The sequence below is a fragment of the Aethalodelphis obliquidens genome, unplaced genomic scaffold (assembly GCF_003676395.1).
Source record: "Aethalodelphis obliquidens isolate GAN/ISIS:26980383/991018 unplaced genomic scaffold, ASM367639v1 scaffold10, whole genome shotgun sequence".
In the NCBI taxonomy this organism is placed as follows: domain Eukaryota; kingdom Metazoa; phylum Chordata; class Mammalia; order Artiodactyla; family Delphinidae; genus Aethalodelphis; species Aethalodelphis obliquidens.
This window is the reverse complement of record NW_020837954.1, coordinates 12,578,878-12,723,056: the sequence shown is the minus strand read 5'-3', so window position 1 is coordinate 12,723,056 and position 144,179 is coordinate 12,578,878. Positions and strand designations below refer to the sequence as shown.

Sequence of the window (144,179 nt, the reverse complement as noted above, 5' to 3'; positions counted from 1 at the left end):
GCACTGTGAGTTTTTGAGGCACAGGACCCGAGTGTAGAACTGTACAGGAAGGTTGCAGCAGCCTTTCAGAATGCAATCCAGTGCTACTGTGTCATCTATGACAAGAAAAAAAGAGCTACAACCCAGACATCCCTGGATCGTTTCTTCAAGAGGGTAGATAGAATTGAATCCAGCAAGGAACCAGAACCTGTGCCATCACCATCAGGCGTGAGTGAGATTGCAGCTTGCCCTCCATCTCCTATTGCTGACTATCCTTCAGCTCTACCATCTCCCACCTCCTCTCCCTCCTCCGGTCAGTAACTCTTCTTGCCTGTTCACTCGATGCCAGCCCCTGTATGCCAGCTGCTGTACTGTACTACTGTACTTTTCAAGGTACTGTACTGTAAGGTTAAAAATGTTTATTTTTTGTGTTTGTTTTTTATGTATTATTTATGTGAAAAGTATTATAAACCTATTATAGTACAGTACTGTGTAGCCGATTGTTAGTTGGGTACCTAGGCTAATTTTGTTGGACTTAAGAACAAATTGGACTTACGAATGTGCTCTCAGAACGGAACTCGTTCTTATGTAGGGGACTTACTGTATACATATATCCATTCTTTTTTAGATTCTTTTCCCATACGGGTTATTACAGAATATTGAGTAGAGTTCCTTGTGCTATACAGTAGGTTCTTATTAGTTATCTATTTTATACATAGTAGTGTGTATATGTTAATACCAGTCTCCTAATTTATCCCTCACACCCCCTCGCCTTTGGTAACCATGAGTTTGTTTTCTACATCTGTGACTTGATTTCTATTTTGTAAATAACTTCGTTTGTACTATTTTTTTTCAGATTCCTCATATAAGTGATATCATATGATATTTGTCTTTCTGACTTACTTCACTTAGTATGGTAATCTTTAGGTCCATCCATGTTGCTGCAGATGACATTATTTTGTTCTTTTTTATGGCTGAGTAATAGTCCATTGTATATATGTACCACATCTTCTTTATCCATTCCTCTGTTGATGGACATTTAGGTTGCTTCCGTGTTTTGGCTATTGTAAATAGTGCTGCAATGAACATTGAGTGCATGCATCTTTTCGAATTATGGTTTTCTCTGGATATATGCCCAGGAGTGGGATTGCTGTGTCACATGGTAGTTCTATTTTTAGTTTTTTAAGGAACGTCCATACTGTTCTCTATAATGGTTGTACCAATTTACATTCCCATCAACAGAGTAGGAGGGTTCCTTTTTCTCCACACCCTCTCCAGCATTTATTATTTGTAGATTTTTTGATGAGGGCCATTCTGACTGGTGTGAGGGGATACCTCATTGTAGTTTTGATTTGCATTTCTCTAATGATTAGTGATGTTGAGCATCTTTTCACGTGCCTATTGGCTATCTGTATGTCTTCTTTGGAGAAATGTCTATTTAGATCTTTCATCAATTTTTTAATTGGGTTGGTTTTTTTTTTTTTGATATTGAGCTGCATGAGCTATTTGTATATTTTGGAGATTAATCCCTGTTGGTCACTTTGTTTGCAAATGTTTTCTCCCATTCTGTGGGTTGTCTTTTTATCTTGTTTATGGTTTCCTTTGCTGTGCCAAAGCTTTTAAGTTTAATTAGGTCCCATTTTTTGGTTTTTATTTTCATTACTCTAAGAGGTAGATCAAAAAAGATATTGCTGAGATTGGTTCAAGATGGTGGAGTAGAAGGACGTGCTCTCACTCCCTCTTGTGAGAACACCAGAATCACAACTAACTGCTGAACATTCATCGACAGGAAGACACTGGAACTCACCAAAAAAGATACCCCATATCCAAAGACAAAGGAGAAGCCACAATGAGATGGTAGGATGGGTGCAATCACAATAAAATCAAATCCTGTAACTGCTGAATGGGTGACTCACAAACTGTAGAACACTTATACCACAGAAGTCCACCCACTGGAGTGGAGTTTCTGAGCCCCATGTTAGGCTTCCCAAGCTGGGGGCCTGGCAAAGAGAGGAGGAATTCCTAGAGAATCAGACTTTGGAGGCTAGTGGGATTTGATTGCAGGATTTTGACAGGACTCGGGAAAACAGAGACTCCACTCCTGGTGGGCACACACAAAGTAGTGAGCACACTGGGACCTAGGGAAGGAGCAGTGACCCCATAGGAGACTGAACCTGACCTACCTGCTAGTGTCAGAGGGTCTCCTGCAGAGGCGGGGGTGGCTCTGTCTCACCGTGAAGACAGGGACACTGGCAGCAGAAGTTTTGGTAAGTACTCCTTGGCCTGAGCCCTCCCAGAGTCCACCATTAGCCCCACAAAAGAGCCCAGGTAGGCTCCAGTGTTGGGTCACCTCAGGCCAAACAACCAACAGAGAGGGAACCCAGCCCCACGCATCAGCAGACAAGTGGATTAAAGTTTTACTGAGCCCTGCCCACCAGAGCAACATCCAGCTCTACCCACCACCAGTCCCTCCCATCAGGAAACTTGCACAAGCCTCTTATATAGCCTCATCCACCAGAGGGCAGACAGCAGAAGCAAGAACTACAATCCTGCAGCCTGTGGAACAAAAACCACATTCACAGATAGACAAGATGAAAAGGCAGAGGGCTATGTACCAGATGAAGGAACAAGATAAAACCCCCAAAAAACAACTAAATGAAGTGGATATAGGCAACCTTCCAGAAAAAGAATTCAGAATAATGATAGTGAAGATGATCCAGGACCTTGGAAAAGAATGGAGGCAAAGGTCAAGAAGATGCAAGAAATGTTTAACAAAGATCTAGAAGAATTAAAGAACAAACAAACAGAGATGAACAATACAATAACTGAAATGAAAACTGCACTAGAAGGAATCAGTAGCAGAATAACTGAGGCAGAAGAACGGATAAGTGACCTGGAAGACAGAATGGTGAAATTCACAGCTGCGGAACAGAATAAAGAATGAAAAGAAATGAAGACAGCCTAAGAGACCTCTGGGACAACATTAAACGCAACAACATTCACATTATAGGGGTCCTAGAAGGAGAAGAGAGAGAGAAAGGACCTGAGAAAATATTGAAGAGATTATAGTTGAAAACTTCCCTAACATGGGAAAGGAAATAGCCACCCAAATCCAGGAAGCAAAGAGAGTCCCATACAGGATAAACCCAGGGAGAAACATGCTGAGACACATAGTAATCAAATTGGCAAAAATTAAAGACAAAGAAAAATTATTGAAAGCAGTAAGGGAAAAATGACAAACAACATACAAGGGAACTCCCATAAGGTTAACAGCTGATTTTTCAGCAGAAACTCTACAAGCCAGAAGGGAGTGGCATGATATACTTAAAGTGATGAAAGGGAAGAACCTACAACCAAGATTACTCTATCCAGCAAGGATGTCATTCAGATTCGATGGAGAAATCAATAGCTCTACAGCCAAGCAAAACCTAAGAGAATTCAGCACCACCAAACCATCTCTACAACAAATGCTAAAGGAACTTCTCTAAGTGGGAAACACAAGAGAAGAAAAAGACCTACAAAACCAAACCCAAAACAATTAATTGTAATAGGAACATACATATCGATAATTCCCTTAAACGTGAATGGATTGAATGCTCCAACTAAAAGACATAGGCTTGCTGAATGGATACAAAAACAAGACCCATATATATGCTGTCTACAAGAGACCCACGTAAGACCTAGGGGGATTGAAAAAGATATTCCATGCAAATGGAAATCAAAAGAAAGCTGGAGTAGCAATACTCATATCAGATAAAATAGACTTTAAAATAAAGAATGTTACAAGAGACAAGGAAGGACACTACATAATGATCAAGGGATAAATCCAAAAAGAAGATATAACAATTATAAATATATATGCACCCAACATAGGAGCACGTCAATACATAAGGCAACTGCTAACAGCTATAAAAGAGGAAATTGACAGTAACACAATAATAGTGGGGGACTTTAACACCTCACTTACACCAAAGGACAGATCATCCAAACAGAAAATTAATAAGGAAGCACAAGCTTTAAATGACACAATAGACCAGATAGACTTAATTGATATTTGTAGGACATTCCATCCAAAAAGAGCAGATTACACTTTCTTCTCACGTGCGCATGGAGCATTCTCCAGGATAGATCACATCTTGGGTCACAAATCAAGCCTCAGTAAATTTAAGAAAATTGAAATCATATCAAGCAACTTTTCTGACCACAATGCTATGAGATTAGAAATGAATTACAAGGAAAAAGTGTAAAAAACAGAAACACATGGAGGGTAAACAATACGTTACTAAATAACCAAGAGATCACTGAAGAAATGAAAGAGGAAAGCAAAAAATACCTAGAGACAAATGACAAGGAAACACGAAGATCCAGAACCTATGGGATGCAGCCAAAGCAATTCTAAGAGGGAAGTTTATAGCTATACAAGCCTACCTCAAGAAACAAGAAAAATCTCAAATAAACAATCTAACCTTACACCTAAAGGAACTAGAGAAAGAAGAACAAACAAAACCCAAAGTTAACAGAAGGAGAGAAATCATAAAGATCAGAGCATAAATAAATGAAGTAGAAACAAAGAAAACAATAGCAAAGATCAGTAAAACTAAAAGCTGGTTCTTTGAGAAGAAAAACAAATTGATAAACCATTAGCCAGACTCACCAAGGAAAAGAGGGAGAGGAGTCAAATCAATAAAATTAGAAATGAAAAAGGAGAAGTTACAACAGACAGTGCAGAAATACAAAGCATCCTAAGAGACTACTACAAGCAACTCTATGCCAATAAAATGGACAACCTGGAAGAAATGGACAAATTTGTAGAGAGGTATAACCTTCCAAGACTGAACCAGGAAGAAATAGAAAATGTGAACAGACCAATCACAAGTAATGAAATTGAAACTGTGATTAAAAACCTTCCAACAAACAAAAGTCCAGGACCAGATGGCTTCACAGGTGAATTCTATCAAACATTTAGAGAAGAGCTAACACCCATCCTTCTCAAATGCTTCCAAAAAATTGCAGAGAGAAAAAAAAAAAATTGCAGAGGAGGGAACACTCCCAAACTCATTCTATGAGGCCACCATCACCCTGATACCAAAACCAGACAAAGATACTACAAAAAACGAATATTATAGACCAATATCACTGATTAATATAGATGCAAAAATCCTCACCAAAATGCTAGCAAACAGAATCCAACAACACATTAAGAGGATCATACAGCATGATCAAGTGGGATTTATCCCAGGGATGCAAGGATTCTTCAGTATACGTGAATCAATCAATGTGATACACCACATTAACAAACTGAAGAAGGAAAACCATATGATCATCTCAATAGATGCAGGAAAAGTTTTTGACAAAATTCAACACCCATTTATGATAAAAACTCTACAGAAAGTGGGCATAAAGGGAAACTACCTCAACATAATGAAGGCCATATACAACAAACCCGCAGCAAATATCATTGTCAATTGTGAAAACCTGAAAGCATTTCCTCTAAGATCAGGAACAAGACAAGGTTGTCCACTCTCACCACTATTACTCTACATAGTACTGGAAGTTTAGCCACAGCAATCAGAGAAGAAAAACAAATAAAAGGAATACAAATTGGAAAAGAAGAAGTAAAACCATCACTGTTTGCAGATGACATGATACTATATGTAGAGAATCCTAAAGATGCCACCAGAAAACTATTAGAGCTAATCAATGAATTTGGTAGAGTTGCAGGATACACAATTAATGCACAGAAATCTCTTGCATTCCTATACACTAATGATGAAAAATCTGAAAGAGAAATTAAGGAAACACTCCCACTTACCATAGCAACAAAAAGAATAAAATACCTAGGAATAAACCTACCTAGGGAGAAAAAAGATCTGTATGTAGAAAACTATAAGACACTGATGAAAGAAATTAAAGGTGATACAAAGAGACAGAGAGATATACCATGTTCTTGGATTGGAAGAATCAATATTGTGAAAATGACTATACTACCCAAAGCAATCTACAGATTCAGTGCAATCCCTATCAAATTACCAATGACATTTTTTACAGACCTAGAAAAAAAATCTTAAAATTTGTATGGAGAAAAAAAAGACCCTGAATAGCCAAAGCAGTTTTGAGGGAAGAAAACGGAGCTGGAGGAATCAGACTCCCTGACTTCAGACTATACTTCAAAACTACAGTAATCAAGACAATATGGTACTGGCACAAAAACAAAAATATAGATCAATGGAACAAGATAGAAAGCGCAGAGATAAACCCACGCACCTATGGTCAACTAATCTATGACAAAGGAGGCAAGGATATACAATGGAGAAAAGACAGTCTCTTCAATAAGTGGTGCTGGGAAAACTGGACAGCTACATGTAGAAGAAAAAAATTAGAACATTCCCTAACACCATACAGGAAAACAAACTCAAAATGGATTAGAGACCTAAATGTAAGACTGGACACTATAAAGCTCTTAGAGGAAAACATAGGAAGAACACTCTGACATAAATCACAGCAAGGTCTTTTTTTTTTTTTTGCGGTACCTGGACCTCTCACTGTTGTGGCCTCTCCCGTTGTGGAGCACAGGCTCCGGATGCGCAGGCTCTGCGGCCATGGCTCGCGGGCCCAGTTGCTCCGTGGCATGTGGGATCTTTCCGGACCAGGGCACGAACCTGTGTCCCCTGCATTGGCAGGCAGACTCTCAACCACTGCACCACCAGGGAAGCCCAGCAAGGTCTTTTTTGATCCACCTCCTAGAGTAATGGAAATAAAAACAAAAATAAACAAATGGGACCTAACGAAACTTAAAAGCTTTTGCACAGCAAAGGAAACCATAAACAAGCTGAAAAGACAACCTTTAGAATGGGAGAAAATATTTGCAAACAAATCAACAGACAAAGAATTAAGGTCCAAAATATATAAACAGCTCAATATTAAAAAAAAGAAACAACCCAATCCAAAAATGGGAAGACCTAAATAGGCTTTTCTCCAAAGAAGACATACAGATGGCCAAGAAGCACATGAAAAGCTGTTCAGCATCACTAATTATTAGAGAAATGCAAATCAAAATACAATAAGGTATCACCTCACACCAGTCAGAATGGGCATCATCAGAAAATCTACAAACAACAAATGCTGGAGAGGGTGTGGAGAAAAGGGAACCCTCTTGCATTGTTGGTGGGAATGTAAATTGATAGAGCCACTATGGAGAACAGCATGGAGATTCCTTAAGAAACTAAAAATAGAATTGCCATATGACCCAGCCAACCCACCGCTGGGCAGATACCCAGAGAAAACCATAATTCAAAAAGACACATGCACTCCAATGTTCATTGCAGCACTATTTACAATAGCCAGGTCATAGAAGCAACCTAAATGCCCATCGACAGACGAATGGATAAAGGAGATGTGGATAAAGAAGATATATGCAGTGGAATATTACTCAGCTATAAAAAGGAACGAAATTGGGTCATTTGTAGAGACTTGGATGGATCTAGAGACTGTCATACAGAGAGAAGTAAGTCAGAAAGAGAAAAACAAATATCGTATATTAACGCATATATGTGGAACCTAGAAAAATGGTACAGATGAACCAGTTTGCAGGGCACAAATTGATACACAGATGTAGAGAACAAACGTATGGACACCAAGGGGGGAAAGTGGTGGGGTGGTGGGGGTGGTCGTGTGATGAATTGGGAGATTGAGATTGACATGTATACACTGATGTGTATAAAATTGATGACTAATAAGAACCTGCCACATAAAAAAATAAATAAAAGAAAAAGAAAGCAACATGACTGCTTAAAAAAAAAAGATATTGTTGTGATTTATGTCAGAGTGTTTTCCCTATGTTTTTCTCTAAGAGTTTTATAGTATCTGGCCTTACACTTAGGTCTTTAATCCATTTTGAGTTTATTTTTGTGTATGGTGTTAGGGAGTGTTCTAAGTTCATTCTTTTACATGTAGCTGTCCAGTTTTCCCAGCACCACTTATTGAAGATACTTTTATTCTCCACTGTATATTCTCACCTCCTTTGTCATAGATTAGGTGACCATAGGTGTGTGGGTTTATCTCTGGGCTTTCAATCCTGTTCCATTGATCTACATTTTGTTTCTGTACCAGTACCCTATCGTTTTGATTACTGTAGCTTTGTAGTATAATCTGAAGTCAGGGAGCTTGATTCCTCCAGCTCTGGTTTTCTTTCTCAAGATTACTTTGGCTATTCAGGGTCTTTTGTGTTTGCATACAAATTGTAACTTTTTGTTCTAATGTTGTGAAAAATGCCACTGGTAATTTAATGGGTATTGCATTGAATCTGTAGACTGCTTTGGGTAGTATAGGGCTTATATTTTTAATAGAAGAGGGAATAAAGTTATTTGCTCACCCTGCACACATAACAGCTTTTATTTATTTATTTATTTAGCGGAAATTCATATGACTGCATAACCTAGTCATAGAAGGTTACAAGCTTATTAAGTACTGACACATGATATAAACAGTAAATGGAAATGTTAGCAAGATAATAAAGACCTGAGTTTCAAATGACTTCAACCAAGGATACTTTAATCATGCCCACATATATTTTATTTACTTTGTTTTCTTGAAAGTTCACTTTCTATTTGCTATTTCCTTGGGAGGGCTGTCTTTGATCTCAATTTCTAATTTTGTTTTTTCCAGGCAGTGGACTCTGAGACTAAGGAGGGGAACTGGAGTTTTGAAACTTACCAGTTATTTGGGGACTTGCTCTGTATGTGGCTGCCATGGTTACATCTAATACCATGATAAATGCACGCAGGTTCTCTCCCCACTAGTCCCAGAGCCCTTTCTCTGGCCAGGCACCCAGTGTACTTACAAAAGAATATTCTTGCAACTTGGCCCTTTTTCTTCATCTTGGGCTGCTGCCATTGCTGCCTGTACCTCTTGGGGTTCCTTTTCCCTCAGACAGGGCTGTGGTTGCACAGTGGATTTTCTCCAACCTTCCCAAGTGTGTTCCTTAAAAGTTTGTTCCCACTAGCATTCAAGTTGGAGTACATGTCCTTTCATATTTGGGGGTTTATATCTGGTAGGCATTTGAGAAGGACAGAGATAATTCCTTTCCCAATGCAATGCTCAGTATACTTCTTCCCCCAGATGAGTGGCACTCTGCCAGCCACCTTCTAGGTCAATAATGAATTTATTCATATCCCAATGGCAATTGATCAAATTTAACATGCATTTTAATTAAAACCCCTAATAAACTAGAAAGAGAAGAAAATGTTGATCAAATGATGCAGCGTATTTATCAGACTTAACGATAGAAAACATGAGAGGCCTTCCTTTTAAAGTCAGGAAGGTGGCGCTCTTCCTGAGAGTCCAGGCAACACACAAGAAAAAAAATTTAAAAAGCTGCATAAAGTTTGCAAAGGGAAGGATGATATTTTTATTTAGTCTGAAAGAATCATCTAAAAGTAATTAAACTAATAAATTCAGTAAGAGGAGCAAACAATAAAAGCATAAAAATCAATCATTTTCTGGTAAAACATCAAAAATGTCAAAATGTCCAAAAATACGTGGGGGGCTATTGTACATGAGAGAAAAACTCACACACAATAGCCCCCATACACGTGCAAAAATGGGCTTCAGAATCTGTACTGAAGAAACAACTACAGAACTTTACTAAAGTACATAAAATAAAAATTGAATAATTGGAGAGAAATACCAGGTTCCTAGAAGGAAAAACTTCATATTGTGAATATATCAACACTCTCTGAAATAGTCTGTAAATGTAACATAATTTTAATAAACGTCCAAATCATTGTTTTTGGAGATTAGGGGATTTATTAGTTAAGGTTAAGTTTTATCTGTAAGAATAAATGGGTGATAACAGTCAGGAAATTCTGAGGAAGAAAAATACATTGAAAAGAAAAATAACTTCAAAATTTCAGAATAGCAGGGTATTGGTATCCAAATAGATACATGGATCTTCAGAACTGAATGAGAAGTCCAAAAACAGACCCATGTGTATATTGGAAATTACAGTATGATGAGAGGCATTTCATACTATCAAGGAAACAATATTTAATCAAAAATATTACACAATGAATTGTAATTTTTGATAAAAAATGAAATTAGTGTCCTACCTCACATCACACCCAAAATAAATTCCAAAAGGATTAAAAATTTAAGTATTAAAGTATTGAAACCTTACATTATTTGAAATATATATTTTCCTCTTACATTTATTGATTGATTGACTTAGCTTGGGGCATGTAGTGGATGCCAGGATGCAGGCACTGTTCCTCCGGCTTCCGGGGCTGTTGACTCTAATGGCTCACAGCTGCATTCCTTGTGTGAAATGCCCTCAGCTCAGTGGCTCTCATCTGGGGGCAGTTATACCCCCAGGAGCCACTGGCAATATCTGGAGGCATTTTGATTAGCTGGTGGTGAGGAGGGGAGTGCTACTGGCATTTAGTAAGTGGAGGCCAGAGATCTTGCTAACCATCCTATAATGCACAGGACAGCTCTTTGCCCCAACAAGAAATTATCTGGTCCAAAATGACAATAGTGCCACTATGGAGAAATCCTGACCTAGCCAAGGGAAGCTGTCTTGCCTAATGTTATACCCCCTGCCCAGTGCCAGTCCACATCCAGTGCAGTGTTACAAAACCCTGGCCCCTTTGCCTCACTTTGGGATAACTGTGGACTGAAGTCTCTGTGGCACCTGCATTGCAGTTCAATTTTTCTTCTGCCCAATCCTGCTTCCCTCACTTTCTTACAGGTATTGTTTCAATAAATTCCCCAATAAACATCCTGCAAGCAAATCTCTATCTCAGGGTTTATTTCTCAGGAACCTAAGACAGTTGGTACCAGGAATGGTCCAGGAAACTGACTGTCCAATAGGATTTTGAGGCTGGTTTATGCAGTGTCCAGCTGGTAATTAGGACCCCATGACTGGTGCTAAGTGAAGGACTGATAAGCCTGGCATGCTATATCAGTGCAATTGTTCGAACTTTTACCGGAAGTGAACTGGAGAAGGTGCCAGTAGAAGGGAATGTACTGACAGGTACAAACTCTCAGGTGTTTGCGAGGAACAGGAAAAGTACTCCTTTAAGGACTGTGGAATCTGTTTACTATTGCTGGCTGTTACCAATATTTTTGAGAAAGACAATGAAAGGTAGAGGGATAATTAATCACCAGTTAAGGGCGAAATGTGAAAGTCGGAGGGCCTCCTTGGCTGTTCCTACAGCTGCAGGGCAGACAGTGCTGAGGGTTAAAAAAAGATATTGCTGAGATTTATGTCAGAGTGTTTTCCCTATGTCTTTCTCTAAGAGTTTTATAGTATCTGGCCTTACACTTAGGTCTTTAATCCATTTTGAGTTTATTTTTGTGTATGGTGTTAGGGAGTGTTCTAATTTCATTCTTTTACATGTAGCTGTCCAGTTTTCCCAGCACCACTTATTGAAGATACTGTTTTTCTCCACTGTATATTCTTGCCTCCTTTGTCATAGATTAGGTGATCATAGGTGTGTGGGTTTATCTCTGGGCTTTCAATCCTGTTCCTTTTACACTTAATTTTAAGTGTAAAAGATGAAGGCTGACTTCTCAACCCCAGCAAGTCTCCTACACCAAGATCAGGGCCCTGATTGAGAAGGAGAGGGATCCTGGGACTTGAGATGGGGACACCTGGGTCACTGCACTCAAGAACTTTCAAAACACAGACAAATTTGAACCCTTTAGACCTGCATAAGAGAGCCACTCCTCCCTGCTAAAGGCTAGTGTCCCTTCCCACCCCCAAAGATGACTCAGAGGTCTCTGCTCAGTAGATCACACAGGTCCTGCTCAGGATCTATGCTCACCTTCCCTCCTGGCCATCAGACCAATCACTAGGATCAAGTCATGAACATAACCCAGCTGGGGAAGTAAGTGCTGAGCCTATAAGGGAGGAAAGGAATTAGATGCAGAAGGATCTTTGGGACCTAGCCAAAATGTATTGACAGAAGCCAGTATGGTATTATGAGACTGGAGCCTAAAGATTCTGGATAAAATGGGGGTGGAATGTAATGTTGGATAAAGAAGAGTTTCTCAGTAGAAGAACACTTGCCTGGGACAGATTATTTTCTTCCTGGCAAGGACCCCAGGAGACAGTGCTAGCGGGCTCTAGGAAGCTTGGAAAAAGCAAGAGCCCACATTTAAATGAGAAGTCCAGGACAGGTGGAAACAAAACACACAGAGAAATGGGCATTCCAGAACAGATATGCTCTGTAAGACTGGAAATAAGCACTGATGGATAGGGTCTGGAGGACACTCTATTTACCAAAATGATAAGGAATGTGCTGGTGGGGAGGCCATTAGCATTACTGAGAAGCTCAGGGATGACCGTCCTCTGTAGGCCACAGCTCACAGTAGAAAATTTCTTACAAAACCGGTCATAGTAGAATGCGGCTGATAGTATCCTGCAAACTTAGAGGCAAGATGTTGGCACTTAACTGTCAGAAGCAAGATGAACACAGTTCTTGTAATGAGCAGGCAGATTGGAGTGGCAGCCAGCACGGTCTGACATTCAGAGAGTGATAGAGATGGTTCATAGAACGTGGTGGTCCCAGGGGCTGGCTGACTGGACAGCTGACAAAGATACTTCTTAATTTATACACTCAAAAGAAATCAAGGATAAATAATCAAGATGGTAAGAGCAGCCACCCCAATAAAAAAAACAAAAGACAGTGGTTCTCTGCCTATTTTCTGGACCTGAGCCGGTTCTCAGATCCTGAATCCATTCACTGAATTCGAGGTGATGACCCTGTATCGTCATGGCTAGTGTATAGAGTAATGATCCCCCTAGGCCTTCCCCAGTGGGACCTGTGGCCATTTATGAAGGTAAATGTAGTGTGGATAATGCAGAACACCCAGACATTTTGATGACAGTTGGACACGGAGTTTCAATTGATACCAGTACCTGGCGACCTGAAGTGTTTGAATAACCCTCTTATTAGTGGGGAATGTGTAAAAACCAGACGAAGAATGGGGTCCTGAGCAGAAACTGAGATCTAACCAGTGGTCATTTTGCTAGTCACTGAGTGTTTATTTGTAATGAACATCTCTGGGAGTTGGAAGAACCTTCTTTTTGGTTCATTCTTCTGTGGAATAAGATATATCATAGTTGGAAAGGCCAAGTGGAAGCATCTGAACCTGCTTCCTCCCTTACCAAGCTATTAATCAACAGCATTATCACATCCTGGGGTGAATGGCAGAGATTAATGTCACCCTTAGAGATGTAAAGGATGCAGGGGCAGTGGCCCTCATCATTTCTCCATTTAATTCCCAAGTCTGGCTCAATACAAAAAGTAGGTGAATTCTAGAGTATGACTATGACAAACTCAATCAAATAGTAGTATCAACTGCAGCTGCTACGTCTGGTGTAGTATCCTTGCTAGGGGAAATTAGCACAGCCTTGTACATGGTATGAAGCCAGTGATCTGGCGAGTGGGATCAAAGTGGTGCGCATTTGCGTGGGACAGATAATGGCATACATTTACCTTCTTGGCCAAGACTTATGCTAACTCTCCCACCCTCTGTCATAATATAATCCGAAGGTACGTAGAAAATGAGGATATTCCACAGAACATCATGTGGATTCACTGTATTGATGGCATCATATTAACCAGGCAATTTGAGAAAAAATTAGCAAATTGTTGGAGGATTAGTTAAGACAAACGCAAATTTGACAGGCATATCCCTCCAAAACTTATTTCGATCTGTAATCAAGCCCATAATTAAGTTTCCTTACAGACATGGTCTTGTGCTGTTATACTACTTGTGGGTTATACTAAAGGCGTCAAGCAAGTGTGAATGTAGTTACGGTGAAATCCGAAGGGGAAAAGTGCAGTCAATGAAAATACCTGCCTTCCTATTGGCTCAGACCAGACCTGCCTCTAGGCTAGAGTCTGGACAGGCATCTCATACTGGCCCTGCCAAACGCCAGTGGCTGGCCCTACCGCTGCCCTCACCGAATCTGCAAATAAGCAACAGGTGATCTCCACAGTGTTCCAATAGGCTATCAGGTCACACACAGTACTTTGCTTGGAAAAACTCACTTATGTATCTCATCACTGATCAAATTCAAGTACTTCATATTTACAGTTTAAAAGCTTGAAATGGGTTAAGTTATCATAGCCCAGCTTCATGACACTGATGCATGTGCTTGTAGCGAGTGGCTATGAGCTTGGTGCGCTTTGATTTAAGTGCAGGAAGCTCTTATTTTTGAATTTCTACTTATGGCAATACATGAAACAATCAGTTTTAATATCTTTAGGGTTAAGTGCACTCATGTCATTTAGAATTAAATGATTTTTATTAAGCACTTTTACAAACTATCTACATGCTATACAACTCCACTGATTAAGGATCATGGTGACTGGTAAAACAGCAGCCCCCATGAATTAGGGAAGCATTAGTGAAAAGCATTCTCTGAGTACATCAAAGAATGCATTCAGTACTAAGTAACTCAAATGTCACAAGAGAGTCCGAATGAAAATTTCTCTCCACAAAGCAAATACAAAGCAAAGATAACCCTGTGGGCTATATTGGATTCTAATAGTGACATATCCCTGGTGTGTGGTCTTTCTGCTTCTCCTGGCCTATATCATCCCCCACTCCACTCTCACCTCAGTCCCGCCCTCCTCATCTTCTAAGGTTAGCAGGTTATTTCTCTTTGAGGCTGCTGGGAAATGGGGCTGGGAATGGGGCAGTAGTCAGCCTACCCAGGCCCTGTTCCCCTGTAAAAGCTTTGCAGTAGAGCTGCTCACCAGCAGAGGGCAGCATAAATCTGTTGCCTTGCACATGCTCAGAGAGGCTTTGGGTTTCCCCCACCTCTAAAGACAGACTGGGGCTTCTGGGTGTGGCTCTCCCCACCTACCCAGGCAGGTATCACTGTGACAACACATGATTCTGTGTGCTGTGAAAACTGATCATATCTCCAGTTCGTACTACTTGATCAAAACGAGTGACATTCTCTCTTGTTTCAGCTCGGCATGGTTATAGACATCAGGCGGAGACCCCTGAGCTCACTCTAGGATTCTCTGGGGAGTCACAGTTTCATTTTTGGCTCAGAGGTGGGTTTTTTTGTTTATTTGTTTACTTTTTATCTTTGGTGTGTGTGTGTTTGACTTTCCCTCAAAGGAAAAAAGAAGCAAAAAAAAAAGGCAAACCAAAATTAAATTCTTGAAAGAGATATTATTCAACTTGTGGCTGTGTGAACTGGCAAACCTTTCTCTTTACCTCCATCAGAAAGATATCTAGAGTCAAAAGAATCTTATTGGCTTTTATTGGAACTAGCATCCATACTTCCAAGTAGTTCAAGTGGTTGCTTTCGTACAGCTGTCAGGCCTCAGTTGTAAGAATATGTTTCTCAGCATAATGATAGCCGGGGTTGACTGTAGTGGTGGTCCTTGAAGATCAAAGCCAAAACCTGGCTGATAGGAGAAATATTATTTCCTTTATGGAGAATTAGCCTAAGAAAGTGAGTGATTGTTATTACAAGCTACACCTGACTTCATCGATGACACATCTCGCACCAGTGGGCAGACTACACTGTCATTCCGTTTTCTTCAGGGAACAAAAATACTCCTCTAAATGCTACAGACTGAGTGGTGAACTTCAGCTCACACCTGGGTCATGCCTGAGGCCTTGCTTGATGAGTTTCAAGTGCCGTAAGGAGCCAGAGGAAGAAGCTTCTTCCTGAAAGGTAAGGGAGGATTGGCCCCAGAGGGAGCAGTGGGGATCACGCAGCTGAAAGACTTGAAGAGAGGTTGGAGATGGGGTTGTGGTGGGGTAACCAGAGCGGGGAGAGAGAGAACTCAGGCGGGGAGCGCACCTCTGGCAGGGGCAGCCGGTGGGAAGGGTGGGAGGCACTACCCTTTGGCACTCTTAATTCTGGAAGGCAGTGTCCCTTGGTGGTGACAAGGGAAGCTCTAAATTAAGCTTTTATTTCTTCCTGCGGCACCATTTGGAGAACTGCCTGATTTCAGTTAAGAACTTAATTTTTCTGTATTGTGGTCTGGAGGGCTTGGTTTTGTGGAGGCTGGTAGGCTTGGGGCAGCAGGAGGACTATTTACTTGAGAGTTCAGGGCTAAGGGCAGAGAGGAACACTGTCTCCAGTCTGTGGATTGTTTTCGATTACCAAAAGCATAGAGACCAATGACCCAAGACGGTCACAAACATGAGCGGTGCCAAGACTAATCTTTCTAAATTCTCTGCTTCTCCCTGCTTATAACTTCTTTTGGGTCGCTCAAAGTTAAAAGAAGATTTTGTTTCCGACTTTCCTTCCAACTCAACTCTTTCTTCCCCGAGGATTTGTCTTTCTCGGATAGGTACCCCTCCTCTGTACTTTCACACCCTGGGCCATAGCATCTATCAAGAGTGGAAATTTCCCTTCTAGACTGTGAGCTTCACGAGGGCAGAGATATTGTCAGTTTTTTCCTGGTTCTAACCCTAAAGCATATCACAGCGCCTGCACAAAATAGGTAACTAGATGTTGGATGAATGCATGAGTAGATTTACTTGTCTTATCACATTTAATCCTTACAGTTTCTATGGTTACCTTCCATTTAACAGATGTGAAAACCGAGGCTTAAGCAGTTACATAAATTTCTCAAGATTATACAGCTATTATATAATTCAGGAGGAGGCAGTATTTGAATGGGGCCTTGAAGGGTAAGTAGAATTTCAACACGTGCACAAGGGAACTTCAAAGAGGAGGTAAGCACATGAATTTAAGTATGGAAATAGCAAAGCATGGGGCATATTTGGGGGTTGGTTATTGTCGACTTTGGTATTGTAAAAAGGTGCGTGCCATGGTGTAGTGGAAGGCCTGAAATGGAGGCTGGAGTAACAGTGAAGTAACAATAATAAGAGTAGATAACATTTATTGAGCATTCAGCACGTGCCAACACAGTTCTAAACACTTAAATGTGAAAAATACATCTATAAATAGCTAGTACATGCCCATGGTAACAAAGTTTAAAGAAACAGAAGGGTATACAGTGAAGAGTAGGACTCCTTCCCCTGACTATATTTTCCTCTACCTCGTTTCCCTCTCCTGAAGCAACCATTGCTACTGGTTTTTTGTATATCCTTCTAGAGAGTCCTATTCTATGTATATGGAAGTATATATATATATATGTTATATATACTTATTTTACACCAATGGTCATGTACTAATATACTGTTCTACTCCTGGATTTTTTTTTCCATTTTCAATGTGTTAGAGACCAGCTCATATTCTGGAGCTGCCTCATTCTTTTAAACTGCTTCTTAGTATTCCATTATATGGATGTGCTATAATCTATTTAACCAGTTCCTTCCCAGTAGACATTTAGGGTGTTGTAAATCTTTTGCCATTACAGTCACCTATATTTAATATCCTTACATGTTTGCTTTCAACTCATGTGTGAATGTATCTGTAAGCTAATTTCTAGAAGTAGAATTGATGGATTAAATGGAATGTGCATTTTAACTTTTCACAGATTTTGTAAAATTGCTCTCCAAAGAAGTTATTCTACTTTATATTTTTACCCACAATGTATTATCAAACTTTCTGACCTTTGCCAATTTGATAGGTCAAAAATGGATTTTCACTGTTGTTTTAATTTATAATTCTCCTATTATGAGCAAAATGAGCATTACTTGATATATTTTAAATATAATCAAAATTTATTTCATAAAATATAAATAAAATTTATAATATTTAAATTAGTTAAAATTTAAAGTTTAAATATAGTTTAAAATAAATAATATAAAATATTTTATAAAGATAAAATAATATATTTTATATATTATTATTATATATAGTTTTCCTTTTTTCTATAATTGTGCTTATTTTCTGTTCTGGTTCTATTTCTATGTTGGTTTTTCTTGACTTTTTAAATCAATTTGTTTGACCTCTTTATATATTAGGGGAATTAGCCCATTAGTATTATATGTCTTACAAACATTTTTCCCTTAATTCATCATCATTTTTCTGATATGCTATTTTTATGTTTTTATTTTTTTAATGTTTTATCTCAGAAAATTTCAAACATATACAAAAATAGAATAGATTAACAAATTTTTATGGGTCAAATACCCAGCATTATCAATATATAGACAAACAATTCATTTACTATCACCCCTCCCTGCATTACTTCTATCCCTGTGCCCTGCTGGATTATTATTTTTAAATTTATTTATTTATTTATTTTTGGCTGTGTTGGGTCTTCGTTTCTGTGCGAGGGCTTTCTCTAGTTGCGGCGAGCGGGGGCCACTCTTCATCGCGGTGCGGGGGCCTCTCACTGTCGCGGCCTCTCTTGTTGCGGAGCACAGGCTCCAGACGCGCAGGCTCAGTAATTGTGGCTCATGGGCCCAGTTGCTCCACGGCATGTGGGATCTTCCCAGACCAGGGCTCGAACCCGTGTTCCCTGCATTGGCAGGTGGATTCTCAACCCCTGCGCCACCAGGGAAGCCCCTTGATGGATTATTTTTAAATAAATATGTCATTTTATGTTATTTTTGGTTTTGATAATTTAGTCCTGCAGTGACTTTAATGTTTGCATAGGCAAATTTATTAGTCTTTCATTTTATGGTTTCTGTTGTGTAGATCACCAGAAACTCCCTGAGAATATATATAATCACAGCAAACTTTTGAGGTGAGTAATATTTTAAAGATGAGCAAAATTGAGCCACAGAGAAGTTCGCGTACTTTATCTAAGGGGATACAGCTTGTAAAGGGTAGGACTTGAGACCAAACCCTGGCAACCTAATCCAGGGCCCCCTCTCCTGACCGTTACACCATACCCCTGCCCAGCGGAACTACACTGTGTAACGGCCATGCTGATCAAGGCTGAGGCCTCACGTTGGCACTCAGGTTCATTCATGGCTGCTAAACAGTGCAGTCGTGCACAACTCCTCTGCTCCACAGTGACTGCACGTGAGCCTTCCAACGCCGTGCACTTTGGAGGGGGAGAGGGAGGGGGTTCTGTCACACATGGCCTGAGAATCTCATGAAAGTTCCTGGACCCTGGTCATAGGAAGCATGCATATTCACACACATGGACACACACACACACGCACACGTACACGGGATCCAGGGACTTGCTTATCTTCATTCTGTCATCTCTGTATTAGTCAAGGAAACAGGCTCTCAGTTATCATGAATCTGGATTGGATATTTATCAGGGATTTTTACCATTCGGTTCCCTAGAGAACAGTACAGTTGGATTATATTTGTATTTGTAGGCAGGTGAGGATGACCCATTTAATCAATACATCTGAAGGCTAAGAGGTAAGTTATATTATTCAGGCTCAGTAACAAAGCTTATGTTAATTTAACCTGACGTGGAGCGTGTTAGGTTAATATGATTTGGATTACATGTACCATTTTTAGAAATTGATGTTTTTGTTGCTGGTTTCTCCCGACATTTTTGAACTATAATATGGAATGCAATACTTCTTCAACAAAGAAGGTAATTCTCACTAGTGAAGGTAATTAATGGTTATTTGATCATATTACAGCCTAGACATGATGTTTTTGCTACACAATAGGTTTCCTAATTGGTGATCCAAGGATGACCATGTTCATTTTCTGCCGATAGAGATTTCCTACTGTGCATGGCATTATCTCTTAATACTGTGATAGCAGCAAATGATGGTCATAGCCAGTAAGAAAATTAATTTACAGTGCTTCGACAATCATTATAAAAGACCTAATAATGCTAATTTAGGTGTAGTCATTTAATTAGTTAATTAAATAGGACCTTGCTGCCAATCTCCTACAGTGGAGCATACTGTGTTGTAGGTGTTTGCTAAAGCTGAACAATGCCAAGGGAAGGTAAATGAGTACACACTGACCCCCCACTAATGCATGTGATGTTTATAGTTATGAAAGCACAAGCAGAAGCAATTGCTTTCCTCAAAATCGGAAACAAACAACCAAATTTCTTTTAAAATTGTTATTTTCCTCCTATTTTATGAGGAAAAAACTTTGCCGGCTTGTTAGCTAGTTTTACAAACTCCCCCAAAAATGTCATTAAATTTTGATTTGATTTCTGAAGTTCAAAACACTCTCCCAAGTTTATTACCCCTTGGTTTTTCTTAAAGAAAATAATAAAATCACTGCCATCTGGTTGAAAACTCCCAATTTCTCCATCTATTAAACGACTCTTAGTTGCAGCACTTGTATCTAACTTATAAAACTTGTATACACACGTAGGCCATAAACAAAAATGGGGTTTCTAATTTTAATTAGCTCGTCAAGCCAGTGGTCCCGCATAGCTGGGAATTCAGCAGAGGTCCCAGTTACTTCTCTCCTTTCAGCTTTTGTTATTTCACACTAATAGGTTTTTGTATTTTTAGTCTGTCTGCATGTGAGAAGTACCCTGTCCCTTCAGTGAGTTTAGCTGCTTTTCCTTGGGCTTTGCCAGATGTCCTAATTCTTTTTTTTTTTTTTTTTGACCTGTGGCGGGGTGCAGAGGGCAAGCATCGGGACATCCAGAACATCACGTATTTCTCATTTGAATGCAATGTAATTCCTCAGAAAGATCTATCTTTACCAATAAGGTGAAATACTCCTTTTCTGTCAGCCTGAAATAAGTAATTTTAAATGTTTTTGTATTATAAAGTAGGAAATGGTTTCTTTCCTTAAAAAGAAAAGTGGTATTGAACATGATTACAATAAAAACTATCTGACTGGATGGAAGTTCACATCGTCTTCGAGTTTACAAAACAACAATAGATTTTCTTTCTGTTAATTCAGATATTCATAGGTTGTCTGATCTGGCCTTCTGCCACAGTACACCTATAATTCCTATTTTAAAATATTAATTAACTTTTAAACATAAGTCCTTTAGCTCTGGATACAGTACTGTCTATGTGAAGGAAATACCATGACTGAGGTGAAGAATGGTGTTTCTTGGAATAGGTATTGTTTGCCAAGCTGTATCCAAGAGCCCTACAGAAAGTAGAAAAAGACATTTTAGAAGAGTGAGCAGACATTTTCACAAGGTCACTTCATTCAGACTGGAAAGTGGCCAGCACAATGTCATTATTTACAACAGGATCTGGGAACACTTGAGGAAATTACAGACCATTTAGTTTTGATTCCATTGTAGGGGACAAAGTCTTAGGAAGTATTTTAGGAGATTAAATGGGGAACACTGAGAAAAGCACAGCTTGATTAAGGATAGCCAATAGAGTCTCTGGAATGAAAAAGTCATGCTTCAATAATTTCTTGACTTCTTTAAGGAAGTAAATGCCAAGAAAAGCAAATGAATGCCTCAAAATTGTGTTCTAAATTTCCAGGAGACGTTTGTTACAGTTTTGCTTGACAAATTAGCACACACAAAGTTCTTAAAATTGGAGAAATGCAGAGACAAAGATTGTGCATTAAATTGTTTTTAAAGTGAAAAGGAATCAGGCAAATATACTTTAGGATCAAGAGAATTTACTGAGACAAAGACAATATCATAGTCTAAGTCAACTCCAACTCCATGTCTCCAACATCAGATCATATTTTTTGTGCATTTAATATGCAGCTGTGTGGCATTTTTCCATAAGACAATGTGAAAAAATGAAAATCCCTGACTTCCAGGAATATACAGTCTAATAGAGACAACATTGATTTAGACGAATAGACAGAAAACTAGGCAAACATATAACAAAAGTTTATTGACGTTGACTCTCACATTACCAGTAATGAGGAAAATGTGTTGGTTTAAAGTTCAGGACACGTGTCTTTTTGGGCAGGGGAGGCAAAGCTACCATGAAAAGATGTTAGTGGAGGGGCAAACCCTATAACCATAAAAGGAACAAGCAGATCGAGACATTTTCTGGGTGTGGAGGTCACCCAGGTCTCCCAGTCTAAGTGGAAGGTAGGCGGGAGATGTCCCTAGGAGGGTAATTTACAGCAACACATAAATAGGCAGTTCACTGAAAATGATTAAGGAATGGATGAGAAATAAGCAAATGATATTAGGGTATAAGATAGTACATCTCTAAGTCCTTTCCAATTCTAAAATACCATGGTCTCCTAGGAGAGACACTGCAGGTTTAGTAAGGATGAAACTTGACAGAGTATCTTCTAATTAGACAGGAAAGATTTCCTGGATAAAGTGACCTAGGGATGTACAACATCCTCTCGAAAGCAAGATTGCCTATAATAAGAATGGAATATTATTAAACCATGAAAAGAAGGAAATCCAGCTATTTGCAACAACATGAGTGAACCTCGAGGACATTATGCTAAGTGAAATAAATCACGTAGAGAAAGACAATACTGTACAATCTCATTTATATGTGAAAACTAAAAAACAAACAAAATTCATAGGAAAAGTAATAAGATTTGTGGTTACAATAGGCAGGGAATGAGGGGGAGGGGAAATTGCATGAATATGGGCAAAAGGTATCTTCCAGTTATAAGATAGATAAGTACTAGAGATTTCATGTACAACATGATGAAATATAATTAGCACTGCTGTATGAAATATTTGAAAATTGTTGAGAGTAGATCCTAACAGTTCTCATCATAAGGAAAAAAATTAAAAAAAAAATTTGTGTGTGTCTATATGAGATGATGGGTATAAACTAAAGTTATTTTGGTAATTATTTCACAATATACTTAAGTCATTATGCTGTACACCATAAACTTGTACAGTGTTGTATGTCAGTCATATGTCAATAAAACTGGAAAAATGAAAAAAAAAAGATTGCCTATAATAAAAAGGGAGAAAGGTTCACTACATAGCTGACATTTATTGGGTACTTACTATGTCCCAGATACTATGCTAAGCCTTTAACATACATTATCATTTATTTTAATCCTCTCTAATAATAGGTAGATACTATAATTATCCCCATTTTACAGTTGAGGAAACCAAATCAGAGAGGAAGAGTATCTTCCTTAAGAGTCACATAGCCAGTAAGTGAAAGCTACTAGAGCCAGTTATTTTCCGTCACTACATGAAAGTGTCCCAATTTGCTTGATCACAAGATTAAATCTGAGGTATTTGGTTAAAAAACAGATATTCCAGGCTCCTCCTCTGAAGCTTCTAGGAAGTAGATTGGAGGATGGAGCCTGAGAATGCAATTTTTTACAAGCACTCTTAAGTCAGTCTTCTGATCAGCCTTGTTTGAGAAACAGTGCCCTAACACCACAATGCCTTTTAGGAAACCAGTTTTACTGTATCCCAAAGCCTAGAAAATTCTGGCAGCTGGAAGGCCGTATGATGGAAGGTACAGAAGATCTACCCTTAAAGAGGGCTGGGAGCCTAGAGCCCGAACAGCAACATCAGTCCATGAGGCTGCAGCTGCACTATTGTCTGCAAGACACACTCCCCCTCCTGGCTCCATCCCACATAAGTAAACTCTCCTTGGCTTAAAACAGATCTTCTCGATAAACCATGGTCCAGAGAATCAGACCCAAGCATTAAAAAAAAATTCTTACACAAAATATAAGCAACAAAAAAAATAGAATCATGTGGAATTACCTAGGAAGGGATCCTTTCTGACCAAAAGGGGGGAAAAAGGGAATATGAAATAGATCAGAGAAGATCTTAAAATATCTAATTTTAGGGAGACTGGAATTGGTTAATACTTTGAAGCTCAGTTATTTCTCATCTTTATTGTCTTTGTTAACTGAATACTTAAATAAATGCACGGGTCTTTTTTGGAATGAACAGTGAATACATTATAATATACAATCTATCTTCTTGGTATAAGGACTCTAAAAATATTACACATTTAATTAAATGCACCAGAACTTCAAAGAGCTGCTAGGTATCAACATGCTCTTGAAGGGATCCATGGGGAAGCTACCAATTACACATTCAAATAAACATACCCATAGCAGACAAGGCCTGATTAGTGTTCATACTTCAATCAATTCAACAAACATTTATTGAGCATCCTACTATGTGTCAGACACTAGGACTATGCTCTACGGGGAATACAGAGATGAAGACAATAGCCTCTATCTTAAAGAAACTTATGATCCAAAAAATGAGATCAAACATGTACACAAATGCATCTAATACAAACTCTAAATATCATGAAAGACTCTAAACAAGTGTTTTGGAGTTCAGATTGCTTCTCAGCTCTGAAAAGTCCTCAGGGAGAGAGGACATTCAAGCTAAGACTGGAAGGATGGACAGGATTCGTAAAATTCTCATTTTGTGCCTTTATGTTCTCGTCTGTGAAACAGGGATAATAATACTTCTCACAGGCAACTCTGCAGTAATGGTTACAGGGTCAATCTAACTTCATGGATAGTTCAGAAGTAGTAGTTACTTCTCAAGGAATGTGTACACGTGCCACTATCTATTATTAACTCACTGTTTATGTTTCTGGGTCACCTTTCAAAGCACTTCAGAATGATAAAGGATCAGCCTTATAGTGGAAAGGTGACCTTTTGCAAACCCCACAAAAGTGTACCATAGGGGTAAATGTACTGCATAGCTGTGTACAAATCTCTGGTTATTTGTATATTGGTTGCTATGTGTTGAGGTGATTCAGGTAGGTAAGCTCTTTCCTACGAGTAAAAGGTAAAGGACACCTAACCCTCTTGTTCCACAAAGTGCCTCTCACATCTGTCTTGACTTTTCTGGTTCCACTGCTCTGCTTTGATTCAGGCCCTTACCACTTCACTACTGGAGTACCGCACTTTTCTTCCCAATGATGTCTTGGTATCTAAGCCTGCTCACTGTTGTTCTTTTACACAAACCACCACCAAATTAATTTCCCTAACATGGTGCTCTGTTCACATCACTTTTCTCAGAAGTCCTTCAGTGGCTCTCTCCAGAGAGAATCCAGACCCTAGGGCCTGCCATCCTGGACTCTTCACAACCTGAACCCAACACGTTAGTCTAGCCTTAAATCCCACGACACTCCCACATCTGTGGCTTTGCTTATATACCTCTCACTGACTAAAACACTCAGCCCCCCATCTCATATACCAAGATAGTAACCACCCCTCAATGCCCGCCCAGTTCAACTCTAGCCCTCCACCAACATTCTATACATACTGTTTGGTATCGTGCATATCTGAGTACCTGGCTGTATTCATCAGGATATGTAACATTAGCTGCTTATAATATAATACAGTAACACAATATTGTTTCCTGTGCAGAGCTTTGCTTATTTTAGACACTTAGTAACTCGTTTAATTATACAAGTATCTAGTAATAACAATACTAATATTTAACATTTATTAACTACTGTGATTCAGGTGCTGCTTTAATTCTTTACATTGCGTCACCTCATTTTATCTTCTCAAGAACCCTCTGGAGTAGGTATTGTTATTATCCCCATTAAGAGATGAGTAATCTGAGGCGCAAAGAGTCATTTGCACAAACTTACACAACTAGTAAGTTGGACTCAGGTAGTTTTACTCCTATTACTCTTAATGAATATACTATGCCAGCTCCAGTGTTTTCTTTTTTTTTAAGTCTTTTACAATCTGTAAAGCACTTTTACTTACATGATGTTCATCTTGTCTTTAAATAAATTAATGAGGTTGGAATTATTATCCTCTCTTGCCAGATGTGGAAACTGAGGCTTCGTGGCAGGTCCAAAGTTATCTAGTGAGTCACAGACTGAGGATTTGAGCACTAGAGGTCATTCCTCCTTAGTACTGTAAGGGGTCATAGCTGTGTGTCCACACAATAAAAACAGAGGCAAGTAGGTGCCAATAAGTGGAAATGTAGCCAGGGAGCTTTTCAAGATCAGTGTGTGGAACTAGTGAATTCTTGGTGCCAACTGGCCATCTGGTAACGTGACCCAAGTAACAAGATAGGGGAGTCGCACCCACTGAGCTCTAATCTTGCCTTTCTAATCTCCCCTGCCATATGCAAACTCATACTGGTTTGGGGGAGGAGTATTTGATCCTTAGTTTCTGGGAAATGCCTTTGTTTTAGTTTGGGTTCCCCCCAGATAAGACAAGAATTTTGGTGCAGGTAGTTTACTTGGGAGATGATTCTAGGAAAGAGTAAAGGAATGGTGAGAGTGGGACTGAGGAGAAGATGGTAGTAAAAGGTGTGTTATCAAGATGGTTGCTGGGCGAAGGTAGATCCATTACACCTGGATACTTGAGAAATATACAGAATGCTTTCCAGAATTTTCCATCCCAAAGACAGAAGGCTAGAGCATTTATCCACTCTCCTTGCCCCCATTGGTTGAGAGTGCCCTGGAGGAATTAGCTCCCCCCCACTTCTGGACTGCCTTTGCAGATCAGTCCAGGAACCTCCTGTATTTTTGGAGAAGACAATGGGGCAGAAAGATGAAACACAGTGCATGCTGAAGTGAGGAATATGAGTCTGAACTTGTATCTATTGTCCGCCATAGCCATGGTTATAACCAGAGGTAGGCTGAGGGTATGCAACACAGGGCACCAGAGGCTTCTCTTCTACTTATTGAAATTTACCTGAAGAATTTTTAAATCCCCACAGACCACCTGAAGATTTAATTCTTTGAGTCATAACTCTTTGGCACTATCCTAAAATATCTTAACTAATCTAAATATATATCCTAATCATAATATACTTTCAACAGTATAGATTCTAATCATTTAAAAACTTCCCATTTAAGAATTGTGACCAATATAGTCTATACCAAGATAGCTCGGTCCTAAAGTTATCACTTTAGATATATCAAGTTTATTCGACTTTGTGACAAATACCCATGGACACTATTAAAAGATGATGGTTAAAAAGTATACATTTGTAATGTAGGAAGCAAAAATAAGTTTATGAAGACACTTTGAAAAGATTTCAATTAACACTAGTAGGTTGTTTTTTTCCCCCACGAATATATTATTAGTTGAGTTGTAGTAATATAGTAAGTAATAAAGAGGATAGGTTTTAGAATCAGACAAACCCATTAACTGAGAGTTTGAATTTGAGCCAGTGTGTCAGTCAGCTATTGCTGCAATAGTGTTATGTAACAAATAGCCCCCAAATTTCGATGGTTTACACATATATTTCTTGTTCACAAAGTCTTTGGACAGATAATGATTCTACTGGGCTCAACCAGGATTGGCTTGGTTTGGCTTCAGACTTCAAGTTAGGTTCAGGTCTACTTTAGTTTCTCCTTATTTTCCTTGGAATAGTAGCAGGTTCTTTTCATGGTGAATAGCAGAAGCACAAGAAAGAAACCAACTCACACAAAGCACATTTAATCCTTGGTTCACTTCTGCCCACATATCCTTGGTCAAAGTAAGTTGCATCAACTAATCTCCATGTGAATGGGGTGAGGAAATATACCCTGCCTACTTTTGTGGGAGGTGTTGAAAAGTCACATGGCCGAGGGAGGCAGTGAAGAATTAAGAATGATAATCCAATCTACCTGTTATATAAAGTAGGGATAATGATATTTACTGATATTTAATGTCATAAGGATTAAATTAGAGAATTTGTGTGAAGTGAATATTACCCTTGTGGTACCTAGTAATTGATCACCAAATATTAATTCCCTCTATTTTATCCCCTTCCCTAACCATTGGGAGAAAGGTAGAAGGACACAATCCTTCCTTTCTTTAATTAAGGAGAAAAAATGGTCAATCTTGTTAGGCAAAGTGAAGAAAAAAACACCTTCATTAACTAATTTTTTTCACACTTCAATACTTTAATGTTTATTTCCTACCATGTTTCCTCCTACTTAACTGCAAAATAGCCATCAAAATCAGGAAAATAACATTGATATACCACTACTGTCTAATTCTCAGTTGCCTTTAAAGTTTTCCCAATTGTCTGAAGAGTCCAGGTCAGAATCATGCAATGCTTTTAGTTGTCTATTACCTTAGTCCCCCTTAATCTGGAACAGTTTCTCAGTCTTTAATTGACTTTCATAACTATATTAGTTTTCTACACTGTGTAGCAATTGCCACAAACTTAGCAGCTTGAAACTCTACACATTTAAAATTTCAAAGTTATGTGGATCCCGTCCAGTTTAACTGAGTTCTATGCTTAAGGGTCTCACCAGGCTGGATTCCGTGTGTCAGCCAGTGCTATGGTCCGATCAGAGAAATATCTGCTTCCAAGCTTCCTCAGGTTGTTAGCAGAATTCGTTTCCTTGCTGCTTCAGGATTGAGGCTTTAGTTTCTTTCTGGAAGCCACTCTTAGCTCCTAGAGGCTGTCCACAGTTCTAGCCATGTGAGCTTCTCCAACATGGCCACTTGCTTCACAGCAACTTACTTCAGGAACAATAAGAGGAAATGTCTCCAGCACCTCTGCTAATAAGATGGAATCTTATATACATCATATGTAATTGTGGAGTGACATCCATTACCTTTGCCATATCCTATTGGTTAAAAGCAAGTCATAGCCCTTTCAAACTGAAAGGGAGGAGATTACACAAAAGTGTGAACACCAAAGGAGGGGGATCATGGAGGGGGGGGGTCACCTTAGGTTGTGTCCATGACAATGCCCTTGACACTTTTGAAAATTACTTTATGGAATATTCCTCAGGTTGGGTTTTTATAAAATATTCCTCAGTTTGGATTTGTCCTATGTTCCCTTATGATTCAATCATGATCAGGTAAGGAATCTTCTTCCAGAATAATAGAGATGTTGAACTCTTCACATTGCTTGGTGTCTCATGATTTCTGTTTGCCCTATTATTGATATTCACATTGATGACTTGAATTAAGTAATATCTGCCAGGGCTTCTTCACTGTAAAGTTACTCTTTTCCGTTGTGGAATTAATAAGTGTTTTGTAGAGAGATGCTTTAAAACTATGTAAATATCCCATTCCTCATCTCACTTTCAATCAATCAACTTATTTAATAACTAAATTTAATAATTTAGTTATTTAATCACTATGGACTCATGGTTTACTATTTAATTCAATATGTTATAAATAATTACTAAAATTATTTGTTCTGGTACTCAAATTGCCCCAGATTTATCCAGTGGAAGTTCCTTCAAGTTGGCTTGTGTGTTCTTTTAATATGTCTCCATCATTCTTTGAGCACTTTCTTCCTTTCTGACACAATAAGATATCAAGACTCATGTACTTCCCTTGGCACAAATCCTGAAATCAGCCATTACTCCAAGGAGTCCTTTACCAATGCTCTCTGTGTGGATTCAAATAACTGTCTGGGGTCACTTGCTCTCAACCTGAAGAACTTCCTTTAGTATTTCTTGTAAGGTGGGTCTGCTGGCAGCAAATTCTCAGTTTTTATTTGAGAAAGTCTTTATTTTACCTTCATTTTTGAAAGGTAGCATTGCAAGATATAGGCATCTTGGTTAATATATATATATTTTTTTAATCTTTTAGTACTTTACCTATTTATCTCACTTGCTTCTGGCCTCCTTTGTTTCTGCTGAGAAGTTAGCAATAATGTTATTGATGTTCCCTTATAACTGACTTGTCTCTTTTATCTTGCTGCTTTCAAGATTTTCTCCTTGTCTTTGACTTTAAGCATTTTTACTGTACTGTATCTGTGGGTCTCTTTGAGTTTATCCTACTTGGAGTTTGTTGAGCTTCCTGGATGTGTAGGTTATTGTTTTCCAATAAATTTGGGAAGTTTTTGGTCATTATTTTTTGAATTTTTTTCTTCTCTTTTCTCTCCTCTCGTTCTGATAATCCCATTACTTGTATGTTGGCACATCTAATGGTGTCCCACATCTTGGAGGTTCTATTCATTTCTCTTCATGCATTTTTCTCTCTGTTCTTCAGCTTCCATAATCTCTATCAGTCTATCCTCAAGGTCACTAATTCTTACTTCTGCCAATTCAATTCTTTACAGCCCCTTTAGTGAATATTTTATTTCATTTATTTTAGTTTTCAACTTCAGAATTTCCATTTGGTTCTTGTTTTATAATTTCGCTTATTGCTATTTCATATTTGATACCATATTGGTATCAAATATGAAATATTTGGTATCAAATATGAAATAGCAATAAGCACTGTCATCATACCTTCCTTTACTTCTTTAGTCATTCTTTCCTTTAGTTCTGTGAACGTATATGTAATGGCTACTTTGAAATATTTTTCTATTAAGTCTGATATCTAGTCACTTTTACACATGGTTTATGGCTCCTGCTTCTTTTTCCTGGTGTATTAGTTATATTTTCCTGTATCTCTGCCTGCCTCACAATTTTTTGTTGGAAACTGTAAATTTTAGATAACATATTGCAGCAACTCTGGGTACTGTTCGTCCCCCCTTCCCCCACCCAGTGGGCTTGTTATTTGCTTATTTCTTTGTTTATTGGTAGGCTGATTATTTTAGTGAAATCTGTTTTTATCCCACGGTGTTAAGCTGCTGATGTTGCTTCTCAAGGAAGTACAACTTTGGGGATGCTCACAGCCCCTCTTTCTCTGAGTACACCCAGCTGTTATACTTCACTAATTGCTGGCTGATTACTCTATTGTTTTCAACAATGCCCTGGGGAATTAATTCCTGTACAAATGAATACAATCAAATTGTGGCTCCTTTGAAGGAGTAGTTTCTGATGTCAGTGTTTGATATTTGTTCTGACTCCAGGAGGGCTCCTTCCAGCTGTTTTATTCTCCTTTCTCCCCTGCACACTAGCCAGCCTCAGTCTTGGCTGTATCTTCATTAGATTCATAAATCAGATCTCCTCGCAATTGCCTTCCATTACCCCTCTACTATTCCTAAGAGCACCCTTAGGCTTAACTTTTCCACTTTCTGTGGCAAATGAATTCTGTTCCTTTGGGAAGAGATTAGGAGCTATCTGGTTCATGGCCTGCCTCTCCCCCTCCACCCCCTGAGGCAAACTCTCTGAGCCAGGGCTCTGGACCTGGGCATAGGGACAATGAGGTCCTCTTAACTTGCTTCTTCTGGTATGGAACCATCACCTCAGGAACTGGGGGAAGAGTTATGAGGACCCTAGTATTTCCAGCGTGCCACTCTGAAGGTAGAGTCTGTGTTCCACAGCTGCGGTTTGGGCAGAAGGGATCCCTCACCTCTTGACTGCACAGACTCAGGACTTAGCCTCAGCAACAGGCAGTTAGGGGCAGAGTGAAAAATGCTGAAGTCCTGCTAGTCCCAGGAAGAAAGTCCTCCATCTGGGAGGTGGGGGGAGAGGAAGCCCTGTCCTCTGGGCTGGAGTGGAGTCTTTGCCTCACTGATTTGGGAGGAGAGAGGAAGGGTGTGGTCTCCTTCAAATACTGCAGACTTGTCTTTCTTATCTAATTTTTTTTAACCTAGATTTTCTTGAATAGATGATTTCTTCATTTGCCATTTGCCCTTAAGACCATTTCCAGAGGCTTTGAATGGTCTATTTTTGTTTGTTTCTTTGTTGTTTGTAATTTTGACCAGTTTTAAATAATAATTTTGACCAGTGTTGACCATTTCACTGGGGAGCAAGTCAACAGAGCTTCTCATGTTGTCATGCCAGAAATTAATCTCACAAAATTTTAAACTAAAATTTTAACTTCTTAACTGCTTAGCTGCATTGTTTTTGTATAAGCATGACCCATAGCCCATATACATTTCTGAGTTTCTACATATGAGAGTTCTTTTACATTATCCATAATTGCAACTTTTCCCAGGACCTTTGTACTATCTGTTCCCTCTGCCTAGAAAGAACTCCCTTTCCCCAGATATTTGCATGGTTTACTCCCTCTCCTCATTCAGATGATTGCTCAAGAATCATCTTTTTAGCAAGGCTTTCTTTCACCACCCTATTTAACACTGACTTCTCCACCCCCAAACTTACCCACCTTTTGCATTATTTTTTTTGATCAGCGACTTTAAAAAAAAATCTTTGTTCACTGCTGAATCCTCAGCACCTTAAGTGTCCTGCACTAAAAAATTTTGTTAAAATAATATTCTTGGCACCTTACCTGTGTTAAATCATCTAATGTAGATCTATGATCAAAAATAGTAATAATAATTAATAACTAGTAACAATGCTTCCTACTCTCTAGACATGGAAACTAGGTAGAGAAGTTGAATGCAATCAGGATAGTAGAGGCTGAATTTGAACCCAAGCCACTTGACTGTTAGATTAAATTTCCATTCTTCTCACTGCCAGATACTGGTTTCCTTTCCAGAGCACTAACTCAACTAATTCCAGTTAACATGTTAAAAAGACATTTGTTGACACTAGTTAGGATTATTAAGATTCTGTAATACTCACATTTTAATAATGAAATCTTAAAAATCAAATGCCTTCAGGCTTTTAAAAAAGTAATATTTCTAACAAGAGGTAGAGGGAATTATTTCTTAAAGAAATTTGGTGCTTCTCAAATAAGGAGTGGCCTATTTGCCTTGCTTATGGGCAACATGCACTGAATTAAATGAGGTATAATAGCTGTGAAATGTACAGTTAGTGCACACTCTTAATTTCTAGGAATTATGTTAATGCAGCTGGGTGTTACATCAACCGATCTCAATGCAAATTATCAAAAAAACGTATACTGAAAAGCATCCCTTTAAAGCCAACTTGGAATAGAAACTTCATGATATGTGTTAGAACCAACATTCTCATACTTGGTGAAATAGGGAAATAGCACTCACTAGTATTACTGTCCTACCTAACAGAAATAAAAATTATAAGATTATACCATGAACTAAATAATAAATGTTATCATTGGGTATATATTGGTGGTGAAATTCTGGGTGATTTTTAAGATTTTCTGTATTTTCTATATATTTAAAATAAAGGCATCCTTTTTGGAATCAGAAGAAAAGTGGTTAAATGTTAGAAAACACTAGAGAAGCTTGTGTTCATAAGGAGAAGCTTTAATTGCTAAACATGTAAATAAAGCTGTTTACATGTTATGGATGTTTCTGCATATGTAAACACTTTAACTTATACATTCATTTTATGCCAGCACAATTAAGATCTGCTGCAGCTGAAACTTACTATATAAAGAATATGACTGGATGACTCGACCTTACTTTCTTATGTAAAGACTTCTTGTTATAAAGTTTTAGTCTTTACTACTAGAAGAGGTGGCAGAGTAGAGATTAAGAGCTTGGGCTCAGGCCGCACAGCTCAGGTTCAAACCCCAGCTCTATCACTTAGTAGCTGTGAGACAGTGGACAAGCTACTCATAGCCTCTGTGATTCAGCCTCCTTATCCATAAAACCGAGGCAATAATAACTCCTGTTTCATAGGGTTATGGTGTGGATTAAATGTGTCAACCCCTTAGAACAATTCCCAGTTATGTAAGTATTTGCTATCATGATTATTACCAAGTTGGAAGCTGCTTCAAGGTAGGGGAGCTACAGTACTTATGACTACCTTGTGCACATAGAAAAACATCAATAAGTGATTATAGAATGAATAACAGGATGAATTAATCTGAAAACTAAAATTTAAATGAGGACTATATAGTGACTAAAACAAAAACTAGAAGGTTTTGTGGACTGTCAAGTGTAAACTTTTTGTCAATATTTCTCTTCAGTTCCTTACTAAGAGTTCTGGGGAGAGGAATCCACTTCTAATTTTTCATTGTAAACTCTAGAGATTTTACTGTACACAAGTAAGAAACAAATTTAGAATGTGTATTAGCGAGGACTCTGTATCAAAGTGTTATGGACTTAGGTTAAGCTGCTTGCTGCTGGAAAGCCAATACTCAAGAGAGAAGTGTTGGTAGGAAAGGAAAGGTTGTTTTATTCAGGAGGCCGGGAACCTGGGGAGAAGGCAGACTCATGTCCAAAAGCCAACTCCCCACTGCCAGCCAGCGAACCAGAGCTTTTAGGGACATATAGGCAGATGGAGGGGGCTACATGTAGAATGGCACAGTTAGCTCTGACAGTCATCTTGAAATTGGTCATGCAGTGGTCTGATCAGTGTCATCTTGATTTTTTTTAGTACAATTAATCTTCATTTCCAGGCTTGGTGTGTTCCTATGTCTTTGAGGACAGTTCTTGGAATTGTGTAAGATGGAGCAGCTTAGGTCATAGCTACAATCTGGTCATCATGTAGTTATACTCTTCCACCTTGTGAGGGTTTCAGTATCTGCAAAACTGCTCAACAGATATGCCTCAGAATACCCTTGAGGAGGAACTAAAGGTCCTTGATTTTGTTTAATGGCTAAACTATTATTATTTTGTCTTGTTTGACTGCTTTTCTTTGCTTCTGCATTTTCTCACTTCTCTGATTAAATTTATTCTTTAGCTAAAGTTTTTCTACAGACAGGAGGCAGGCAGAGGACATGGGGAGGGTGTTTCTGCCCTGGGAAGGCCCCATAGGGTCCTGCTCTGTTACAAAAGTAATAGAACCCCAATTCTAATTAGTTCATGTAAAAGAAAAAAAAAAGAGACGTTAAGTGCTTATATAACTATACCACAAGAGGAGAGGCACTAAAGCTGGCCTTCAGAATACCTAGAATCAGGTGAGTCAGTCTGTCTGCCCAGCTGTTTCTCATATGCATTCTCTCTCTTGATCTTACCCCTTACTCTTTGCCTCTTGTTCTCTTTCTCTCTTCCATGTTGGCTTTGTTCTCTCCCATTGCAGGCAGTTTCTGTGTAGGATAGGGGGCATGGCTGCCAGCAGCCTAAGGTCACATCTTCAAATCTTCACAGAGAGGAGAGAAATCTTATCCAATATCTCCCATTATAAAACATACAAGGGATGGCTTTCTGGGGTCCTGCTTGGGTATTTTTCCCTGAATCAATCGTGATGTCTGGGAAGGAGGATTACATAATACAGGTAATGGTCTCCCTCTCTGGAGTCTGTTATTGTTATTTGCTTGTTTATTTGGACTGGCTGGATTATTTTAGTAAACTTTATATTCCCTGACAGTGTGAAGCCTCTGATGCTACTCCTTAGGGAGCGTATCTCAGGGTATGCCCACAGTTACTCTTTCCATGACTACACCCAGCTATTAAAATCCACTAATGTCTAGGAGTGGAAGAGAACTGGTCCCCCCAAAGCAGGTGGACAGGTAGCCCAGACAGACTGCTGTAGCAATGCCAAATATCAGGCAACTATACCAATTGTGTCTACCATGTGAAAACACTTAAGGGACTTAAGAGACTATTAAATTACGGAATGCACCACTAAGGTAGGACATAGACACTTAACAAAATATTCCAAAGCAGGAATACTCTCAGCTCTCAGTGAGGATTAGATGAAGGATTAATATGATCATCTAACTTCTCTCACTTCTTTAGGTTCAATGATTACAGTTACAGTACTCTACTTGGAAAACAGTTAAAGCCTAACAGTGTTTCCAAGATCACTAACTGTCCCTAATTTTCTATTAAAGTAAAATATACATTATTTTGCTATCAATGCAAAACATACAATTTAGTGCCTTTAGTCTTTCTCTGGTTCTTCTGAGTTTTCTTGGATTAGCCTGGGGGAGAATGAAGCCTTGGAATAATCATTATGTGAAGCATGGTAAACATTGATGTACCAAAAGATTTCCAGGCCACTGTGAAGGCCAATTAAAATTGGATGGCTTAAATTGGAAGCAGTGCAAGAGTAATGGCCTTTTAACTCCTTATTTAAATTCATGATATTGTAGCCACACTACCAATTAATGTATATATACATAATATTTCAATGTGCACCAAAACTCTCTTTCTGTGTATATATAATGTTTAAATATATAGCAGAACTCTTTCCACATAAAAGTTTAAGTAATGGCCCCAGTACCTTGGCTATTCACACTGTGCTGCCAGGCACTGCGTATTTATAGTTCATTGTATAGATCCTGTGTATACTGAAAATCTCATGGCTTACAGAAGCTACCCATGGCTACCTGTTTCTTAATCAGATAATAGCTGATCAATTTCCTAGTTAGATGGAAATATCTTGTTTTATTCACAATTTAGTGTTTTAAACTAAGCTCTTGCTTTTTTTTACTTTAAATTCTCTCAATTAAAATCTCATACCTAGATGGAAAGCAATAAAGAATTTCCTATGAAATATATTTTTCGTTTTTATGACAAGTGTCTTAAAATCTATATCTTTAATTAAAACTGCACTTGATCCAGCATTTCCACTACCAGGAGTAAGCAAATTATCATGGATTTAGAAAAAAAATTTGGCTATAAGAATGTTCATTAGAGCATGGTTTATACCAGCAAAAAATTGGAAATAAGCTAAAGGTACAATAATAGAAAATTTAAAAATAAAGTATGGCATATCCATGTACTAGACTATTATATAATCAGTAAAAATTATGTTTTGGAAGAATATATTATAATACAAAAAGATATTCTAAATATATCATAAGGTTTGCTTTAAAAGATATCTACCAAATAGTATAATCCCGTAATTTAAAATGGACATATACATTTTACATGTATATAAATGAAGAATGAAGAATAAACTTTATACACACCAAAATATTAATAATGTTGTCTAGGAGGCAGTGGAATTGTGGATTCTTTTCTTTTTTGTATCTCATATGTGTTTCCTAAATTTTCTGTAATAAAAAACCACTACATCTATTGTAAGGAAAAAAAGAAATTAATTGAGACTTTATTGAGTACTATAAGAAAACAATTGTCATTAGCAGATTACTTGTGTTCCTTTTAGTGATTTCTGTGTGACTTTTCACACTACTTCACAATTTTGTCCTGGACTGTATCAAAATCCATGGACATATCTGATCTAAACAGAAATTAGCAGAAATCTTCAAAAGAGCCTGGAGAGATGTTGTTTCTGTGAGTAGATGGTCAACACTCTGGGGACAGACTCTGTGTCCTCTTTCCCATTGTAGATTTCAATGCTGGGCTTAACAGTGCTTTGCTCACACCAGTGCTCAATTTTTGATTGAATCAATGTTGAATGAATGTTAAACTCCCTGAAGTCCTGCCTAATTGCCGACAGCACCCTACAGGGTTTGCTATGAGATGTACATAAACCGTAACATGCCAAAATGAGAACCCAGAGCTGATTTGGGGGATTATAATTAAGGACACTGCCTTTGCTTTGTTAGCTCTGAATTAGATTTAAAGTAAACACTGTCGATTCCGGAGTGGAATGCATGTAAAGAGTTCACATTTGTCATATTCTACTTGGTATTTCATAATAAGATTTTAATAGGTCCTCCATTTTGATCTCATTTGCTCTGATCCAATATGACAACAAAAGGTTGGATGAACTCTAAATCTCCTGGAAGAATGGAAAAGTGCAGGACAATTGTCATGATTTTCAAGTGACATCCCTTTGGCCTATCCTATTGTCCAATTATATTTCAAAGGTGGACATATTTTCTAAATTAAAATTATTTTTTATCTGTTGGATATGTACAGGAGTCCTTATCCTCAGGCATGCTCTTGCCCTCTCTATCACTTCAGTAATTTGAATCACCCACATGAATTCAAGGAAAGTACTGTGAACATAACAAGTCCTTATCCAAGCCCAGTGTATTTTGTTCACCTAGTTTACTGCCTTACCATCTGCCCTTCACTTCCGGAGGACTTGCAATAAAGCAGGAGCCAAAGTAAATGCAGATACCCCACTGCTATCTATTTAACTTTCATTAAGTGAGTTGGTGCGGTGCTCTGGCGCTTTCTCAAAACCAGCCCATCATCTGAGAGTATTTACATAAGACTCTTTGCATTATATTCCGACCTCTGCAACATAAGTATTAACTACTGACATCTGCCAAGTCTGACTGGTAAGTGCTTTACAATATCAATTCATCCCAAGCAAAGAGCATTTCTGAGTGCTGCAGTGCTCTTATTAATGCCAAGAAGTATCAAGGCTCATATGACACCTAGCAGAAATTAGTACCCACATTCAAAGAAAAGTCTTTGTTCTTTCCCAGAGTATTATGTGGACTTTATTGAGATGACTGCATCTGACACCTGCTGTAATATAAAATGCAGCTATAATTAGCCAACTGATGCTCACTGCAGTTTAGGTCGAATCCCTTCTGTGGGAATTATGCTTTAAAATATTCAGAACTCCAAGTGGCTCTCATTACATTTAATTTTAACTTAGAATTAGGTGGTCTAGAAAAAAAAATTTAGGATTGTAATAGCCCCCTGCTGAATGCCACACAGCAACGTGAAAACCCATAGGGTTTTCTCCCCCTCTAAAAAAAAAAAAAAAAAAAGAAAAAGAAAAAAACGAGAACAGCAGACTACACTAGAGCCTTCAATTGAAGTCTGGCTTTGCTTAATTGTACTTTTTGCACTCATCAGTCTCTCCTCTTCAGAGCAAGCGACAAAAATTGCCTGAATAGCCAAAGAAAAGTTTCCCACAGTCACTGGCCACAGAAAAACACTATTGTCCTTCCTCACAGTTTGATGGACAACATTTCTATAAATGGGTAGCCAGGCTGTCAATGGTACCCTGGCTGAAAAGGCAAAAGAAGAGAACAGATTCTGCCAATATCTGACAAAGCATGTTAACACAGAATCAGGCATTCACTAGTCAGGCAGCTGCCCCTGGGACCTTCATCACACAGGTGCCTTTAAGCCATTTCCTATTCATAGATAAAGGAAACAAGCAGGAGATACCTGGGAAAGGAGCAGTCTATTATGGCTTGCCAAATGTCCATCTTCTGGGCTGTGTAATAAAAGTAGAAAGAAGAAAAAGGAAACTGTAGTTTCAACTGAAAAATATAAAACAGCAGAACATTTACAAAACCTGTCATTTAAGCTGTGGTGTTTGTTCCCTTTCCTTTCCTCTTGATTTGTTTTTGGGGGGAGAAGTAGATTTTTTTGTTTGTATGGCATAGCAGCACTCATGTCTAATTACAAAGGTCTTTTTGCATCAGTGGCTTGTCATATATATTTGTGCGAAAACCCCTTCACACTTTAACATTGAAATACTTACCTGGTACAACCGAGTCACAAAGAATTTACTTTGTCACTGTAAGCAGATTTTTTCTACACACACACACACACACACACACACACACACATATTCCATTTCAAGATTTGTGATCAATAATGTGAAAATTGTTATTGGGTGATGATTCTCCAGTAAAGCAGAAACTCTAGACCATCTCCTGAGAAACCACTAAGATAAATACTTCAGGAGAATGATTACCATTGTTCATTTCTTCATAATTGCTTAGACTAAGAACATTAATTTCACACTCTGCTGATCTACCCAGTCAGTGGAAGTATCAGACCTCAGTGTTCCAATAGCCCCATTAGCATATATATAGGACATTTAAAAATTAAGTTAAAATTTAGTAAGACATTTTCAAATTAAAATTTTATGATTACTACATTAAAGTTGTTAACTATGAATTTCTATTTTATTTTCTCATTTCATTTTACTTATTTTCATACTCTCAGATCTCCTACACTCAAAGTATGGAGCAGATATGAGGAAAGAACCAGGAACACAATTTGGCAAAGTAATTAAATCCTCAGGGACCTAAGATTGACTAAATAAGGTCCTTGGGATACAATTTGAAGATTGACACACTCATAGCCATAACTTTTCAGCCAAAAGGCCAGGTACTATAAAACTACTGGGAAACAACAGGATCTATAAAGAAAATGCCTTGAGTTAAAGTACTAATTTTTCAACTAACTTCTTGAGTGCTACTTCATTTTGTATAGCTTCCTCATCTGTAAAATAGAGTGCATTGCTCACCCTAGTTTAGGGAAGTAGTCATTGTTGAAAGTTTCTGCCCTTAAGGTAGGAAGAGAGAACATCTGCTAAGTGGAATAAAACCAACCAAGGATAATGAACACTTTAGAAATATAACACTGCATTCTCTGAATTAAAATTTATTTTCTTCTTTATTTCTTCTTTTTATTTCTAGAATAAAAATAAAATTATGAGGTTGACTTTAGTTAATAGTTAATGTATTGATTTATTAATTTTATAATCCTTACAATGTAAAGACAGGAAACTTTCCTTAAATTTAATTCAGTTCAGTATTTAGTAATTGCTTATATGTAATCATTGCCATTATTGCTATCATGCCTATAATGTGCTAGGGGCATTATATATGTTTTATTATTGTTTAATTTTCATAACAACTCTCTCTACAATAATCTTCACCATTTTACAGGTGAGGAAACTGAGGCTGCAAATACAATAGTTTACCTTCTGTACTTCTCTAAAAGTTATAGAGCTTGAATTTGAACACAAATCTGTCTCTTTCTAAAGACCATGCTTTTCCTATGAAACCCTGATTCATGTTTTTAACTAATAGAACACAATACATTTTTATTTATTCATGATTTGAAAACACAATATTCTCTTTTATTCGGTAGTATATATACATATTTTTATTTTATTATATATGTATGTATGTGTTTAATCATTGTAATGTAAGTTAAATCAACCTCTTGTCTCCAGGTAGAAACACCAAAAGTTTTTTGGATAGTTGAATTAGAGTTTTATTTATTGTATTACTTAGGGAAAGAGTTTCCATCAGTGACCAAATTTATACTTGAAAAATTTAACCAAAGACTACTTTTACCGCATAGGCACAGTCTATCTCCCCAACCAGATGGAAATTCCTTAAGGTCTAAGAGGAACTCTGTCGATTATCAGCTTTCTCAAGATTTCTTTGTGACAAAACATAACCTCTTAGGAATTTCTTCTTTAGCTGTATCCTAAAAATTCCAACAACATAAAGCACTCTTTTATTCTTCGGTTGAAGCCACAGTTTCTCACTGCTGCCCATCAGGTCAAATATAAATGTTTTAGCTTGGTGTTCAAGTTCATAGAAGACTGATCCTAACTGCTTCTTCAACCCCTAATCTCACCCTTCACTCCAGCTGAGCAAATCTCACCTCTCCTTCTTCCTTGCTCGTTCCCATATCTGGCCTCTTAGTTGCTCTGTTTCTTACTAGACATACCCTCTTTCCTTCTTTCTGTCAATCTAAACCTAACATTGTATGTCCATCTAATGTTAGACATTCTCCAAAGAAATTTTCTTAACTCACTGCACTCAACACTGATTTTTAAGTTAATTTCATCTGCCCCTATTAATTTATTATGTGGACTATCACCATTCACTTGAATGATATGATAGTTTGCCTCATCCTCGAGTTGTTTCATGGAGCCTAAACCTATAATTTTTTCCTTTTTCTACCAAATGATAGCCTCCTTGGGGGCAAAAGAAGACCATGAATCCAGAGACAAATGAATGAAGAGTAAAACAGTTTATCCTAATGCTCCATATAATATTCGCTCACATTTGGTCCTGGAAGAGTTATCATCCGTTGATATCTTTCTACTTCTACAACTAGAAAAGGAATCCACACTCCAATCTGGCTTGAACAGAGAATGAGTTAGAAGAGTTACCATCTCCAATCTTTTCTCAGTAGCTGTGCACTAAATATTTTTGGCTTTTCTCCTACTGGGCACGTGAGAGGATTACCCATGACCCCATTTGAGGTTAGCATGACTATATGGTTTGCTTTAGTCAACAAATGTGATCAGAAGTGACAAATATCACTTCTAAGGAGAAGCTTTAATAGTTTGTGCTATTTGCCATTTTACTTTTTCTTTTCTGCAGTAATTGTGGAAGAATGGAGGTGGAGCCCTTTGCTCAGCCAAGGTCCCTAAATGAGGATAATATACAGCAGAGTCCCCAGCCAGCTCATGCTGTACATGTAACAAGAGACATAAACACACTTGTTTTAACCAACTAAGTTTTATTACTGCAGCATAGCCTATCCTATGCTGCCTGGTATAATAGCTTACTAAGGTCAAGATGGGGCTCAGAATGTCAAGTTATAAGAAGAAGACTGAAAGAACAGAATGAGTGGCTAAATTAAAGCATCTTCAAATAGGAACCAGAAGTATGTAAGATTAGTTATTTCATGTCTTAAACTGATGGGTGAAGAATCAAGCTCAATAGATCCTTCAAACATCTTGTTGTTGAGATGTTTACAGTTTCTTTCCTTTCTCCTCTTTGGCATCCATTTCACCTTCAAACTCTGCACATTGTTTGAAATTTTGTAGCGATCACAGACTCCACTAAAATTTTAATCACCACAAAGTTTAGTGGTAGATTTCTATAATGTTTATGTATGTAATATTTCTGATTGAATATTAAAATATCATTTGTGTCCTTGTAGGTCCAGCTGCAAAATGATATGCATATTTTGGCATTATTTTGCTGTTGGTCCTGTCCAGGGAGTCAAAATAAGAAATCACAGATCTGGCTTTACTAATCTACTTAAGAGTTGCTTTCACCTAGTTATGGCATAAATACACATTTTAAAATATTTATTGTTTTCTTATATTTGTTTCAAAAAGGAAATATATAAAGTTTCAAATATGAAATATGAGAACCTACTAAGTCTGCTTTTTTTTTTTTTTTTTAATTTTATTTATTTATTTATTTATTTTTGGTTGTGTTGGGTCCTAATTGCTGCGTGTGGTCTTTCTTTAGTTGCGATGAGTGGGGGCTACTCTTTGTTGCAGTGTGCGGGCTTATCATTGAGGTGGCTTCTCTTGCTGCGGAGCACAGGCTCCAGGTGCGTGGGCTTCAGTAGTTGGGGCACGCGGGCTCTAGAGCACAGGCTCAGTAGACGTGGCACACGGGCCTAGTTGCTCCGCGGCATGTGGGACCTTCCCAGACCAGGGCTCGAACCCGTGTCCCCTGCATTGGCAGGTGGACTCTCAAGCACTGTGCCACCAGGGAAGCCCAAGTCTGCTTATTTTGTTTTCACTTTTATTCTTTTTTATATACCAGTATGCTGACAGATACATTCCCCTATGAATACATTCTTCACCACACATAAGGACTGTATAGTTATGAATAATGAAATGATTAAAAAGTATAATGAAAGAAGAGCACAACTGTGTTTTATTTCTCACTCTCGAGGACTCATTGCAATATTTCCTGCTCCATATTAAGTTTGAGAGCCTCTGAGAAGTATTCTTAGAATTCCGATCTTTTGGAAAGAATAATGATTCAATTAGAGTTTTTTTTAATCATGATGATTACTTTATGATAATGATCTTATATGGCTAAGATGTTGCACTTAGATGCAGCATTTCATTTTAGCAAGTTCCAAGAACCATCCATGACTTTATTATATACCTGACTTTTACAAATTCTTTATCTAAAAACTTCTTCATTCTCAGTTGAAATGGGGATGCTATTTGATAAAGTACAGTGATAACCAGTACCAGCTGAAAAACATGCAAAATGAAAAATATCAGAACCATTTAAAAGCAAACCAGAAATCCCCATTTGTAGTCTAAGTTATCTGCCTTGGAATTGGCTTAGAAACCAGTCTTTCAGAGGTGGTTTGCAATTCCTTTGATGTTTCATTGGAGAAATCGAGACTTTAGTAACACATATGATATTAAGGCATTACTTTCCTCCCGTAGTAGAGGAAGGGATCTAAGGCTATATCACCATCACCATTTCTAACAATATCCTGCTAGCTAAATATTGAAGCTAGCCAAATTGCTGATCATTTCATTCACTTGAGTAGCAAGACATGAATAGAAACAGCATTTGAAATGAATTGTTTATTAAAATGATTATAGAAAAAGTTTCTTCTGTAAAAAGACAACTTTAACCATTTTTTTTCTTTTGCCATCTCCCTTTTAAGGTATTCTATTTATCAATGCTCATTCAACCAATATTTATTGAACCCAGACTGTGTTAGGGAAATGAAACCCATGGCATTGCACAGAAATGGGGGGCAGGTTAGGATATATGTCATAGGATCAGCACAGACAATGCTGGCTTGCTCAAAGAAGCTACCAGTTACAGGGGCCAGAGAAGGTTTGATGGGAGAGGTGAGTCTTAAGCTGAGTCTTGAAAAGTAGGTGAGATTTCAGTTGGTATAGATAAAAGTAGTAAAACAGACAAAATGAATGCAAGAGAGCAATATGGGTGGCAAGGAAATGAGTATACTGTAGTAATTTCAGACCACTTCATTAAGTATGAAAATAGGATGTTTGTAGTCAGCAGAGTCAGAATTTAGTTTTTGTTAATGATGGTGATGAAGGTTTCGGCAGGGAGAGGTGTGTTTAGGTATAGTGAAGTTGTCTTCCTCTGAGAGAGTCAAATCAAGTTCACAGAGGAAGCAGAAAGCAATGGTGTGAGGAATTTAGACTTGGAAATAAAAAACACCTCTTCCTTTGAGATAGGAATCATCCTTCTTTACTAAGAAAGAATATCTAAGGTCATAATATCTATTCCGTACTTTCCCCCTCTTCTTGAATGGTATTTTCTTTAGGAAATACCTTCTAAAGTATCTTAGCCTTTAGACCTATCTTTTCATCAGTGCATACATTCATTTCAACATTTATTGAGCACCTACTGTGTGCCAGGAACTGTGCTGGGCATGGTGCATACAAAGATCCGCCAGCTACATCATTTTTGGCATACCATTGCCCAAGCACTGTGCCTGGCACATGGTTGATACTCAATAAGATTTTCCTGCTTTAAGGTAGAAATAAGGAAAAATGAGAAGGCACAACCAGTTATCTGTGAATTTCTCTGTAAAGTAGGATGGTTATTATCTGGTGATAATGGAAAGGGTAAGTAGTGAATTAGATGTGTGAGCAGAGAGATCTGAAGCACCTGCTATAAGGGAAGTGTGCTGGGGAATAAATGGGAGATCAATATAAAGACTGTCAAGCAGCAATGAGAACCCAGTTGGAGTAGGACAGATTGATTTTGCAGTGGGCCAGGGGTACACGTAGTGGTATGACTTTCTCCAAGAATACTATTTTAACAAAATTCTCTATAGTACAGGAAAAGGATCAGGGAAACACATAGAGGTAGGGTGGTGACTGAAGGTGAGGATTGGTGAGGCAGAGAGATAGAGGTTTAATGAACACAAAGTAGAGTTTCTCATTTCGCTAAAGGCAAGCCCTCTGTCCCCCAAACAACTTGATTTGGTGTTGAGTTGGTATTTCCCTTATGTTCTTAACCCATAAAAATTAATTACTTTATTCTAAACTGACTATTCTAAAATTGCATTCCAACATGACTTCTGAAGTAGTTATACCATCAATAAACGTGTTTTAGAATTGTTTTATTTGTATCAGAATGTCCACAGAAGTGTCCTCTTATGATAGACTCCTATCTTAAAGTTTCATAAAACTTTACAAATGTTGAATGCAAGATGTTATAAAATTAATATTAAATATTTACTTTTCCATTGTGAGATTTTGGAAATCCCATACTATAAATCCTGTAAAATCTTTTTTTTTGAATAAATAGGAGACCCTTTCAGAGGACATTAAATCTGCACAAATTAAAGAACAGCCTCTACTGATTTAGCTACTATCATGTTCATTTATGCTGCTTGTCGTCTAGTCAAATTTACATATCCCATGTGTCTGCATATTTGAAACAACTATAAGAAAATATGACAAAATAGCATTAGCTTATTCAAAACTGATATGATTGAATACATCACTGTTCTAAACTCCATGGCAGAATTAGTATCTTGTATTTTAAACCAATTTTCTGACACCTGGATTTTCCTCAGTTTAGATGGGTTCCTAGTCTTAGATGGAAAGAAGCTGACTGACTCTGGTTGTTCTCAATTCCTCTCCTTAGAAAGCCAGGTAGGTGGTCAATATAAACTGTTAAGCAGTGGTCAAGAACATAACATTCAAGAGGATAAGAACTCAAGAACTCTTCAGGTATATGGAGTATCCTTCCATTGGGAACCCTCAAATTCTCAGGATAGGACTGGATTCATACCAGGCACTCAAATATTGTGTGACTAGGCTCCATGCAACCCAAGGATGGGTCTGTATCTGGCTTGTTCACAGCTACATCTCCATTACCTACCAAAGTATCTGACATATAATTGGTGTTGAGAAGGAAGGAAGCCAGGAGATCCAGAAATAGTTACCTTCAATGTTAAGTAATAACATTCTCTTAGGCAGTATCTTAATGGATCAGGCAGTGAACAAAACATCTGCACTTTAACAACTGTCTTAATAATAGCACATGTTATTAAACACCAAAGAACTTCTGGAACTACTCACATTAAAAAAATTTAGAAAATTGCATTCAAATTATAGGTAATCTACATATGAAATCACTTGCGGTTAATGTGTTGCTTAATAGGCATATATTTCTTCGTGTAAATTTTGGTATTTTCTTTGCCCATGATTTAACTAACTCATATTTCAGAGAAAGCTGTTGTAAAATTATATTTTAAATCTTAATAGTTTTAGCTTTTCTTTTTAGGGGGATAATGCTGCTGCCTGAGTGTAAGAACAGGAGGTAAAACCAGGTTAAAGGGTTTTGTTTATTATCATCACTGTAATAGTTTAAAGCAATAACTAAACAGGTAATACCATTTTTATTATCCTCAGGGAGATTTTCCAAGTGTTTTGGAACCCAATTTGTGTTGATAAAAATAAATTAGATGAAATTGACTGAAAAGAGAGCTCTCCATATGAGAGTTCAAAAGATGAATTATATTACCCTTCAGTTATTGATAATAACAATAATTTACCTTACTACTTTAGTATTTAGTTTACAACATACTTTCACATACTCTATTTCAACTGATTTGAGCGACTTAAGTCATGCAGCTAGTACTAGCCCATTGATTTTTTTCTATTTCCTTGATTATTCAAGCAATTCATAGTCATTGTAGAGAATTTAAATACAGGAAAATATATAGAAAAAGATCACTCTAAACAAATCACAGTCAATATTTTGGTGAATTTCCTTTCAGTCTTTTTTTCTATGTACTATTCCAGTATTTAAGCTAACACTCTATATAGTTTATTACACCATCTTTTTCTTTTGACATTATAACAGGCATTTTCCCATTTTGTTTGAGTCTTTAAATATCATTTGAATAACTGCATAAGATAATTCTAATTTTTAAACATGTATAAATAGAAATATATTTTGGATATCTTTATGCTCAGAACATTTTTTGTGTTTCAGAATACTTTCTTAGGGTAGATTACAAGATTATATTTACCAAATACTAGAAGCAGCCATAGGATCAGAAGGGATTTGATTTTACGTAGTTAATCTTATTGCCTTTGAGAACAATTCTATTTATTTTTATAATCCTTAAAAATCTGTAGAAATTTTTCTTTGCATCTCTCTTAAGTGTTAGAGACAGAAACCCTCAAATCACTCTTCTCATTATGTTCTCTGGCGAAGAAAGAAAGCATCTAGTTGTTATCTTAGTAGAATAAGATATTTAAAGAATATTGTTAATTTTAATGATCATTCTCTTTAAAAAGATAAAGATGTTAATAATGAGAGCAGCCAACTTTACTGAGAACTCACGATGTGCATGGCACCATGTTCTAGCATTTTACATGCATTAACTCAATAAAGATAATTGCATGATTGAGAAAGAAGGTGAAGAGTAATTCACCTCAACAACTAGGCGTGGTGAGCCAATTTATCAACACAGGAAGTAGGTTTAGATTTCCCTTAAATAAATGTAGAATATAAGAAAAACTGCTACTAGTCAACCAGTAGATATAACAATAGACACTTCCTCGTCTTGAGGAATGTTGTAGAATCTCTCAGAGGCCATTAAAAATGGGAGAGGAAAACAATTGGGAGAAGGAATGAGTGGCATGTGTACTTTTCATTTCTTTATAAAGTAATAGATGGCTGAAAAATAGAAGGGTTAGGATGGGAATACCAGTGAGAATCAAAGGAATATAGTCAAATAACTTGAGAAAAGTGTTTAAAAGAACATAGTAACCCGATTGTATGTGCTAGCCACTGATCTGAGAAAATTTTTATATTACCTAATTTTATGCTCGCAACTCTATAAAGTGGGTGAAATTATCCCCACACAATCTAAGGGAGAAACTGACCAGCAAATGCTTGACAGAGTATAGAAGTCTGGGTTAGAAATATTAAATAAATACATTTAATATTTTCAAAGAGAAAAAGGAGAAAATCAACAAAAACTAAAATAGGTGATGAGACACACACATTAACCTAGTAGTTAAGAAAAGTAACCAATTAGACATCTTAGAAATAAAGACTATATTTGAAATTTAAAAACCTCAGCTGATGGGCTAAATAGCAGACAAAATACAGATGAAAAGCAAATTAATGAACAGGAAGATGGAACTGAGGAAAACTCCCAGAACCAAGCTATTAAAAGACATAAAATATAAAAGAAATTTTAAGAGACACTTGGGATACATATTTTCAGGAGGAAAAAATAAGAGAGAATGGTGGATGGGCAATATCTTAAGAGAAAGTGACTAACAATTTGGCAGAAAAAAAATTTTAAAGACCCATGTCTTCAGATTTTAAAAGCTTATCAAATGCTAATCAACATTAATTTTTTAAAACTCATGTCTAAACCCATGATGAAACCTGTGAAAAATAAAATAAATCATTAAGCTTCTATAAAGAAGACACAGAACACTGTAAGGAATGAGAAAATATTGTCATTAGATTTCTCATCAGTAACAATAGTTCTAGAAAAAAAGTCAGAAAAATACTTTCAAAGTACTGTGGGAAAAAAACCAAAAAACAACCTTAGAACCTGACAAGGGTCTAAGAAAAAAGCTAACAAGTCAAACTATCAGTGAAGAGTGATGACAAACACATTTTCAGATACATAAGAACATAGAAACTTTAATACCCACAGATCCTTGCTTTAAGATATTTGGAGAAGTGGATTTGCAATTGTAGTTCTTGAAGCAAACTTGCTTCAAAGTCAGGGAATAAACTTTTCAGAACAGTAGAAAATTAGAGGTAGAGTCGTTGTCTGGGACATCTGTGCTTTGCCCAACACCCTCTTCCTGCCCTTGTGAAAATGTAGCCTGGCTGGTACTATTGGCTTAGCAGGAATTTAGCTTTCTCAGTTCTGGAGAATGTTACTTTGGAGAGTGTCACAACTACTGCATGACCCCTAAGAGAACCAAAAGGTCAATAAAAGCAGTGATAGATCTCTACTTCTGACCAAGATGGAGTAACAGGATTCAGATGTATCCTGCCAAGTAAACAACTAGAAAAAATAAAATAAAAACCAGATAAAATAAGCAAATGCTTTCAGACGTTGGACAATAGGAATCATAAGACTGTGATCCCTGAAAGGAAGCAAACAAGTTGAGCCCTACAATTGTGCCAGTTTACTAGCAGCTCAGGGAGGTGGAATGCGAATAAAGTCTGTTTGTCTCACTGTGTTGAAGAGACAGTGATCAAGAGTTTGGGGAGGCAAGGCAACTAGAGTTTGTGGGACAGAGAACCAGAGAAAAGGGAGCTCTGCAGAGAAGGAGAGTTCTGCAGATCTGCAGATCTTTGGCTGAGTATTGATCCAGGTACATGTGAAAGAAAACTAAAGTAACAGGCAGTTTCTAAAGTAACAGGCAGTACAATTACCACTGCTCACACAGGAGTGTAAATAGTTTGTGTTCTCACCAACACGAGTGGAAAGCTCTTGCAATATAAGGGGCATTGATTAGAATACTCAGGATGGGTATCACCTTAGTTGTGGGGCTAAATTAGCCCTGGCCTACGGCTGCTCTGGACATGCCAAGACAGAGCTTAAAGACAAGCCTCAAAAACATAAAACTTATTACATGTAACTTAACTGCATATCAAAATAAAACCCTAATTAATGAACGCTTCAAAATCCAGAAACCAGCAATGTAAAATTTAGTGTCTGGCAATCAAAAAATCAGGAAAATATGACCCATAAACATAACAAAAATCATTCAGTAGGAACAGACCCAGAAATAAGAGATGATGTAACTAACAGACAAACATATTAAGGTAATGTCAACCTTTAAAACAAAAAGGTAAGTGGTTTAGCTAGCAAAATCAACTCTATTTGGGAGTAACAGAGGAATTGCTATTTGGGACATGCAAACCATGCCAGTTCATAGGCAAGTCCAGAGAACAAAGAAAAGGAGTGCTCTTTTATATAGGAAAGGAGGAAGATGGGAGGGGCTGTTTGAGTTAAAGTTCATTGGAGGAGAATGAGAGTTCAGGGTTGTGGCAGCTTCTTATTGGTTGAATTGCAGGGGATTTTATTGGCTGGCTGTTGCTGGGCAAGGAGAATATCTTCCTTCTTTCTGCTAGGGTATGTAAAGTAAGCTTCCTGTTGAGGTATGCTGCAATGAGTGGTATGTGAGAGGTCCCCTTCAGGACTTCCTGACTCAATTTTGAATGAGGTTTCCCTTTATTCATTTTCACATTTCACCCTTTTGATCAAGATCTTTCCTCTAAAGCATCACTGATCAAGAGTCAGTTTTCCCATATTTAGTGGTTTTATCCCTTTGATGCCAGGAAGAACCTTTCCTGGTTGTCATGTCCCACACTGGAGGGAAAGTATACAGATTGGACACCATTGAAGCCACACTTGAGTAACAAGGAAGGGTAGGAGAGAGAACTGTCAGGCATTTCTCATCTAAAGTCTGTATCTTATCAAGGTCATAAGGGTTGGAGGCATTGAGCTAGCATCACTTTATCAGTACATTGTTTCTACAAGGGTTTGACAGGCAATAGGTACAAAACTTAAAAATATTATGCAAAGCAAAATTTAAAGTTGTATGACAAATCCAGATTGTATCATGGTTCTAAACCAGGACTCTAGACTTGAAGGTAGCCAATTGAAAAAATCAAAGGACCATGGAGAGTCGGGTTATATTTGTGTTAACCAGTGCACTGTTCCCTGATCTTACATAATTGAGTGTCTGCCTCTCCAGGGGCATCTATACATGTGCAACGAATGTGTCCTTGTTCACAAAGCAGGTAATCCAGAGCTGTGTGACTGTCCAAAAATACTTTCGCCAACAAGTCAAATAATTTTTGTTGGGTCACTACTGCCTTGGCTGGGGAATTGGATAGCCCTCCTAATGGTAGGGAAAGATTTCTGATAATGTATTCACTGGCACATACTCCAACCCAAGGGAGAAATGCTCTCCCTATGGAGGCAAACCTGGAGTCATGTATGCCTCCTAGAAGTTTCCATTTAAGGCAGCCACAGAAGCTTAATGGGGCGGGCCAATGGGAGACTTCTGGTTTGTTATGTATGTTAACAGGAACAATTAAATGTCCCAATAAGCATTGACTTCCAATTCGCCAGCTATCTAAACATTCATATCCCCATGGGAAATGCTGTTCACTGAAGACAAAAATGAAAGCAGGTGGAGTGCAGAGAACTCTAGCTGAGATCTAGTTATTGATAGATCCATTAGCTGGAATTTCCTGATTGACCTTTTTAAGCCAAAGATCAGAGGAATTGTGATGACATTCTGTAACGTGTCATTCCATCCTAAAAGGGTCCTTTCTGAAAGCCTTGCAAATAGGAGTTAGCCTGTTTGTATTTCCCTTGGATGCAGGGGACATATCATGTTTAGATAAGGAAAAGAATGTGGGGGAGTGATGGTCATATAATTAATGAGGATGGAGGTACTTAGTTGAACTAGTACGGTTTTGACTGGGGAAAGATTGAAACAAGGTATGGTCATAACAGTCTAACCCAATAGCTAACATTCATAGGCTCACAGCAGTGGCATTTGGGACTAAAGAAAAATTGGCTACAGGTAAGACCAAGCAGTCTATGACATAGTGAACAGATTGGAGTTTCTGGTGACAGGTCTAACATTCAGAAAGTTTTCCCCCTTTTGCAGTAGATTGGGAAATGCGGATAAGAGCATTGCCTTTCCAAGAAAGAACGGGAGAAAATAAGCTAAGAAGCAACAGTGAGAAAAAGGTATACAGGTCTGGTCCAGTCATCTTGGAAAAGCCATCTCCTTCAGCTGTTGTCTGCTTTAATTTCTGGAAATCTTTATTTTCAGGTCAGCAGTTGGTGTACAGGCTCAGTCAGGGTTTGGTGCTTTCTTTAGATGTGACACATGAATCCAAGAGTCTACTCCTAGGAGTGTGGCAGCACAGGGATTGGTTAACAGTACCTGATAGGGGTCTTTTCAATGGGGTTGAAGAGAGTCTTTCTGGAGATATCTTTTCCAATAGATGAAATCTCTAGGCTGCAAAGTTTGGTGTTTGAGGTCTTCATCTCTTGGGAGCATGCTGTGAAAGGATTGTAATACTAAAGCATGGTTATTTTCACTGGATGTAATTAGACCTTTGCAATATTGAAGTATATCTCTTTTTATTATTTGTGGACCAAAAGAGACAGGAGCTAGACACATGGGGCACCCAGCAATTATCTCAAAGGGTGGTAGTTTATGAGTTACAAAGGGGGTGGATTTGAGATTTAGAAGGACCAACAGCAGTGCCTTTGGCCAAGGTATTTGGAGGGTTTCCACAAATTTTGCCAGTTGGGTTTTGATGACATCGTTAGTTCTTTCAACTAGTCCTAAAGATTAATTTGAGGATGATGATAAGCACAGTGAAAATGCTATAAGACTGGCCAAACAGTGCAGACTTTTTTATTTTTTTTAACATCTTTATTGGAGTATAACTACTTTACAATGTTGTGTTAGTTTCTGCTGTATAACAAAGTGAATCAGCTCTATGTATACATATATCCCCATATCTCCTCCCTCTTGTGTTTCCCCCCCACCCTCCCTAGCCCACCCCTCTAGGTGGTCACAAAGCACCGAGCTGATCTCCCTGTGCTATGCGGCTGCTTCCCACTAGCTATCTGTTTTACGTTTGGTAGTGCATATATGTCAATGCCACTCTCTCACTTCGTCCCGGCTTACCCTTCGACAGTAAAATGGGTTCCCCAGTCACTGTGGAGCTCAAGAGGGGTTCCCCAGGTAGGGATAACCTTTTATAATAGTATTTTAGCCACTGAAGTGGCAGCAGCTTATCTACATGGAAAGGTTTAGACCAAGTGGAAAAACAAAACAAACCATGGCTAAAACAAATATTTACATCCCTGAGACAAAGAAGCTGAATAAAATCCATTTGCCAAACTTCAAATGGTCCATTTGGCAATTTAAAGTGTCCAGGAGCAGTGGAGACTGGTTTCCCTGGATTATATTTTGGGCAGGTAGGGCTAGCAAAGTAGGCACTTCTTTCAGCCTTATTAATGTTTCCCCACCAGTATTGATTCATAAACGTTATCACTTTGTCCACAGAATGGTTTAATGCATGTGCAGTGGTCGGTAATGGGAATTTTAGAGTCTCTGGAAGGACTGGATTAGTATTTGCCTCAAACCAGGGTTCTCTTTTTATTAGATTTCCAATATTGTTTTTCCTTTCCTGGGGCTGACTTTTGGGCATATCTAGTCAAATTTTCTAGATTATCTAGAAACATCCCTTTGGACCATAACAGAATTTGGTTGTTGGTTCCTTTGAGAGCAGTATTCTTGGTGGAAATACTAAGATGAGGTGGTTTCCTTTCACTTCTGGGGAGTCAAGTTTGGAATACCCAGAGATCTTAATAATAGTAGGAGTATGGCATCTAATATATTTTGGACATAAGTGCATTTTTTCATTTTATCTCCATTAGAGATAAGGAAACGTCTTTGTTTCCATAACATTCTCAAGTCATGTCTACTCCAGAGGCATACTGACTACTGGTATAAATGTGGCTTTGCCCTGGGCTAGAGTACAAGCTCAAGTAAGAGCATATAATTCAGCCTGTTGGGCCAAGGTAGCCAAAGGTAAAGATACTGCCTCCATGACTTCAAAAGGAGTTGCACTGCATATCCAGGACAAAGTTTACCATTTTCATGCTTTAAATAAGAAGCATTGGTAAACCATGAGAACTCAGCATTGGTTAGCCAAGTTTCCTGTAAATCATTGTGAGTGGTCAAAAAGTGATCTTCCAGAGTCTAACAGTCATGAGGAATATCATTTTTATAGGAGGGAAGAAGGATGGCAGAGCTAAGGTTATTACAGTGAGAAAGAGCCATATAAGGAGCAGTTAGCAAGAGGTGAGACAACTGGCTGAAAGGTGTTGAGTGTGCTGAGAATTCAGGAGGGCTTCTGCATGGTGTACAAAGATGGTTAGAGGGGATCCCATGGCTATTTCTCCAGCGGCCTTAACTAAAAGGACAGTGGCAGGAATGGCTCTGAAGTGAGGAGGGTATCCTTGAACCAATGCTAAACCGTAGTACTTAACAATGTACTTAACAGCAGTACTTAACTGCTGACTGTAGTACTCTATGGGGCAATAGTGATCCCCATGTTTTTGGGTAAGTACTCCAAGAGTGCTTCCATCCTCATATATGAAGAGGAAAAAGGGAAGTTGATAATTAAGGTGACCAAGGGCAGGGGAATTTATCAAGCTTTCCTTTCTGGTATTAAAGCCTAGGTCATCCTGATCTTTTCAAGCAATAGGGTCAGGTTTGGTGTTCTTTAGTAATGCATATAAAGACTGGGCCATGAGGGAAAAGTTCAGAATTCGGTTCTGCCAGTAGCCAGCCAATCTGAGAAAACTTGTAGTTGGGGTTTGATTTGGGGTTTGGGGAAGTTCAGGATCCCATGAAGCCTATCTGGATCTAGGTTCAGCCCTTGTTCTGAGAGCAGGCCCCAAAAAACAAACTTGGGTCTGAAAAAACTGCAGTTTCTCCTTAGAAATTTTATGTTCCTTTGAGGCTAAAAGTTTTAACAGGTGAATGCTGTCTTCCTATAAGGAGACATGGAAAGCAGGGTAGAGAAGCAAATTGTCTACACATTGTAATAAAGTAAGAATCTCCAGGAAATTTTATATCATCTAAATCAGCATTTAAGGTTTGTGAGAAATAAGGACTTTTGGTAAAACCCTGGGCATTACCGTCCAGGTGTATTGTTGTCATTCCCAAATACAGGCAAAGAGATATTGACTTTCTTTATCCACTGGGATGCTAAAGAAGGCACTACATAAATGAATCACAGTGAAAAATTAGCTTTCAGTGGGGATGGAGTCTAGTAATGTATAGGGATTGAGAACAACAAGGTGATGAGGGGTAACAATATTGTGTATGGCTCAGAAGTCTTGGACAGATCTCCATCCCCAACCATTGGGTTCCTTGACAGGTAGAATAGGGGTGTTGCCAGGACTAGTGCGGGGGAAAATGAGGCCCAGGACCTTCTAGTATTCTGTTATTAACTTAATGGCCTGGAGGGCCTCCATATTTATAGGGTATTTATTAATTCTGGGGAAAGGCTTTGAGGAATCTCTTTGGGTCTTAATAGAAGGTGCACTGTGGATTGTGCCAGTGTCACTTAAGGATGTTGCCCTTAAGGAAGGTGGTAGCTGATCAGTAGAGACAAATAACTAGTTTCTTTAGAATTAGCTCTAGTGCCATAAGAGATGGAACAAATAAAAGATGTTGAAGGATCATTTGTTTTGCCTAGTTGTCCATTTTGCTTGCTGCTATCAAATTCTAGAATTATTTCCCCGTTTTTGGAGAAAGAAATTCCAGCATGATATTTTTCTAAGAAATCTTGGCCCAGTAAATGCATAGGAGAAGGAGAACTAAGGAGAAAATAGTGGGTGTCTCTTAGAGGGCCTAAGTAAAAGGAGATAGGTTTAGAAACAGGAACCTGTTGACAGATATTTGAGACCCCCACTATTTGGACAATTTTGATAACCAAAGTAGGAGCTGTTTAATAACAGTGGGGTTGAGAACCAAGAGTGTAGCTCCAGGGTCAATAAGAGCACAGAGAGATACATTCCCAATCTGGAGAGTGGTTTCTCCAAGTTGACTAAGGGGAAGGCTTGGGAAAACCTCTGTAGTTCCTCAGAGTCCTGTCATTGGGGGTTAGGAGGGCATTGGAAAGACTGACTAGAGGACAGAAGACACCTGGGGCACTTAACCTTGTAATAGGCTTTCTTCTAATGTCCTGGCTTTTTGCAATAATGGCAGAGACCAAGAGGGTTTTAATTTTGTTTAGGGGCCTCCATTTGCTAGAGTTGAAAATTTAGGATTTTCGTGGTCTTACTTTAGTTGAATCATCCAGGATGTGGGTGAGCTGGTTGGCTAAATTAACTAAATCTGGAGAGGGTGTAGTTTCCCATTCTGTCCTGATCCTTTTAACTAGAAGAGAAAGATCCTGGTTCAGCTCATTAATTAACATAGAATTAAAGGCTACCCAAGTGGATTCAACATTCAAAGGAAGACCAGAATTTTTCAAAGACAATTTGGAGTTGGCCATAATAATCATGCACAGCTCATTGGGCTTCTGGGGACAAGCCTGAATTTTGTTTCTATCAGCGGGGTTTGAGAAAGCCCTAGCAATTGCCAAATGGAGTTACCTGGCAATTCCCTGATCCTGATCATATAATAAAGCAATGGTGATTTTTCTCCAGATTGTAATTTTAAAGACTTCTTGAGATCATCCCAATTAGCAGTTTTCATTCAGTGTTGGGCCTGGCCTTCACTGACAAGCATACGAACTAGCTGATATAAGTCAGAGAAACCAAGTTGATATGTATGAATGACTATATTAAATTCCTCAGCAAATCTGTGGGGAACCTTAGATACTTTAGGAAAAATTTTGACTGTGGCTCATAGTTTTAGTTCAGGGAACATAAGAAATTAGGGGTTTAGCATTTGGATTCTTAGAGAGTCTGATTTCAAAGGGACAGGTTTTAATAGATTCAGGGGAGGAGGAAGTGGGGAGATCTTTGAAGAAAAATGGAAGTTCAATGAGACATTTAGAATGAGGAAGCAGAGGGTATAGAGGAGGTGAGGATGGCACAGAATGGAAAGAGGAAGATGGCACCAGAGACAAAGAGGGTGGGGGAGAGGGAAAAGAAGCCTCAGAAGCTTTCTTGTTTTCTTTCAATAGTTTGCTTTCATTGGTTAATTTAGAAATGGTATTTTGTAAAGAGGAGATTCTATTTTTGAATGCATTTGGAAGCCTCCAGTTTCCGATTAAAATAGGGATCCCATTCGGTCTGTTTAATTCAATTTAATTTAATTTATTTAGCATCTTTATTGGAGTATAATTGCTTTACAATGGTGTGTTAGTTTCTACTTTATAACAACGTGAATCAGTTATACATATATATATGTTCCCATATCTCTTCCCTCTTACGTCTCCCTCCCTCCCACCCTCCCTATCCCACCCCTCTAGGTGGTCACAAAGCACCGAGCTGATCTCCCTGTGCTATGCGGCTGCTTCCCACTAGCTATCTATTTTACGTTTGGTAGTGTATATATGTCCATGCCACTCTCTCACTTTGTCACAGCTTACCCTTCCCCCTCCCTGTATCCTCAAGTCCATTCTCTAGTAGGTCTGTATCTTTATTCCCATCTGTTAAATTTTAGAGCTGCAGTCTTCTAATTTAGTTCTGAGAAAAACAAGTTTTGGGATGTTGAAAGTTCCCCATAATGGCCACTGGAGTTGTAAATTACTTTTGGTTAAGTTGGCCCATTTAGCTAAAAATGTACATGAAGAGGGACTATAGTTTTTGAACATAAAACTAGCTGGGATCCCAGAAGGAGGATCCTCCTGGGAGAATTTAGAGAATTGGGATCCCATACTTTAGAACCTGAGGTTCAGAAAACAAATGTGGACTCACCAAAAGGATGATGCCTTAACAAAAACAAAAACAGGTACTGAATTAAAGTTGGAGCACTTAAACAAAAGGAGGTAGCTTAAATATTAGAGGAAACTTACTTACTGAACCAAAAGGAAAAAAAAAAGACTCAATGAAATGAAGAGTGCAAAGGGCTCAAGTGGGTAATCCACATGATTCTGGATAGTTTCTATTGCTATGTTGTTAGTTCCTTAGGGATTCATTGCCTACAGATCCCACTTCTGACACCAAGTAACATCAACCTTTTAAACAAAAAAGGTAAGTGGTTTATCCAGCAAAATCGAGTTTGTTAGTGAAAAACGGAGGAATTGCAATTTGGAACATGAAAACCATGGTGAACCATACGCAAGTATAGAGAACAAAGGAGAGGAGCATTCTTTATAGAGGAAGAGGAATTTGGAAGGGGCTGTTTTGAACAAAAGCTCATTGGAGGGAAGTGAGAGTTTGGGGTTGTGGCAGCCTCTCATTGGCTGCGTTGCTGCTGGGAAAGGAGAAAATCTTCCTTCTTTCTGCTAGGGTATGTCAAGTAAGCTGTGACAAGTGGTGTGTGAGAATTTCCCCTTCACGACTTCCCAACTCCCTTTGAATAAGGTTTTCCTTTATTCATTTTCATAATACCAAATACAAATATTCTCTTTGTGCTCCAGAAAATATGAGGAAACAGGACCATGATGAGGAGATATATGGAAGATATAATGAAGTGTCAAATGGAACTTCTAAAGTAGAGGAGTACAATATAAGAAATGAAAAATGCACTGGATGGGATTTAGAACAGATTAAACAGTTTAGAAGATAATACCAATGAACTTGAAGACATAGCAATAGAAACTATCCAAAAGAAAGCACCATGAGAAAAAGACTAGAAAGAAATGAATAGCCGTCTGGGATATCAAGTGGCCTACCATATGTACAATTGGAGTCCCAAGAGGAAAAGAGAGAGAGAGGAGGTGCTAGAAAAATATTTGAAGAAGTAAAAGTTTAAATTTTCCAAAATTGATGAAAACGGCAAAACCACAGTTCCAGGAAGCTCAATGAATCCCAAGTGGAATAAAAATAAAGAAAACTATGCCAAGGCACAGTATAATCAAAATTGCTGAAAACCAACAATAAAGAGAAAAATGTTAAAAGCAGCCAGAGTTAACACATACACACATATATATATACAGAGGAACAAGACTAGGAATTACAGCAGACTTCTCAAACTATGCAAGCCAAAAGATAATGGAGACTCATCCTTAAAGTACTGAAAGAAAGAGAGCAGATTTCTTTACCCAGCAAATATATTAAAAATTGAAACCAAAATAATTTTTCAGAAAAGTAAAAACTAAGAGAAGTCATTACCAACAGATCTTCACTACAAAAAGAGTTAAATGAAGCTCTTCAAGCAAAGGGGAAATGAGACCAGATGGAAATTTGGATCTACCCAAAGGAATGAAGGGCACCAGAAATGATGAATATATGGGTTAATATAAAATACATTTTTTCATTTTTTTGGTTTTAAACATAATGGATGTTTCAAGGCTAAATAATAATCATTATTTGTGGGAAGATATAACATATGTAGATTTTCCTGACTATTCTTGTTTGTTTATTTTTCCATATTAACTTTAAAATAAACTTTACAGCTCCAGAAAAACATATTTTTTGATATTTTTATTCAAATTATATTAACCTTATACATTAATATGGGGAGAACTATCAACTTTATGATATTTAATTCTTAGCCAAGAATGTGGGAGGTCTTTCAATTTGTTCAGGTCTACTTTGTGTTTCTCAGAAGTGTCTTATAGTTTTGTTTTTTATACATTTATTTATTTTTGGTTGTGTTTGGTCTTCACTGCTGCGCATGGGCTTTCTCTAGTTGCATTGAGCGGAGACTACTCTTCATTGCAGCGTGTAGGCTTCTCACTGCAGTGGCTTCTCTTGTTGCAGAGCACGGCACTCGGACTTCAGTAGTTGTGGCACATGGGCTCAGTAGTTGTGGCTTACAGGCTCTAGAGTGCAGGCTTAGTAGTTGTGGCACACAAGCTTAGTTGCTCCACGGCATGTGGGATCTTCCCGGACCAGGGCTCGATCCCGTGTCCTCTGCATTGGCAGGCAGATTCTTAACCACTGTACCACCAGGGAAGTCCTCTTATAGTTTTCTTTAGATAGATTTTGTACATCTATTAGGAAACCTAAATCTTAAATATTAGGAGCTACTGACTTGTGAAAATGAATTAGAAATGTAGACTAACTACCTCTGAAATTAAAATACAAATCAAAGGGGAAGAGTGGGGTTGATACTGTAAAGCTTGATTTACATGATTTTCCAAAGAAAAATATTTTTAATATAAGGTGAGCATTTATAAAAATAAATGAGGTGATTAACAACTATAATAAAATGGGAGAAGAAATGTAAAACACGCCTTTGTACCCTTGAATGAGCCATTTTCCTTGTAGTTGGTCTATTTTCTACTAAAATTAGCAATTTAGGTACTGTTTTTCTACTTTTTCTACCAATTACTGAGAACGGTGTTGAAGTCTCCAAACATAATTGTGGTTTTGTTTCTTTTTCCTTTAAGTTCTATCAGTTTTTGCCTCAAATATTTTCAAGATCTGCTTTTGGTGCACAAACAATGCTGTTAAGTCTTTTTGGTGAACTGTCCCTTTTAACATTACATACTGCTCCTGTGATATTCAGTGTCTGATATTAAAATAGTCATTCTGGCTTTATTTTTATTGGTACTTGCATAGTATATATTTTTTCCATCTTTTAACTTTTAAGCTTTATATTTAAAGTGGGTTTCCTTTAGTCAGCACATAGTTAGATATTAATTTTTAATCAATCTTTAAATCTGTGTTTAGATCATTCGCATTTAATTTAATTATTGATATGGTTGGATTAAAATCTATTACCTTGTTATTTTCTCTTTGCCCCATCTCTTTTTTGTTTCTTATTTTCTTGACTTTGAATTAAATATTTTTATGATTCCTTCATATCTCCATTATTAGCTTATTATTTATACTTAAAAAATATTTTAGTAGTTACCCTAGAGCTTATAATTTACATCTTTAACTTATCACAGTCTACCTTCAAATATTACACTGCTTCATGTGCATGTAAAAACCTTACAACTGAATACTTACAATTCCTCCCTCACAATTTTTGTGCTATTTTTGTCACACATTCCTTTATATGTGCTATAAACCCACAATAATTTGCCACTATTTCTATTTTAGACAGTTAATTATCTTTAGAACAAATAAAAATAAGAAAAAATGTCTCATATATCCCTTTATTTTAATCATTTTGTAAGATCTTCATTTTGTTGTGTAGATACCAATTTCTTTCTGATGTCAGTCCTTTTGCCTGAAAAACTTCCTTTAAGATTTCTTATAGTGCAGGTCTGCTGGTAATGAATAATCTTCGTTTTGTTTACTTTTAAAAAAATCTTTATTTCTCCTTCATATTTGAAATGGAGATATAGAACCTAATTTCCCACCTCTTGGGTGTGGGCCAGACATAGTAACTTGCTACTAACAAGTAGAATCAGATGGAAATGACAACGTGTGACTTGAGAGACTAGTCCTAAAAGGCCCTGTGTCTTCTCTCTCACTGCTTTTCTCCACAGTGGGTGACAAAACTACCATGCAAAGTCACTCCTGAATTTCTCACCCACAGAAACTTGGTGATAAGAAATATTTGTTGCTTTAAGCCACTAAATTTCAGGGTAATTTGTTACACAGCAGTATATAATATATAATATATACACAGCAGTATATAATATTGGAGTTCTCTGGGTTTCCTGGATCTGTGTTTGATGCTTTCACTATATTTGGAAATTTCTCAGTCATCATCTTTTGAAATGTTTCTTCTGCCCCAATTTTTCTCTATTCTCCTTTAGAGGTTCCAATTATATGTATATTAGACTACATTATATTGTTCTACAGTGGTTGGATGCTTTATTTTCAGTTTTAAAAACTTGCAAAATCAGCCTCATCATGCCCCCCCCCCTTAAGTCACCAATCCAATTTGAGCAGCAGCCCCTTCTCTAAGGGACTCCATGTTCCTCTAAGCTCCTGAATTTTAATAATTCCAAACTCTTCCCTTTGTTCCCGCAGCCCTAGAGGGGTTAGCTGCTTCCTGAATTTGCTAACACTGTGATAGATTATTGTTTTCTTGTTATCTCTTCAGTTAATTAACAACTTATCATAAGTAATAATTTATTTTAAATTTTTCTCTGTTCAAGTAACAGGTATGTTTTCTAAACCTTGAATGAATCACAAATCAGTATGGGAAGTCCCAATAAACCAATCCTCAAAGCTGGGATTTTGAAACTGGTTTATTGTGTCCTTGGACTTGATTGTAGTACTGAGCTCCTTGCTAATAGAAAGTGGAATGTTGTGATCCGTTGCACGACATGGCAACACAATTAGTCAGTTTTACTCCAACTTCTTTGATTGTGGAAACTTCTGTTGGAAGAAGCATCTTACAGAACTGGTATTCAGCAGAGCAAACTTTGGGAAATGCTGGCTTCACCATACTTCTCTATCCAATGATCCTCCCTAAACACATCACTGCATGTTCAAGTTCCTGCTCCTGTTTTATCTTAATTAAGAATTTGTACTCATCATTTGAGCCTCAAAATCAATGTTTTACATCAAGTGTTTAGAGCTTTTCCTGACACTGAATCCAAACACCTCCCCAAAGGAACTAATAGGTTGTATTGCTTTATACATATCTCTAATATGATCATTGTCACATTATATCATAGATGTTTGTTTACATATATGCCTCACCCATGAGAACTGGAGCTTTTTGAGAAATATCCTTGCCTGATTCATCTTTGTACCTTCAACATGGTCAGAGTGTCTGGCATATAGTAGGTACAATTAATTTGTATGGATATCATTCGTGAGAAGGTTATGGAGACTAGCTGTATTTATTCATTAAGAAAAATTTGAGCACTTTGAATTTGCTGTTCCAGAGGAGAATAAATGGACATACTGCATTATTTGAAATGAATTGTTTGTAGCATTCTTACTACATGTTACAATTTCCCCTCAAGTGTAGGAACTTCTTTTTTATTTTCCATTTTACAAATCTGTTCGACTTAGGCAAATAAATTCAGCTCCACAAGCATATACTGAGCAATTACTCTGTGCCAGAAACTATGCTAAGCCTTAAGTATACAAACATGATACATATAAATTCTCATAGCTCAGTGGGGAGACAGATTCGTAGTCAAGTAAATTTCAGTATCAATGTGATAAGTACAATAATGGAAGCATATATGAGTTGTAGGAGTTGTTTAGCGGAGAAGATAAGGTCTTTATGACAAGGAGTATGAGGAAAAACTTCCCAGAGATTTCTGAACTGGAGTTTTTGAAGGAGGAATAGGAGTTTTCCAATCGGATAGGAGGCAGGGGCACAAATAAAAACATGGAGGCAAAAAAATAGTAAAGCTTTCAAGAAGTAAAAGCAGTTTTGAGAGCATTAAGCACCAGATGGTTTGTGGCAGAAAATGAGGCTGGAAATTTAGGCAAAGGCCAGATCATGAGAAGAGCCTTAGATGCCATTCTAAGGAACTTGGGCTTATCCATCAGGTGATGGGGAGCCAGAGAAGGCAAATTAAACTTTTCCTTTTCTACATTAGAAAAAAGGTGTATTATACCATCTATTGAGCACGTATATCTCAGGCACTTTGCTGGGCACTGGTTTATTTAATAGGGCTGTACCTTTAAAGCTCTTCATAAAGGACATTTTTGTTGATAAGGTAGATAGCCTAGATTTCATTTATCCTCCCAAGTGATTCTTAGGATGAATTTTCAGGACAGTTTTTCTAATTCTGTTGCTAATGCCAAGACCAACAGTTTGAATTATTTCCACCAGGCAGAAGATTTTTCAGCAACCCACTTTATAAACTGTAATTAGTTTTCTATAAAGGGTAAATTATTTCCTTTACTCTCTAAATTTCAGAGCTTTCATCATATTTTTCTTACACATTATTTTCTATATGTTTCTATATAAAGTTAGCCCAAGGAAATCCACATCTTTTCAGCCTACAAACTCTTCTATTTAAATAAGTTCCAAAATGAAGGTAATAGGCATCAGGAAGGAGTAAGAAAAGTCCCTGGAAAGAAGAAATAATGCACAAAAGAGTTAAATTGCAAGTATTAGCTAAGTAAGCAATACTATAAGTGGAAGTCTGCATATTGAAACAGAATCTCATAGAGAATTTATATAGAGATCAAATGGCCATCAATTAATTCTATATTAGATGTTCAAGGGAACAAGTAAAACTTGAAATTTCAAAATCAGTGATGGCAAAGGAAAGAATGATCAGTACCTTATTAAAGATGGTATTCTTATAATATACAAAGCAAGTTCCCAAATGTGTCTCATACCACTGGCCTGAATATTTGAAAAAAAAAACAAAAACAAACCTCACACCTAGGTGAAAACAAATAATCTGAAACTAGTTGCTAATATGTTACAAAACAAAAACTTTTAGTTACCCCATTAGAATTATTCTCTAACAAGAGAACCAGAGGCAAAGAAAATTGCTAACATTGCAAAGAATCATGAATTTAGGTTAAATATGGGAGGAGTGGCTTGAAGGAGAAGGTTGCTCAATTTGGGATTAGATATTGTGAAATCTTTCTATGGACATCTCTAGACATAGGCTGGATTATAAACTGTATATCCTGCTGTGAACAAGGGAGCAGACAAGATTACTCAAGATCCTGTCGCCTGGTGATCTTTGGAAATGAAAGCCTAATTAACAGGCTCCCTAGAGGCAGGTCAAAGGCGTTCTTTTATCCCTACTGCCCTTAATCCCAGTTCCTTGATGCCTTATTCCTCCCCCTTTCATTCAGCGTACTCTAAAACTGAATACACATTGTGCAAGTTTCCACCTCTGCTTCTTTTACTGTAAGAGCATTAGACGACTGGAATTAAGAATTTTAAATCCCTCATCTCTAAACTGATGATATTTATTTTTTTCAAGTGTTTTGGAATAAAGTTTAACACTAAAAACTTTCTAAACTTTTCAATTGCACAACAAAATTTTTAATGTTAGACTCTGTAATACTACAAAGTCTTTCAAATATCTTTTACCAAAGTTATCTGATAAGTAATACTTTGTCAAATTTCAATTCGGATTGATCTCTAATTTCAAAGATTGTGTTGCATGCGATTGCTTACTTAGTTAAATTCCTGTTAGAATCATATTGACAGTGTTTCCCTTCTTTGAAACAGTTTTAGGATGAGCGTCTCTACCGTAGTACGCAGGGAATAGCAACTGATTTACGAGTTTTTAAACTTGACAGAATTATTTTGCAGATTTAAAGTAATTAATATCATTCCCTTGATGGTAAATGAGGCATAAAAGTTTTTTCTTGTTTTATATCCTCTTCCTCGCATGAAAAATTAGTTATGATAACTAATTTATGTTAAATTAGCGATGTTAACTAACTAATGAGGGTTCAAGAAGCTAACCCTCATTAGATAACGACTCCAATCATTATCTGAAATACTGTAGCTAGCCTCACGCAGGTTCGCAGTCATCCGCTCAGGGTCCTCTGCGGAACCTTGTAGCTGCACCTGATTGGTGCACGTGCTTGTCAGTCACATAGAGGGGGCGGGTGCTCAAAGTCCCGCTCTAAAAGAGACGCAGTGCTTTTACATCATCGCGCAGCGACCAAAGCAGGGGAGGGTGGGGTGGGTTGTGAGGGCTTTTCGGTGCTGGCGGGGGCGGCCTACGAAAGTGTCATGGCTACTGCCGCTGAGCTTAGTCGCCCGACCATCGGTGACAGGAGCCTAGAGCGGAGCTGCAGCCCCAACCTCTCCCAAGAGGTGGTCTGCGAAGTCTTTCGCTCCTTGCATACCTTGGCTGGACAAGTGAGTGGTGGTCTGTGGGAGAAGGGGTCTGGGAACCGTCTAGCCCCTCCCCCCTTTTTTCCTCGAGCGGAGGCAGGGGGCAGCGGAGGCCTGCGGGGTGTGGGACCCGGCGCGAGTAGCCGAGGCCGGGGGAGGAGCTCGGGCCCAGCCGTCTGTGGTCTGAGTGAGGATGGCCGCGCGGGCTAGTTCACGGCCGGTTGCAGGCTAGATTTCCTTGCAACTCTTCTCCCCAAGAGTGAGTGAGGCTAGTGTAAGTGAAAACCCGGCTCGGAGATGAACAGGCTTGGAGAGAATGGATGCGGAGAAGCTTCTCTGAGGGTTTGGGAGGCGTCTGGCGCTCAGGCTCCTTTTACTTCCAGTTCATTCATTATAGAAATTGATAGGTTAGTACGGCCTGCGATTTCTGGAAAAGCTGTCTCTCCGCCTTTTTTGGGTGATTTCCTCTTATGAGTCACTTGCTTTTGTTTATTTCTTTTTTCCTTCTGGCCGTTGCTTGCATCTCTTCCCCTTTAAAACGGGGAGGAAGAGAAAAGGAATTAATCTAAACTACCCATAGCGTAAAGTTGGCTGAGTTATCCATGGTCGATACTGCTTGTATCACAACTGTTGTTTAGTAATTTAGCTATTAACTAGTTTAACTGGCTGATAAATAGCTTTTGTAGAAATGTCATAATAAAATCGGGTTTAAATAAAGGTACTCCTTACACTCAAGTCACTATTTCGTTTCATGATGTAAAGTGCAAAGCAAATTTTAAATGAGAAACAACTTGAAAATATGTTTGTCTGCTTTTAAAAAACAGATGTTTTTAATCTTAAGGCGGAATTAGGCATTTATGTTGAAGATAATGGTAACTTCCTTTATGAAAATAGAGCGTTTGATTTGTGAAAATTATTTTTAAAAGCCTTGGGTGAATGGAGAATCGGTCTCTTAAAACGTTATTTAAATATTTTTTAAAATCCTAATATTTGTTCTAACTTAAAAAGAGCATTACTCTAAGTTAAACCTTCATATTGGTTTAATAGAACGATTATTAATAGAGTCGGCTAAAAGTTTTAAACTCACTTGTTTGTCAAGGACTTAAACTTTTTTTTAAGACTTGGGGACACATTATTTCAGTCCCAAGACTCAAGACCTGTAAATGGTTTAAAAGTTTGAGAACTTTCTATGGCGTGGACATTGGAACTTTAAGTTTTTTTTTTAATATCCTAATATCAGGATGAAAAAAGTTTATACTCACCTATAGTTTACGCAAGTTTTTTTCCCCCCACTGATGAGATACTTTTTAAAAATAACATTCAGAAATAAAACATTTCTTTTGAAATAGTTTGTATACTGAATTTTTAAAACTCATTAAAAAATTTTAAACATTCAGATATTCTGTAGGTAAAAGTAGAGATGTGATTAAAATTTACTTATGTCACCTGTCAAAAATGTTTAGAGTGAATATTTGGTGAGTTTTCATGACAGAGTGAAAGGACCATTTATACAAGTGTCAGAAAATAAGATCATCTCATCAATTAAATGCTAGCCAACTTGGTAATACTCTCTGTATTTCGAGATGTATTGTTTAAAGAATTAAAGCCCGAGTACTATACTTATAAAATTGCCCTTGGTGGAAATCACTATTTCCTTTCAAAACCAGTTTAAGGAATTTTTTAAAATGTATGTTGTAAAATGCCTACTTTATTTTGTATAGTATCGTGTTATTAGCTCTCCTCAATAGGAAACAAAGTTGAATGTTTAAAAAGTATTTTTTATCTCAGATTTCCAATTTTCTAATTTTAACTTTATTGCTTACCTCTGGTTGGTCCATTTTACCAAGCTGAAGAAATATTTATTGTTAGCTTGGATTTTCATATTAATTTAATAAAGTTTTTACTGAAATACATATTTTAAATAGGCCATATTAATGGCAGACTAATACATTTTTGAGTGAATGGTTTACAAGTTCTACAGTGTAAAAATGCATAGAATTCATATTACTAACAGGGAATTTGTTGAATAATCGTTGGATGTATTGGGATAGTTTTAAAGTTAATTTGTGACATTATTATGTGATTTTCTTAAAAGACCAAATATCTTTAACTGCACTTGAAAGCTTACATAATTTTGCTGAATTGAAATGAGAATATGATCCAAACATTAAATTTAATTTCTATAAGTTATTATTTTCTCTAGAAAATTTGATGCTTTGCTTTGGTTGAGGATTTGCCTGCATTATCCCCAAACTGTATTCATAAATTTGTTATAATAAACTATAGATCCCTTGAGAACTGTAAAAGTATAGTAATAGTTTACTTCTGTGCATAAGTTGTTGTCTAAGGAAATCTTTATAGGCATTAAATAATGTAAATTAAGATTAATGTGGTTATCTTAATATAAAACCTTAGTTAAAATAATGTAAACTAATTTTTGCCAGTGCAGCCTACACAAAACTTATTTCTTTACACTTGTCTAATATGGACTTTAAATATTTCTGGTCAAAGGGTGGTAAACTTCTGTCATGTAGCGTTCATTCATATAGTGCCTTTTTTGGGAACTTTGGATCTTTTCGGTTCTATGTACATCGGTTTATATTTTTGTTTTATTACAATCACAATTTATAAGATCTGTATTTGAACTAATGTAACAGTTGTCTTTGTTTTGTAGAAAACATGACTAATTTTAAATAAATGCTTTTTGAAAAAATAATAGTTAACTTGATTCTGCGATGTAGTATATCCTTATAAACACGTGTCCTTAGAAAAGTTTACGGTGATTCACTTTTATTCACTCGAAAGACTAGAGATGGAGGCTTTCCCTCTAAAATCTTCACTCATTTTGATATTAATTTTATATTCAGGTTCTTGGTAGTTTTCTGTATATACTATTATTCTAATAGGTCACGGATAGCCAATTTATAAGAAATTTTCATACAATGAGCCCTCATACTTTACTAGAAAATACTGTTTAGCAGTAAGTCTGGCCTTTCCATCCAGTCTCTGGCCATTTATTTCACTATTGTGGAAAAGTATTTGTTTCTCAATTTCAGATTTCCGCAGCTAAATAATAGTTTAATTTTTATTTGAAGTAGATAAACACATTGCCATGTATCACTAGACTTTATAATATGTGTGAATATAAATATATGAATTGATTTTTAAATTATTTTTAAAATTGGTTAAAATTGAAAACAATAAAAATGTGATTCAGAAGACATCAGAGGAATGATATGTTTGTTATGTATTTATGTGCATATTTAACAAAAAGAAATGTGTATATCAGAACTTTCATAAAGGTACCTGCCCCCACTGTTTAATGCTCTGAGCTAGAAGCAGTAGGATTCTGAGTAGGACAAGACTATTTTCACCCCTATCCAAAGTTTTTTAGATAATGAATTATCGAAAAAGATGGTCCCGTTACACAGACCCAAGAATAGAATTAGAGTGAGGTGTCATTCTATTTTTTTATGAAAATTTCACGTTTTTTGGCTTTTTAAAGTGGTAACTAGGTGTAGAGCATTTTTATGTATGATTGAAAACTTGAGAACTTTGAGCTAAATGGTGTGTTATTCTATAGAAATCTTATTTTTGGACAATCCCATGTGTACAGCTTAATCCTGTAATTTTTTGTGATGTTGCTGGTTTGCCCCTTTGAAGCTTAACATCAGAGATGATGTGGTGAAAATTACAATCGATTGGAACAAGCTCCAGAGCCTCTCGGCATTCCAGCCTGCTTTGCTCTTTAGTGCACTTGAACAACACGTTTTATATTTACAGGTAAATTTCGTGTTAAAAATGTTAACTCGATATTGAGACTAGAAATTAATTGTAGTTAAATTGTAAGCTGTAGTATTTGTTAGCTCTATCTTAACACTGTATTAATAGTGGTATTAATAAAAGGTTACTTTGGCCAGATTGGATCTAAATCTGTTAATTTACATAGTGATCAGGACAATTACAGGAATATAGCCCAATAGGCTGATGTGGATGTGAAGATTGAAAATGCAGTTCTATTCAATTCTAGACTTGCACTGAAAATTCAATACAGTTGCATCTATGGTAGGTTATAATTAAGCAATAAGACACGGCAGGTGTGTGTCATGCTATGATAATGATTCCATGCCTTGGGTGAGTTTGGAGGCTCATGGAGTGCTTTCAGTGGTTCAAGAAGTGGCATTATCCCAGCATGACACATCCTGGAGTGTCTATTGCAATTAAACAGTTTCAGCATAGTTTTTAAAAAGAAAGTAATTTCTGTGACATTAATGTCTCATATTAGTAAGTAGCCAGTCACTATTTTATCATCTTTTTCTTGAGTTTGAAATAATTCATCCTTTATATTAAGTCAACACTGAATTGTTAATTTATAATAGTATTGTTATATTTTTTAGTATTTCAGTTCAATAACTGAACAGTATTATGACCTTGCTAGTTTCCAATTGAACATCTTTGCAGTTACAATTGATGCGAGTTTGCAGTTTATCTCTAATCAAAGTATAAAATATGAAGTGTCGAAAAGTTTACTTCTGTTAAGATGTTACAAGGATTCAGAAGAGTATTTGGTATAGCAAATAATGGAAGCAAAATTGTAGGTATGAAATAATTGGAACACTGACAAGTGTTGGTGTGTTTTGATTAATGGAGTAGACATTTAATTTTCAGTCCTCTATTCAGTGACTTTATGGGAAATTTTAACTCTGTTTCATGTTAAAAGTAATAGTTAACCCTAGTTTTAAAGGGTGGAAGCAATGAGCTATAGGACTCAATTGAGGCCTAATTGTGGATGGGTCTGGGCGGGGGGAATGGGTAGTATAATTTACATTATACAACAGGGTTTTTTCCCCCTCTAGTATGGTGATAGGCATCTACCTCTTTTCAGCTATGGCTCTTGTTCGTTTTCTTTTTAAAAATTTAATTTCATGACCCAAGAAGATATCTTGCCATGTCAGGAGAAGCTTGAGTGTTCACTCAGCGTAACACCTATATATTTCATGTCTATGCTGTCTCATTTACTTCGGCCAACTGCAGTTTCAAGTGGAGAATCTCCAGTGATATAGTGATAATACAGGGCTTTGCTGAGTGAGAGCACTGGCTCTCGTGTTAAGGAGGAAAAATACTAAGCCTTAGTATTCTGAGGAGGCATTTGAATGACATGTTAATTAAGTGGCATTGGTGCCAGAGGCTGAGGCTTTGATTTGGCACAAAATAAAAGATGAGTGACAGAATGATTCCCTCAAAGAAAATTTTAAATTTCCTCAGGTTTTTTTTCTTCTTTTCTTTCCTTTTTTTTTTTTTAAACAGATTTATAGCAAATGATATTGGTCACAATAGCAGAGGACAGCACAAACACTTACATGTGCTCAGATCTATGTATGATGTGCCAACCTTTTAAATTTAGTTAATTGATATTGAATATTGCCTTTACTTAGCAGAAATTTATATAAATATGGTAAATATGTGATTAATTTTGATCAGTTTGAACCTCAGCAGATGGAATTGTGTTCTCAGCCTTTTTTAGCAAAACTTCAGCCTCTGATTAAAGAGGAGAATACAACTGTTGTTGAAGAAATAGGAAAAACAGAAACAGGGAACAAGAATGAAGTAAATGCCAAATTTCCCATTGGCGACCTACAGGAGGAAGAAAAGCACAAAGATTGTGATTTGGGAGATGTGAAAAAGACACAGATCCATTTTGATCCAGAAGTAGTTCAAATAAAGGCTGGAAAAGCAGAAGTAAGAAGTTGGGTTTTGGGGGGTGGGTGGAGTATTTTTTTTAATCTTACTGTGTTTGAATTAAGACACACATGCTTATTGTTTGTAGATTGACAGACGAATATCTGCATTTATTGAAAGAAAGCAAGCTGAAATCAATGAAAACAACGTCAGGGAATTTTGCAATGTTATTGATTGTAATCAAGGTAACTACCTAGAAGAAGTTAATTTTTGTAGGATTTTAATGATCTTTCATTTGTTTTTTAAAATGAATAACATTAAGAACACAGTTTTTAATTATTTCACAGGTTTATTTGGAAACTAAGACAGCAGTATTTCCTTCTGTTTAATAATACAAAATGGTTTTCATCTTGGTTATCCAAAAATCAAATAAATGCTAACGTAAAAAGGCAAATGTTTACCACAGGTGTAAAGATTGTTTTAAAGTTCCTTCAGGAAATGAAGATAAAGTGTGGGTGGTAGGGTGTCTCAGTCTCACTAGTAAGAAGGTCTAAGCTATATAAATTTCAAGTCTCTAAAGGTATTTATGAAATTATGATATTAATACATGAAGTGAACTTAGTAAAGTTAATACTCCTCAAGAGGGAGCAGTTTTCTCACTACTCCTTAGCTGTTTGAAATGTTTTATGTCATGATAAAACCAATTTGTCAACAAGACTATGGTGTCTTATGCTTTTTTCCTTTCTCTCATAGTGCATACATTTGCTGTTTTTCATCAGATTCTCCTTTCCTCTCCACATGATTTTATAGTATATTTACAGATCTGCAGGTATGCTGCAGAATACAAAATTGCAAAGCACTAGCATAGATCATAGTCAGGCATCATAGTAATAATCAGAACAAGTAGTTCTTAGAAAAAATTATGGAGAAGAGTTCCTAATTGGAATGAACATTTTTCTTGTTGCCTCTAATATCTTGTGGCTAATTATTATGAACACAATTTTCAGATGAACCTAGAATTGACTCGTATCACATTGGTACACTGATTCTCTTAATAATGAAATAATACAGGCTCAAGGTGGGTCCTAAATGCAGCCTTTTCTACTATTAACATTATACATACGTATCTCTAGATTTGGTATACTTTACTGTTAGCTTTTCAGAACAGGTTCAGCAGTGGCAAAATCTCAGGTACTACAATCCAACTGCAAGCTACCCATGAGAAAGCGTTTGTTGAAGGAGCAAGCACATGTATCACTAATGTTATTCCTCTGTTCTCCCTGCTAACTCTATTATTATAAACCACCAGGGGATAGAAATTGACAAGAATTGAAATGCTCAGCAGGATTCCTTAGCCCATTCAATCCCTTGCTGGCTCCAAACAGTGTTGGGAAGAATTGCTGTGGAGAGTGACTAGCACTTATACATTCACTATCTTCACACCATGCTGAATTTTTCTCTAATGGGTCAGTTAATCTATATATTTGGAATATAGTTCTGGAATGGATGATAGCTTCTTTTTTTAACCCTTAGCCCCATGAAATGGTAGAAAGAGAATGGAGAGGTGATGGCCATTTAAACATATTTTCAGGTGTTTCAAAAAGAAAAGAAAAAGAAAATGACTCTAGTATCTATATATAAAAGATAGGTGGGTTTGGAATTTTATTCACAGTTTGATGTGTCAGCAGAACTATCTTAAGGAAACTTAGACTGAAAAAAATCAGATGTATTGTAACGTGTTAGTGTGTTCCTTTTAATACCTCTCAATTGACCAAAATATAAACAATGGGTTTTTTAAAAAATCAAATTCCCTAGGGAAAAAAAGAATTTTCCTTCATTATCTTTTACCATCCATTTTTATTACAAAATAATTAAGGGGAGTCTTTTAGGAAATTTACTGCAATGCATGGTTTTACTTAATGTCATTTTAAAGATTATTTTATAATATTTGAATTGTTTATATATTATGTTAATATCATTCCAACTTTCTCCCTTGGTTTATGATTTATTTGTTGATATATAACTTGAAAGAAACTATACTTTTCAGCTTAGAAAAAATTTGGAACAAAATTTCACATGGTATCATTTTTAAAATTGCGTTTTTTGAAAGGGGCAGTCTGGAAAGAGATAGATAGCTTTTGTGATTAGGGATTTTTTTTAGATGAGCACTGGAAATCTAGGAAAAGTATAAAAGTATGTGTTGTAGGTTTCAAGGTCTTTTTTGTGTGGCGTTCTGAAATAAAAATGTGTTAAAGGCATAATACTTTATATTACATGTTTAGTGAACACGTAATCATGTGAACATATGATCAGTAATATCAAAAATGCTGTATTTTTTAAAAAGATATTTTAGTAAAAATACTGAGTTTTGTTTATTTCTATGTCTCTTTAGCTTAGAAATTTTAACTCTCTATAATATATAAATTATTTTCTCCAAAGGCCCAGATGGTTTTTAGGGATATTGGTATTCATTAAAAATTAAATTATGCCACCAAATGTTGAGGACTTTTCTATATATAAATCTGGAAATAGGTAACATTAGATATAAGTTTTAGAGAGTAAAGATCACTAAATTTTATCCTGTGCATGATAGTAATTTAATTACTGTTATTTAAAATGATATTCTCTGATTATGAGTAATATGTTAATATGCATTACTGAAGGGTTATCAAAATATCATACATTTGAAGTTAAGAATATATTTAAACTTATACTCATCTGAATTCTCCTTAGAAAATAGTTGTGCGAGAACCGATGCCGTTTTTACTCCTTACCCTGGGTTTAAAAGTCATGTAAAAGGTAAGTATACATTATATAATATCTTCATCACTGTCAGAAACTTATTCTAGATTATAAGCGAAATGGAATAGAAATCACTTTCCTATCTAAATTTTATTTAGTTTAAAACAAATCAAAAACTCTTGCCTTTCTTTGTACTTGGGTTTGTGGTTATGAAAAGAACATCAAATACTGTTAAGGAGAGAGACTTTCTGATTTTTGAAATGTAAATTTAATAGGCTCAAAAGTTTCTTAATTTAGTTTCTAGAGTTGTGAATACATATGGACCACAGACTAGACCTGAAGGAATTCAAGGGTCAGGTCATAAACCTAACAGCATGCTCCGCGATTGTGGTAATCAGGCTGTAGAAGAACGACTACAAAACATTGAGGCTCACTTGCGATTGCAGACAGGTAAGCAGAGTGCTGGGCAGTGTTCTGTAATGTATCTTTGCAAGTGGTTAAAGAAATTCCGATTCACTAGTCACCAGGTTTTCATTGAGCAGCTGTCATGTACGAAAAACATTGTTCTGATTGGTACAAAAATGAAGAAAGCATAGTCCCTGCTTTCAAGGAATTTACAGTTCATGTGTTTACGCCCTTCTTCCTCCTCTTACACTTCTCAACAATATCCTGACTCTCTCAGTTTATTAAAGTCATAGCTGAAAACTAATGTAGTTTTTTTCCTGCCATTAACTTCATAACCATGACCATCTCTCACTCGTATCCCCCACTGTGCTGGTAAAAAGTATTAATAAGTGTAACCCTAGCTCTTTAAGATCTTCCAGTGAGGATAAGCATATAAATAAATAAGTGCCATTGGGGACTAACATTTATTAAGTGACTGACTAAATCCTAAGTGCCAGTCACTCTGAAAGTATTATACATATATCAACTCACTATTTAACAGCACCCTTGTGAGATGTTGGTGCTGTAATCATTGTCAGATAAAGGAACTGAAGTTTTCAGAGCAGCATGCCCAAGGTGGTAAGTGGCAACTAGAAATCAAACTTAGATCTTAACTGGCTGCAAAGCCTCAGTCTCCCTCCCGATTTAGTCACCAGATCCTGTTGATTCTATCTTCTAAATATCTGCAAAAAGCACAGAGGCATAAAATATGGTTCAGGGAATTTCTGAGTCCAGTCTATCTGGTGTATTTGTGGATGAAGGGAGAAGATGATAAGAGAATGAGTAAATCTTTGAGGATAGTAAGAGATTAGCATTAAAATTAACTCTCTTTCTCAGAACTAGATGCATTTACAATACAAACTGTATAACAGGATTGACTGGTTTATTAAATCTAATAGTGTCAAGTAGTTAATTTTGAAAAGTATCTGTTGAATGCCTACTATACACCAAGCACTGTTTTAGACAGGAGGGACACTGAGATGTAGTCACAGTTTCTGGCGTCAAGGACTTTATAATCTGTTTGGGAGAAAGATTAATAGCAAAGGGGGATGTTAAAGGGGCTGTGAGGGAAGGGTATGGTGGGGCACAAGGAGCCTCCATGTGAAGAGATTCAGGCAGTGCTTTGTTGACCCAGGGAAGCTTGAAATGGTTCTTGAAAGGTAGGGAGGTGAGGCAGAGGATGTCTAGGTAAAGGGAGCAGCAAGAGCAAAGTCAGGTGAGTAAGTTATTCATTTTACTTTATTCGAAAGCAAGAACAACCAAGATCCTAAACTTTAAAAATTCTCAAAACAATCCCCCCATATTTCTAGAGTTTTTATATTTAACAAGTTGATACTTTTGATATGAAAATTTATCCATATTCTTTAATTGCATAACGATTGTTTAATCATGTATTTGTTCATTCAGTAAATATTGAGCACCTGTTCAGTCTATGCACTGATGCTTCCTAGGTTTGTGTAGTGTACAACCTGCACAGCCATACCCAATGAACAAAACATAAAATTCTGCCCTCTAAGAGCTTACATTAGAGTGGAGAAACAGGCCATAAATAAGCAAAATACACAGAATGTTGGGGTAGTAATGGTTTGGAGAAAAATAAGGGAAAAAAGATAGGGAGGGAGTGCTAGGTAGGGGGAAGTGGTAGTACTGGTATTTTTTAAAGTGTGGTCAGAGAAGGCCTTACCGATATGGTAACTTTTGAGCCAAGACCTGAAGTTGGCAAGTGCAAGCCTTGTGAATACAGAGGTAGAGAGAATCACAAGTGCTAAAGTTGTAAGAGTACTTGGCCTAGTTGAATAACAGAAAAATGGCTGAAATGGTATGAATGTGGGGAGAATGTCCAAATTGTATAGGATCTTGTAGACTATTGTAAAGGCTTTGGTTTTTAATCTGAGTGAAATGTGAAGGTGTTGGAAGGTTTTGAGCAGAGAACTAACACTATATGAATTGCATTTTAAAAGGGTTGCTGGGCTTCCCTGGTGGCGCAGTGGTTGAGAGTCCGCCTGCTGATGCAGGCGACGTGGGGACGTGGGTTCGTGCCCCGGTCCGGGAAGATCCCATATGCCGCGGAGCGGCTGGGCCCGTGAGCCATGGCCGCTGAGCCTGCGCGTCCAGAGCCTGTGCTCCGCAACGGGAGAGGCCATGATAGTGAGAGGCCCGCGTAACGCAAAAAAAAAAAAAAAAAAAAAAAAGGGTTGCTGGCAGCTGTGTTGCGAACAGACTTTATGTGTGCAAGGCAGAAACAAGAAGACCAGTTTGGAGGTTGTGATAATCCAGGGAGAGGTGATGGTGGTCTAGACCAGAATGTTTACATTGGAGGTGCTAAGAAATGGAAGGATTTGGGATATAATCATAATCTTGAAATTTGAGTAACCTTAATTTTACCATACCCCTGCCTAGAAAGTTTGTTAGTTAAGAATTATGGTATTTTAAAGGAACCTCCGTACTGTTCTCCATAGTGGCTGTATCAATTTACATTCCCACCAACAGTGCAAGAGGGTTCCCTTTTCTCCACACCCTCTCCAGCATTTATTGTTTGTAGATTTTTTGATGATGGCCATTCTGACTGGTGTGAGGTGATACCTCATTGCAGTTTTGATTTGCATTTCTCTAAAGATTAGTGATGTTGAGCATCCTTTCTACCATATGACCCAGCAATCCCACTACTGGGCATAAACCCTGAGAAAACCATAATTCAAAAAGAGATATGTACCACAATGTTCATGGCAGCACTATTTACAATAGCCAGGACATGGAAGCAACCTAAGTGTTCATCGACAGATGAATGGATAAAGAAAATGTGGCACATATATACAATGGAATATTAGCCATAAAAAGAAATGAAATTGAGTTATTTGTAGTGAGGTGGATGGACCTAGAGTCTGTCATACAGAGTGAAGTAAGTCAGAAAGAGAAATACAAATACTGTATGCTAACACATATATACGGAATCTAAAAAAAAAAAATGGTTCTGATGAACCTAGGGGCAGGACAGGAATAAAACGCAGACATAGAGAATGGACTTGAGGACACGGAGAGGGGGAAGGGTAAGCTGGGACGAAGTGAGAGAGTGGCATGGACTTATATACACTACCAAATGTGAAATGGATAGCTATTGGGAAGCAGCCACAGAGCGCAGGGAGATGAGCTCGGTGCTTTGTGTCCACCTGGAGGGGTGGGATAGGGAGGGTGGGAGGGAGACGCAAGAGGGAGGAGATATGGGGATATATGTATACGTATAGGTGATTCATTTTGTTATACAGCAGAAACTAACACAACATTTTAAAGCAGTTATACTCCAATAAAGATGTTAAAAAAAATTATGGTAAAGCTCCTTTTAAATGGTCTTCTGGGTTAAAGGAGAAAATATGGCATGTAAGGAGAAGTATAAATTGAAGAAAACGATATGACATATTACAGCCACTGAATTGAATTGTCAGTTGTCACTATGCATTTTCCTCCTAAACAACTGTCAGAGTCTGTCAGAGATACAAGTTGTTCTATACAGGAACTATTCAATGTCTTGTAAAATGAATTTAACATAAAACAAAATGCCTAGCAACATAGGAAGCATAAATGGGGCTTGGGGAGAAGTGTAGTATAATAATATATCCCATAGAGTATATTATGAAAATGTTTGCTAAAGATTTCATTCTGTCTTACTCTTGTTAACTTATTTTAAGTTTAAATAATTCCCATTCTTTTGCATAAGTGTCTTTGAATGGTATTTTAAGAATAAAAATTGTAAGAAGAAAGAATTATCCATAGTATCTCAGAATTTTTTTTAATGTATTTAGGTGGTCCGGTGCCAAGAGACATTTATCAGAGAATTAAAAAACTTGAGGACAGAATCCTTGAATTGGAAGGCATTTCTCCTGAATATTTTCAATCTGTAGTAAGTATAAGTGTCTGTAAGAAATAAATGTTATTTTAGGATTCATTATCACATAATTCACTCATCGATCTGCTGTGTGCAAAACACTGTTTTAATAGTTCAGTGATGAATGAACGTAGTTCTGAGTAAAGAGTTACCTCGTTCTTTAAAGATTGTGATTTTGAATATTGTATTAGAGACTCAATTTTTTTTAAAGGGTTACTTTTATGGTACATTACCCAAATTCTCAAACTTAAGCCATTTTTGTGGCATAATAAATCAGCCTGAATAGTGGTGAGTCCTGTCACTCTGAACTTTCTATCTTGTAAAACAAAGACTCCCTCTGAAACCTTGTTCTCTGTTGTCCCTTCTGTCTCTCTAATCTCTCACTCTCTACAGACTCCTTCCCTTAGCTCATACACGTTTACATTTCTCCCCCATACGAAACAAACACACACCTCAATCTGCCACCCTACCTTTTTCTTTACCCTAACCACTAGACTTTCTGAAAGACTAGTCTATATTTGTTTAATTTCTCAATTCTAGCATTTATTTATTCATTCATTCTTATCCCTTTTACCAAGGACAGTAGAAAACAATTTGTGCTGATAAGCATCTTCTTTGTCATATCAGCATGTTTCAGACCAGCCATTCTGAGCTCCTTGTGTTAATTTCCTCAGTCTTCTGGGGTGATTGTACATAACAACTGCCTTTTCTGGGGCTTAGTGTTTGTTTGTTTTAAAGCAATGCCATATTAGAAAGAACTAAAGTAAAAGTGAACAAAATTTTAAAATTTACTAAATTTTTAATAAAATTTACTGAAACTCCTGTTTCTGAAATATTATGTAAGATAGCTCAGTTAGCATGGATCATTATAAGTCACTGGTGAAAGTGCGCTTAGAATTATTTTAGGAATAACAGCAATCTTTCCAGTTTCAAATTGGTATTAGAGTAAGGTACAAAGGTAGGAATATTTCCAGATGAAGAAGGCAAGTTGAATAACCAAAGTGAGTAGTGAATCTTAAAGCTCAATAATTTAGAGACGTTTAGTGATTTACTTCCCTCAAATATAAAATGATGTCTATTAAAGTACTGAGGGCTGAAGCAAGGGTTAAATGAGATAATACCAGTCAAGCACCTAGGCTGCTGTCTAGCACATGATAAAACCTCAGTAAATATTGGCATTTATTTAATTTTAGAAACAATCTATGAAGTAGCTGTATAAACATGGATAAGTCATACAATTACAATATATCCTTAATTTTAGAATACTTGTTGGTTGTTTTACATAATTACAAAGGTCTTTCCACTTTTAGAATTATTCATAGTATCTTCCTAGAAAACTTCATAGAGATTGTATGCCTTTTCCTACAACAATATACCATAAGTTTTTCCCATTCAAGCTGCCTTCATTAAGAAATCCCTAGGCAGGTTATTTTTTCTCGTTCAATTTCATACCTTGTTAATATAATTCTTGTTAACAGTAGAACTGATCTTATAAGAGAGTATCGTAGTATTAGATGCCTCAAGTGAGATCTTGCCCCATCATTTATCTTTTCTCTCTGATTCTGATTTTAAAAGCTTAACATACACCTATTACTAAATTTAGTTAACAAAAGAACAAGCCCTTTAAATCATAATCTTATTTTGGGGGATCCATTTTACACAGGATAGAATGTTTAGAATGTTTGATTAAGGAGGTAGAAGTAGATTGTAGAGGACCTTAAATGCTGTCCCCAGAAGTTTAAAGTTTAAATGCTATTGAAATCATTTGAGCAGGGAAGGGACTTGTGCAAGTGATATCTAGAAGATTTATCTATTACTGTTCTGGGAAATATGAAAAGGGAGAGACTGAAAATAAGGAGACAGTATTATACTAGTTTAGATGTGAACTGAGATCCTGAAACAAGGACATGAGAGTGAGAATAGAAAGGATTAGTGCCATAGACAGTAGGAAAGAAAGGTTGGCAAATATTGATAATTGATTGAATATGGAAAGAGACATGGAGCAAGAATGAGTCCAGTTTCTGGTTGGAAAAATGATACCATCATTGGTAGAAATAAAATCTGGAGAGAGATATTTTTGGGTGAAATGTGAACTTAGAGTCATAGCAGGCTATGCAGACAGAAATATCGGGTAAGCTTTTCAAAATGTAGGACTTACACTTGAGATAGTTGGGAGAGACAGTGTAGAGGTGAGAACATAGAATTGGTAAGAACACTGAGACTTTCAGAGGCCTAAGGTCTGAAACTTACTTCAGGGGCAGGAAGTGTGATAAATGTAAACAGGATTGGCATGGATGTGTTGGGTTGTCATATCTGTAATAAAACTAGTGCTTTAAAAGAATAGTTCCAAATATATTAAACAATCTATATTTGATTAGAAGGATCACTTCTGGATTAGTATCGGAAATGACATACACAAATTAATACTGAGCAACAAGCACAAAACACTGACAATGGTTTAAACATTCAGATTGACTCTGTCCTTAAGGCCTATGAATATGTATGGTACATATTCAGACCCAAAGGCAAAGATTTCATACCCACCCTTCCATAACAGATGAATGTGCCATCTCTAGGAGCTGCGCTTCTTGCTCAGAATGGAGCCAGCTCTAGGATTGTCCTTGCGTGTGAGAGGAGATGAACACACACCCTGCAGACGACATAGTGCATTATTCACCGCTCTTACCTTCCTCTTGCTGGGAGTACACGCATGGCAATTGCATAGTTTTACGTATCTATTCCTCAGAAGTCTACGGAAAAGACTAGATATGTAGCTTCTAAAGTTAGAAAGTAAGGGGAGATTGAGCCTATTAAATTTCCTAAGGATTGAACTTTTGTTAGAAATTGAATTTATGAAAAGTTTTTAACTGAAATGTGTCTAATCCAGGTTCACATGTAGATGAGTTCTAAACACAGTTGGATAGAGATTATCTTGGGTAACCTTGAAGCACAGCATATGAAAAGAGAAACATTAACAGAGAAAAGATATAAATTGTATTTTGTTCCTAAAAAAAACCTAGATTATGTAAAGTTCTTTTCATTTATGAAACAGACATAAAATTCAAAAAAAAGTTAATGTATGTAAAGCACGAATTACAACAAAGTTAGTATTTGTTGCACGTTTTAAGATCTTTACCCATCACATTCAACATGGAAAAATTTGAATGTGGTAATGTTTTAAAAATTTTAAGGGCATTGCTTAACATACCATTTAAAAGATACAATTTTATGAGTATTTCCAGAGAATTACTTACTGATTTTAAATTATGATCCTTGAAAACAGTAAGTGTAATGTTCTTCACAGGTATATTTCCACAGCACTTTGTTCATTTTATAGCACTTATGACTTATATGTTTACACATCTATTTTTCACACTATGTTTTCAGCCTCTGAAGGGCAGGAACTGTGTCTTGTTCATCTTTGAACACAGAGTGTAGTAGGCATGGAATAAATGTGCGAATGAATGGATAGGACCTGGCTGATAGTTAATTATTGGACTTTTAAAGTATGTTAACTTTGTTCGAAAGCACTGACTAGGTGGAATCTTAACTCTAGTCTGTAATGGTTAAGTCCCGGTTCTAAAGGGAAGCGTGGGAAGAAGGAGCCCTGAAGGCCACGTCAACTTCATGCATGCAGGCCGTTTATACGTGAAGGTCATGGTGGGCCTGTAGCGTGAGGTGAACAAGTGGGTCTGGCTGGAAAATTAAATTGCAAACACATTTTGGAGGGCCTTGAAGGTCACGTTAACCTGTTTGTAATTCCAGTGTCATTGGGGCACAGTTAAGTCTTTGCGAAAGAAACATAGAATGGGTTTCTGTCTGGTGACATTGTGAAGTTGTGAGTTGGAGAGAGTTCGGAGTCAAAGAAAGTAGTTTAGGAAACATGTCATTGTCCATACCAGAGAGAAATGAAGGTCTGAATCAGGGCAGTGGGACTAGAAGGGAAGAAACATTTAAGGCACTCCATCTGTAACCCTTAGCAATTGGTTACCCTTTAAAACTGATTAGAAGTAAGGAAGGGGGTTGGTCATGAAAAAGGCCTCCTTACCACTGAGTTTTCTTAGAGCATGGGTTTTCTGAACCTCATGTATGTGTTTAATCACCTTCTCTTTGGGACACAGGCATTATAAATGTAGCTATAAATTACCTGCTAACTTAAAATAGTGGGAGAGTAGAGACAATTTTTAATTACTCTGTCCAGCTGTTTAGTGTGTTGTGCTCTCAAATATTTTCTCTCAGGTACCAAGACTTGTTAAAATTTCTGCCTTTTAAATTGAGATTTCCTTGTACCCAAACAGAATAAATGTTAAAGCTGGTCCAGTGTATCCACAACAGATATGTTTCTAAGTGTTCAGCGTGTTGAAATAGTCTGCTCAGACCTAAAATAAGCCCCCAAAGGCCGCATTGTACTGTTTTTAAGTCAGTGAACCACTGATGTCCTTGTTCTGATACTTTTCACTTTGGTTTCATGATATATTAATAATCTGATTGCTCAATGACATGGAAACTGTCCATATTTTACAGATTAAGCTGTTAGGAAAACAAGGGGAAGTATATTTTCATCAGGGTGTAAAAAACTACCTTGTGGGAAGGTAGGCGACTGAGTAATGACCAAATTAAACATTAAGCCCTTACCTGCCCATAGGCCCCACCACAGGTATCCAGCTCAGTTTGGCACAGGAAGGAGTATGTTTATATAGGCACTTTCTTCCCCATATTTAATAATTCCAACACTTAACTGATTTCCCACTTATTATAAACTACTGATAAGAGGCATACCTCAGTATTCTTTGAAAATAGCTTTTGACACAAAGGAAAATCAGGATTTTTACTTTCTCTTGTAAATCACAGTGGTCACAAATGTTCAAGAGAAAATTTTGCCACCTATGTTGACAGTTTCTTTGTCAGATGTACTGATATACTAATTTGCCATTCAAGAGCTTGTGGTTCTGTGAAACTAAGAACAAAGTCTAGAAATAATTCATTAGGTCAGGGTTTAAAAAACACACAGCAGTGTGTTGGTGAGAATGTTATCAGCTTCAAGTAATAGAAGTTTATACTCAAACTGGTTCTAACAGTATGGAAATAATCTTATAAAATGTGAAGTTCAGCAGAATGCAGTCTTCAGGGTAAATTAATTTACTGGGCTAAATCATGATTGTCAAAGAACTGAGCTCTTTCCCCTCTCAGCTCTGCTTGGTGTTGGCTCTTTCCCCAGGCAGATGGCAAGATAGCTACAGTGCTTTCTGGTGTCCTAACCAGATAACAGCAGTGTCCAGAAGAACTGCCTCCTTTGAGGGCTTTCTCTTAGAAGTGAGGAAGTTTCTTCCAGAAGTTCTCCCCCTAATCCCCAGCTGACTCTCCTTAATTATTGGCCAGAATTGGGCCCATACCCATTTTGGTCACTGACAAGACCAGTGGGGTGGAATCAGTATTCCTCTGAATCACATAGAGGAACAGTAGACAGCTGCTCACTTAGACAACCACAGTGTCCCTTATAGTCAATCAAGGGTGTGTGTGTATGTGTGTGTTTTCACCCCTTTGCCTGGTATTCTAAATTCTGTTTCCCTCTGTCTATTGCTGCTTCACTTGTTCAATATCCTGGATAGAAATGTTAAAGAAAGGAAACTAAGTAGGAAATCCACAGAGCACCTCTTTCCACAATCACTCAGCCTCATTAGAAGCTGGGAATTAATGGGAAAGTGTGTGTAGTCAGGGACAAGCATGTTGCTGTGATGTTACTATTATATACTTTTAATACCATCTCTGGAGGGTAACTTCCAAAGTAGAAAAAGGCAGATATTAGTTACAGATAGTGCTAGGTGAGTTTGTGGGCTTTATTTCTGCCAGGGTTCTCCTTATTTTGTTCACTATTCTATAATGGAAAATTGTTTAGATTTTCTAAGCATTGATTACTTATTATTTTTTTACTTTTAATCTAGAACTTTTCTGGAAAAAGAAGAAAAGTTCAACCACCTCAAGTAAGTTACTACATTTTTATTTTGTTTCTGAAATAGTTTGATTGGTTTTATACCTTTCTTATTAATAAAAGTTTCTACTGTGGTTGTGGACTTGTTTGTGGATTTAAGGACTGAAAAAAAAAAGAGGAACATAAATTAATGTGTTGAATTAGAGAAATAATTTTAAGCGTGTGGAATGACTCAGATGGGCCAAATAAGTATTAAAATCTATCCAGATGTTAATTGTAGAAGAAAATATCAGTTACAAAATGCTGAAAAATAATAAATGCTCAAGTAATTTAAATCTCATCCCTTCCCTTCTGCCCCATTTTTTGATTGGGATGTTTTTTGCTGTTGAGTTGTGAGAGCCGTTTATATATTTTGAATATTAATCCCTTATCAGTCATATCATTTGCAAATATTTTCTCCCATTCAGTAGGTCTTTTTATTTAGTTGATGGTTTCCTTTCCTGTGCAAAAGCTTTTAAGTTTAATAGAGCCTTATTTGTTTATTTTTGCTTTTATTTCCTTTGTTTTAGGAGACAGATCCAAAAAATTATTGCTATGATTTATATCAGAATGTTCCACCTATGTTTTCCTCTAAAAGTTGTATGGTTTCCAGTCTTACATTTAGGTCTTTAATACATTTGGAGTTTATTTTTGTATATGGTGTTAGAGAATGTCCTAATTTCATTCTTTTACATGTATCTGTCCAATTTTCCCAGCACTACTTATCAAAGAGGCTGTCTTTTCTCCATTGTATAATCTTGCCTCCTTTGTTGTAGATTAATTGACCATAGGTGTGTGGGTTTATTTCTGGGCTTTCTATTCTGTTCCACTGATCTACGTGTCTGTTTTTTGCGCCAGTACTATACTGTTTTTTTTTTTTTTTTTTTTGGTGGTACGCGGGCCTCTCACTGTTGTGGCCTCTCCTGTTGCGGAGCACAGGCTCCGGGCGCGCAAGCTCAGCGGCCATGGCTCACGAGCCCAGCTGCTCCGCGGCATGTGGGATCTTCCCAGACCGGGGCACGAGCCCGTGTCCCCTGCATCGGCAGGCGGACTCTCAACCACTGCGCCACCAGGGAAGCCCTATACTGTTTTGATTACTGTAGCTTTGTAGTACAGTCTGAAGTCATAGAGCCTGATTTCTCCAGCTCTGTTGTTTGGCTGTTCAGTCTTTTGTGGTTTCATACAAATTTTAAGATTATTCGTTTTAGTTCTGTGAAAAATGCCATTGGTATTTTGATAGGGATTGCACTGAATCTGTAGATTGCCTTGTAATATGGTCTTTTTAACAATATTAATTCTTTTAATCCATGAACATGGTATATCTTTCCATCTATGTTGTTTTCAGTTCCTTTCATCAGTGTCTTATAGTTTTCTTAAGTACAAGTCTTTTACCTCCTTAGGTAGGTTTATTCCTAGGTATTTTCTTCTTTTTGATGGAATTGTTTCCTTAATTTCTTTCTAATAATTCATTGTTAATATGTAGAATTCAGCAGATTTATATATATTAGTTTTGTATCCTGCAACTTTACCAAATTCATTGATTAGCTCTAGTAGTTTTTTGGTGGCACCCATAGGATTTTCTGTGTATAGTGTCATGTCATCTGCAAACAGTTACAATTTTACTTCTTCCTTTCCACTTTGGATTCCTTTTCTTTCTTTCTTTCTTTTTTCTTTTTTTTTGCTGTGACTAGGAGTTACAATACTATGTTGAATAAAAGTGGTGAGAGTGGACATCCTTTTATCTTAGAGGAAATGCTTTCAGCTTTTCACCATTGAGTATGATGTTAGTTGCAGGCTTGTCATATATGACCTTCATTATGTTGAGGTATGTTCCCTTTATGCCCACTTTCTGGAGAGTTTTTATCATAAATAGATGTTGAATTTTGTCAAAAGGTTTTTCTGCATCTATTAAGATGTTCATGTGGTTTTTATTCAGTTTGTTAATGTGTATCACATTGATTGATTTGCAGATATTGACAAATCCTTGCATCTCTAGGATAAATCCCACTTGATCATGGTATATGATCCTTTTAATATATTGTTGAATTTGGTTTGCCAGTATTTTGTTCAGGATTTTTGTATCTGTGTTCATCAGTGATATTAGCCTGTAATTTTCTTTTTTTGTAGTATCTTTGCCTGGTTTTGGTATCAGGGTGATGATGGCCTTGTAGAATGAGTTCGGAAGCTCTGCAGTTATTTGGAGTAGTTTAAGAAGGATAGGTGTTAATTCTCTAAATGTTTAGTAAAATTCACCTCTGAGGCCATCTTGTCCTGGATTTTTGTTGTTGGGGATTTTTAAAATTACTGATTCAATTTCATTACTGGTAATTGGTCTGTTGATATTGGTATTTTCTATTTCTTCTGGGTTCAGTATTGGGAAATTGTACATTTCTAGGAATTTGTCCATTTTGGCATATAGTTTTTCATAGTAGTCTCTTATGATTCTTTGTATTTCTGTGGTGTTGGCTGTAACTTCTCCTTTTCCATTTCTGATTTTATTGATTGGGTCCTCTTTTCTCTTGATGAGTCTAGCTAAAGGTTTACCTATTTTGTTGATTTTTTTGGTTTTTTTCTATTTTATTTATTTCTACTCTGATCTTTATGATTTATTTCCTTCTACTAACTTTGAGTTTTGTTTGTTCTTTTTCTAGTTGCTATAGATGTAAGGTTTAGGTTGTTTATTTGAGGTTTTTGTTGTTTCCTGAGCTAACCTTGTATTGCTGTAGATTTCCCTCTTAGAACTGATTTTGCTGCATTCCACAGATTTTGGAATGTTGTATTTTCGTTATCATTTGTCGGCAGGTATTTTTTTTTATTTCCTCTTTGATTTCTTCAGTGATCCATAGGTTATTTAGTAGCATATTGTTTTTTTAGTAGCCTCCATGTGTTTGTGTCTTTTGCAGGTGATTTTTTTGTTTGTTTGGTTGTTGATTTCTAGTCTCATAGTGTTGTGGTTGGAAAAGATACTTGATATGATTTCAATTTTCTTAAATTTACCAAGGCTTGTTTTGTAGCTTAGCTGTGATCTATCCTGGAGACTGTTCATGTGCACTTAAAAAGAATGTGTGTTCTGCTGCTTTCAGAAGGAATGTTCTCTGTATATGAGTAAGTTCTTCTGGTCCAATGTGTCATTTAAGGCCAGTGATTCTTTATTGATTTTCTATCTGGGTGATCTGTCTGTTGATATACGTGGGGTGTTAAAGTCCCCTACTATTATCGTGTTACTGTCAATTTCTCCTTTTATGTCTGTTAATATTTGCTTTATGTATTTAGGTGCTCCTATGCTGGGGTGCATATGTATTTACAATTGTTACATCTTTTTCTTGGATCGATCCCTTGATCATTATGTAATGTCCTTCTTTGTCTCTTGGAACAGTCTTTATTTTAAAGTCTATTTTGTATGATATAAATATTGCTACTCTTCTTTGATTTCCATGTGCATGGACTACCTTTTCCCATCCTTTCAATTTCAGTCTGTGTGAGTCTTTAGATATGAAGTGAGTCTCTTGTAGGCAGCATATATAGAGGTCTTGCTTTTTATCCATTTAGCCATTGTCATTTGATTGTGGCATTTAGTCCATTTATATTTAAAGTAATTATTGATATGTATTTGTTGACATTTTGTTAATCTGGGGTTTTTTTTGTAGGTAATTTTTGTTTGCTTTTTTTTTCTTGTGACTTGATGACTGTCTTTAGTGTTATATTTGGATTTGTCTGTCTTCTCTGTGTATATATCTATTACAGATTTTTGGTTTGTGGTTACCATGAGGTTTTTATATAGCAGACTATATATATATATATATATATATATATATATATACACACACACACACATATATATACATGATTGTTTTAAGTTGTTGATCTCTTATTTCAAATGCATTTTAACAACCCTGCCTTTGTCCTCTCTTTCCCTCATGATTGCTGTTTTTGATGTCATATTGTTACATCTGATTTTTTTGTGTATCCCTTAATTGTTTATTGTGGATGTTAGATGATTTTACTACTTTTGTCTTTTAACCTTCTTACTATCTTTGTGCATGGATGATTTACTACCTTTACTGTATGTTTCCCTTTATTGATGAGCCTTTTCCTTTTGTAATTTTCACATATCTACTTGTGGCCTTTTGTTTTTGCTTCTAGACACTCCTTTAACATTTCTTGTAAAGCTTATTTGGTGCTGCTGAACTCTTAGCTTTTGCTTGTCTGTAAAGCTTTTGATCTCTCCATCAAATCTGAACAAGAGCGTTGCTGCATAGAGTATTCTTGGTTGTAGGTTTTTCCCTTTTATCTCTTTAAATATATCATGCAACTCCTTTCTGATCTACAGACTTTCTGCTGAAAAATCACTTGAAAGCCGTAAGGGAATTCCCTTTTATGTAACTTGTTGCTTTTTCCTTGCTACTTTTAACTTTAATTTTTGCCATTTTAATTACAGTGTGTTTTGGTGTGTTCCTCTTTGGGTTAATCCTGAGTGGCATTCTCTGTGCTTCCTAGACTTGGATGTCTGTTTCCTTTCCCAGATTAGGGAAGTTTTCAGCTATTATGTCTTCAAATATGTTCTCGGCCCTTTTCTCTCTTTTCTTCTAGGACCCCTATAATGCAAACATTAGTGTGCTCAGTGTTGTCCCAGAGGTCTCCTGAGCTGTCCTCATTTCTTTTCATTCATTTTTCTTTTGTTTGTTCAGCATCAATGATTTCCACTACTCTGTATTCCAGCTCACTGATCCATTCCTCTCTTTCATTTAGTCTACTGTTGATTCCTTCTAGTGTATTTTTCATTTCAGATATTGTATTCTTCATCTCTGTTTGGTTGTTCTTTATGTTTTCTAACTCTTTGTTAATAACTTTTAACTTCTCTCTCTGTGCATCCATTCTTCTCCTGAGCTCTTTGGTCATATTTACAATCACTACCTGAACTCTTTCTCAGGTAGATTTCCTGTCTCCACTTCACTTAGTTCTTCTTCTCATGTTTTATCTTGTTCTTTTGTCTGGAACATGTTCCTTTGTTGTCTCATTTTGCCTGAGTTGCTGTTTTTACTTTTATGTATGTGGTGGTTGGTTATGTTTCCCAACAATGGAGAATTGGCCTTTTGTTACCTGAGCTATGTGCTCTAGGGGTTCCCCCTATGAGGGCTGCATGGGTCCTTCTGTTGCGGCTGGCTATGTGGGTGGACTAGTAGGCTTGGTTGGCCCCTAGTCTGGTTGGCTGCCAGGCCCTGCCTTGTGTGGAGGCTGCCAACCACAGGTTGGTGGGACTGGGTCACACGGTGGCTGACTGCAGAACCCCAGGTAGCCCTGGAGCTAATTTTGCCCCACTAGTGGCTGGAGTCAAGTTCCAGGACACTCCAGGGCTGTTGCCTGCACATGGTGGGTGAATCCAGGTCCTGCAGCTAGTGCTGACCTACTGGCAGGCAGAGCCAGGTCCTGGAGTCTTAATTCTATGGCCAAGGCGACCCAGAGATAGTGTTGCATCACTGGTGGGTGGGGCCGGTTCCTGACACAGTTGAGTGTGGCATCCAGGACATCCTGAAGCTTGTGTTGGCCTGCTACTGGGCAGGGCCAAGCTGGTCCCAGTTTAAAGTGTGGCCTACTGGTAGGCAGTCTGGATATGCAGGCTGTGGAGCTGTGGTTTTCTTGTGGTTGGTGTCTGTCCCTTGGTGGGTGAGACTGGTTCAGAGGTTAAAGCAGGCTTCCAGGGCAGGGCCAGGGGCCCAGGGGTTTCTGGGACTGGTGCCTGCCCACTTGTGGGTGGAGCTGGGTCCTGGATCCTCTGGTTGCCAGGGCTGTGTCCAGAGGTAGCCATTAGCTGAGGAGGTCTTAAGGCAGCCTGTCTGCTGGTGAGTGGGGCTGTGTCCCGGCCCATTTAGTTGCTTTGGCCTGAGGCATCCCAGCACTGGTGCCTACAGGCTGCTGAGCTAGAACGGGGCTGGGTCCTGCGGCTAATAATCTAGAGGGAGGATTCCACAATGCCACTTGCTAGCACCAGTGTTGTCCACATGTTAGAACAGGCTTCTAAAAATGGCTGGCCCACCAGCCAGTGGCTGTGTAACCAGGGTGAGCTACAACTAATTTCTGTCTCTGGATGACTCTGCAAGATCAGAAAGTTGGTCTGACCCAGGCTCCTGTCAAATTTCTGATTCTGCTCTGGATCCTAGAGTGTGTGAAATTTTGTGTGTGCCCTTTAAGAGTGAAGTCTTTATTTCCCCAACCCTGTGGGATTCCCAAAAGCCATCCCTGCTGGGCTTCAAAGCCAAATGCTCTGGGCTGGTCTTCTCTCTGCAGTATATGTTGGTTGTCTTATAATTTGTTGATGATTTCCTTTGCTATGCAAAAGCTTTTAAGTTTGATTAGGTCTTGTTTATTTTTACTATTACTTCTTTTGCTTTGAGAGACTGATCTAAGAAATTGCTGTGATGTATGAAATGTTTTGCCTATGTTTTTCTTCCAGGAGTTTTATTGGTGTCATGTCCTATATTTACGTCTTTAAACTATTTTCGGTTTACTTTTCTATATGGTGTGGCGGAGTGACTTGATATACATATAGCTGTGCAGCTTTCCCGCACCACATGCTGAAGAGACTGTCTTTTTTCTTTTTCTTTTATTTTAACATCTTTATTGGAGTATAAGTGCTTTACTATGGTGTGTTAGTTTCTGCTTTATAACAAAGTGAATCAGCTATACACATACATATATCCCCATATCTCCTCCCTCTTGCGTCTCCCTCCCACCCTCCCTATCCCACCTCTCTGGTCACAAAGCACTGAGCTGATCTACCTATGCTATGTGACTGCTTCCCACTAGCTATCTATTTTACATTTGGTAGTGTATATAAGTCCATGCCACTCTCTAACTTCGTATCAGCTTAACCTTCCCCACCCTGTGTCCTCTAGTTCATTCTCTACATCTGCATCTTTATTCCTGTCCTGCCCCTAGGATCTTCATCATGATTTTTTTTCCTTTAGATTCCATATATATGTGTTAGCATACGGTATTTGTTTTTGTCTGACTTACTTCACTTTGTATGACAGACTAGGTCCATCCACCTCACTACAAATAACTCAATTTCATTTCTTTTTATGGCTGAGTAATATTCCATTGTATATATGTGCCACATCTTCTTTATCCATTCATCTGTCGATGAACACTTAGGTTGCTTCCATGTCCTGGCTATTGTAAATAGAGCTCCCATAAACATTGTGGTACATGACCCCTTTTGAATTATGGTTTTCTCAGGGTATATGCCCAGTAGGGGGATTGCTGGGTAGTTCTATTTTTAGTTTTCTAAGGAACCTCCATACTGTTCTCCATAGTAGCTGTATCAGTTTAACTTCCCACCAACAGTGCAAGAGTGTTCCCTTTTCTCCACACCCTGTCCAGCATTTATTGTTTGTAGATTTTTTGATGATGGCCATTCTGACTGGTATGAGGTGATACCTCATTGTTGTTTTCATTTGCATTTCCCTAATGATTAATGATGTTGAGCATTCTTTCATGTGTTTGTTGGCTATCTGTATATCTTCTTTGGAGAAATGTCTGTTTAGGTCTTCTGCCCATTTTTGGATTGGGTTGTTTGTTCTTTTGATATTGAGCTGCATGAGCTGCTTGTAAATTTTGGAGATTAATCCTTTGTCAGTTGCTTCATTTGCAAATATTTTCTCCCATTCTGAGAGTTGTCTTTTCCTCTTGTTTATGGTTTCCTTTGCTGTGCAAAAGCTTTTAAGTTTCATTAGGTGCCTTTGTTTATTTTTGTTTTTATTTCCATTTCTCTAGGAGGTGGGTCAAAAAGGATCTTGCTGTGATTTATGTCATAGAGTGTTCTGCCTATGTTTTCCTCTAAGAGTTTATAGTGTCTGACCTTAGATTTAGGTCTTTAATCCATTTTGAGCTTATTTTTGTGTATGGTGTTAGGGAGTGATCTAATCTCATACTTTTACATGTACCTGTCCAGTTTTCCCAGCACCACTTATTGAAGAGGCTGTCCTTTCTCCACTGTACATTCCTGCCTCCTTTATCAAAGATAGGGTGACCATATGTGCGGGGGTTTATCTCTGGGCTTTCTATCCTGTTCCATTGATCTATCTTTCTGTTTTTGTGCCAGTACCATACTCTCTTGATTACTGTAGCTTTGTAGTATAGTCTGAAGTCAGGGAGCCTGATTCCTCCAGCTCCATTTTTCGTTCTCAAGATTGCTATGGCTATTCAGGGTCTTTTGTGTTTCCATACAAATTGTGAAATTTTTTGTTCTAGTTCTGTGAAAAATGCCAGTGGTAGTTTGGTAGGGATTGCATTGAATCTGTAGATTGCTTTGGGTAGTAGAGTCATTTTCACAATGTTGATTCTTCCAATCCAAGAACATGGTATATCTCTCCATATCTCTCCATCTATTTGTATTATCTTTAATTTCTTTCATCAGTGTTTTACAATTTTCTGCATACAGGTCTTTTGTCTCCTTAGGTAGGTTTATTCCTAGATATTTTATTCTTTTTGTTGCAATGGTAAATGGGAGTGTTTTCTTGATTTCACTTTCAGATTTTTCATCATTAGTGTATAGGAATGCAAGAGATTTCTGTGCATTAATATTGTATCCTGCAACTTTACCAAATTCATTGATTAGCTCTCGTAGTTTTCTGGTAGCATCTTTAGGACTCTCTATGTATAGTATCATGTCATCTGCAAACAGTGACAGCTTTACTTCTTTTCCGATTTGGATTCCTTTTATTTCTTTTTCTTCTCTGATTGTTGTGGCTAAAACTTCCAAAACTATATTGAATAATAGTGGTGAGAGTGGGCAACCTTGTCTTGTTCGTGATCTTAGTGGAAATGTTTTCAGTTTTTCACCATTGAGGATGATGTTGGCTGTGGGCTTGTCATATATGGCCTTTATTATGTTGAGGAAAGTTCCCTCTATGCCTACTTTCTGCAGAGTTTTTCTCATAAATGGGTGTTGAATTTTGTCAAAAGCTTTCTCTACATCTATTGAGATGATCATATGGTTTTTAATCCTTCAATTTGTTAATATGGTTTATCACATTGATTTGCGTACATTGAAGAATCCTTGCATTCCTGGAATAAACCCCACTTGATCATGGTGTATGATCCTTTTAATGTGCTGTTGGATTCTGTTTGCTAGTATTTTGTTGAGGATTTTTGCATCTATGTTCATCAGTGATATTGGCCTGTAGTTTTCTTTCTTTGTGACATTCTTATCTGGTTTTGGTATCAAGGTGATGGTGGCCTCGTAGAAGGAATTTGGGAGTGTTCCTCCCTCTGCTATATTTTGGAAGAGTTTGAGAAGGATAGGTGTTAGCTCTTCTCTAAATGTTTGATAGAATTTGCCTGTGAAGCCATCTGGTCCTGGGCTTTTGTTTGTTGGAAGATTTTTAATCACAGTTTCAATTTCAGTGGTTGTGATTGGTCTGTTCATATATTCTATTTCTTCCTGATTCAGTCTTGGCAGGTTGTGAACTTCTAAGAATTTGTCCATTTCTTCCAGGTTGTCCATTTTATTGGCATACAGTTGCTTGTAGTAATCTCTGATGATCTTTTGTATTTCTGCAGTGTCATTTGTTACTTCTCCTTTTTCATTTCTAATTCTATTGATTTGAGTCTTCTCCCTTTTTTTCTTGATGAGCCTGGCTAATGGTTTATCTATTTTGTTTATCTTCTCAAAGAACCAGCTTTTAGTTTTATTGATCTTTGCTATCATTTCCTTCATTTCTTTTTCATTTATTTGTGATCTGATCTCAATGATTTCTTTCCTTCTGCTAATTTGGGGGTTTTTTGTTCTTCTTTCTCTAGTAGGTGTAAGGTTAGGTTGTTTATTGGAGTTGTTTCTTGTTTCTTGAGGTAGGATTGTATTGCTATAAACTTCCCTCTTAGAACTGCTTTTGCTGCATCCCATAGGTTTTGGGGTGTCGTGTTTTCATTGTCATTTGTTTCTGGGTGTTTTTTGATTTTGTCTTTGATTTCTTCAGTGATTTCTTGGTTATTTAGTAGTGTATTGTTTAGCCTCCATGTGTTTGTATTTTTTACAGATTTTTTCCTGTAATTGATATCTAGTTTATACCGTGGTGGTCAGAAACGATAGTTGATATGATTTCAATTTTCTTAAATTTACCAGGGCTTGATTTGTGACCCAAGATATGATCTATCCTGGAGAATGTTCTATGAGCACTTGAGAAGAAAGTGTATTCTGTTGTTTTTGGGTGGAATGTCCTAGAAATATCAATTAAGTCCATCTTGTTTAATGTATCATTTAAAGCTTGTGTTTCCTTATTTATTTTCATTTTGGATGATGTCCATTGGTAAAAGTTGGGTGTTAAAGTCCCCTACTATTATTTTGTTACCATCGATTTCCCCTTTTTGGCTGTTAGCATTTGTCTTATGTATTGAGGTGCTCCTATGTTGGGTGCATAAATATGTACAATTGTTATATCTTCTTCTTGGATTGATCCCTTGATCATTATGTAGTGTCCTTCTTTGTCTCTTGTAATAGTCTTTATTTTAAAGTCTATTTTGTCTGATATGAGAATTGCTACTCCAGCTCTGTTTGTTTTCCATTTGCATGGAATATCTTTTTCCATCCCCTCACTTTCAGTCTGTATGTGTCCCTAGGTCTGAAGTGGGTCTCTTGTAGACAGCATATGTATGGGTCTTGTTTTTGTATCCATCTACTCAGTGTATGTCTTTTGGCTGGAGTATTTAATTCATTTACATTTAAGGTTATTATCAATATGTATGTTCCTATGACCGTTTTCTTAATTGCTTTGAGTTTATTATTGTAGGTCTTTTCCTTCTCTTGTCTTTCCTGCCTAGAGAAGTTCCTTTAGCATTTGTTGTAGAGATGGGTTGGTGGTGCTGAATTCTCTTAACTTTTGCTTGTCTGTAAAGCCTTCGATTTCCCCTTCAAATCTGAATGAGATCCTTGCTGGGTAGAGTAATCTTGGTTGTAGGTTTTTCCCTTTCATCACTTTAAATATGTCCTGCCACACCCTTTTGGCTTGCAGAGTTTCTCCTGAAAGATCAGTTGTTAACCTTATGGGGATCCCCTTGTATGTTATTTGTTGTTTTTTTCATTGCTGCTTTTAATATTTTTCCTTTGTAGTTAATTTTTGATAGTTTGATTAATACGTGTCTTGGCGTCTTTCTCCTTGGATTTATCCTGTATGAGACTCTCTGTGCTTCCTGGACTTGACTGGCTATTTCCTTTCCCATATTAGGGAAGTTTTCAACTATAATCTCTTCAAATATTTTCTCAGTGTCTTTCTTTTTCTCTTTTTCTTCTGGGACCCCTATAATTCGAGTGTTGGTGTGTTTAATGTTGTCCCAGAGGTCTCTGAGACTGTCCTCAATTCTTTTCATTCTTTTTTCTTTATTCTGCTCTGCACTAGTTATTTCCACTCTTTTATCTTCTAGGTCACTTACCTGTTTTGCCTCAGTTAACCTGCTATTGATTCCTTCTAGAGAATTTTAAATTTCATTTATTCTGCTGTTCATCATTGTTTGCTCTTTAGTTCTTCTAGGTCCTTGTTAAACGTTTCTTGTATTTTCTCCATTCTATTTCCAAAATTTTGAATCATCTTTGCTATCATTATGCTGAATTCTTTTTCAGGTAGATTTCCTCTTCGTTTGTTTGGTTTGGTGGGTTTTTACCTTGCTTCTTCATCTATCTGCTCTGTGTTTCTCTGTCTTCTCATTTTGCTCCATTTACTGTGTTTGGGGTCTCCTTTTCACAGGCTGCAGGTTTGTAGTTTCCGTTGTTTTTGGTCTCTATCCCCCTTCGGTGAGTTTGGTTCAGTGGGTTGTGTAAGCTTCCTGGTGGAGGGGACTGGTGCCTGTGTTCTGTTGGATGAGGCTGGATCTTGTCTTTCTGGTGGGCAGAAGTACATCTGGTGATGTGTTTTGGGGTGTCTGTGAACTTATTATGATTTTAGGCAGCCTCTCTGCTAATGGGTGGTGTTGTTTTCCTGTCTTGCTAGTTGTTTGGCATGGGTTGTCCAGCACTGGAGCTTGCTAGTCGTTGAGTGGAGCTGGGTCTTAGTGTTGAGATGGAGAACTCTGGGAGAGCTCTTGCTGATTTATATTATGTGGGACCAGGGTGTCTCTGATGGACCAATGTCTTGAACTTGGCTCTCCCACCTTAGAGGCACAGGCCTGACACCTGCTCAGAGCACCAAGACTGTGTCAGCCTCATGGCTGCTAGTTTTGGAGGGTCTCCTGCATGGGTGGGGGGCAGTTGTTGCTCACCACAGGGACACGGACACTGGCAGCAGAAGTACTGGGAAGTAGTCCTTGGCTTTAGCCTTCCTGGAGTCTGTCATTTTCCCCACCAAAAAAAAAACCTGTCTTTTTTCCATTGTGTATTCTTACCTCCCTGGTCTGTAGATCAATTGACCATAGGTGCATTGGTTTATTTCTGAGTTCTCTGTTCTGTTCCATTGATCTATTTGTCTGTTTTTTTTGCCAATACAGAGCTGTGTTGGTTATTGTAGCTTTTTAGTATAGTTTGAAGTCTGGAAGTATTATACCTCCAACTTTGTTCTTTTCCTTCAGGAGAGCTTTGGCAATTCTGGATCTTTTGTGTTTCCATGTAACTTTTAGGTTTATGTGTTAGGTCTGTGAAAAGTGTCATAGGTATTTTGATGGAGATTGCATTAAATCTGTAGATTGCTTGGGAAGTATGGCCATTTTATCAGCATATAGGTCTTTCACCTCCTTGGTTAAGTTATTCCTAGGTTTTTTTTGTTTTGGTTTTTTGTTTTCGACATGGTTTTATATGGGCCTTTTAAAATTTCTGATATTTCATTATTAGTGTAAAGACATGCAATAGATTTCTTTATATTAATCTCATATCCTGCTACCTTACTGAATTCATTATCAGTTCTAATAGTTTTTGTGTGGAGACTTCAGGGTTCTCTACGTAGAGTACCATGTCATCTGCAAGTAGTGACAGTTCTAATTCTTCACTTCCAATCTGGATACCTTTTATTTCTTTTTCTTGTCTGATTGCTGTGGTAGGACTTCTAATAGTATGTTAAATGGAAGTGGTAAGAGTAGGCATCAGTGGCTCGTTCCTGAATTTAGCTGGAAGGCTTTGAGCTTTTCACCCTTGAATATTCTGTTGGCTGTGGGTTTGTCATAAATGCCCTTTATTATGGTGAGATATTTTCACTTTGTGAGTTTTTATCATGAATAGATGTTGAATTTTTTCAAATGCTTTTTCTGCATCTATTGAGATGATCATGTGTTGTCTTTCCTTTTGTTAATGTGGTGTATCACATTGATTTGCACATGTTGAACCATCCTTGTGACTGTGGTATGAATCCCACTTGATCATGGTGCATGATCCTTTGAAGGTATTGTTGGATTCGGTTTGCTAATATTTTGTTGAGGCTTTTGCATCTATATTTGTTAGAAATATTGGCCAGTAATTTTCTTATTTTATAGTGTCTTTTTCTGGTTTTGGTATCAGGGTGATGGTGGCCTCATAGAATGAATTTGGGAGAGTTCCCTCCTCTTTGAGAGGGATAGGTATGAGTTCTTCTTTCTATGTTTGGTAGAATTCCCTGGTGAATCCGTTTGGTCCTGGACTTCTGTTTGCAGGGAGTTTTGTGGGTTTTTTTTTTAATTAGAGATTCTATTTCACTTTTAGTGATTGGTCTGTTCAAATTATCTGTTTCCTCTTGACTCAGTTTTGGCAGCTGTGTTTCTAGAACCTTGTCCATTTCTTCTAGTTTGTCCAATTCGTTGGCATATAACTGTTCATAGTATTTGGTATCAGTTGTTATATCTCTTCATTTTGTATTTTGTTTGGGTCCTCTTTTTCTTGGGGAACCTGGCGTGAGGTTTGTTGATTTTGTTTGTCTTTTAAAAAAACCACCTCTTGGTTTTATTGATATTTTGTATTTTTGTTTGACCTCTTTTATTTATTTCCTCTCATCTTGATTATTTCCTGCCTTCTGTTGACTTTGGGTTTTGTTTGTTCTTTTCCTAATTATTTTAGCTGGTAGGTTAGGTTGTTTAGGATTTTTCTTTCTTGAGGAAGGCCTATATCCCTATGAACTTCCCTCTTAGAACTGCTTTTGTTGCATCCCATAGATCTTGTAAAGTTGTGTTTTTCATTTCTGTTTGTCTTGGTATTTTTTGATTTCTTCTTTGATTTCATCATTCATCCACTGGTTTTTTAGTGCATGTTTTTTATTCTCCTTTTCCTGTTTTTGTCTCTGTGGTTGATTTCTAGTTTCATACCATTTTCAGTAAAAAAGATACTTGAAATAATTTCTGTCCTCTTAAATTGTTGTGGCTTGTTTTGTGACCTTATGGTCGGTCTATCCTAGAGAACATTCCATGCGTGCTTGAAAAGAATGTGTATTCTGGGTTTTTTGGATGTAGCATCCTGTAGAAATCAATTAAGTCCAACTGGTATATTGTGTCATTTAGTACCTCTGTTGCCTTACTGATTTCCGGTCTGGATGAGCTGTCCTTTGATGTCAGTGGGCTGTTAAAGTCTCCTAGCATTATAGTCAACTTCTCCTTTTATGTCTGTTAGTATTTGTTTTATATATTTTACTTAACTGTTTCTTCTAAATTCATAGAGGCAGAAAGTTATCTACTGTGGTCTTCTTGAAGGATTGTTTCTACGTGGGGACATTTCTGTGTAAACTGTATCCAGTGTCTTTGGTGCAAGGGATGGTTTTAGTATGGATGACAGCCATGTCTTTCCTCTGGGTGTGCTGGCCATTATCCCCTTAATAGGGGATGTGGTTGGTGTTGGAGTATCTAAAGCCTGTGCAGGGTGTGAGGCAGGGCTTTCTCTCTGCTGTTGCTGTCACTGCCCTGTCAAGGGTGGGGTCTATTTCACAGTTGTTGTAGAAGCCCAGAGGGTTGGGTTAGATCAGGCTTCTTTGCCCTTGAGTGTGTGCCCTGCCCCAAGAAGGTGATTGCTGAAGCAAGTGAGGCCCAGTGCAGTCAGAGAGAACCTATGCACTGCCTGTGTAGGTGTTTGTGGTTCTGCTTAGAAGCAGCCCAAGGCTACGTGTTTTCCTCTACTGTATTCGTCCCGGATCTAGTGCAAAGGTATGGCATGGAGGAGTGTTGTGACTGCAGGAATTGAGGTGGCTGCACTGCTGCCTGAGATCTGGGCTGCCTCCGTGGCAGTCTTCTCTTAGAATCTAGCACTAAGCTGCAGTGTGGACTGAACATTCCAGGGCACTCTCGCTAGGAGATGAACCACTGTGTTCCTGAGAGCTCTGACAATGGCTGCCGCTGCCCCACCCGGATCATACTCTAGGCACCCTGTTCTGTCCCTGCATCGCTAGACCATCTTTTTCCCAGTGTTCAGTTGGCCCAGACCTCTCAGTCTGTGGTGTGGAGTGAACAGGGCCGGGGGTGTACACCCCTTCGGATTGGGAGGTGTAATGAGGCAGCATCCACCAGTGCAAGGCTCTCTCCACCCTGATTATTGGGAAGCCAGCACATGTACTCCTCCTGGGTAGAGTCTAGGTTTCTCCAGCCCTTCTCTCTGTCCCAGTGGATTTCCCAGCAGGCAAGGGCACTTCTCACCCCTGTGCAGGACCCCAGGACTGGAATTCAGGATTGTGGCCTAACCTGCTTGCTCCCCAATGCCAGGGTCCACCCATGCAAACCTTCTCTTCCTTACATATTCCTCCCAGGGGTACCTGTCCTGACCTGATGTGTTTTATTTTCTGTCGTACCTGGTTTTGTAGAGATCTTCCTTGCAGCTGTGGTTGTACAGTTCTTCTGCCAGGTTCCAGTTAGTTTTCCATGAGAACTGTTCCACATGTAGATGTATTTTTGATGTGTTTGTGTGGGGAGGTGAGCTCCACATCCTCCTCATCTGCCATCTTGATCCCCCTCTCCTTATTTTTTTGATTGTAAAATTTTGAGTATATTTGAGAGTATCCATTTTTTCCAGGAGAGGTAGTTGATTGCAGTTAATCTATCAAAAGAGAATTTCTAGTTATTTTAAGCAGTTAAACTAGTCCTAAATACTTTTTTTTTTTACTATTGATTATGAGAATAGTCAGTCAGTTGAAAAACTGTTTTTACAATCCTTTCAAAAAGTATAAAAGTTCCAGGAGAGCTTAGTCATTAGAAAAGCAAAAGTAAGAAATATTTAAGCCTTGTTGTTTTATGCCTTTAAATTTATAGTATAGTCAGTCAGCATTAATATATAGTTCAGTTTTTAAATTCTCATGAGAAAAGGGTATTTACCATGCTTTTGGATATTTTATATACTTATAGTACATTTAGAACTTTATCTGCATTAAGATACTTCAGCAATTTGTTATTGTTTACAGCAGAACTATTCACTGGCTGAACTTGATGAGAAAATTAGTGCCCTCAAGCAAGCTCTGCTCAGAAAATCAAGAGAAGCAGAATCTATGGTGACGCATCACCTTCCATGAAAAACTCCTCTCTTGTCATTTTACTTTTTTAGATATGTGTGTATAACTTACTTACATAGCCATTTAATTAATTGCAGTGTATTAATGTAGACGTCCCTCTGAAAGCAAGGTTTATTTTCATGTGAGTCCACTTTGCAGCAAGCAATCTTCAAATATTCCAGTGTACTTTAAAATAGTTAATGCATTGAAAATAGCAATGTTGGAATTTATTCCCTTCTGTTTTAAAGGAGGTATTTTGGAAATTGAAAAACTTAATTTGAAAGTACATCTTCATGTGTATGTGTGTGTTTACCACAGAAAGGAAGATTTATTTTGAATAGTGATATTTAAGAAGACTTTATATTTGTAACATTGATACTAACCAGTTTTAGTTTAAACCAGTACTTTGTACATAATAGGCATTCAATAAAAATTTGAAGTGAGTTTTAAATGAATGCATATATTCTTTTCCAAGTGTCAATTTAATCTAAATAGTAGATCATACCTTTTATCCCCTTAGACTGTGTGACCTTAATCTATTTCCTTATCTGTAAAATGTAGGATAATATATTCCTACATTTGTTATTTCCTTATCTGTAAAATGTAGGATAATATATTCCTACATTTGTTATGAACAGTAGTTGAAATCATACATGTACAGCTTTTGAAACTGGCCTAAAAGAAGTGCTTAGTAAACGTTAGCTATTATTACTATTGACTAAAACCAAGTGTGTCTTTGGAAAGTAGTTAAGATGTTACAACTTATATAGTTCCTCTCCCTTGAGAGCCTCACCTTTTTGGAGTGCCCCAGTTTTTTATTAGGCAGCACATATATTTCCATAGTTGCAAACTAAACATTTAAAAGATGCCGCTACTACTCACACACTTATGATCAATTAATCTATGACATAGGAGGCAAGAATATACAACAGAGAAAAGACAGTCTCTTCAACAAGTGGTGCTGGGAAAACTGGACAGCTACATGGAAAAGAATGAAATTAGAACATTCCCTCACACAATATACAAAAGTAAACTCAAAATGGTTAAAAGGCCTAAATATAAGACATGAAACCATAAAACTCTGAGAACATAGGTGAAACAGTCTTTGACATAAATTGTAGCAATATTTTCTTGGATCAGTCTCCCAATACAGAAGAAATAAAACCGAAAAGAAACACATGGGACCTAATTAAACTTGTAAGTTTTGCATAGCAAAGAAAGCCATCAACAAAAAGATGACATACAGAATGGGAGAAGATACTTGCAAACGATGCGACTGACAATGGGTTAATATTCAGACTATTTAAACAGCTCACAGAACTCTATCAAAAAAACCCAATCCAATCAAAAAATGGGCAGAAGACTTGAATAGACATTTTTCTGAAGGCAGAGATGGGTAACAGGCACATGAAAAGATACTCAACATCATTTCTCAACTAACTACCAGAGAAACGCAAATCAAAACTACAATGAGGTATCACTTTACACCGGTCAGAATGGCCAGCATCAAAAAATCTACAAACAATAAATGATGGAGAGGGTGTGGAGAAAAGGGAACCCTCATACACTGTTGGTTGGGATGTAAATTGGTGCAGCACTGGGGAGGTTCCTTAAAAAACTAAAAATAGAACTGCCATATGATCCAGTAATTCCTCTCCTGGGTATATTTCCAGAAGAAACAAAAACACTAATTTAAAAAGATTCATGCATTCTAATGTTTATAGCAGCACTATTTACAATAGCCAAGAAATGGAACCAACCTAAGTGCCCATCAACAGATGATTGGCTTAAGAAGATGTGGTAGATACACACAGTGGAATATTACCTGGCCATAAAAATGAAATAACTGCCATTTGCAGCAACACGGGTGGACCTAGAGACTATCATGCTTAGTGAAGTCCAACAGAGAAAGAAATACTTATGACATCGCTTACATGTGGAATCTAAAAAAATACAAATGAATGTAATATGCAAAACACAAACAGACAGACCTAGAAAACAAACCTGCCGTCATCAAAGGTGAGGGGGAAGTGAGGAGGGACAAATCAGGGGTATGGCATTAACAGAAACTATGTGTAAAATAGATAAGCAACAAGGATTTACTGTATAGCACAGGGAATTATACCCATTATCTTGTAATAATCTATATGGGCATATAATCTGCAAAAATAATCACTTCTGTACACCTGGAACACAATATTATAAATCCACTATACTGCAGTAAAAATTTTTTTAAAGCAGGTATAATCAAGGAGCAGATGTTTAGCTCAATAATTGTTTGGTTGCAAGAATCAGAAATCTACCTAAAATAGCTTGTAAAGCAGAATTGTTAAAAAGCATCAGAAATCTGGAATTTAATTGCAGGAAGTATAGCTTGACAGTGTGGCATCCAGAAGGTTACCAGTGGTTTGGTTCATCTCTTTCTCTGTGTCTCTAGCTGCCTCTGGCTCTGTCTAGTTCTGTCTCTGTCCCCTACCCTCCTTTTTTTCTGCTCTCCCTCTCCCTCTGTGTCTCTTTCCCTCTGTCTTCCTCATTCTTTTTCTCTTACACATAAGCATCTGTGCATCTGCTTTATTCTCTCTCTGTGAACTGGTTTCTCTGAAGGCCTCTTCATTTCTGCTTCCTCACATGGGTGACATGTTAGCCCTGTCTCCATCACCTTGGCTTTTTCATGCCTTTGAACTTCCATGGTGCACACTCTGAGCCCAGCTCTATAGAGCCTCGCAACTCCATTGACCCTTGCTTGCTTACCTGTCTTTGTATCTTAGTTCAAGTCCTTCAGAGACTGAATCTCAATGTCATCAGGGGTCTCAGTCAGTTGTGGCCAGGATGATGGGGCAGGACCTCTTCATAGGAATATGCACTGTACACACAGTCTTGTACCATGTTTGTGGAATCCTTGAAAATGGGGTCACCTGGTAAAAAAAAAAAATGGGACTTTAAAATCATTCCCAAGAACTGCATGTGGACAAGTTGTTTCCACTAATGTCTTACCACTATATCTCTTCTCTGCAGAACAAACTTATCCTTCAAGATAATCTTGCCTAATGTCATCCAGTATTATAGGTACAGCAACAAATGTCTGCCCTTCAGTCTCTATCCAGTGCTTATAACCACCATCCTGACAGAATGACCTCTGGGTTTATTGGCACATCGTACTACGATCACATCCGCAATACAGTAGGAAAAACCTCAGCAAAAATTATCGATTAGAAAAGGAGGATGACTTAGAGGTGGGGAAGAAACCTAGAAAACAGGATCACATACTGGTCACTAGTCTGCCCCTAAATAAATACCACAAATCTGTTTCTTGGCTGTTAGCAGTAGACTATGTTCCTAAGTCATGTCTGACAGTCCTAGGATCTGGCCATTAGAAGGATTTCCTTTTTCTGTTATCCTTCAGACTTACTCTTCTGAAGGACATTAGAGTCCTCCTGTCTACAGTAAGTAATGTCTGGTGCCAGCATCCTTTTCTGCTTGAGTCGGAGCCTCCAGAAGAGGCCGTTGGCGTGAGTTGCTTGTTTAAGACAGGTTCTTCTGGTGATAACTACCCAGTATTTCGGTGGGCTTTCAATCATTGTCTTTCTTGAGTGCATCACTGACTAAAAGGTGATGCCAAGAATTTCTGGGGTGGGCCGGGGGAGCGAGTAAGCTTGCTCTCTTAATCACCAGGCCACCTAATGACCATTCCTTCAGGACTTTTGTTATTCAGCTCTTCTTAGACCCCATTATTCTTAATGGCTCTGTCCTCAAGAGAATAAAGGAGGAAAAGTGACTTGAAGGAGGATTGGATTGTAGGACAGGAAGCACTTCTTCCCTAGTCTGCCCTTAAAAATCCCTCCCCTCCACAGGTTACATTCCAATCTAGGGACGTGTTTTACTAGGGTTTGGAAATTGGGGGCTGGGGGTGATAGGCATGTTCATCCTGTGGAAAAGGGCTGAGCTTCCCCAACTAGTCTAGCTATCCTCCTTTCAACTGCTAGGCTCCTGAGCCCTGAGCTTTTCTAAATTCATGAATAATATCCGGATCTTACCTTCAACAATCTCAGCAGAAAAGAATTCCCTTTATGAAACATAGATATGTAATTTCCTGCTTTTTCCTATTTACGTTTAGCCCGACAACCTGGTACAGAAAACTCGTTGCCACTGACTTTTTAAATTATGTCCAAAGGGAATTAACACATTCCTCCATTTCAACATTTGATTACTTAAATCTGAAGCTGTGGCTTTAGTGACATGTGTCTTGGGCCCAAGAGATTTGGGGCAGTTGTTTAGGTATTTTGCCACCTCTTACCTCTATGCCACCCGTTTTCTATGGAATTGGGAATTCTCTCTCTCACCCCTGCCTTCACCCCATCCCTCTGCCTTGACTCCACAGCTAGTTCTACACAGAGCCTATTACAATCCTATTCCTGGCACTGATTTCCGTTTTAGGGATTTCTTGTTTCCAAGAAACAGAAAACCAATTCTGACTTAAGTAAAGGGGTGTTGTTATAAAGAATGTGAATAATTCAAATTGCAGGAAGTTCAGCCAGGATTGGTTACCCTCTTGCCCGCACTGGGGCATGTTGTCTGGATTCTGCATACCTGCTTCACTCTGTTTGTAGCTTGGCTTCTCTGAAAGATGTCTTCTTTCCTGCCTCTTTGCAGTTTGATTTTGCTCGAGACTTTGGGCTCCATGGTGCTGTTAGCTTAGAGGTAGCCCTTTGGTTCCGGTGTCCCGTGTTTGTTTCATATGATTCAAAATCTGGAAAAAGAGGAACTCATATTCTCAACTTGGGTCAGCTGTCCACACTTGGGCCAGTTATCTTTGGCTTGAGTGTTAGGATCTAGAAGAACAAAAATAGCCACACTTGCCCAGCCCTATGGGGAAAGAAAGCATGGGCTGGGAACTCTGCCCCTGTGATCTCTGCCGCTTTATAAAGTTTTTAGTTCTTTAAGAAGTACCTTTTTGCCTGTTACTTTAACTGAAAACGTTTTATGATCGTTAACCCTAGAGACACCATCTGGGTCCACTGGACAAAATTTTAGTTTTTGTTTTGTTTTGAGCAACTAACTATTTATAAGGATTGATTTCATGACTTTTACTTTTTCTTAATATTCTCCCAGGGATAAAGAGAAAATCTACTTTTTTTTTCTTTTTTTTGGTGGTACGTGGGCCTCTCACTGTTGGGGCCTCTCCCGTCGCGGAGCACAGGCTCCGGATGCACAGGCTCAGTGGCCATGGCTCACGGGCCTAGCCGCTCCACGGCATGTGGGATATTCCCGGAACGGGGCATGAACCCATGTCCCCTGCATCGGCAGGCGGACTCTCAACCACTGCGCCACCAGGGAAGCCCGAGAAAATCTACTTTTTAAAAATATAATAAAATTCATTATATCTTTCAATCCCTATGCATGTCCATTGGACCCTTTTATAACTCTAAGATACATTATGGAATCTCAGTGACTTAATTTTATTCAATTTTTCCTACATCTTTTGAGATATTTCATTAGCTCAGGAATTATTTAATCATTACTAATTAATTATACCCATGTAATTATTTTACAATAAATGATCACTATTACTTCATCCTTAGTTTTCATATCGCATTGCCCCCAGTATTAACATCATCTTTTGAGAAGGTATAAAATTCTGGAAAGACACCAGCTTTTGAGTCTTTCTTTTTTTTAAAAAGGCTTTCAATGAGTAGTAGAGTTGAGAATTTAGAATTTTTCATTTTGACCATAATGGCAAGTAGGAGAACATTAACAGAGGAATTTTCACAATTATTAAGAGAATCAGAAGGTGAATGCAAAGAGAGGACAGTCTAGATCCTAATGATGTGATGAAACTGATCATGTAGGGAAAACCTCAGACCATGAGTCTTCAGGTGCATATTCTAAATGAGTTTTCTCAAACTCAAGAATGGATGAGTGAACCATACATTTCTAAGGACAACAAGCAAATATGGTGTTCTCATCCACTTACTCAACAGGAAGCGCTTCATCATGCAATATTTTACGACAAGGACCTGGACCATCTAATTTTGCTAAGTAGATAGTTTGGCAGTATTCTTTCACCTTTTATGATGTTTAGGCACCAAAATTTACTTGACATAGTTCCTAAGTGAAATATGCTGAAGACAGGTATGTACACAAATGTGATTGAAAGTAAATAAATGATGTAGAAATGAAAAAATTACTGGACTTATTCTAATTTGTACTTTTAAATCAAAAATGTTTTCCAATCATTGCCATCCTTCAAAAAATTATGTCAAAGTTTTTTAAAGTATTGCATTTTGGTAATGCACATGCAAGAAGAACCAGAGTAATGATAACCCAGAACCTAAGAGAAACGTATTTGAAATCTGGAGTCACAATTAACAAGATGGATATATTCCAGGTTCATGCATGGCAGGTAATGAGCCGTTAGTTACCTTCAACTGACATTACTCATTTCAAGTATATATAACTTCAAAGCCAAAAAAAAAAAATGAAATAAAAATTGTGTTTACTGTGTTAAAATTCTTTTTAAGTTTTAAATTAGGCTATCCCTTTATACTTCTGTAAATTATTCATAATATGACTTAAAATATATAGTTTTAAATTTTAAGATTAATGGACACAGATGGTAATGGTATTTTTCCTGGTATATTGAGAATTAAGATATATTTTTAAAATATGAAGAGCTTTATAAAATTCATATGCCAATATTAATTTTATAATAGTAGCAAAGTAAAAAAATTATCATGTATTTAGGCAAGATAAAATCACTTTCCAAGATTTTTTTTTAATGGTTTCAAGAAATTTAAAGACATGAGGTCACTTCCCCATGCAGTTTCTCTAGGAAACTTTAGTCAAGAGGAATGAATAAAATTGTGAGAAAATCCTTGGGTTGCAAAATATTCACATGCTTATGCTTTTTAAAAAAGTAAACATTTAAGTTGCTTTCTCTACGTAAAAAGTTGGTACACTTTCAAAAACAACCCATCGTTGTAGGACAAAATGCTTCAAATGTTCTTTACTCATTTTTTATAACTTGTAGTCTTGGTAAGCACAGAACTGTCTGAGAAATTTATTTTATTATAAGTACTATTTTCTTGTCTAAATGGCCTTCCTGGGATGACCTTAATCTACACTGCTATAAATCACTAGGAAATAGAAAAATTTTCCAAGTTATTAAAATTAAAAGTTTGAATATTAATATAAGTTTAGACTATCATACGGGAGTTAAGTTAATAATAGATCTTTGCCATTCCAGAACTGTGAAATTAGCCCCCTTTTAAAAAAGTATGAACTATTTCAAACATACAGAAAAGTACAGACAATAATATATCAAACAATCATTTCCCATCATCCCGCATTAACAGGTGTTAACATTTGCCATTCTTACTTCAAGTTTTTACTTTTAAAGAAATAGGCCAAGTGGAGATACAGTGAAAATCAATCAATCTCCCTGTTTCAGAGGGAACCACAATCCTGAAGTTGGTATGCATCATTTTCATGCATTTTTTTAGTAGTTTTGTTTTTAACATGTTATTTTAATTGTATCCTACTTAAAACTTGCTACTTTTCACTGAACACAGTTTTTGAGTTTTAACCATATTGATTTATGTATATCTACTTTACCTATTTTAACTGTTACTTAATATTTCAAATGTATGAATAAACTAGAGTTTCTATGTTCATTTCCCAAACGAGGGACATCTAAGTTATTTCCACTCTTTTTACTTCTTGGCTGGTACCCTGAAGTACAGGTGGTAGCCTCTGGAGTGGGTAGATTTCCAAAACACATAGCTTCCAACCTTGGAAAAGGGATTTTCTGGAATCTCTTTTTTCTGAAAAATTACATTCCAGAAAATTACATTTTCTGGAATGTAATTTTAAAACAGGGATGCAAATTAACCAGTCATTTAATACAGATAGAACCGGATATTTCAAACGTTAGATAGGAAAGTTTAACCAAGCATAAAATGTATGCTCAATTTTTAACTGTGAAAATTCTGTTTCTTTCCTGTATCATCTCAGTTGATTTAAACATTTAAGGCTTAATAGCATGGGAAGTATGCTTTAAAATTCACTGTTGCTAAAGAACTTCAGCCTTCACGTGGCAGCCTATTAAATAGCTGCTATTCACCACCCTTTATTCCCCCTTGTTCTTGGAACTGTGATCTCATTTTTCTGTCTCAATAGATAGACAAGCATAGATGACCTCTCATGCCAGTTAACAAATGTGGAGGAAAAAATGTGACTGATGCTTGAAAAGTCATGGCCTCTGACCTTTATTTGCCTTTATAAACAAAATTGGGGAAAAAAAAGAATGGAATTGAAAAGGCATTCTGTTAACCTTAGTCTGCTGCCTAAGGCTATCATCCTAATGTAACACTATGGTAAAAAAGGAATTATGGAAAATTCATTTATTCACTCATATTAAATAACAAGCACAATAAAGGGGCTGGGTATACAATGATATGCAAAACAGATGCAATTACTCTCCTCAGAAGCCTGAAGCAGTATATGTCCTTATCCACAGCATTGACAACAGCCCTAGTTACTTCTTTTCAAGAAAACTACGGGGATCTGGAAATGCCAGGAAGCATAACTAACATGACCAAGAGAATGTATGAATGAAAATAACCAGAAAAGCTCACCATTAGGATTTGTTTTATGCTGCTTTTGTATGCAAATTACAGAAAACTCTTACTCAACTGGCTTAAACAATGAGAAGTTTGTTATTACACATAAAGAGAAGTCCAAGATAGGTTAATCCACTAGTTTCATTAAAGACCCAGGTTCTTCCCATCTTTCTGCTCTGTCACCTATAAGCCTTCATGGTGGCAAGATGGCTGCCACACTTCCAGGCATCACATCCAGATAAAACAATGTAGGTAGGACAGCAGAAGAAGCTGTCTTGTGATACTTCTTCTCAAGTGTCTCTTTTTTTATGAGACTTCCTCTTTTTACATCTCATTGGCCAGAACTGCATCCCATGTGCCTTCCCAAACCAATGACTGTCCAGAGGAATTACATTTCCATGACTGGCTTAGACTAATTTAGTTCAGTTTAAATTATTGAGCACCTACATGCCAAATGTCCTCTACTTTTAACTGAAAAAATAAGTAAATGAACAAACCAAATAGAGGACAGGTATTGTGTAAAGCTCAGGGATATACAGACAGTGATGTAAATGGGAAATTAAAATCCCTGTGTTAAATAAATTGATCAACTAATTTGCTTTTAATGTTTCCATGTGACTATGTTTTGCAACAGGGGAAGAAGGTCAATGTTGGGAGATGCCTATTTCCCCATTAAGTCTTTCTCATAATTTCTTGGTCTCAGAAAAATAATTACAAACCTGAAACTTCAAGTGGGAAATAACAGAAATTAGGCATCGCTCAATATTTAAACTCTTGTTCATTTCATCAATGAAACACCATTACTGAACGAACATTTTCGTCCCTCAAGAAATAAAAATATGTCTCTGACTCTGTTTTATATTGTGCCAACAAGCCAAATTTTGTTTTATGTCAGTGACGGAGTAGAAGGAATTCTTCTTGTATTAAATAATACTGCTGACAATAGGGAAGTAATCCCTTTGGTTTATGTTTTCAAGTTACCTTCTCATACAGTAATCTGAATTGTACCACGTTCTTACTCTAGAAAGGGGTAACCTGCTGCATTGATTCCTCATTTTTTTAGATGTGAGAACTGGGATGTGTTGAAAGGTAAAAGCTTTGCCCAAGGGCTTCATGGCTAAGTAGTTACAGAATCAGGATTAAAACCTAATTACTTCTCCTAACCCAAAGCTTTTGGATCAGTTTAGCAAAGTTTCATGTAACTTAAAATTATTTGACCCTCTAAAACCTTTTAAAAGAGTAAAAAAATAATTCAGAATCTCTCTTCTGAATAAATTCAAATATAATGTCTTCTTTTAGACCTTATCCTTTCCAGTGTAGCCCCAGCTTTTAGGTCCCTGAAATCTAGGAACTTCAGATATATTAGATTCAAAATATTTCTGTTTCAAATGTTGCTATCACCTTCCCCTTATTAGAAACTGCGACATATTCCACATGAACCCAGAACGTGGCAAGCCTTGGCCTAGACACTTGTATGAATTTAAATCCTATTTACATCTTGATTCAGAAACAGCCAAAAGTCAAATTTAAAAAAAGAACCAGATTACCTAGAATGGGATCCTCAAGGACAAATTTGAGAAGCATCTCACTAAAAGGATCATTGTATAGGAAGAATGACTCTTCCCACTTTCCTGGACTTCAGGAGGGTTAAAAGTGAAGATGTTTTAAATCTGTCACACTTCTTTTTTTCAAAAGTGAAGGATAGGTGACAGGAAACTAAACACAGCAACGGGTTCAAAGACAGATATTTTCTAAGTAAAACTAGAAGGAAGGAGCAACAATTTCCTTAAGAGGATGGTGAGAAATCGTTTCTCCTTGGGAATGCTGATTTACGTGGAGATTACAAAAAGCACAAAACTGACATCTCCTGCTCAGACCAGACTCCTCTCCCCATGGCGCACTCGGATCACCCCTGAGCCGTCCTGAGTCCCAGCAAACTCAGCACTTCCGAAACTGGACTCCTGATCTTTTCCTCTGACCCCTTCCCGTCACATCTTTCCCATCTCAGAGATGGCCACTCCCGTCTTTCTAGGCCCTCAGATCAAAACCCACCTTTAACCCTTACCTTTCTTTTATCCCCCGCATTTAATCTGTCAGAAAATTCTGTTGTCTCTTCAAAATATATTCAAGATACAACCATTTCTGTTCACTTCTCCGCTACCACCCCAGTCTGAGCCACCATCACGCCAGTCCCCTGGGTAACTGCGAAATCCCCTGTGCGTCTCCCTCCCTCTGCCCTGGCTCCTTCGTCTCTGTTTTCAACCCAGCAGCCAGAGTGATCCCTTAAAGTCGGGAGTCAGTTCACATCACTTCTTTGCTGAGAGCGCTACAATGGATCCTTAGTTCACCCAAGAGAGAAAACAAAATGCTTCCAGAAGTCTACAGGGCCCTGCAGAACCCGCCTGCCCCCGTCCTTCTGTGACGGTGTCCTCTCCACTCCTCGGCCTCAGACACACTGGCTGCCTTCATGCCCCAGTGTGCTCACCATATGCCCACCTCTCGGCCGGGAATGCCTTCTTCAGATTGTCCCACATGCCCTGCACCTCCTTTGCTCAAACATCACTCTCGATGACATCAACGTGCCAGAAAAAAACACCGGGCACCATTTAAATTTTCATTTCAGATAAGCAATAAATAGCTACCTACATCCCACAAAAACTGCATGGAACACATGGACACTAAAAAAAAAAATTATCCAGTGTTTATCTGAAATTCACATTTAACTGGGTGCCCTTTTGTTTTTGTTTTCTTCTAAATCTGGCAACCCTACAGTGGATTCTGTCCCCACCCAAGTACATCCTGCCTTCCCTCTACCCTCACATTCCAGATTCCTCTCACCTGCCCTATTTTTGTTCCTTTCCTCCCAACAGTTTCTTCTAACAAGCTACATAATTACTTAAATATCACATTTATTGTCTGCTCCCTCTTCTGGAAAGTCATCTCCATGTGATGTTCCAGTGTAAAAGCAAATTTAATTTGTGATCGAAGAATTTCATTTTTCACCATATTTGTTTTCCACCGTGTTGAAGGGTTGAAAGCTTTTTTTTATGAAAACACTTGGAAAAACACGGGCACTGCTATCCCTCCCTCCTTGCTATTTGCACAATTTAATACATATGCACGTATGTTAATATAATTGATTTCCACTTAAAGCTAACCGGCTGCTGTAAACTGGAGAAAAGAGGTTTGTCTTCCAAAAAATACACCAGACACACAGCTGACAAAATAGAAAATTCCCATGGGGGAAAATTACCTTAAAAAAGAAATCCAAACACTGTGATTGAATTTCCCAATTATGCCTTTCTTTGATAGCCACCAATTACAGATATATATTTTAAATTAATAAATGAACTTTTTTTCTGCAGCTAGGCGGCCATCTGTTGAATTCTATAGCTTAATAAAAGCTATAAAATATGTGACCACCTTGTTCTTTGTTGATTCCTTCATGTACTTATTCATTCAACTTACAGCTGTTGTTCGGCTGCTGTATGCAGAGCACTGTGTCAGGCGGGGGGATGGGGGGGTGGGAGAAAGACCCTTGAGAGGGAAGAAGGACCCAAGTCCAAAGGGCCCAGTAAATCAGCTTAAGGAGCCGATGGAAGGAGCAGGGGAATGGCCCTGTCAGACTTGCTCCTTAGAAAAATTACTCTGGCTTCTAGCTAGAACATGGGGAATAGATTACTATTGTTCCCTACATTACACTTAAGAAGTTATTATTATAAACAGGGTCTTAACCTTAACCCTCTGGGCCTTCAAGTAAAAATTTCAGAAAAGGGCCCCTTTGAAGAAACCACAGTAGATCTATTTTAAATATCTTACTACGGTCTGTCTAAACGTAGTTTTTAAAGTTATTATATAAATAGGAAACATCTGCAATTGTATTCGATTCTGTGAATTCTGACTAATGGAGAAGAGTTTAAAATGGAGAAAAAGGAAGAAAGACCTGACACGAACTAACAATTGGATTTACTCAAGCCAGACAGAGGATGAAGACCTCATGCATTATCTCGTTTAACCCTTACAGTCGGCTGAGAGGTTCTTGTATCATTATCCTCCTTTGCAGATAATGGATCTGAGATTCAGAAAGGTGAGTACGGCCCTCTGCAAGGGGCAGGGTTGGCTAACCGGCCCTCACCCTCTCTAAGCCCATGTTTTTTCTCTACAAAAAGCTGCAAATACATTTATGGTGCAGCTAAGTTAGGCAGCAGATGGATTGGGGAAAGGCTGAGGTAACCTTGAATAACAACAGAATAAAAGGGGGAAAATGGTCAGCTAAAGCAAAGGCAAACATTTAATTGGAAAAATAAAATATGAGGAATTATCCTTTTGATAAGAGAAAGAAAGGCAAATTTTCTTCTCAAATGAAGAGATATGGAATAATGGAGAGTATCAACTTTGAATTTTGGGGAATATGACAAGTACAATCATATGTATAGTTTCTATTGAATTACAAAATTCAAGAGATGGTCTTCTTGCTGAGGTACTAATATTAAAGATAAAATGCTACAGAGAAGAAATCCACTTATTAAATCATTTAACACAACCCCTCTCATATAGACTGTTTGTCATTGGCCAAAGAGGTTTGATCAGCACCATATCCTCTGAAAGCCAGCTGCTTTAGTGTATTTGGCTACCTGGCAAGGTAACATGCCTTGCTACAAGGAATGGTGGGTCTCCCGTCTCCAAAAGGAGCATTCATCCAGGCTTGTGACAAAAATTCTAGAATACAGACTCTCTTTGGAGGGAGATCCCGTCACTCTGAAAAAGTCACTTCATGCGTTTTCAAAGACACAGGCTAATCCAGGGCCAGGGCGCCACCAATGGTTACAGACATATTGAGATTCCAGGAGCACAGGAAATGTCTCCTTCGTGAAACCAGCCTCCCTACTACCTTGTGGAGGTCTTGGTTAATCTGCATGGTTGCGTCATGACCCACTCACCTCATGAACTGGCCAGTCAGCTACCAAAACTCCAAGGAGTGGAACACAGATTTGGTGAACTTCGACGGGGTGGGTGCGAGGAGAAAATGCTGGCCCAGGGTAACCTGCCTCAAAGAGAAGGCCAGCTCTCCAGGAAGCAGGTGAGTCCATTTAGGTAAAGAGGACAGGGCTGCATATCCAACAGACCATGGACTCTTGTGACCACAGTCACTGCTCAGTGTTTCTTGAAGAATTGTTGAGGTGTTATGAAAAATAGGGATTAGGAGTCAGGCCCCAAACTAATGCCTATTGAACAAGTTTTCCACTGGCTATATCTGAACAGGCTAAAAACTGCTCAGTTGAACAAAGTGATTATTTATATATTTATATATCCTTTGTATACATTGATATAGTATATATATATACACACACACACACATATATGTACACCCTTTCCACGGGGCATAGTGTGAGCCATGTGTGAGCTTTCGTAAATATGGGTGGATGTTTTTGTGCCTTTCTACTTATCAGTAAAGCAGCAAAGAAAAAAGATGAAAAAAGGAGTGGGCGGGGAGAGAGGCAAGGCCAAATTTAGTAATTCTCTTCACCCCTATCTGGCCTCTTGCAGACAGCATCACTTAGGCAGGCAGGCCAACCATAAATCAGTACACCTGTGTCCTGGAGGTGGCCTTTATCGAGGAGTTTGTTTTTGTTGAGACAAAGTCTAACTGGCGTTCTCTCCCTGGAAATGGAAGTGGGGGAGTCTTTGAAAATTCCGATGCAGTAAAGCAGCCACAAGTACACTGGATGAGGACAGGAGGGAAGAGAAACATTCCAACTGTCAGAGTGTTTTGCGGATAATTAAAACGAGGACCGTGACTCGCAGCAGGGGGATTTGAACGTACCTGGCACGGGGCTTGACTAGAGCTCTCTCAATGTCTTTTCCTGTGCAGTTATGCTATTAGCTTTCAGAATATCCTACATGGGGAGAGACACTTTTCTTCGAGCTATTCCAGTTTTCAGTTATTAAAGAGCTTTGAGTTTAAAAGTTCACCCCCAAACCCATCACGTTCCCATCTCAGGCGACCCCCTTGTCTAATGGGTAGTAAGGAAATCACTCTTTCAGACACTACAGTCCACATTACTTAAACATCCACCTGCCCTATTTTACACAGGGAATAGGCTATGCAATAAACCTATCTGATCTTTTCTTTATTGTCTGCCTCAGGAATGTGTGCAGGGTTTTCTTCTTTGCTATAGGAACAGATTTCTTCTTTGCACTGTAGAAAGTGATTCACCTCTAGGAGGCTAATTTCTTATAGCTGAGTGCAGGATCTTAATAAATAAACCAAAAAGTGAAGTGCTATTCTGAACAGCCCTCACACCAGCAGGAAGAATCAGTGAATGAGGAACCATAGAAGACTGTTCACTACATACCCATTTACTCCAAAATGTTATTTGGATCAGCATTGGATTTTTTTTTTTTTTTAAGTAAAGTATAAGTGATTCTTCTTTCTGTATTAATTAAGAATGTACACTACTCCTCAAGTGTTTTAACTCCTCCAGTGCCAAGCTTAAGTCCTCTGGGTTAATCCTGATGCAGGAAGAGCTTTGAAAAGAGCAATGGTAAGCAACAACCCAGAGTGATTAAGAAATCAAGATGTGTGTAGGTGCTGGTAAAAAAAAAAAAAAAAATATGCCAAAAGATAGCAAATGGAAATCAGAAAGATAGCCCAGACATACTGTCAGAACAAGCTAAGAATTTACGGCTTCAATATGTTAGATTTATATCACACCATGCTTCAGAAGACGCTGTGGGAAGGAGGGAGGTATGAAGGACATGAAAGATGCAGAGCTTTTAGCAGAGGGCCTAGCACAGAGTAAGTCCTCAAAAAAAAAAAAAGTTGCCTGAAATAAATAAAAAACATTGACAAAAGATAGGGATGGAAAGAAAATATTTTTCCTGCAGTCATTTTAAGTAGTTTTGCAGCACAGAAAGGAGATTCAAGGTATCTTTTGTCCAGGCTGGTAACATCTGATGAGGTTCTTAGGTATACGTATTAGTCAGCATTCTCCAGAGAAACAGAGCCAATAGGACAGACAGAGAGATAGGCAGGCAAAGAGGCAGGCAGATAGATACGAGAGATTGGCTCACATGATTATGTAGACCGAAGTCCAGTGATCTGCCATCTGCAAGTTAGAGGCCTAGGACATGTGGTGGTATAGCTTCAGTTCAAACCCAAAGGACTGAAAACCAGGAGTCTCATGTCCAAGGGCAGGAGAAGATGAATGTTCCAGTTCAACAGAGCACAAATTTGCCTTCCTACAGCTTTTTGTTCTATTCAGGTCCTCATCAGATCAAATGATGCCCACGTGCAATGGTGAAGGCAAACTTCTTTACTCAGTCCACTGATTCAAATGGTAATCTCCTCCAGAAACATCCTTACAGACACACCCAGAAATAACGTTTTACCAGATACCTTTAGCCCCGTCAAGTTGACACATAAAATTAACCATCATATTATAACTCTCCACTTACACAGCCCATTTCATTTTAATCAAGCCGTCAAATCATTCCTACGGCAAGATAACGCTCCCTTTCTGTAACACAAGCCTGTTTATTCATGCATAGGCTTTTCTCATTTTGGAGAATTCACGGCCAATGGCTTTCTCCAAAGCCATTCTGAGAGGGTGCCACTGGGATTTTCAACCCCGATCCTGTAAATTGGAGGCTTCCCTGACAGGGGAGGGGACAACCCACATGCAGTGATGTTGCAGTGTCTTATAGGAAACAGAACCAGAACCCAAAACCCATCTCTCAGGGATTACCAGTAATGATCTCCCCGACAGCCTCATGGCTGGAAAAGTAATCTCAATGAGTCTTCCTTTTACGGGAGAAGGACAGTCTCAGAAAAACTAGATGTGTCAGATGTTGCCTTAACTTTAGCCCAACATGCATGTTTTCTTCATTGATAGGTTTTTCATGGCAGTGATGCCTAGTTTAAGACTCTCTTGAGAAACACCCATTAGAAAGCTTAAACACTGGTTCCTTTGGCCTCTCTCAAGGTCAGTCCCTGCCCACAGGTTCAGTACTGATTCCTTTCAACTAAACACATACTTACTTTGCTCCTAGGATAGTCAACGTTCACTTTTACCTAAGCGTAACTGAGCAACTGGATTTTTTAGTTTGAGTTCGAGAGTGAAAAACAAATACATGCTGATTTTATGGAATAATCTCTCTAGAAAGGAGCAAACCATATCAAAACAATCCCCTTTGTAGACCTCCAATTAAACTATGCCTGTGCGGGACAAAATACTCATCACAACTGGGAGGAGAAAAGTATTGTTTCAAACCTATTATGTACAAATCATCTAATTTTTCAAGGTCAATGAGTGTAATTTACCCATCCTTGGTTACTAAAGGGGTTATATATGATGAACAAAACTGAAGAGTTCGTCCATTTCATTTCTGTTGTTGATTCACCCACATTTGTTTGGCCTTTATGTCCATGTAATTGATTTATATAATTCTGTCCAAAGCACATAGGCAACTGCTCATGACCACTTGGGAACCATTGAGATTATTATTGTACTGATGTTTATTCAAGGCCAAATGCAGAGAACATAAAAGGTGTGATGTTCAACTAAGCATAACAATATCATGAAAAATCTACTTGGTCTCAGCAGTAAAATAGAGTCTCCCTACCAATCAGTTTCATAAGTGCAAGTGAATTGCTTCTGTCCATGTGGCTGGACTAGCTACCCAAATTAATAACGGCACAGTGTTCTAGTTTCACAATATACTGCACGCTCTCCAAGAGCACAATAAAAGGACAGTCATCTTCAATGCTACTTGATGATAAATTTCACACTGAAGACTTCTCACACTTTGAGTCAGAGGATAAAATATTATAATCATCTGTTAAAAATAAATAAATAGATATACGTTTGATAACCCAGAGTGCCATAGTCCACTCAAATAGTTCATGGACAGCACTGATTCTAATTTTTTTCAATGAATAGATTTTTTTTCCACTTTAGTAATATACTATGTTGAACCTCACACCTTTATTGTCTTGCTTTGAATTATAATTAGTACCACTGAAATACCACAATGTCTATTCAGAACCTTTCAGTTTTCTTTTCTAGAACTTTACTATGCAAATATGTGTATATATATAGTTTTTTCTGTATTTAGATTTGACATTTGGATAAACCTAAACAAGTTTAAGGGCCAGAGTTTAGTAGGTAAATAACAAAACACTTTTTTTCTTTATGCCACCAGAAGCTAATTAAAGCTGTTTCCCTAAAATCCAGATCAGTTTAAAATGCTTTGGAAGGACTGGAAGGGCGTTTTAGTTTTTCTCCTAAGTGCTAATGATCAACTCAGTCTACAGTGCAGACCAGAGAGGTCAAGACACTTCAGATGTGTGCACAAGAAGGCCAAGCTTGGGAAATCTGGATACCTGAGTGACCGGGAGAAAAAGCAAATGATCTCTAACCCGGGGTAAAGATCAATGTGGATGAGATCTATTAGAGATTCACCAATACCATTTTCTTTCTCTGGACATAAAGGAACACTACACTTCTCAGACTCCTTTGCAGTTAGATAGGGATCATGCAACCGATTCTGGCCAACAGAACGTGGGTGGGAGTGATATAAGCCAAAGACATGATGTAAGCCATTTTCTGGCCTGGCCCTAACCCACCTGGTCTCTTCTTGCCAGATCTTCTCTGAGGTCAGTCCACATTTACGTGGAAAAACTTAGGTCTACCTTAAAAATCAGATAGAATTTTAGGCTGAAATTCTCTAAACCAGAAAGCCTTGGAATCCTTGAAGAATGAGAGCTGTTTAGGCCAGTCTCACAAAAGCTATGGGCATCACAATAAACTCCATTTTTAAAAGACTCTGTGTCTCTAAAACTGAAAGTCCCACTTATAATACACACAGTACTGAGTGCCAAGAATTAAGATACAATAATGCAAAGAGGTTTTAAAAAACTCTACCAGATGTAATGAAAGATGATGGTGCAGACAAGGCAGAAGTCCAAATGCTTCAGTTTCACCCTTCTGAACATCAGTGTTCTTTGAATAGTATGGTTGATGCAGAAGGTAAGGGTGACCTGGCTGAACCTGGAACAGCCCACAGTATTCCCTAGGTTGTATTTTTTAAATAAAACCCTAAAATGTAAGATGTTTTTATTGCTTCTTTCTATGACACTATCCAGACAAAACAGTTTCAATTATTTTAACCTCCCTTTTATTCATTGCAAATGAATGGTAATTTATTACATATACATTAACTTATTCGTATCATAAGATCTATACGTTCTTCTCACAAGCACCTATCACTAGCCTCTTTCTCTAAGTAGAGGATTATTTAGCTTTATGGAAATGTAAATAATGCCATGTTTTATATATATTAATATTTAAAGCCTCAGTTTAAAAGGCTACAGATTTTACAATGAAGGGTAAGATATTCAACAGCTTACTCTAAAGTGTACTTTACGTCTTGCATTTAAGTATAGAAGTTATCTTCTTTACTTGAACATTTATAAACTCAAATCCTTTGAAATGTTTTCCTTCTTGTATTTAACGTAGCCCGTTCTTTTGCTTAGAAAGATATATTGCCACATTTATCAATTTTCTGAGAAGTTTCTCAAACAACTTTACCTTATAAAATGCTACTATCACAGTGTAACAATAATGCTACAATGAAATTATATATTTTTGTAACCCTTCTCCCTTAAGTGAATAATTAATAGTTAAAGAATAGTTTCTTCCTACAGAAAGCTTTTGAATGGCATGGTCGGTCCATAATTCTACCCGATAACCTCAGAGAGTGAATAAGCCTGTCACTAGGGCATATAATCCTCCAGGCGAAGAAGAAGAAAATGTGTTAGGACATAATTAAATACTTTTGGGGAAAATAGAGGAAAAGAAACTTCATCTTTTGTCAAACACACTTTTGTTAACCCAGACTTTGCCAGATTTGCAGCATGTCAAAACTGGTCCTTTCCTTAGCCATTTAAGTACCAAGAATGCCCACTCATTGTTCACGACTAGTTTCCGCTTGCATGTGACAAAACAGCTAGTTGGAGAGTCAGCCTCGGTCAGTGTCTATTTAGGGCAAAATGTCAAAAAAGAATGTCCTGCATTTGGGACTCAACAATAATGAACATGGCTAAATCTGAAAATTAACAAAAGAAAGTGAACAGCTTTTTAAATTCTGAAGAACATTAGATTCTGGTGTCCTTTTTGTTCTGATTGTTGTGGCTTAACACTCTGAAAAGACCACCTGTTGGGCTGCCATTTTGTGACTGTATTAAATGCAGCGATTGCATAAAAGAACACTTTCCAAAATAACCCGGCATTATTATTCACTTATTTTATAGTAAATCTGCATTCAAAACCTGCATTAAAATATGAGGCTTTTCCCCTAAGTGAAATTTAAAGCTATAAGTTTGACATAAATGCATACTCAACCGTAAATGCTTGATTTTATGGTCAAATGCATTATCCTTAAAAATGAGTACAAGGAAACCTTTGATATGGCAATTAGAGAGTATGTTGAATGAAGTGAAACACTCAAAAGTGGTGGATGACAGACAGGGAATCCCCAAGGAAATGACACAAAACTGATAGCATATAATTATTAGACTGACACAGAGAGGCATAATGTAGTTGGAGAAAATTACTGTTGCCTATTAAAAGAATATGATATCCCGAGCAATACTGAAAGCATATTTTACTAGAACAATACCTCCGAATTCATGAATAAAAGAAAAACCATGTATGTATACGTATAGCTGATTCACTTTGCTGTACAGCAGAAACTAACACAACATTGTAAAGCAACTATACCCCAATAAAAATTAATAATAGATAAATAAAAGACAAAAGAAAAGCCATGCCCCAAGCTCACTGGCTTTGCAATTCACTTCTACTAAAAAATCCCTTCTAGAACACAGTGGAAATAAAAATATTACTAAGTCCAACTGATGAAAATGAAAGTTTATGATGCAAGTGACAACTAAGAAAATACAGAAAGAGAATATGAAAGTGAAAAGAGAACCTCTTCCTAAGACAGAAAGACCATTTCCTGTCAAACTTTCTAATAACCTTTTTGAAATACATATTTTGCCATTGGACATGACTGCTTGTATTGAAAGACATCTGTGTCACGTGAACAAATATTTTGGACGCATGACTCTATTTTCAGTTTTGTGGTTACTTTAGAATAGTGTGGTGAGGAGCAATTCTGTGTTCCATGAGTTTTAATGGTACAGGAGCCTGTTAGAGTTAATGGATTTTCTGAATTTGGAAAGCATAGTATTTACAAAATTTTTTTAAAATACTACTTTAAAAAGTTTTTAAGATTTCCTAAATATTTCACATTTCAGGTTATTTCTGATTATAGTCTTTTCCTTGAGATGATTTATTTCATTTGTTTTAAATTTGCTCTACTTAATGACCTAGAGTAAGTTCCATGGAATGCACGAGTGTATTGTCACAAAAATAACACGTCTTTATCATTGAGGTACAGCCAAAAAGTCTTTCCCTAAGTTTTTCAAAGTTTCTATTTGCTCAAGGCTTGACTTCTATAAAATGTTTTAAAAAGTGAAAATTTATTTCTATGTTGTATTAAAAAAGAACTTTTCCTTCTAAAGGAAGAAAAGTAAAAGTATTTTCCTTAAGCCTTACTTCCAAAGTAGAAAAGACCACGAAGAAAGAAATTCCAAGTTGATTAAGTTTGTAAAAATTTCATTGTTGATTTATGCAAAATATATTGTCATATTAATCAATTTTCCAATAAGTTCCTTAACTTACAGAGACTCTTGTGAGGTGTAAATTCAGAATATTTAATCAAAGTGTGAGTTTAAAAAAATCCCTCTCTGAGTATATTTAAAGGAAGACTTATGTCTAATAAATAAGCACATTTGGATTTTATACCTTTCTGACTTTATATTAGATGATGGTATTTAAAGAAAAGCCTACATCTTCCACACTCACAAGCAAACATAATCCCTGTTTTCCGAAAATATTATTTTTTCCCGTATGTTTCAGAGTATTTTATTGGGGAATATAACATCAAAAAATAAACATGTGGAAGAATATAGCAAAATGCAAATATTCATGAATAGGGACGGTACTGTAATGAGATAACTCTCATTCATAAATTTGGGATTTTCGTGGTGAAAAATTATGAATGCACCCAAATGTCATGGGCGTTCATGTGTCTGGAAGAGCTCAAGATACTGAAATAATATGGCAATTTAAAATTTTAGTTGATCTCTTATAAGTTTAGCTTCCTAAAGATCCGTTTTCCTGACATGAATGTCATTCAGTGGAATACTCACCACCCTTCCATAAGAAAAATGATATGAAAAACTGACAGAAGACATCATGTCATGTCTAAGACATGTCAAAATCTAGTGTCAGAGACCCTTGGAAGTCAGTGACTTAGCAAATTAATGCAATATAAAGCTGTTTGTGGAGCTGTTCTACATCCAGACTAAAATATACTTTATTCTCCTAAGGAGAAAAGCATCTTATAAATACCTCAAAAAGTAGGTAAAATTATATAACATATAATAAATTAATATGAGTTCCTTGTCTGCTAAGACTGAGTTCATGGACCTAGTTAGACAGAATCATGGCTAGAAACTAGAGCTTATGTAGACAAATAGGTTAGGCTTGGGAAAAAAAAAGAGAAGTGTATCATTATGAGAGTCACAATATACCTGGAATGTCAAGGGTTAATAAGAAATAAAGGGAAAGTGAAGGGACAGGAGAGATGAGGAAATAAGAGAAATGGAGCAGATGAAAGAAAGGATTCAATGGAAGGTATTGTTGGGCACAGCTAGGTGTCAGAAACAAAACTAGAAAAATGGGAACCACTTCGGAAGGAAGATAAAAAATAAATAATGAATGTATACCACATAGTAAAAAGAGAAAGAAAATAAGAAATAATACAAAGGCTTTCAGGCATTCCACAGAGCATATCTGTGAAAAAAAAAAAAATAAAGCAAGCAAGCAAGAAAAGAAACAGTGAAATTGAAATTTTCTCCAAAGGTATCTCATCTAGAAGCCTCCATTGTGCCTTCCTTTTCACATCAAGAATTTAATTTTGCATTCCCTTTGTCTGTCTTGAGCCACATTTCTAGTTTATTCCATGGATTTCTTTTCTTTTTTTTTTTTTTTAAAGTTCTCCTTATTGGCTAAAAGAGGGGAATAAAAATCAGATCCCTGCCTAGCCTCTTTGTCCCAAGTTTAGGAAAGATGGGAATGTGTTATTCATCGATGTTTGGGTATCTGCTCATTTTCTCTCCTGTACCATAACAGCTACTGTTTCCATTTTCTTTAAGAGGGTCTCCTTACAATGCTAATGCTAACAGACTCTACACTATGAATTTACCATTAATCAATAAAGCTCCTTCTGTATGTTCATGGAATGGACTATAATAAGTTGAACTCTTCAACTCCAGGATTGTGGTTCTCAGCTGAGGATACATTTTATTTCTGGCCCTCTGGGGTCTGTCTAGGCTTCTGCAGGAGGTTGGGACCTCCATCAGGAGAGGTGGCTTATTTGGACTACCCTAAACTTCTCCCTGAATAAATACAAACTCTATATTTGACTGGAAGGAACTAAGTCCTTTTCTGACGCTTTCTGCTGGTTTCGTTCCAGGGCCACACAAGCTTACCAAACTTCTGTCTGTATTTGCAGCGTGGGGTTAATTCCGACCTGAGCTAATCAGTTATCCAGAAGGATACCTGGCCAGTCACTTCCCTAAACTACAGCACACGGGAGCAAGGACTAGTACCTGGGCAACTGCATCAAGTTACCAACTGTTTCTCTAACCCTAGTCATATTCCCTGGGCAAGAAACTTCAGTCTCTCTGTCTATAAATTCCAGGGTATCAGTTAGTTCTCACTTAACAGGCGTGTCACAATTATACAGACCCATTCTCTTCCACTGACCAACAGTACGCGACATTTGTTGAGGCCCCATGGAATGACGACGCTCCCCTTCAGCTGCGGATGCCCAACCCTACATATTCGCCTCCCGCTTTTGTCCATCCCCGACAAGGAACTTCAGTCAGCAGTCCTTATCCCCAGCTTCTCTCTGGTGCCCATGGCAACCCCATCTATTAATGCTGAAATGTGACTGCAGGGTTTTTTTTTTCTGGAACCTTTTTGAAATGAACTGTTGATGCTGCAGTTTTTGCACCTTTCAACTTGTGCAGAATTCACAGCCGGAACTTACCAGCCTGAGTCCAGTCAGGTTCACTAAGACATACTATCTAAAACCTGCCATTTAACAAAAGCCTTTTGCATTTCAGAATTCATTTTCCTCCTTTCACCATTTTCTCTTAATTGCTATAGCAGAGAACTACTTTTGAGAGGAAACTCTCTTGCAAACCCTTACTTTAAATTTAAGTTAACACACACATACATAGTAAGCGTGTGTGTGTACATGTGATACATGAAGGAATATGCATTTAAAAGCTCATACATATTCTGCATCTAGAAAGTTCTACGTAACTTCAACTTACTAGTTCTCTTAGCTATCATACTAACCGGATTGATATTAGTTAAGGACAGAACCCTAAAAACCTCTTTTGCAGCAATATATTTTAAAAATTGCTTATAATTTGCTTATTTGCAAATTCTTTAAAATCGGTTTTTGAAAAGAAATGACACAAACGTCAGTTTCTACGTAGAAGTTTGCTAGCGTCCAGGTAACACGTGATACCATTTCCTGGTTTAACTTTCTCTTTCACAGAGTATTCTCCTGATTTAGGGTACTCTCACTTCCACCGGGAACTGTGCATTTACTCAGTTTATTCATTTTTGCTTCTCTGATACAATTATCATTATTCTTTTAGCTTTTTAAAAATCCCGCTTTAAAATCGTATTCATTTAATGTGTCTGCCTTTAAGAGATTAGAACTCCTATTACTCCTTCATGTGTATATCACCTGTTAAGGAAACATCTTTTATAAACTGCAATAGAATGCCAGTTAATGGGATGAGCCAGAACTCCATCCTGGAATCACCCACCTCTGAAATTCGGCCACTGCACCGCAGGCCTCTCACTGTTGTGGCCTCTCCCGTTGCGGAGCACAGGCTCCGGACGCGCAGGCTCAGCGGCCATGGCTCACGGGCCTAGCCGCTCCGCGGCGTGTGGGATCTTCCCGGACCGGGGCACGAACCCGTGTCGCCTGCATAGGCAGGCGGACTCTCAACCACTGCGCCACCAGGGAAGCCCTCAGCCACTTCTTGGATAAAAAGCAACAGCTGTGAGAGAGCATAGCCTTGCTAACATTGCACACCTGGTTAAGTCAGGCAAGAACTGGAAAGAGTTTCTACCTGAATTTGCAGGGGTGAGGGGGAGAATTTTAAAAGCTGAAGTGTAATGACCCCTCATGGGAATTTGAGTCCAAACTCAGGGTTACATCTTGCCTCATAATAAAAGATGGATAAGGTCATTATAATCAAAAAGAGGGTCTGCCGAGCACCAGGCTAGGGCATGTCTTTGGGCTGGAGAGAAGGGCTTCCTCCTATAGCATTACTGAGGGTCCCAAGCACAGGATAATTTCATTCTCATCTGTGCAGACCCAAGCTGAACCTACAGGAATATAGGCAAGACCCCGTGGGCTGCAGCAGTTGTGGGGAAGCAGTCAGTCACCCCATAGGGGGAAAAGCTTTCTGGCTGCTTTCAGGAAGGACTGGCACAGGCAGGAAGAGTGAACCCTGAAAGGTTTGCGAAGCAAGTGCCAGGTAGTTACAGTAAGAGATGGTCTTCTCCCCCGAACTGCTCTATTAATTATCCATGTGGGCAGGAATTGTTTCTCTTGAGCAGTTACTGATACAGATATTCAAACAGTTAATGAAACTCCATCTGTATAGGGGCTTCCAAGTGGGAGTGCAGGCTGAATTCATTAGTTTCAGATGTGAGGCTTTCTTTTTTTTTTTGTAAAGCCAGGAGAAAACCCACAGTCCAAACAAACAGCGTTTGTAAAGTTCTGAAAAGACACTGCTACTGGAAATGAGGAGGGAGATAAAGGAATAAATGCTTTCCAGCAAAGCCTACTTTCTTTAAAATGAAAAACAATGGTAAAGGTTTCCATATGTAATTAAAACCTCATTCTGAAGTTACCATTGCCACTGGCTCCCAAAGGACTCAATTAACAGGAAACTGCAAAGAATATGGTATTTCTTTGAGATGCTTTAAGAAATACTACCAGGAAGACAATAGGTTGGATAGTAGCTTTTACCTCCAAATGATAAGCAATTATGGTTCCTTCCAGGGTAGAAGAAAAGGGAGTAACGCTAAGAAAAGTAGGTTTGTAATGTGAAATTAGATTTTCAAGGGTGCATATTTATCACTAGACCTATACTGAAATTCAGGCTGAAAATGATACGTTCGTACAAAGTCCAAACTTAAGAAAATTCTTTAAAAATAAACCACAATCCCTCCCGTCCCCCGCCGTTCAGAATATTTCACCTGAGAAAGGAAAAGCGCTCACTCCACGCACACTTGACTGAGGTCTCCTTACCCAGACAGAGGCTTCCTTACAACTGAAGATGGTACCCAGTTCTGGTGACCATCTCGCCCCCGGAAGGTGGTTTCCAGGTGTCCCGGATACTATCAGGTTTAATTTCAAAGTACTGAATGAGGCTTCCATATGTGTGTAGCGATGGTAAAAAGAAGAGACAACTTCTGTCACTCTGCATGTTAGTGAAGTTGACAACCAAGCCAGGCAGCCATCTGTGACTTGCTTAAGCCCTGCTTCAGGTGGCTGCCTCTTTGAGTTGCTAAAAATTGGATCTTAGAAATTCAGTATCTGAAACAAGCCGCTGCATAGCCAGGGTACGGACAGACTGGAGGCTCGCCTACCCTGCCGAAACTGGACCACCATCCACACCTGGGAAGAGGCAACAGCAGCATTGCTGTTAGAGCTAATGAGCAAAAGCCGGGACACTTGGGATGAAAAAAATTAAATTATAAATAAATAAATACCAGCAAACTACCTGTTCGTCTCTACCTGGGAGGACCTTAGGAAGGCTAAACAGCGCCTTCATTTCTGGGCTTTCCCTTTGAAAAGGGAAGCAGACACTGGGAATCATTCCTTCTTTTCTTACAGGCTTTTTTTTTTTTTTTTTTTCTTGGTCCTTAATGGAGATCTTGAACTGCAGAGCCGCCGTGTCAGAACTCAGATGGTTAACATTCACTTCTTGCTGTTTTATTGCATATTACTGTGAGCGCCTGAGCAGCGGGAGCAGATTCGGGCAATTACAATCAAGTCAGGGCGCACGCCGCGGCGGAGCAACACGAGCATGATGAGGATACTGATGAGGCACTTATCGAAAACCCCACATCATCCACGCGCATCAGCCACAACATGTCACCCCAAATGAGGCATCAGCTGCCTTCAAAAGGCTCATTGCACAGTGTTTACCGCTTCCCTCGGACCCACTTTTGATTTTACGGTCAGAGCTGGGTTCAAACAGCAGCTGTCTGGCAAAGGCAGGTCTGCGGCTTCTAGCAGCTTCCCCGAGAGTCCTGGGGCTTTGTCTGGGGAGATTTGGGGAGCAGGTCCTGGAAGGGGACGTGGGAAGGCAGAGAAGTTTCCAGGTCCGTTTCTCTCGAAGAGGAATCCCTTTCCCAGAAGGGGCCCTTGATTAATTTCAAGCACTAGCACACAGTGCTGGCATAATGGGGGTGGGGGGAGGGAAGCCAAAGAAGGAGACTTTTACAGATCTCCTTAAAATAGTAACAGGGTGGGTGGGACCTCTCACGCAGACAGAAGTCCTAGAAAGGTCAATCAATCCATTTGGGAAAGACAGGTCCACCCAGGAGAACCGTTCAGGTGGTGACAATTTTTACTTTGTTCATTATCAACTCATTCTTGGGTGGTTTTGGGGGGAGGGGGCGTTTATTAGTAATTTATAGGGAAGACTTTATTTCAAAAACACTGTTTTCTGCTATGGAGGAAGTAGGTATATTCCTAGTAACGCTCCTTAAACTATTCTTGGTCACTTTGGGTTAATGCAACTTGCAGCTAAATACTTGGGGGAATGTATTTGTTTACACTGGAAAAAAAAGAATATGAAAAAATCACTGCCATCTATTTTTCAATCTATGTCATTCCTGGTAGGGAGAGACATCAGGCTGATACATTTTTGTACATTTTTTAAATGGTTGCATTAGTCAATGTTGTTTATTTTGAAGCTAAATGCTCTTGACTTTGCAAATACTCCTCCTCCGGTAAAACATTTTCCAGTTAGAGCTAGATCAGTTGAACCAATACCAATAAAAGCCACCCAAACTTGCCATGTTTTACTCTTTTGGAGACTTTTCAGCACAACCGCACCTCCACACCCACTAGTGTGTGCCATCTCAGTCACCCAAAGCAGTGGGAAGAAACGGCAGCACATGGCTTCCAGCCTGGTATGGGGCAGGCATGGAACAAACGCAGGCTTCCTTTCCCCCAAACCAATGATCTGTCCTGGAGACAGCACCACGTGGAGAACAAGGTTCAGCAAGGTGCTGCGGGGACATTAGGTTCAGAAGGCAGTGTGGACATGGGGCAGGCTACCAGGCAGAGCCACCAGGCAGAGCCACAGACTGACGAAGGTCCAGGGTCCTAGGACCCAAAAGCAACCCTAATGTACCTGACACTGGTCTAAAATATCCTTCTGTACTGGGTCCTGGGTGTCAGGAACTCTTCCTTTTCAGTTTAATCACAACCATTGCTACTTTCTTTTCACTGTTTTCGTCTGTGATTCTAAAGCAGTTGGCATTAGGTTTTGAATGGGATTTTAACATCTTTACAAAGAGTGGGGAACCAAACTAAATACTGAGTTTCAAGAACTCTGATAATTATGAAAAATTAATTTACTTTTCCTGGTAAGCCATTTTACCCACTCTTCAAAGTTAACATAAACCAGAGTTCCCAGAAAGTTCAGGAAAGGGGCTCCTTAACCTCCACTCTGTCTCAGAGGTTGTGCTGGTTTTCTTTCCTTCTGGGTCCCTTTGTCTTCTAAACCTTCTGAAACTCCTTTTATGCCCCTCATCCAGTGATACTCCAATTTGGCCCTTTCTACCCGAGCTCTTTGCTAGTTTCTGGAGGTCGTAAGTTTAAGCCCACAGGTTTGGGTTCCAAACTTGTATTCAAGGGAAAACCCCATTAGACACCGTCAAGGATGGTGACCACCAAGCTCAGAGCAGCGCTCAGCTTTGTTAGCGCCAGGGGAGCCAAGGTAAAAGAAGGCAAATGTGAGCCTCATTTCCCTTTATCGTGTCAGCCCCTCGGCCTCCAGCGGGAAAGAGGAGGCTTGATGTCCCAAGAACCTGTGTTTATTAGATGATGCTAAATGAGTACTAAAGGGAATACAAGCTCTAAATGCATAAAAGAAAATGGGTGGTTTCCATGGGATAATGGAGAATTTTGGAAGGTTAGATTTAAAATTAACTCAAGAATCTTAGGTTCATCTCAGTCCTTCCAGATTTCGCCTAGGACTGATTTTCACCCTGTCCTGTCTTACCAAACTTTCAGTTAGCCTTTCTTTTTAGAGCTCTTCTAGCAGGTGACGCGTATCGATGACATAGTGAGAAAATGAGTATCTAGAGGTCAGCAGTAGATTATGGAGAGGATTCATTAAGCCATCAGATGCATTTGTATGGACTTTAGCAACCTTCTCACCATCAACAATGCCTGCCTTGGTCTTTGGTTCTAGGGGTTGCAAACACTTAACAATTCTTCAGTAAATTTTAATATCATTGGTTGTATATATGTGTATGTTTTAAATTTTTATGTGTTGATACCTTTCTATGTCTAGAGGGGTAGGGGGAGGCAGGAGAAGGACTGCAAATTAAAATGCAGCATGATACATTCTAGGCTGTTATCCAAACCAAATGAAAAGGAATTACTCATGTAGCGAATTCAGAGGGACTCACTGGTCAGATGGCTATTGAGTCTCCTAGTTTTTGACCTCTGGTTTCGTAATCTAGAGAAAAACAGTCCTGCAGGATCCTTGCTGGGAGCTCCACAGAAGATCCAGGCAAGAAAGACGCGGTTTGCATGCGTGTATATGCGTGCAGCGTGCACGTCTGGAATGTGTGTGTGTGTGTGTTATCTCTTTGTGGGGTCATCATCTAACGCTCTTTGTGATGCACATTCTAAATTAGGCAAAAGAGATGCATCTTTCAAATGCAGATCATGTTTGCATTAGAAGAGCAGTGAGAACACTTGTCAGTTTCAGAACATTTATGTGCTAGAAGTACTGTTAGCAGAAGAGCAGTTTAGATAAATTCAAGACTTTTTTTGCTGATCACAAACATTAAGCTTCACACCTGAAGCCCTCAACCCCCCGCTGTGCTCTAATCCTAGCACCATTCACCCTTAGAGACGCAGAGTGCTGTGCCTGGGCTCTCAAACCTTTGATTGCCCTTACTTCGAATGCCACCACCTGCAAAAATGCCTTTTGATTCCCTTTGAGCCTCTTGAGAAGGAAGTAAAAATGATAATTCATGACAAACATTAATTAATTGTTTACAAGATGATCTTTTCTTTTTCCAACTTCTGTTCAGCAGACATGTTGAACTGCAAGATTCCACTCCTGACGCCAGAATTTGTCAAGAGGCCTGCATTGTTGTTTCTCACTGAGGCATAGGACCGACTGCGGGCCATTGTTTCTCCAGCTCAAGAGGGCCTGCCTGGTTCTTGTTGGAAGAATGGGGGTGACATGCGTGAGTTCCCAAGTATAAAAGAACTCCCGGTTCTAGAAAGGAACAGGAGTTTAGCCACTAATGCAGAGTAAATAAACATTTTTCACCACCTCTTGCTCCATGTGATTTTTTTTTTAAAGGTCAAGAGATGCCATTACAGTATTTTAAAAGCTTCAAATTATGTTTAAAGAACGTATCACTAAACTCACAGAAAACTTATCAGAATTTGGGAACCCACTGTGATTGTTTGGTCCTTGAGTTTTATCATTACTGGAAGGCGGATTGTAAAAGGAATGCAGATGCCCCATTGTTTCTAATATCCTGCAATTTGCACAAAGTGAATGTGGCTCAAGTTCTTCCCCATTTCCCTCAAAATATGGAAAATCTGGAGACCATTCAATTTCAAATTTTCCTGTGGTCCACACTGCAGGTCACACATTCTAGACAGATAAGAATAAGCCTTTGGGGACCTTTCATGATGAACATGTTCAAAATGCAAAGAATGGATCATGTTCCTCTGAAACCTCCAATTGTGTGTGTGAAAGAGAGAGAGAGAGAGGAGTAAAAGGCAGGGGGAGATTTCTCATTCAAATGAAAGAATAAAAAGCTTACTTCAAGGAAGTATAGAGTAACAGCAGAAAGACTTCCTCAGCATCTGAGGTTTTCAGATTTCAAATTAGGAGCCCTTAGATCACGGCTGCTAGGCTAAAAATCAATTCTATATTTTCTGAGTTAATGCGAAGGATTGCACTTAACAGACACGGAGACTAATAAAGTATGCAGAAGGAGTAAAAGTCGCACACACACACGCACAGATTCAGGCCTTAGTCTTGGCCATGATCCAGCACAATGATGTTTCAACCAGATTTGAAAAAAAATCAATAACATCTGTGGTATAATGGTTAATTAAAGCAGCTCTTCAGCGGAGCTCAGGAGGAGAGGCTCGGCCTGAAATTCAGACAGCTGAAGCCTGATTATCAGGAAAGAATGCTTTTTTAGCTCTGAGTGGGTAGGCCAAAAGCTGCAATGTGCCGAAATGGGGAGAGAAATTGCTTTTATTTTAACTTTCTTTAAGTAATCAATACATGCTTTTCACCTGTATTAGGACACCGCTCAGCTTCAAAGCCTGTTACTCCACTTCAGCATAAATTCTAGCTACTGTCTTTTGAACCTTAGGTTTAAAAAGGAGCCCCATCCCCTGTAAAGCAAAAGCAAAAGAAGCAAAAGAAAAGAATATGCAGGTGTGGTTATATGTCCTTGAGAGCAGCTAAAGCTCAGGCTCTAGGATGGTTCGAAGTGTTTAATCCATAAGCTATGAGCAAAGCTGACCTGACCTTGGGGTATACAGAGGTCATAGCCAAAGTACTAAGGTGGTACAGCAGAACGACTAAAAATCCTCAAGGCAATTGTGAAGGGCAGGGTCAAATTTCCCCCTTCTTTTTGTCTTCTTATTGTTTTGAGTTCTGTGCTAGGGATGTTTACCTTTTGAAGGACAAAGGTCAAAGAATCAACAATGATGCCTCCTGGCCATAGATGGCAAGGTCAGCAGGTGACTTCTCTAAAGAAAAAACATTAGTAACACCCCACCTACTATTTTCTTGGCCCCCTTGCTTTGCCTTCTATTTCGGATATTGTTCCTGGACAGCAGAATCTGTGTCTTCACATCACTGGCAAATTTTGAGAAGCACTTGGTGAAACCATATGGCTCTCTCTAGATGACGGAAATCCTCACACGAATACCAGTGAATAATACAATTTGTCAATCGGTCATTTATTTTTTCATTCAAGTTTTTATCAGTGCCAAGCATGTACCCACTACTGTGCAGGGTGTCAAGGTTCCAAAGACAAATAAGAGATGGTTCTTGACCTACAAAGCTCATTGCCTGTCTGAGGGATGTGTGCTTGTGAACAAATAATTGCAAACTCATTGGAAAAAGAGCTCGAATAGAAGGGTCAACAAGAGCTAAGAATTTTGAAACTCTCTCCTGTCAACTGAGCTCAGGAAGGGGCAGAGTGAGGGTTTGGGAGCTTCAGCGGGGAGTGACACTGGAGCAGAATCTTGGAGGATGAGGAAGAATTTCCAGGCAGACAAGGGAAAATGAAAGGCAGGGAAGGCATTCAGAATTATGGATACTTTGTGAATTGTCAGGATTAGTTTGGAAGAACATATATAGAAGAAGTGATACAAATGTCTTATAAAATCTTCATAATTAATCTTTATATTTTACATTGGCTTTCCCCATGTTAAGAACTATCAGGATCAGAGATTCCAACACCATCCTTTAAAGCTATCACAACCTATTAGTTCTTTTTTTCTTTCATCTGACCATACTCCCTCAGTGGAGGTTGGGAAATTCATTGGTATCTTCTCTTCTCTAAATGCACTTAACCCCTTTGGCTTTTCCTCAGGGCTCCAGTTTTTCATCCTATGACTTTTCCTTTTAACCCTTCTCTGAGTCCTTTCCAGACTCCCTTTCTCCACAATTTCAAAATGTGAACTAGCTTTAAAGGCATCGAGGAGCTGCCCTGCCCATCAGTACACTGTATAGTAAAGTATGCTTGAGAAGAACTAGTAATAATGTCTACCACTTTTCATCTTTAAAATGTTGGTCTCTGGGGGCTTCCCTGGTGGCGCAGTGGTTGAGGGTCCGCCTGCCAATGCGGGGGACGTGGGTTCGTGCCCCGGTCCGGGAGGATCCCGAGTGCCGCGGAGCGGCTGGGCCCGTGGGCCATGGCCGCTGAGCCTGCGCGTCCGGAGCCTGTGCTCCGCAGCGAGAGAGGCCGCAGCGGTGAGAGGCCCGCATACCGTAAAAACAAAAACAAACAAAAAAATGTTGGTCTCTGGGTAAAATCTTGCTCCTCCATTTACCGTGTGATCTTGGGCAAGACACATGAATTCTTTGGGTTTCAGTTTCCCCATCTGAAACGTGGGTATAAGTCAATAACTATCTCATAAAATTGTTGTGTAGATTTAATGAACTAATAATCGTAAAGTGACTAGAACAGTGCCTGGCACAGAAGAATTGATAAATTAGTGATCGTTAAATAAATCAGTTCCCAGCACTTTAGCACATGGTTCTCTGACCAAGCTTATTTTTAATCATAATTTTGCTTGTCCATTTTATTGTCTCAAATGCTCCTTACCAGGTATGCAATTCAAACCTTCTCTACTTTGATATGGATCAAATCTCCACTATCACTCTGAATTTGATTTTGGTCTTTTAATATATTATCAACTCATCTTTAGAGCCAGTTATTTACTCCTAATTTTTATTCTATTCTCCGTGTTTTAAAATAATTTTCAAATTATGTTGCCAGCTTTTCTTGCCGGCAAAGGAGTGACATTTGCCTTCACATTTCTCTGGATAACTTCTATGATTTCATTATTTGAGGATTGACTCTACCTTCTTGTATTTGTCTTTCTGATTTGGCTGTTATGCTATTCCTTGGTAAACTGGTATAATTTCCAACTTTTACAGCCATTTATTTAGCACCACATCTTTGTTTTTGGAATAAGGCAAGTGTAAGTAATTAAATACAATTTAAAGTGCATATGTCTCGAGCACCTATCAATTTAGGCACCAGACTCTCTGTTGTGAATACAGAAATATGACGAGTGTTGGTTAGGATTTATTTCAGCTGCTAATAACAGAAACTTGACTATGTGTCTCAGCACTCCAATGTATTCTCCTGTGTAAAATACGGTGGGATTTAGGCAGCCCAGACAATGGGAACTCCAAAAAATCATCAGGGACCCAGAATCTTTCTTTCTCTCCTATTTTGGTCTTCACCCTCAAGGTCATCTCATGGTCCAAGATAGTTGCTGAAACATTCGCTACTACATCTGTATCCCAGGCAGCAGGATGAAAAATGGAAGCAAAGACTCCTTCCCCTTAAGAAGTCTTCCCAGAACCCCCACTTAACAATCCTCCTCGCATCTTTTGCCAGAGTCTAGTCACATAGCTAACCACATGGAGGCTGGGAGATGTAGACTTTATTCTGGTGTCACTCGTTCAGCCAAAAATTCATGTTCAAGTAACCAGATGAGGCCCAAGACGAAGTCACGCGTGCTAAGACCCACGTCAGCAAACCAAAACTTAACTAAGTTGCTTTGCTCAGCTCTCCCAGAAAAGGAGGGCTCAGGTCAACGAATCAGTGCTCACCTCTCAGCACAAGTCACCAGGCTCAGCTCCAAGACTTCCCTTTGCTCCGTGTAAGGCGCCAACCTTGCAATAACCAATCCTCTCTGCCTCCTATGACTTCCCTGTTCCTGTTCCCTTCTGCCTATAAAAGCCTTTCATTTTGTACAGCTCCTCCAAGCTCCTTTCCATGTGCTAGAGTGCACACTGCCCAATTCATGAATCACTGAATAAAGCCATTAAGACCCTTAGAATTTACTCAGTTGAATCTTGTTCTTTAGCAGTCAGGATTTTGATGCTAAGAAAGAAGGGGAGAATGAATTTTAGTGTTCAACGAGCAGCCTCTGTCACAAAATGGTCTCTGGCAATGAGGAGCTCAAAGTTTAGTGGCACTGATAAACACACAAATAAATTATTGTGAGACAGTGAAATGAGTGCTAATCCATTTTATGTGAAGTTATTTGTATCTTTTAATTTCCATTCACTGATAAAGGTTCACTCTAATAGAAAGTGTTCCTTACTTCTTCCCACCATCAGCTTTCCGCCAGCCCCTGCCTTCCTCCAGGCTGAGCCAGGCACAGTGAAATGTGGTTTGATCTGATTTCCCAAAGGACAGTCTCCATGGATTTGGGGGGCAGCTAAAGGGTAGGGAGTAGGCCTGGGTTATTTTTACAGAGAGTGATTGACTGGGGAGGCGCTCAACAGGTGCTGGTAGAATGATCTCTTGTACTTAAAAAAGTGATTTTCTAGCTCCTCCTGGCTTCTTTGCTACTGAAGAAAAATATCCACCTCAGACCATTTCTACCAATGCAGAATGATTTTCCCAAAGTTCTCATCTCATGCCGTTGACCCAATAGCTTTGGGCATATCCTTTAACCTCTCTGGCCTGAATTCTCCTAATATTCCTATCTTGAAGTTTTGAGCATGGAGAAAAATAAGAATGCTATTACAAAAAGATTAATTTTATGTTTTTCTAAAGACTTCATAAATCATGAATTGATTCTAGGATTTCTTTTTCATTTGGCAAGGAAAAGTGATATAAATATGTGTAATGCAGATATTTTTAATACAAAAAATACACACACACACACACACACACACCCCCCCCAATGAAGATCAAATGAACCAAGAGATATGAAAAATGCCTTGAAAATGATATTAAGTAGTATTATATAAACATAAACATGAAGGGTTATATTAAGTTTGTTATATTAATAACATTTTCACTACGATTTCCAAAGAGAATAAAGGTGATAACTTCTGTTCTTGTAGTTAGGGAGGAAACATATGAAACCACTGGGGAATTTTCAATGCAGAATACAACGAATTTATATTGTGCAGAGAGGATGCTCATAAATGCTCAGGATGCATTTTAGTTGAAAATTCAAGCAATACCTATGATGGAGTACAATTCATTCATTCAATAATGGTTATTTGTAGGAAATAATGGGAAAACAGTAACAAGGAGTATGAAGCTAGAATGAATTAAATAGTGTGACAGAAGTGTTACTGACACAGCACAAAAGTCTTGCTGCTTGAATATTCAAAGCCTGCAGATCAATTAAACTCTATCACTAAATTCAGTTCACTTCTAAGTGAAACTCATTTAACTTTTATTTTCTGGATTCATTTCATTTAGGAGAATACTAAAATAGACTCACAACCACTCAGCTAGCAACATCATCAGCTAAGTGCTACCTATTACAGAGAATTGCAACCTTTTATCAGGGTTTCTTTTTTTTGTTTTTTGTTTTGTTTTTTTGGCAGTACGCGGGCCTCTCACTGCTGTGGCCTCTCCCGTCGCAGAGCATGGGCTCTGGACAGGCAGGCCCAGCGGCCATGGCTCACTCACGGGCCCAGCCGCTGCGCGGCACGTGGGATCCTCCCGGACCGGGGCACGAACCCGCGTCCTCTGCATCGGCGGGCAGACTCCCAACCACTGTGCCACCAGGGAAGCCCCTATCAGGGTTTTTTAATTTCACTGGTTTTGGGTTTTTTCTTTGTTTGGTTGGTTTTTGTTTTTGTCTTTGAGATTTAACCATCGTGCACTAAATATAGCATCAGAAGAACTAATATTGATGCCCAGCACTTTTCACCTTACAAAGTCTTTTATGCATGCTAAATTAATTCAATTAACATTTAGCAAGGCAGGTTCTATATAAAATAATTTCCATTTTACAGATAGGAGAACAAGATACAATTACTTAACTCAAAGCAATATTCACTCAAAAGAAAGGTGAGGGTTCAGGTGGTTATAGTCACAATGAGATGAAAGAAACTCTTCAATTCCCAAAATGTGTTCTGGATGATGTGCCTCTTATTTCTGAAATGCTCTTTTACCATTAGACTACATAGAGAATCAAACTGAATAAAAAGGAATTTGTCTTACCTGGACTAAGGTGCTGCTGGGCTGTGTCTAACTCAACATTAGTTATCCTTGAGCATCATAAATATGTTCTCACTTAGGACCAACTGTCTTTTTTATCATTTCGTCTCTAGCTCTCTTTACATATCATCATATGTAAAATTTTCAGAATAGTTTCATACTTACTTTTTAACCATACATACTTACCTCCCATGCTTATATGAAATAAAGGATGTGAGTGTTTGAAAACTCAAGAGACTCCATTTCAATTGTCTTCTGCATAGTACACTCTGATGTATTCACTCCCAACCTCCTGAAAGACAGAGAAAGAAAAACTCACACTTGACTGAAAAACTAACAACTCATTGCCAGCATCTTGGAGAAATTTTTTACTAACTAGAAGACTGAGAAAGTTGTAATAATAATTTAAAAAATCAGCATATGATATTTCTCAAAAAGAGAACAGCCCCTTCCTACCGATGGCCAACATTTCTGACTGGCTTGTATGACAGCTATATTTCCAAGTTCCTTCTCCCTTGCCCCAGAAAGACTTGTTTTCCAGACACACCAATGCAGACTCCTCCTCCTGCCTCATGCCTTGAATGGGTAGGTGAGAGAGCTGCCATCTTAAGACCATGTGGGGACATGCATGTGGATAAAATGCCAACACTCAAAAAGGATGGCAGAGCAGAAAGTCAGAAAGTTGTTAACAGTTGAACTGCCAGGACAATCCTGAAACTGCCTACCTCTGAACATGATGGGTAAATGCATGTTGTTATAGTCTATTCACCTGTTAGATTTTCTGTTACTTGCAGCTGAAATCATTCCTAACTCAAGTACCAAACACAAAATGATGAGGAAGTACATGGTCTCATCATGGCTCTCTCCTCTCTGGCTTGGGACAAAGACATAACTGGGCAGCTTTCCACTACTGTCTAGGTGCTGCATTTTAAAATAAATCATTTTTATTCTCTGATGACAAAAGTAATTAGTGTGTATTGTAGAAAATACATAAAGTCAAGAAATACACAAAGGAAAGATGAAATCATCTAAAATCTCACCACTTAGAGATAAATAATATTTTAATTTTTATAAATAATATTATTTTAAAAATAATATTTATAATTTTTAAAATATATAATTATTTTAATATTTTAGTATATATATTTATTTTTTAATTGTTAAAAATTAGAAGTATATATTTCTAGCTTGCCTCTATGAACTTACAGGTTTGTAAACCATACACAAATATGTACACAGGTTATTTTACAAAATGGAATCACTAGAATATAATCTATGCAATTGTATTTTTTCTTTTACTATATGTTGAATGTATTTCCATGCTAATAAACATCTGTCTGCATGGATATATATTTGGCTGTATAGAGTTTCATTGTATGCTGATACCAAAATTTATTTTATCATTTGAAATTTCAGATATTAAAAAATAGCTTTTAACATTTGATTATATATGTATGTTATAAATATACATTTGCTTATATATGTATTCCTTGGGACAAAAACATAAATATATGTTCCTTTCTATGCATAAGTACACATATATCCTTTTAAATTTTTAAACAAATTTGGGATAATGATGTACAGGTAGGTTTGATATCTTTCTCCACTTTTCTATATATAATTAATTATTCCTATTTAGTTAAATATTTACCTATTACATTATTTTAATGGCTATATGATATTTTACTATCTAGGGATATTAGCATTTATTTAATCAGCATCCTACTATTAGTCATGTGGACTATTTCCAAATTTTGTTATGAAACAATCATCAACTCAAAACAAAATTATTTGTCCAAGATTATTTTCTTAAGGTACATTCCTGAAAGTAGAATTACTGGGGTCAAAAAAGACCATTTACATTTTTAAGCTTTTAATGTGTATTTTGAAATGGTCTTCCAAAACCACTGGAATAATTTGTACTCCTGCTAACAGCATAAGAGAGTATTCATTTCCCTGAAACTAGAATGCATTTGGAAGAAGACAAAATATTGTCCCGCATTGAGCCCATATTTCCTCAACTATTTACATTTAGAAAGTGCCTTTGCAAGAAACCAATAAGAAAGAAACAAAGTGAGGGTTTTGAAAAGGATGAGCAGTGGTACACAGGGTCCTGGTAAGGGAACTCCCTACCTATAAGCAGTTAGGCTACAGCAGAGCTGGGGAAGTGGGTGTATCAGAACTTGCTGCAGAGTGTAGATTTCCACAGGTTTCACAGGTTTGAAGCGTCAGCAAATCAGGCTACAGGGTGGTGGAAGATGCCATGTAAGCGTATCATGGCCAAAATAGGGCCACTACTTTGAATGATATCCAACACACTCTTCCCAGCCTGTGCATCCTCAAATTTAAAAAAAGACAGGATATTCTACAGAGATGAAAAAATAAGAGCAACCTCAGATTTCTGCTCTTCAAAGTAAATGCCAAAATTATACATAGTGAGAGGGGACAAGGTTATGGTCCAATTAGGTTATACTCAGTGAGAACCAAGTAGTTGTTCATATGTGAAACTGATAGCGATTATGATGTGGTATAATGCAGTGCTGCTCTAGTAGTAATACATCCCAAATTCTATGAGCATGCATTATACTTTATAATATATGCCTAGAATCATCCTTATCAATGAGAACTTCCTATATGAACTCTATCATGATTCCTACCAAACAGATTTTTTAAAAAACCAATAAAATTATAAAATTCTAATTTAAAAAAGTCTATTGAGGAACCAAGCTAGACATGATACCTGAAAGCAAGAGACATTACTGTAGTTCACCAGTGCTGGGGGCCACTGGAGGAACTGGAGCTGGTTCTTTGGAGGCTCAGTCTAATTCTCTTTATAAATCAAAGCTTCATGGGAGGAGTTTAGGCTGAGCCCCAAGACACTGGATCCATGCTTCTGAGCTCTCGCCTGGTTGGCAGGGGTCCCTTTCCACCAGAAGATTGTATAATAGCTCCTAGCCAAGGCTGATTTACCCAGTCAGCACAGTAGGCAGCACAGTAGGGCCTTGGGCTCACCGTACTTTAGGGACCCGCAAAAATACTAATTTCTTTTAAAATTAGAAAAAAAAAACCCAATTGGTTCATATTTATACCCATGGAGTCATAACATTTTTAATTTTTACTTTTTTTAATGGAGAAAGCTACTCACAAAAGTGCAAGTGTATAAAGCCCATGACAGTCATCGTAAAGCTAGAGAAATAAGCCCTGGTCAGCCAGGCAAAAGCTGCAGCTCCCCAGGCTCAGCCTAGCTCCCAACCTCAGCAATCCTCCTCTTCCCTGAGTTGACAGCTGCAGGGTCAGTCCCACTCCTATTTCAAATACCAATTCCTCTTTCAGCCACAGGAAGGGCTGGGCCCTGAGAAGAAGACCCTAATAAGGAAGAACCTAAGGATACTGAAAACTCAGACCTCAACTACCCTGTGAAGTACTTTAATGTTCCAAGTGAAAGCCAAGTCCTTCAACAGGTAGTGGCACTGCTATATAACACTGGTATTGAGGGCAAGTATTAGGTCTTGGGATTCTTCAGAACTTCATATAGTATAGACTTGATAAATATTAGATGGCTGGCAGTCTGGCTCACTGGCTGGATATATGGATGGATGGATGGATTGATGGGTGGATGGATGGATGGATGGATGGATGGATGGATGGATGGTTGGATGGGAGTGATAAGGATCAGAAGCCATCTTCAGAGGCCTGAACTCTTAAAGACTTAAGACAGGGGTTAGCAAACATTTCCTGAATCACATAGTAAATATTTTAGGCTTTGTATTCTCTATGGTCTCTGTTGTAACCATGTAACTCTGCTGCTATAGCACGAAAGCAACCATAGACAATATGTAAATGAATGGTGTGACTCTTCCACTGAATGCTGGAAGTTGAATTTCATATAATTTTCACTTGTCACGAAATATTACTCTTTTGATTTTTTTTCAACTGTTTAAAGATAGAAGGACCATTCTTAGCTAACAGGCCACACAAAAAGAGGCAATGGGCCAAAAGTGGCCCACAGGCTGTAGCTTGTTGACCTCTGACCTGACCAATAGAACATGGCTGACCATGAAAGACTTGCTCCAAATGAAAAGGCCATAGTTGCTACTGAGGAACCAGTCATTGGAGCTGCCCTGTCCATCACTCTAACAGGGCTTGGGAATGTCATCCAAACCTGCCTAGGCCACTGAATTAAGCTTTATGCTCTCTTCATTACCAAGGTTAAAACTTTTATCCATCATTCTACAGAGGTTCCTGGCCTTTACACAAAGCTTCTGGCCTTTATCATTCTAAGAACCCTGAACCAAGCAGACCAAACTGATGTGATGTTCTATCATTTCAAACTCAACATGTTTAAAAATGAAACCCATTACCTTTCCTTCAAAGTGAGCTCCCCATATTTTCTAAGAAACCCAGGTTCAAAGCCTTAGACATCTTTGAATCTTCCTTTTTCACCCCCCAGATCTGTTTTTGCCTCCAAGCTACAAATTTGACCACCCCCTACCCCAGGACTAGGACAGGATCTGGAGGAAAAAGAACAGTCATGGGTTCTAGGTCCAAATCTTCAATGAACTGGCCAGTGAACTCTGAGCTCTCCCTGACTTCAAGCTCACTTTAAAGATGTTTTAGGAACGCAGAGAAGGGAGGGCTGCATCCTTGTGAACTAGGAGTGTTCAGGAAGCATGAACACTTGCATGGACCTTGAAGAAATGGTAAACATCTAAGTTGGTAGCTGCTGAATGGCATTCATCTATGGCAGCGGTCTCTAACTTTTTTGGCACCAGGGACTGGTTTTGTGGAAGACAGTTTTTTCATGGACTGGGGGTGGGGAGATAGGGGAAGGTTCAGGCAGTAATGGGAGCGATGGGGAGCGGCTGTAAATACAGATGAAACTTCGCTTGCTTGCCTGCCGCTCACCTCCTGCTGCGTGGCCGGATTCCTAACAGGCCTGGAGGCCTGAGAGTTGGGAACCCCTGATCTACGGGACGGTCAGCCTTCTAATTATCTGGTTTATTGCTCTTACTCATCTTCCTTTGTCAATACCTAGTCTTCCTACATTGGATCTTGACATTACCTATGACATTATCTATGTATCTATGTATTCTAAGAAAGGCACTTTAAAAATGAAGTCTTTCACCACCACTTATTCACTAAATACTAGACTTTAAGAATATCTCCTTTTCATTGAAAAGGAACATTCAGTTCTCTGGATATTGTAGCCTGTCTGAAATGAAGGAGAACAGACTGACAGCAAAAAGAGGTAATTTAGCCAGAATTCCTGTGCTCTGTACTTGAACTATAAGCAGGGTCTTCATAAGGACCTTGCACACTTTTAAACTTTAATAACTCAGGTTGTGTGTGTTAGAGAAACAATCTGTAAACGGTACTCAAAAGTAAATGTATTAAAGTTTAGGACAACTATATTATGCAATTGCACGCAATATGTACTCATTTCAGATCCTGTGATAAATGAAACATGGTAGAATTGAAGTTCATGACAGCTCTAAGAAGAAAATTGAATTTGCCTTTAAATTCCATTTACAGTTTACTATCATGTCTACCTCATATGCTTTTGAAGTTAAAAGTTTAATAACGGCACAGAGACTTTATAAAGAGCCTGTACTTGAATTCAGCGATAAGTATAGTTAGAGAGAACATCACACCATCTCTTAGCAAAGATAATATCCCTGCTTACTTTGGTGGCTTTTAAAACAGCTTCAGAAATAGAAAGTATGGTGAGTCTCTGCAGTTAGTACAACTCAGTAAACAAGAATAAAACAGAATCTCTGAAACCGGAGTCTAGTTCCAAGCTTTGCCAACAGCTCGGCCAAGTGATTCAGGAAAATTAGTTCTCTCTCCTGTCCTTCAAGGTTTTTCATCCTATGCTAAAAATAGGGTTACATGGGCCACCAATTCATGGTCACATGGCTTTTATAAGCCTGTGTGTGTGTGTGTGTGCGTGTGTGTGTGTACACAAGGAAAGGAGGTACCCTTTATATTTTCCCAGTTAAAATACTATTCCAATGTATCTCAGTAGAGGTCAAAACACTGTGAAAAAGCACAAAACTGATGGAGTGTTACTATTTTCTACTTGTTCCCCAAACTGGGGGTTGCAAAATCAAAGCCCGCAAGTCCACCCAAAAAATCTGGGCGTGTGTATTTGAGAGGGTGAACAGGAATGAGGTTTCTCTTGAAGTTCTTGCTGAATACATAGTGCCAAGAGCTGGGACAGAGTTACACAATTTGCAGATTGCTTTGGCTGGTCTCCATGTGCTTTGCAAAGTGATTCATTTCCTGTATTTGGTCAAGATAGAGAAAAATTGGGCACACACAAATTTGATGTGGTTTTTGATTGGGATATTTTATCGGATAAGTAGGTAAGATTTCATGATAGGTAAGATTTCATACCTCTTAAAGCCAGGGCTGGCTGGAGCAAACGGTGTAATCTAAGGGTGCCCATATTCCCAGCCTCCCCTTGGGGAAATGTTTTTTCTTCCTCATTGCTTCCTAGCCTTCCCAGAGGGGCATCGAGGGTTGTTCTGCTCAATCACAACCTTCTTCATAAGGGAATCTGATAAACATCTTCACACTGAGTTGAAAGTTGCTATTAACTCCCCTAGGGGTATTGCATTTTAACAGAAGCCAAGTTCAAGAAATAAACCTCTAATTGAATGATTTCAGGCAACCCTGGAGTTGGAGAGGTATTTAGGGCAAGTGAATGCAAAGAGGCAGGCTGGCTTCTGCGGGCCCTGAGATTCTGGAATGGGCACCCTCCTCCCCGTCACCTCTGCCCTCAGCCGTCAGGCTTTCCCTCACGTCGGCCAAGGATTGCATGCAGAGTTTTCAAGATAATCTGGAAATGCAGATTTGGGGGTGACCTGATGGGCTTCAATATTTGGAAAAATGGGATGACATTGCTCCTCTGGAGTTTTTTCTTGTCAGTATTTGGTGAAGGCTGAGGCAACCTGAAAAGTTGGAAAAGCACTTAATACTTAAATCACTGTTGACACCAGAACAGGCAGTGGGCTTGGCCTCTTAGTTCCCAGGCTGAAACACAAGGGACCGTTGGCTCAGTAAAGACGGGATTTACGTCACTTAATAGAACTTAGTGAAACACAGAAGTATTCTAAAAATTTTTTTTTAATTTTATTTATTTTATTTATTTTTGGCTGCATTGGGTCTTCATTGCTGTGC

The 144,179-nt window shown here is 38.0% G+C and overlaps 1 protein-coding gene across 5 annotated transcripts; it reads left to right on the top strand.

Moving 5' to 3' along the window:
• The first annotated feature begins 64,894 nt into the window (after positions 1–64,894).
• MBIP (MAP3K12 binding inhibitory protein 1) lies at positions 64,895–100,653 on the top strand. Of its 5 annotated transcripts, none has more exons than XM_027111088.1 (9): positions 64,895–65,100; positions 68,740–68,859; positions 70,591–70,815; positions 70,904–71,000; positions 73,489–73,554; positions 73,795–73,947; positions 77,739–77,836; positions 83,764–83,802; positions 100,115–100,653. In XM_027111088.1, exons 1-9 carry the CDS (start codon positions 64,972–64,974, stop codon positions 100,217–100,219), a joined length of 1,032 nt encoding a protein of 343 aa, XP_026966889.1. In that variant the 5' UTR covers positions 64,895–64,971; the 3' UTR covers positions 100,220–100,653. The 5 variants fall into 5 exon arrangements, with proteins under 5 accessions (XP_026966889.1, XP_026966888.1, XP_026966892.1 ...); XM_027111087.1 differs by having other exon boundaries at positions 100,112–100,653; XM_027111089.1 differs by having other exon boundaries at positions 64,934–65,100; positions 70,717–70,815; positions 100,112–100,649.
• Positions 100,654–144,179: the final 43,526 nt, after the last annotated feature.

Coding starts and splice junctions, on each gene's coding strand:
- MBIP (XM_027111087.1), top strand. CDS start 64,972: ATGGCTACTGCCGCTGAGCTTAGTCGCCCGACCATCGGTGACAGGAGC. Junction 71,001..73,488: donor TGTTATTGATTGTAATCAAG/GTAACTACCTAG, acceptor AATTCTCCTTAG/AAAATAGTTGTGCGAGAACC. Junction 77,837..83,763: donor CTGAATATTTTCAATCTGTA/GTAAGTATAAGT, acceptor CTTTTAATCTAG/AACTTTTCTGGAAAAAGAAG.